Source organism: Suncus etruscus, chromosome 10, assembly GCF_024139225.1.
Source record: "Suncus etruscus isolate mSunEtr1 chromosome 10, mSunEtr1.pri.cur, whole genome shotgun sequence".
NCBI classification, from domain to species: Eukaryota; Metazoa; Chordata; class Mammalia; order Eulipotyphla; family Soricidae; genus Suncus; species Suncus etruscus.
The window spans coordinates 96250635-96394813 of NC_064857.1; the positions used below are offsets into that span (position 1 = coordinate 96250635).

Below are 144179 nucleotides of genomic sequence, written 5' to 3' on the forward strand. Positions count from 1 at the left end.
GAAGGAAGGAAGGAAGGAAGGAAGGAAGGAAGGAAGGAAGGAAGGAAGGAAGGAAGGAAGGAAGGGAAAGGGAGTGAGAAAGGGAGGGAGAAAAGGAGGGAGAAAGGGAGGGGAAAAGGAGGGAGAAAGGGAGGGGAAAGGGAGGGGGAAAGGGAGGGAAAAAGGGAGGGAAAAGGGAGGGAAGGGAAGAAAAGGGAGGGAAGGGAAGGAAAGGGAAGGGAAGGGGGAGAGGGGAGGGGAAGGGGGAAGGGGGATGGGGGATGGGGGTCGAGGGAAGGGAGGGAGGAAGGGGAATGGAGGGGGGAAGGGGGAAGGGAGGGAGGAAGGGAGGGAGGGAGGAAGGGAGGGAGGGAGGAAGGGATGGAGGATGGAAGGAAGGAAGGAAGGAAGGGGAAGGAAGGAAGGAGAGAGAGAGAAGAAAGAAAGAGAGAGAGAAAGAAAGAAAGGAAAGAAAGAAAGAAAGAAAGAAAGAAAGGAAAGAAGGAAAGAAAGAAAGAGAGAAAGAAAGAAAGAAAAGAAAGAAAGAAAGAAAGAAGAATAAATAAATGAATGCAGGGGAGCCAAGAGTTTATTAAAATGAGTCATTTGGGCCCGAATGTGAGAGACTGAGGTAGGGCTTTTTACCTTGCACGTAGCTGACCTAAGTTTGTCTGTGGTCCCCTGAGCCTGCCAGAGGTGATTTTTTCAGCAGAGCCAGGAGTAACTGCTGAGAGCTGTCAGTGTGGCCCAAAAATCAACAAAACAAAACAAAACAAAAGCATAAGCTATGATGAATCTTTGGAGAGTTTGGCAATGCTGTTCTGGTTCAGGTTACCATCCCAGAGTAAATGCCACAGCTTCGCAGCTTGAGACACTTGTACAACTAGATCCTGGCCTTACCACTTCCTTATCTCAGTCTCTCTGTGCTTGTTCTTTCTGCTCAGCTCCTTGAGCCGCCTCTTAATAGACATACTAGGAGCCAGATCACATGATCACGTTGATCTGAACCTTTTGTCCCCTGACTGGGCAGCAGGAGGGAGAGGCACTATCCCCCCTCCCTCGTTTCTCCTCTCATCTTCAACAGCTACCGGGATGATGGAGTGAGCAATGGAAAGTGGAAGGAGAGTCCAACCTACTCCCATGAATGCTAAGACTTAACCATATGCTCCAGGAAGTGCAAGAGGAGGGAGAGGGGTGCTAGAAGTTCCAGCCACTTAAGACTTCCACAGATACAGGGAGAACTACAATTTCTTGGCTCTTTTTGTTTCACAAAGATTCCTCCTTTTGCATCTTGACTTCGACGACCCTGCCTAGGATTCCCTTCCCTTGAGACACCTGCTCAAAGAGGGAGGGGCCCTCATTTTGAAAACCAAGCCCTAGGTTAAGCCTAGAGCTTGATATCAGCAGGATATAGGATGGGACTCTCTTTTCCACAAATAGGTTTATGAGAATTGGACAGTCATGTAAAGACATGCCCCACAATACAGCTCCTCTCCAACTCCATTGTGTGAGTTCAGACAAATGATCCTATCTTTTGCGGAAGTAAGATCCCATGTTCCCTCAGCAACATTCTCTGCAACTTCACAAGCAGAACATTCAAGACATTATTCAATCTCTAGCTTGGAATGGAATGTCTGATATTTACCTTCCAAAAGATACCTTTGAAACATATAGTCAGAAATTTCTAGTAGAGTCTAATTTAAACAACCCATTTCCTAGCACCATCAAAGTAATAGAGAGCAGATCTCTTGGGCCCTTCTCCTAATGTCCCTATTCCCTTCTCTTGTTTTCTAAAATGATTCCTTGTTTAGAAACTAATTGGGAAAATTTTTTATATAAGGTCCATATAAAGGAAGAGCCTAGAGAGAAGGAAGAAATAATATTAAGGCCCTAAGAGGTCACTCAATACACGGTTCAGGGATTAAAAATGTTTTATCCTCCAGTGCCATAACACACAAGGACACACATGCTACCATAAAAGAGTTTTAGTTACAACCTGTAACATCCTGATGACAGTAATGTTTGAGGGGATTAAAGAAAAGTAGACTTTGGACTTTGATCTCCTTCAGCATTGCTCATTATCTCTGTCCTTAAAAAAGAGTCATTCTATGGCCCGGAGAGATAGCACAGCGGTGTTTTCCTTGCAAGCAGCTGATCCAGGACCAAAGGTGGTTGGTTCGAATCCCAGTGTCCCATATGGTCCCCCGTGCCAGCCAAGAGCTATTTCTGAGCAGACAGTCAGGAGTAACCCCTGAGCATCGCCGGGTGTGGTCCAAAAAACAAACAAACAAACAAAAAAGAGCCATTCTAAGAGTTTGTGGGGCCATACCTCATTGTTGTTTTGTTTTGTGTTCCACTGATGTTGAGCAATATTGAAATATGTCAATATCTTTAATGATCATATAAATATCTCCTTTATTGCCTATCAAGTTTCATTGCCCATTTCTTTATACATTCTATATTAACCTATATTAACTCTTTTCTTAATGCATTATTTTCTCTTATTGGATTTCTCTTGTTCTTTAGGCATTTAATTGTTTGTTTTGTTATTGATATTTATGTGCTGTCTGCTTTTATTCGGGGTAACATTCATTTATGCTCAATGTGTACTCCTTGTTCTGAGCTCAAGGATCATTGCTGGTGAGACTCAGGAAACCATATGCACTGCTGAAACTCCAGCTAAGCATTTCAGCTTGCCAGATGCCTGCAAGACAAGTACCTTACCTGTTGTACTCTCTCAGATCCATAGATTTTGTTTTCCTGTAAAGCAGGTACTTATGTTAATAAATGACGAATAATAAAGTAAAATACGTTATATATAACATAAACATGTACACTATATAAACTATCACACCCATGTATTTATTAAAAAAACTTAAGAAAGACTCATAATAGTAGAGTCCTTGTTTTTGGGGGGTGCACACCCAGCAATACTCAGGGGTTACCCTGACTCTCTGTTCAGGATTCACTCCTGCAGGCTCAGGGGATCAGATAGGATTCTGGGGATCAAACCCAGGTCAGTCAGATAAAAGGCAAAGCCCTCTCTACTGTGCTATCACTCGACATCCTTGTTTCTATAGCTGGTGTCATCATCATCATCACTGATATCTAGTACCATATTCTTCCACTGTTTGTAATCAAGGTGTTTAAATAAAGATATTTAAAAAAAGAACATGGAGATGATGTTACAAAAGTCACAAATCTAGTATTGTCCAGAACCTGTACACAGGTGCCATATTTTTAGGAATATATGTGTATTTGTATGTGTATGTATTTGCTTATCACTTCTCAAGTGAAAAGAGGATTCAGAGAGGATTCTGTCACTCTCTGTGATTCTTAGTCTGCTCCAGCCCTGCGGTACTCAGGAATACCGAAACTACTTGTGGTGATATGAAGGAGGTCATGGGTGCTAGGAATCAAACCCATGTTTGTCACATGCACTAATCCCTATACCAAATCCACATTTCCTAGGACAATATTTCATGGCATATTTTATACAAAAATTGTACTACATTAAATATTAAATATACTACTCCACTAACTATATTCAATATATATCAAAACTTCATGATTATTATAAATGGGATGCACCTAATTGCTTCCCAATTTCTTCCTGGTGGTATTAAACCTTCCTCTCACTTCGAATTGGATTTTCCCTCACACCCTCTTGGCTAGCAGTAGTACTCAAACACACCTTTGGATTTGACAATATGATTTCAAGGCTTATTAGAGGGCACAAGCTTTATTTAAGGTCCAAGTTTTATTTTTTCATGATTGAACTAGGTATGATGTAATCTTGTAAAGAAATAGTATCGAATGTATTGCTGAAATTTTTTAATCAGATAATTATTATCTCTGAGTCAACATAGATGTCCCCAACTTAGAGTCATCTTGGTAATGGCAAAGCTTGCACTTGTTCTGCCTCACTCAATGCACAAGTGGATCTGAACACCAACCTTGAGAGAACAGGAGTCTTCTTGGGTCCTGGACTCCCTGAACTTGTGCCTCTCCTTTAACCCATTACCAAACTCTTCTTCAGATTTTTGATTCATTGATCTCAGAAATTTACACATCTTGTTGTGCCTGCAGGTGCCTTCCAGCTCAGGTTCCTAAGGGAACGTTAATATTAACTCGCCTACCTCCTAATCAATTGAATGCTGGCAAGAGCGGGGGCCCAGGGAACAAATGAATAGAGAAAAAGCCAAAATGTGACACCTGAAGAGAGATGTTCTTAACAGCCCTAGTCCTGCTGAAGCTTATTTGGGATGTCAGGAAGTTATGAAGTAAGTGCTTGGCCTGTATGAATGACTACGATTTTGTTAAAACCCAGTGGCCTTCCACCTTGTATCATCTGTCAGTTCATACTGAATGTCTTGAGGTAGTTTAGTCTCAGGTACAGAACATATATTTATTTGTGAATCTGTGAATTCTTTCTTTAAACCTGAATGAGAGAAGGGCTGGGAAAATTATTCTTTGAAACATTTTCTTTTTTTTTTTGTTTTGTTTTTTTGTTTTGTTTTGATTTTGGGCCACACCCAGCGGTGCTCAGGGGTTACTCCTGGCTGTCTGCTCAGAAATAGCTCCGGGCAGGCACGGGGGACCATATGGGACACCGGGATTCAAACCAACCACCTTTGGTCCTGGATCCGGCTGCTTGCAAGGCAAACGCCGCTGTGCTATCTCTCCGGGCCCTGATAAAATTTTCATTTCATTGAGTATTTTCACTATAACCCACCACTGCTTTTGGACTTAAAGGCTTGCTTATAAGAAATGTGCTGTAAATCTTTAAACATGCTCTTTATATGTAATTTATCTTTTTGATATTGCTGATATCAGTATAATCACTATATTGTTTCATCATTGTTACTAGGATGTGTGGGGTCTGTTTTTATTTGGTCTCTTCAGCTGGCACTCTTTGGGTGTTCAGGATGTGGGTACATACACTCTTCAGCTCTGGAACCTCACAGCAATAATGTCTCCGTTGCTTCTTCATAGGGGTTTTCTTGCTAGGTCTCTGGGACCTCAAAGATTCTTATGTTGTTTGAGATTCAACCCCCAGAACTTTATTAGGTTCCCCCAAGCCCTGCCAGGGGTAATCCCTGAGCACAGAGTCAGAAGTAACCCTGAGCACTGCTGCTTCTGACAATCAATAAAATAAAATATAGTTTTGAGGTCACTTTTTGTTCCCTCATTTATGTATGACAAAACTAAGTCTTGGAGAATGTGTACAATTTGCCTATAGTATACAATCAATGCCATGTAAAACTTCACTTACAGTTGACCTTTGGCCAGTGTTAATGGGGAAACTGTGCATGTTTCTATTTCTGGTTGGAAATCAAATGGGAGTGGGGAGTTAACAGGGTGAAATGGGTCAGAATTCCTTGCTTTGCGCTGATGATTGGTTCTCCACTCTTTTGCAGTTGCAGTCAGTGAACACCTTGGTAAGTCCCTCCTTCTTTCTGTTTTATTTTACTAGTTATGTTAATACATTTTCTTATATAAGAAATGATCGGCTTTCTGCTCCTCCCCGCTCGACAGAAGCCGCCTCCTCGATTGCAGCACCAGCCGCACCCCGGAGACACGATGGTGAAGGTCTGAGTGAAGGGATTTGGCCGTATTGGCAGCCTGGTTACCAGGGCTGCTATTAGCTCAGGCAAGGTGGAGGTTGTGGCCATCAATGACCCCTTCATTAACCTCGAATACATGGTCTACATGTTCCAGTATGATTCCACCCAAGGCAAGTTCAAAGGCACCGTCAAGGCCGAGAACGGGAAGCTGGTCGTCAACGGGAAGCCCATCACTGTCTTCCAGGAGCGAGACCCTGCCAACATCAAGTGGGGTGATGCTGGTGCCGAGTATGTCGTGGAGTCCACTGGCGTCTTCACCACCATGGAGAAGGCTGGGGCTGACCTGAAAGGGGGTGCCAAGAGGGTCATCATCTCTGCCCCTTCTGCGGACGCACCCATGTTTGTGATGGGCGTGAACCACGATAAATACGACAACTCCCTCAAGATCGTCAGCAACGCCTCCTGCACCACCAACTGCTTGGCGCCCCTGGCCAAGGTCATCAATGACAACTTCGGCATCGTGGAGGGTCTCATGACCACCGTCCACGCCATCACTGCCACCCAGAAGACAGTGGGTGGATGGCCCATCAGGGAAGCTGTGGCGTGATGGCCGAGGGGCAGCCCAGAACATCATCCCTGCCGCCACCGGCGCTGCCAAAGCTGTGGGCAAGGTCATCCCAGAGCTGAATGGGAAAGTGACCGGCATGGCCTTCCGCGTCCCCACACCCAACGTGTCTGTCGTGGACCTGACCTGCCGCCTGGAGAAGCCTGCCAAATACGACGACATTAAGAAAGTGGTGAAACAGGCCTCAGAGGGCCCCCTCAAGGGCATCCTGGGCTACACTGAGGACCACGTCGTCTCCTGCGACTTCAACAACGTCACCCACTCCTCCACCTTCGACGCTGGGGCGGGCATTGCCCTCATGACCATTTTGTCAAGCTGGTCTCCTGGTACGACAACGAGTTTGGCTACAGCAACAGGGTGGTGGACCTAATGGTCCACATGGCCTCCAAGGAGTAAGCACCACCCCCAAGACCCCCCCCCCCCCAGTGAGCACACTAAGAGGAAGAGAGAGGCCTCCGCTGCTGGGGAATCCTTCCCCCTACTCATCCAACACACTGAGAATCTCCTGACCTCGGGTTTCCATCCCAGATCCCCTGAAAAAGGGGGAGGGGCCAAGGGAGCCCCACTTTGTCCTGCACCATCAATAAAGTTCACTGAACCCCCCCCCCCAAAAAAAGAAATGATCTTGTGTCTGCATGCTTTTGAGAATGACAGGCATGAAAACTTCACTTTACTTATGATTCTAACATAAAGACACTCTCACACCAAACATGCATTTTTCTAGAAGAATTTAGAGTTATTGGGAAACCCTGCAAAAAGTTCAAGGAAAGATGATGACAACCTGTAAATGGATTCTAGCCAATCTGACAGGTACATTCAATCCTTGAGCAATGTAAGACATAGGCTCTTGTCTTGGGAAACTGGAGAACAAACTATTTTCTATCTTCCCTATGTTTTTTAACCCCAGCTTTAAAAGACTCTTCCTTGCATAGTTTATACCAAATGTCAGTCCAAACACTTGAAAAACATTTTTATGTTCATAGTTCTTATTATGTCCTTGAGATCCCTTTCTATTGATCAGTCAAAAATCAAGCCCTCATGGTAAGTTGCCTCTAGGACTTTGGCAAACTTCACAAGTCTTACTTTTTGAGTTTGTCCTAAGAACTGTGCGGCCCCCGATGGGAGACCCCGGACCCGAGGGGGTGTGGGAATGAAGGTCCCTAGTAATTCATGGGTTCTCTTCAGCAGAGCCAATCTGTGAAGTAAACTTGAGAGGTTAGTAAGGAAGAGCTTAAGACAACTCACGCTGTTCAAAAAGATTTATTCCCCGGGGAGACTAGCTTTTATAGGCAAAATACATCATGAGGGGTGTTACAAGTACATCACTCAACTTTCCACCAATTACAGCTTGCAAGCACTTATCAGCATAAGCTGGGGGCAGGAAATAGGGAGGGGTAAAGAGGTAGACTTGAGCACATGTAAAATGTTTTTTTTTTTTTTTTTTTTTGGTTTTTGGGCCACACCCTGTGACGCTCAGGGGTTACTCCTGGCTATGCGCTCAGAAGTTGCTCCTGGCTTCTTGGGGGACCATATGGGATGCCGGGGGATCGAACCGCGGTCCGTCCTAGGCTAGCGCAGGCAAGGCAGGCACCTTACCTCCAGCGCCACCGCCCGGCCCAAGCACATGTAAAATGTTAATCATTATCTTGTTTGTACTGAAAGCACGAGTCATGTAAAACGTTAAATTTTACTCAGCAAGCATAAATAAAACATCAGCTGTAAACACATTAATCTTTTGCTAACACAAAGGCAAGTTGTTCTATATGGGTAATTTCCCTCTGGCTGGGTGGATGGGCTGCTCTAAATTTTAGCCATTTCCTTTGTCCTCAGAGCATGAGTGCCTCTTGTAACAAGGTCAGGGACTTCTGAGACACCTTTTTGTTCTAGGTTCTATCAGCTCCCCACAGAACTCTAAGCTGTCACCCAACTGCAGATGAAGGTATTGCCTCTAGATGCACACTTGCAATGCATTTTTCTGGGTTTGCATTACCAGCCTCTTTAGTGCAGTGAGGCCACTACCCACAAATTCCTGACTAAATAGGACAAGGTTGCAATTCAGCAAGAATTGGGCAAAGTTCTAGAAAAAGAGAAATAAAATACAGAGAGTACTTTATTTCACTGCTAGAAGTAGTTGAACTCAGAGACCCAGAGTTTAGTGTCTGATACAGTCCTACTATACCAAGAGGAAGATGATTACCAGAAGTGACTTGGCAGTCCCACCCCACCACCTGCTGCCAGAACAACTGGAGAGGCCCCTGTTGTCATACATCTGTAAATTCACTTTACTTTTTCCATCTTATCTATTTTGTGTTAATTAACACAAATACCCTTAATTATGTCAACCCTGACTCTCAGGTGATTTATATTAAACTCTGGCTAATAAAAATGGCTAGGGAAGCAGCAGTCTTAACTGGCTCAGTAAGATCCAAGAAGCTGCTAGATAACCCCTGGCCAAAATTACATTTTCTCCCTTGACTCTATCTGGTTTCTTGTGTGAAATTGCAAGCTGAAACCCCCTCACACACAAAAACACACACACACACACATTACACAATGCTGCCTGAAAAGGGACTTGAACCCTGGACACACATTACACAATGCTGCCTGAAAAGGGACTTGAACCCTGGACCCTCAGACATATATTTAAAACAATACCATGTCTCCTACTGGATATGGAATCATTTATACATAGCTGCATAAAAGTAGTTACTGTGACAAGTTCACTGATCAAGTGTAAGTCTGGGAAGATCCACAATATGAGAAAATCAAGGGCCTGGATCCAGTTTTTGGGGGGAGAAACAAAGGTGGAAATGATTTTTTTTTTTTTTTTTTTTTTTTTTTTTTTTTGGTTTTTGGGCCACACCCGTTTGACGCTCAGGGGTTACTCCTGGCTATGTGCTCAGAAATCGCCCCTGGCTTGGGGGGGACCATATGGGACGCCGGGGGATCGAACCGCGGTCCTTCCTTGGCTAGCGCTTGCAAGGCAGACACCTTACCTCCAGCGCCACCTACCCGGCCCGGAAATGATTTTTGATAAATGATTTCCCAAACCTTTGTAATGCATGGCACCAGAGGGAGGAAGTGTGCCCTGAAGACCTGTCTTATTTCTTGTGGTTTCCAGAATTCCTATCCTTCAAATACTCATAAATGGACAACATAACATGCCAACGAGTTCTTTAAAAGAAAGACAAAATGAGTATTCACCTATCATTCTTCTTCCTCCCTACAGACTTCACTGAAGCCTTAGAAGTACATCTGGGCCTGACCTGCCCTGGATATAGGGCAATTTGAATCTCTGACAATTCATCTTAACCATCCTGAGTGGAAGCTTATACTTTCAGTAAGTTTTAGCTACAAATGAAGTTGCTATCCTATAGCCAGCCCCTCACTACTTTGCAAGGAGACATTTAGTTTTAATTGATATTTCCAAAAATAGCAAAACTGCTTTGAACAATTGAACAGCTTTGAATATATTCATGCATTTCTGTCCCCAACACACTATATCATCTTATCTGTTTTGTCGAATCCTATTTTGCATCATTGTTTCAGGAAATCAAGCCAGGGCTTGGGTTATAATTGATTTTTCTCCCACAATCTCTTTTACTTTTTTCTTGTGAGTTTTTGAGAAATTTCTCTGTCTGCTGACACAACTCTCTGTGCTTTTTTTTTTTTTTGCAGGAGCCAATTTTCCAAGAAATACATCAAGTTAATATATCAAATATCTGCCCCCTCCCCACCCCCTACCACACACACTTAAATACAAAACAGTGGGGGTTATAACGCTAGATCAAAATAATTTTTGAATATCCCATAGCTAAATGATCCCATTTTCACATTCCTTGAAATAATATAAACCATATTTTCCAAAAATTAATTTGAAATTTTGAAGAAATTTTACACTAATACCAAAGTGCTAGTTCCCCTTCACCAATGTCTCAAGGTCTCTTCCCATCCAGTTTCACCCCCACCACACACACCACCAGTCACTTGGTAGGCTAAGTCTTATGCTCCTTTGCTTTTGGTCATTTATCATTCCCTTATTTCTTTTTATGTTTCTTTATATTCCACATATAAGATAAATCATTCTATATTTATGTATTCTGATTTCACACATCTCACACCCCTCTGGTACTGTATAAAAACTGTATAATATATATTAACCTTTCTTATAGCTAAGAAGTATTTCCATTTTATGTATCTGGACAGTATTTTTATTCAGTCATCTATTCTTGGACACTTGGATTGTTTCCACATTTAGGCTATTTTGAATAGTACTAACATGAGTTAGGAATACAAATATCTTTCGAGATAAACATTTTTAGGCCCTTGGTATAGATCCCCAAGATAAGAAATTATTGTGTTGTACGGAAGCTCAATTGTTTTTTTTTTTATTATTTATTTATTTTTTTTGGTTTTAGGGTTACACCCAACAGCACTCAGGGGTTATTCCTGGCTCTATGCTCAGAAATTGCCCCTGTCACACTGGGGGACCAAATGGGATGCCGGGATTCAAACCAACATTCTTCTGCATGCAAGGCAAATGGCTTGCCACTGTGCTATCTTTCGGGTCCTGGAAGCTCAATTCTTAATTTTTTAATAAATTTTTATTGTGACCAAAGTGCATTACAAATCTTTCACAGTAATTTTTTTTTTTTGGTTTTTCGGGCCACACCGGTTTGATGCTCAGGGGTTATTCCTGGCTACACGCTCAGAAATTGCCCCTGGCTTGGGGGGACCATATGGGACGCCAGGGGATCGAACCGTGGTCCTTTCCTTGGCTAGCGCTTGCAAGGCAGACACCTTACCTCTAGCACCACCTCGCCGGCCCCTCACAGTAATATTTAAGGTACATAGCGACAGTGAATGAGGGGCATTCCTAACACCAGTGTTGTCCTCCCTCCCCCTTGTTCCCAGCATGCATCCCATATCTCCCTCTCTTACCCCCCAGAACACTAGTGTAACTGGTCTCCAATTTACAGCTTGTTGTAGACTGGGTATCTATTCTGTTGTCATTGACTTTGGGTTTGGTGTTCAAGTCTGACCATTTTTTATTTCCACTACATGTTCATATGACTGTCTGGTCCTGGTATCATTCTTTTTCCCCCTCAATTTATGAGGCTGAATGATTCAAGTTATGTGATTCTGTTGGAGATAAAAGGGAAAAGAAAAAGAAAGAAAAAAATTGGTAGCTACTACCAAAAAATTTTTTTTAAAAATCAAACAAAAACCAAAAAAAGAAGAAAATGCACCCAGCAAAAAGTCACCAAATAATAACCACAAGATTGAAAAAAAAAAAGAAAAAAGTGGAAGAAAAAAGAGAAGAAAAATAATATCAAAAGAAAAGAAAACAAAAAAAAAAAGAGGGAGGTTGGTGTGGTGTTCACCCACCTTTTTTTCTTTTGCATGGGCACAGTAAGTATGAGGAAGAAAGGAAATTCCCATGGCCTAAGATATTCAGGGTTTCTCTGCCCTTGAAGCATACCATCATGGGAACAACCACTGGGTCCATACTTACTCAATACCACATCCCAAGGGCTTTTTGTGGTGCCAGGAAATTTTCCTCTCAGTTGTCAATGAGAAAATCAGGATCTTGGTTTTTGTGCAGGTCATAGGACAAGGTCTAGGATAGAGTCTTTAGAGTTCTAGAGGTTCTGTTCCATCATTGTTGTTGTGTTCAGTCTTCTGTAACAAATGCTCCCTGTTGTTGTTCAGTCCCTAAGCCAAAGCCTAGGATATTATGGTTACAAAGGTTCTGTTCAGTCTCTGTTGTCAGAGTTGGGCCTCTGTAATTAGAGATCTGTATTTTTGCAAAAGTCCTAGGCTGTAGCCTAGGTAGGATTTTCCTTATTGGTCCCATGGTAAGTTCTGCCCTTGGGATAGATCCCCAAGATAAGAAATTATTGAAGCTCAATTCTTTTTTTTTATTGATAAATTTAATAATTTCGAATTTTTACTTTCCCTATCAGACCAGATATCCTCAAGTCAGAGACTTTTCTGCCTAAACTAGACGCTGCCCTGAGTAGGGCTGGACTTCCTGGGTGTCCTAAGGGATGGAGCCACCGTGGCAAGGCCCGTCACCACAAGGCCAGCGCCAAGGGCAGCTGTGGAGACCTGCCTGGGCTTCGTGCTGTGTCAGCTCATGAACCTGGGGGGCCAGGAACCCAGGGGGACTAGGCGGGGACCATCAGCCTGAGAGGCCTGCCCTCCAGCACTGCTTGGGCCCCACCACCATCTCCGGATGCAAAAAAAAAAATGTCTTCATCATCTCCAGATCTGCTGTCAGCAGCACTGGGAGCCCTTGGCAGAGGAGCTACAGGAGCTGGAGGTCCTGGCTCACCACCTCCAGCATGGTGTGACAGTCCCCCAAGTGAAAGCTCATCACCAGGTTCCAGAAGCCCAGATTCACTGGGTGGAGCCAAAGGAGAGCCCCCTCCATCTGTTGGGCCTGGTGACAGTGTGGCAATACTTGCTTGGAACTGAAAGGGAAGGAACAGCAGGATGGGGAGGAAACCGGGCGGGGTCCCAACACCTGACTCCAGCTGCTCTCCTGAACAGGGCTGCTGTCACCAGAAGTCAGGTAACTGTCCCTCGAACCTCCCTATTAGGTTCCAACTGTTCTGTACTTTATCCACTTTTGACCAGTGTACTCCTCTCCTGTAGAAACGTGGCATCTCCTCAGAGGAGGAGGAAGGAGAGGTAGACAGTGAAGTAGAACTGCCATCGAGTCAGAGGTGAACAGTCCATAGAGGAGAAATGGCATTCCTTTGCTTTACTAAACTACTAAGGATGCAGAATCAAACTAAAACTCCTTTCTCAACATTTAGGTGGCCTCAAGGCCTGAATATGCGCCCTTCACTATCTACCTTCAGCTGGGAGAATCCCTCAGAGGGAGAGGAAGGCACAGCTAGTGAGCCCTCCCCCAGAGGCACACCTGAAGTCTGCAGTACCAACACTGACCAGCGGCCAGATGAAAGATCTGAGGACATGTGTTCCCAGGGTTCAGAAATTCCACTCGACCCATCTGCTTCAGAGGTGATTCCTGGCCCTGTTTCCAGCTCCTTACCACTCCTCCATCAGGACCCACTCAAAGGAAAGCAGGTAAGTCTCAGAAACCAGGTATTAGACAAAACAGTTGCCTGATTTAAGTTCAGAGCAGCAGGCAGAAATGGTATTTAGCCTCCAAGTCATTCAATATCTAGCCATGTTTCTGACTACAGAGAGTAGTATCTAAAGTGGAATCTTTGGACTGAAGAAGAACACTAACAGTAATAGGCTGTTAGCACTGCTTACCTATCAACTCTATAAGTGAGGTAGGAATAAGGAAACCAGAATTGATGTTTTGGCTAATTGTCTGAGGAAATTAAATCTTAAGGCAGTAAAAATTTCTTGTAACCTGTAACGCTAAGAACTCAGTGCAAGATCTATTGGTTTCCCAGCTTCCTACCTCATGGTACCTCTGCATTTCTTCACAGGGTCCTAATTCTGAGGACTCAGACTGTGACAGTACTGAACTGGAAAACAACAGTAGTGAAGCCTTGTAGCCCCCTGCCTGCCTCCCTCCTTGAAAGCCAATCTTATTTCTCTAATAAAGAAATATTTATATAAATAATATATATGCGCCACATAATCAGAGTAAGAATAGGCTATCCCAGAAAGTCAGGTTCAAGACTGAACCTTGACAAATGTACCTGATCAACTGTAGTGACAATGCAGCTGTGGAAATTAAGGGCAACTATCCAAGAGTGTGTAGGGGTGGATTGGCCCCTTCCTATTTCCAGTCCATTCTGTTCAACAATTGTTGCCTCATGTTCCTCTACTCTCCCCAACTCCCTCCCCTGACCCCCAAACAAACCCTGGGCAACAGAAAAGGGAGCCACTTAGATTGCACTTTTTTTTTGGTTTTCGTTTAAATATTTTGCACTTGGGAGGCTAAAGCTGGGTCCTCTCCTCTGAGGTTTCTCAGGTGGCAATAAAATAAATTTTTGTCCCTTAATCTGCCAAGTGGGGGTTTGCAGGGGGAGGCTAGGAGATTGTGAACCATGTGATGGCTCAGGCTGAAGAACTGGGCTGTAAATCCCTGCTTTAAATCTCCTGGTGCCTGATTGGGGTGGATACTGTCATATTATAATCCCTGTGAAAAACCTTTGAACTATAACTGTAACCCCATAGATGGTATCTATTTTTCAGGTGTGTATGGGCGATGCCCATTCTTCTGAGGCCTGAGCCAAATCATTATGCCAATGTTCAGGGTAAAAGGCCTAATTACATTACCAAATTTGTGTCCGCATCTCTATTAGATAAGAACTTGTTTGCATGTGTATTATTTCCCCATTTTAATGTGCCTATTCAAAAGAGAAGCAATGCCACAAGATATTGTTGGTGCATCTGGGGGCTGACGTATAAAGTCCAACATTCCCCGAAACTTGGTACAAACATGAAGTCTATACAGAGATAGTCTTCTACCAGTATTGCTTATAAAACAGATCTCAAGAGGGGGAAAATCAAACAATCAAATAACAAATCCAGTGGGTAGAATTGTCACTATATTAGGATATTCGAAAAGAGTTATAGATGTTAAGGGAATACATCTGAGATATACAAAGGAGATACACGTGACCCTTTTATGTTTTAGAAATAGTCAAGTGGGAGGGGGTGTTTCCGAGACACCACTTTGGTATGTGATTGGACAAACGAAGAGAGCATGGAGCCATGTCCTCCACTTGTTGCCTGCTGAAGCTTCTGACTCCCCGAGAGGCTTTTGCTTCCTAATTGCTGGAAGTTGAGAGTTCAGCAGTCCCCTCACAGCCCCTTGCATGAACAAGGAAACCTGGGGTCTCTTAAATTGCACCTTACTGGAACCTACTTGCTGGGACCCTGAGCAGGTGTCCAGGAATAACCCTGGGATGGGGAGGAAGGAGAGAGAAGGCTGTGGGGGGGCAACTGAGGCTGCATCTTCACCTTATCATGGCCAAAAATCCTACAGCATGAAACCTTGCCGTGACGCATTGCCTGCTGAAGCTTCAGACTCCACCCAAAAATTACTGTGACAGATATGTAATCCACCTTGGCCAAAACAAAAATCATTAGTACAGAAAATGGTTAAATGTGTGGTAACAAGAGATGGGAGTGAGAGAGTAAAGGAATAAAAGGAGCACATGGACAATGTTCAGAAATTGACTAGCAGATGGAACACAATGATATCCATATATTTCTTATAGTGTTCCGCGCAATGGACAGGTTTAATAAGGAAACTTCCCTGATAACTAATGCCAGAACCTATTGTGACCAATGTTCCGCACCCACTTCCTAGGCCTGGGTAAAGCAGCCTTTGGCATGGCGGGGGGGCTGCCAAATGCCATGCTGGCAGGACCTCCTGGCTCAGCTCCCAGGAAGGAAAGAGGTCCTTCCCGAGCCTGAAGGCCAGGAGATCAGAGCCCCCTCCCCCAGACCCTTCCTTTGGAGGTGGGAGGGAAATGGGGCAAGCCTAGGAACACCCATAAACTCCTCCAAGGGACCCACCTCGCTGGTTTGCCCGCCATGTGGCCAGGCCTGTCTTTTATTTTTTATATCCTACAAATGAGTGATATTGTTTTATGTATATCCCTCTCTAACTCACGTCACTGAACATAATAATCTTCATATCCACCTATGTTTGAGCAAATCTCATGATTTCACTTTTGCCTAAAAGCTGCATTGTATTCTTTTGTCTTCTTTTTTTTTGGGGGGGGGGCCCACACACGGCGGTGCTCAGGAGTTACTCCTGGCTATCTGCTCAGAAATAGCTCCTGGAAGGCATGGGGAACCATATGGGACACCAGAATTCGAACCAAACACCTTTGGTCCTGGATCAGCTGCTTGCAAGGTAAACATGAAGTGCTATCTCTCTGGCCCACTGCATTGTATTCTATTGTGTAGATGTACCACAGTTTCTTTTTTTTTTTTTTTCTTTTTTTTGGTTTTTGGGCCACACCCAGCATTGGTCAGGAGTTACTCCTGGCTGTCTGCTCAGAAATAGCTCCTGGCAGGCACGGGGGACCACATGGGACACCAAGATTCGAACCAACCACCTTCAGTCCTGGATCGGCTGCTTGTAAGGCAAACGCCGCTGTGCTATCTCTCTGGGCCCGTACCACTGTTTCTTTAGCCATTCATATGCTCTTGGCTGCCTGGGTTGTTTCTAGATTTTGGCTATTTGTAATAGCCAGAATGTAAATGAACATAGGAATGCAGTGGGCTTTTCTACCATGGTGTTTTTGACTTCTTAGGGTATATTCCTAAGAGTGGTATTGCTGGAGGGGCCGGGCGGTGGCGCTGGAGGTAAGGTGCCTGCCTTGCCTGCGCTAGCCTAGGACGGACCGCGGTTCGATCCCCCTGCGTCCCATATGGTCCCCCAAGCCAGGAGTGACCTCTGAGCGCATAGCCAGGAGTATCACCGGGTGTGGCCCAAAAACCAAAAAAAAAAAAAAAAAAAAAAAAAAAAGAGTGGTATTGCTGGGTCATATGGGGCTCAATTTCCAGTTTTTTGAAAAATATCCATATTAGTTTTCAAAAAAGTTAGCATTCCCAGTAGCAATGAATGAAAGTCTCTTTCTCCCACATCTGTGTCGGCACTGGTGTCACAAGCCCATGGCAAATATTATAGTCAATAGGGAAAAACTAAAAGCTTGCTCCCTCTCACCATTTCTTTTCAATACATTTTTTGAAAGTGCTTGCTGTAGCAATCAGGAAAGAAAAGGATTTCAAGGGCATCCAGATAGGAAAGGAAGAAGTCACTGTTTGCAGATGACATGATACTATATTTAGAAAATAGTAGACTCTACCAAAATGCTAGATACAATAGATTCTTAGAGTATAGTGGTAGGCTGCAAAATTAACAACAACAACAAACTCCTGGCTTTTCTGTATATAAATAATAAAAGAGAGCAAAGACATTTCAAAAAAAATCAATCCCATTCACAATTTTGCTTCAGAAAACCGTGGAGTCAACTTAACTCAGGGATCTCAAACTCACAGCCCGCGGGCCGTTTGCGGCCCTCCGTACAACATTTTGTGGTCCCTGGCCGGCCTTCAAATATCACAGTATTTGCGATTATTTGCTTACCGAATAATCGCAATAAAAATCGCATTAGTAAGAAAAAAATCGCATTAAACGTTCTCATACCCCGAGCATTTCTGTTTGGGGTATGCAAATGTTTAATGCGATTTTTTGCGATTTATTTTTTACTAATGTGATTTTTTTTTTTTTTTTGGTTTTTGGGCCACACCCGTTTGACGCTCAGGGGTTACTCCTGGCTAAGTGCTCAGAAATTGCCCCTGGCTTGGGGGACCATATGGGACGCCGGGGGATCGAACCGCGGTCCTTTCCTTGGCTAGCGCTTACAAGGCAGACACCTTATCTCTAGCGCCACCTTCCCGGCCCCAACTAATGTGATTTTTATTGCAAATATTCGGTAAGCAAAATCCCTTATGCGGCCCTGCCTCCCCCAACTTTGCCTCCTGCGGCCCCCAATTAAATTGAATTTGAGACTCCTGACTTAACTAAAGAGGTGAAAGATGTGGGCCGGAGCGATAGTGCAACGGTAGGGTGTTTGCCTTGCATGCTGCTGACCCAGGACAGACCTCAGTTTGATCTCTGACATCCCATATGGTCCCCCAAACAAGGAGCGATTTCTGAGTGCATAACCAGGAGTAACCCACAAGCTAGGTGTGGGTCTCCAGGTGTGACCCAAAAACCACACACACACACACACACACACACACACACACACACACACACACACACACACACACATATATATATATATATATACAAAGAAAATTACAAAACAGTGCAAAAAACGTACAAAATAAGAGGACATAAGGAAATGGAGGCATATACCATATTTTCCAGCATGTAAGACAACTTTTTGTTTTTGTTTTTTTCTTTTTTTGTGGTTTTTGGGTCACACCCGGCAGTGCTCAGGAGTTATTCCTGGCTCCAGGCTCAGAAATTGCTCCTGGCAGGCATGGGGGACCATATGGGGCGCCGGGATTCGAACCGATGACCTCCTGCATGATGGGCAAACGCCTTACCTCCATGCTATCTCTTCGGCCCTTAAGACAACTTTTTAACCCATGAAAAACTTTTTAAAAGTCAGAGTCATCATATACGCTGGTATCGGCATGCTGTAACTTATTCCAGCTTCAAAGATGAGTGATCCGCGCCCCCCCCCCCCCTTTACCGCTGCATCCCATCCAGCTGCCAGGCATCATCACTCAGTCCTCAGTTTGTCCTGATTAATCTTTCAGGGCACACAGAGGAGCTGAGTTACCGAGTGCTGCATTCCATCCAGCTGCCAGGTGTCATCACTGGTATGTGGCTTTCCAGTGCTCAGTCCTCTGTTCAACTTTTATGGGACACAGAGAGGCTCTTTATCTCCCTCTAGCTGTCCTATTAATCACTGCACGTCAGTCAGCTGTTCTTGGAGGAGCCCCCTCTCCCTGCTCTCAATGTAGATCACAATTAAAAAATCACAGTCATTCATTACAAATGACAAATGTAGGGGCCCGGGCGGTGGCGCTAGAGGTAAGGTGCCTGCCTTGCCTGCGCTAGCCTTGGACGGACCGCGGTTCGATCCCCTGGCGTCCCATATGGTCCCCCAAGCCAGGAGCGACTTCTGAGCGCATAGCCAGGAGTAACCCCTGAACGTCACTGGGTGTGGCCCAAAAACCAAAAAAAAAAAAAAAAAAAAAACAAATGACAAATGTAAAATGACTGTTGGCACTCCAAAGTCTAGATTTATTAAACATATACTATTAATCTTTGAGGGTTCTACTTTTTCTCTTATATTTTTTAATTTCCATTTGGTTGCATTAAAAGAGGTAGTCTTATATGGCAATTATAGCCCAAACCCTCTATTTTAACAGGAAAAGTAGGAGGTCGTCTCATATGCCCACTCATCTTATATGCCAGAAAATATGGTACCTTGCTCAAGGATTCGAAGAATTAACACATTAAAATGGCAATACTTCCCAAAGCATTGTACAGATTTAATGCAATCCCTATAAGGATAACTGTAGTTAAACACATACCCACCTATTTTAAAATGTAAAGACCCACCTAGGCTTGATTAGTGACTCAGCTCTCCTAGACTTAATTAACACTAAGTACTTCCGTTGACTACTTCATCCCCCCTTTTACTTATTGATTAATTTAGTGGGGGGAACTTTTGAGTCCCACCAGGGGTCTCTCCTGGCTCTGCACTCAGAAATCTCTCCTGGCAGGCTCAGGGGACCATATGAGACACTGGGTATAGAACAGGTGTCTCTTCTGGTTCGGCTGCTGTGCTATCTTTCCGGCCATACCTCCTTTTATTTTTACTACAAAGCAATAGTCATTAAACAGCATGGTATTGGTGGGGGCTGGAGAGATAGCATGGAGGTAAGGCATTTGCCTTGCGAACAGGTCAGTGGTTCGAATACCAGCATCCCATATGGTCCCCTGAGCCTCCCAGTAGCGATTTCTGAGGGAGGGAGGGAGGGAGGGAGGGACGGAAGGAAGGAAGAAAGGAAGGAAGAAAGAAAGAAAGAAAGAAAGAAAGAAAGAAAGAAAGAAAGAAAGAAAGAAAGAAAGAAAGAAAGAAAGAAAGAAAGAAAGAAAGAAAGAGAAAGAAAGAAAGAGAAAGAAAGAAAGAAAGAAAGAAGGAAAGAAAGAAAGAAAGAAAGAAAGAAAGAAAGAAAGAAAGAAAGAAAGAAAGAAAGAAAGAAGGAAGGAAGAGACAAAAGGAAATGAAGACACCTTGTTTATGGATTGGGAGGATTAACATCATTAAAATGGCAATACTCCCCAAAGCATTGTACAGATTTAACACAATTCCTCTAAGGATACCCATGACATTCTTCAAAGAAGTGGATCAAACACTCCTGAAATTAATTTGGAACAATAAATACCCACAAATAGCTAAAGCAATTGTTAGGAAAAAGAAGATGGTAGGCATTATTTTCCCCAAGTTTAAATTGTACTACAAAGCAATAGTCATTAAAATGATATTGGAATAAAGACAGACCCTCAGATCAATGGAATAGACTTGAGTAGTCAGAGATTGTGACCTGGGGCCAGTGAGGTGGCGCTAGAGGTAAGGTGTCTTCCTTGCAAGTGCTATCCAAGGAAGGACTGCGGTTCGATCCCCCGTCATCACATATGATTCCCCCAAGCCAGGGGCAATTTCTGATTGCTTAGCCAGGAGTAACCCCTGAGCATCAAATGGGTGTGGCCAAAAAAAACCAAAAACAAACAAACAAACAAACAAAAAACAACAACAGAGAATGTGACCCAGACATATAATCTTTGGTAAAGGGGCAAGAAATCCAAAATGGAGCAAGGAAAGCTTCTTCAACAAGTGGTGCTGGGACAACTGGTCAGCCACATGCAAAAAAGCAAACTCAGACCTCCATCTAACCTGTCTAACTCTATCATACACAAAGGTCAAATCCAAATGGATTAAAGTCGTTGGTAGTATAGTGGTGAGCATAGCTGCCTTCCAAATGAATTAAAGACCTTAATATCAGACCCAGAACCATAAGGTATATAGAAGACCATGTAGGTAAAACACTCTGTGACATTGAGACTAAAGGCATGTTTAAGGAGGAAACATTACTGTCCAAATAAGTGGAAGCAGAGATAAACAAATGGGACTATATTAAGCTGAGAAGCTTCTGTACCTCTAAGGAAATAGTGACTAGGATTCAAAGGCCACCCACAGAATGGGAGAAACTATTCATCCAATACCCATCAGATAAGGGGCTATTATCTAAGATATACAAGGTACTGACAGAACTTAACAAGAATAAAAACATCTGGGGCCGGGCGGTGGCCCTAAAGGTAAGGTGCCTGCCTTGCCTGCGCTAGCCTTGGACGGACCGCGGTTCGATCCCCCGGTCTCCCATATGGTCCCCTAAGCCAGGAGCAACTTCTGAGCACATAGCCAGGAGTAACCCCTGAGCGTTACCGGGTGTGACCCAAAAAAAAAAAAAAAAAAGAATAAAAACATCTAACCCCATAAAAAAGTGGGGAGAAGAAATGAACAGACACTTCCTCAGAGACTGACACACATCACAAAAACCAAGAACAATCAGTGTTGGAGGGGTATGGGGAGAAAGGAACTCTATTCACTGCTGGTGGGAATGCCATGTAATCCAGCCTTTATGAGGAAAAATATGGAGATTCTTTTTTTGGGGGGGGGGGGTTAGGTCACATCCGGCAGTGCTCAGTGGTTATTCCTGGCTCAGAAATCGCAACCAGCAGGCTCAGGGAACCATATGGGATGCCGGGATTTGAACCACGGTCCTTCTGCATGCAAGGCAAAGGCACTACCTCCATGCTATCTCTCCAGCCCCAAATATGGATATTCTTAAAAAAAAAAAAGAAAAAAAAACACCTGGAAATTGAACTTTCATATGATCCAGCTATACCACTTCTAAAGATATGCCCTCGGAACAAAAAAACACATCACAAAAATGTCTTCTTCACACCTATATTCATTGCAGCACTATTTATAATAGGCAGAATCTGGAAAAAATCCAGATGTCCAACAACAGATGAGTGGCTAAAGAAACTATGGTAATATACACAATGAAATAGTATGCAGTCATCAGGAAAAATGAAGTCATGGCATTTTCTTATTCATGATGGATATGGAAACTATTGTGCTGAGTAAAATAAATCAGAGAGAGATAGACACAGAATAGTCTCGCTCATTTGTGAGATTTATGAAAAATAAAAGACAGTATGGTAATACTTCTCAGAGACAACAGAGATGAGTGCTGGAAAGAGTGGCTCACAATACAAAGCTCAGCACAAAGAGTGGTGAGGACAGTTAGAGAAATGACTATCCTGACAGCTACCATGACAATGCCAAGGAGTGAGAGTAGAATGCCTGTCTGGAATACAGGCATTGAATACAGGTGGGGGAGGAGGGAGTTGGGAGCATTGGGGAGGGAAGGTTGTACAGGTGAAGGGGTGTTCATTTTTATCATTGAAATCCAACTACAAACATGTTTGTGGTCCTGATGCTTAAATAAATATATTACTCTTAAATAATAAAAGTAATAATAAAAATTAAAAATGGAGTAATAAAGTAATAATAAAAATACAAAATGGTGGGTTAGACGTGTTCTTATGCCCCCATATACTCAGATAACATCACGTGGCTTTATTTCTCGTTTGCTTAGGCACACTAAAATGGGAAAATACTATACATACTGATAAGTTCTTATCTAATAGATATGGGAACACACAAATCTTGTAGTGCAATGGGACCTTACACCCTGAACATTGACATAAAGACCTGGCACAGGCCTCAGAAGAATGGGCATTCTCCATTCACCCCTGATCTAGAGAAGACATCTACAAAACATCTAAGGTTGTCTATAACATCACCTGGAGGCAATCCTCTACCATGGAAGACCCCACAGCTGCTCTGACATCGATCTACTCAAAAGAGACTTCCCTTAACACTGAGAAGACTTAACAAGAACAATGACCTGCTTACTGGACAGGGCTTGCTGTATTGCCCCTTAATTGTGAGGTGAAACTAGAAGATACTCCAAATGAGCCTGACTTCAATGTAGGATGTGCAGATTCCAGGATCTTTAATACAGAAACATGATGCCAACAATAGGATTGCGTGAAAAATAAAACTGTATTGGCACTACAGACAATGACTTGGATTGAATAAACTAGTTTGCCTGGAGCCTAGAGTTGGTCTTATGCCAGGAAACTTCAGGGATAGTGGTCTCCTTGTATTTAGACCAAGGCTCTTCCTTTCAATGACCCCCATATTTTGGTGGGCCTATGCAAACAATATTTGCCACTCTAACACTGTTTTTACTGTGCCCTTTTGACTAACCCTTAAAAAAAACTCTTAAACTTTTGATGTTAACTTAAACTAATATGTATGTGCATGAATATATTAAAATACTATGCCTTCAAAATTAAGGGGTCACATAAATCTCATGGCTTTAGGTTGCTTTGTGTACTGCTAAGAAATGTTATAATGCACTACAATCTGGGGTCTTGTGGACAAAGTAATTGTACATGGGTTCTGCCCTTATTTTTCTTAATGTTTTTTTGACTGCAAGTTCAATATTTAGGCGTCAGCAAGGGGATTTCTTCTGAGAACTCTGTTAATGGGCAATTGTTCTTTCACTGTAACTTTATCTTGTCCTCTTTGCATCATTGTTCTCATAATTAAAAATAAAAAATTAAAAAAAAGAAATACCAATGGCCAAAAGGCACATGAGAAAATGCTCTGCATTACTGATCATCAAGGAGATGCAAATCAAAACAACAATGAGGCACAATCTTATGGTACATATGAACAATCAGGAGCTAAGAAAAAGCCGATTCATGGTCTTAAAACTAATGTAATACATGATCTTCAAATCAAGTAAGTTTTAAAAGGGGACAAGTGGAGGGGCAGCCACTGGTGACAACCTTAGGAACTGAAGGAGGAACTGGGAGGAAAGAATGTTATACTGGTAAAGTGGGGGGGGGTGTTCTGTTTGTGACTGTAACCCAACTAAAATCATGTTACTTAAATAAGATATTCAAGGTACTGACAGAACTTAACAAGGAAAATACATCTAAAACCATCAAAAAATAAAGGGAAAAAGACGCCAACAGACAACTCCTTAAAGAAATACAAATGGCCAAAAGGCACGTGAAAAAATGCTCTGCATTACTGATTATCAAGGAGATGCAAATCAAAACAACAATGAGGCACAATCTTATGGTACATACGAACAGCCAGGAGCTAAGAAAAAGCCGTTTCATGGTCTTAAAACTAATGTATATGGGCACTATGTAATACATGATCTTCAAATCAAGTAAGTTTTAAAAGGGGACAAGTGGAGGGGCAGCCACTGGTGGCAACCTTAGGAACTAGAAGTTCCATCAGGGCACTGGACCAAGCTTGCATCCCTCCAAGTGTTGTGAGGAACCTTAGCATAGATGTGAGATCTAGTGAGACCTGAGAGCTCAGAGGCAGCAGAAAGGTCAAGCAGAGAAGCTGCCATTCCACGCGAGAGACATGCAGCCCCTGCAAGGTGTCTGAGTGGAACCCAAACTTCTAAAGGAAAGGAAAGTCTTTCCCCAGATGGAAGAACTTGGCCACTTCACGTTTAGAATCAGCAAAGAAAAGAAGGCTCTGGAGACATTGGGCTGATAGCCAAACAGAAGTGGAGGGATGTCATAAAGGGCTTCGTGTCACAGACATCGTGAGGTCACTGGAGGTATAAAAGGAAGGTGCCGCCCTCCAGCTCCTGTTCCATCCGAGAACTTCCAGTCGGATCTTTTCGGAGAGATGCCTCGGAAATCAAAACGCCCTCCCTGTCCTGGTCAGGAAAGGAAGCTGCCCCCTCTCCATCACCCTCTCCCTCCCCGCCAAGACCTCTCCCCTGTGTTTCCCAGAGCCCCTCCCTCAACTGCCTCCCCGAGTCCCCCTCCCAGCACTCCTGAACCCCAGCCTCCTCCCAAGACCACCTCTCCCAAGACCTCCACCCACCTTCCCAACCCACAGCCTGAAGCCTCCCAACCCCACCATCACTTTTCCCGACTTCTCCACCGCCCCCAAATCTCCCCCAACCTTCTAAGACCAGCTCCTCGGTCGCCAAGACCTTCCCACCAGCCCAAACCCCCAATTCAGCACCCCACAACCTCTTCCCCTTCCAAACCCACCCCTCAACCCCTCCATTTCCCATTTCTTCCCAAACCCCCCCCCAAGGCCCTAAACCCCCTACCGCCAAAATCAGAAAAAACGCTCAAACCCCTACCCGTTTCCCCTCCTTGGAGCCTGTTTCCAAGGGGAAGGCCAGAAGCCCCAGGCCACCACCCCCCTACTAGCCCCACCCCTGCTCTTGGTGTGCTGGCTGTGCTGCTCTAAAGATCAAGGTGAGTCTCTCTGTAGCCTAGAAAGGTGGTTTCCTGCTAGAGGGACAGTTGGGTGGAGCTTGGTCTACTCAGAACTTAGGGGAGCCAAGGGTCTGGAGTGGTAGCTAGCCCAGGATGACCAAATTCGATCCCCTGGCTTCCCATATGGTCCCCCAAGCTAGGAGAGATTTCTGAGTGCATAGCCAAGAGTAACTCCTGAGCATCACTGGGCGTGACCCCAAACCAAAACCAAAAAAAAAGAAAATGAAAGGAAGGAAGGAAGGAAGGAAGGAAGGAAGGAAGGAAGGAAGGAAGGAAGGGAGGGAGGGAGGGAGGGAGGGAGGGAGGGAGGGAAGGAGGGAGGGAGGGAGGGAGGTAGAAAGGGAGGGGGAAAAGGAGGGAAAAAGGGAGGGAAAAAGGGAGGAAAAAAGGGAGGGAAGGGAAGAAAAAGGGAGGGAAGGGAAGAAAAGGGAGGAAAGGGAAGGGAAGGGAAGAGGGAGGGGGAGGGGGATGGGGGATGGGGAAGGAGGGAAGGGAGAAGGGAGGGGGAAGGGGGAAGGGAGGGGGGAAGGGGTAGGGAGGGAGGAAGGGAGGGAGGGAGGAAGAGAGGGAGGGAGGAAGGGATGGAGGAAGGAAGGAAGGAAGGTAGGAAGGAAGGAAGGAAGGAGAGAGAGAAGAAAGAAAGAAAGAAAGAAAGAAAGAAAGAAAGAAGGAAAGAAGAAAGAAAGAAAGAAAAAGAATGAATAAATGAATGCAGGGAAGCCAAGAGTTTATTAAAATGAGTCATTTGGGCCTGAGGTAGGGCTTTTGCCTTGCACGTAGCTGACCTAAGTTTGTATATAGTCCCCTGAGCCTGCCAGAGGTGATTTTTCAGCAGAGCCAGGAGTAACCGCTGAGACCTGTCAGTGTGGCCCAAAAATCAACAAAACAAAACAAAACAAAAGCAAAAGCTATGGTGAGTCTTTTGAGAGTTTAGCAATGCTGGTGTGGTTCAGGTCACCATCCCAGAATAAATGCCACAGCTTCGCAGCTTGAGACACTTGTACAACTAGATCCTGGCCGTACCACTTCTTTATCTCAGTCTCTCTATGCTTGTTCTTTCTGCTGGGCTCCTTGAGCCTCCTCTTAATAGACACACTAGGAGCCAGACCACGTGATCACGTTGATCTGAACCTTTTGTCCCCTGACTGGGCAGTAGGAGGGAGAGGCACTATCCCCCCCCTTCCTCGTTTCTCCTCTCATCTTCAACAGCTACTGGGATGATGGAGTGAGCAATGGAAAGTGGAAGGAGAGTCCAACCTACTTCCAGGAATGCTAAGTCTTAACCATCTGCTCCAGGAAGTGCACGAAGAGGGAGAGGGGTGCTAGAAGTTCCAGCCACTTAAGACTTCCACAGATATAGGGAGAACTACAATTTCTTGGCTCTTTTTGTTCCACAAAGATTCCTCCTTTTGTACCTTGACTTCGAGGACTCTGCCTAGGATTCCCTTCCCTTGAGACACCTGCTCAAAGAGGGAGGGGCCCTCATTTTGAAAACCAAGCCCTAGGTTAAGCATAGAGCTTGATATCAGCAGGTTATAGGATGGGACTCTCTTTTCCACAAATAGGTTTATGAGAATTGGACAGTCATGTAAAGACATGCCCCACAATACAGCTCCTCTCCAACTCCATTGTGTGAGTTCAGACAAATGATCCTATCTTTTGTGGAAGTAAGATCCCATGTTCCCTCAGCAAAATTCTCTGCAACTTCACAAGCAGAACATTCAAGACATTATTCAATCTGTAGCTTGGAATGGAATGTCTGATATTTACCTTCCAAAAGATGTCTTTGCAACATATAGTCAGAAATTTCTAGTAGAGTCTAATTCAAACAACCCATTTCCTAGCACCATCAAGGTAATAGAGAGCAGATCTCTTCTCCTCATGTCCCTACTCCCTTCTCTTGTTTTCTAAAATGATTCCTTGTTTAGAAACTAATTTGGAAAATTATGTATATAAGGTCCATATAAAGGAAGAGCCTAGAGAGAAGGAAGAAATAATATTGAGGCCCTAAGAGGTCACTCAATGCACAATTCATATTATAAAATGCCAGGGATTAAAAATATTTTATCCTCCAGTGCCATAACACACAAGGACACACATGCTACCATAAAAGAGTTTTAGTTACAACCTGTAACATCCTGATGAGAGTAATGTTTGAGTGGATTATAGAAAAGTAGACTTTGATCCCCTTCAGCATTGCTCATTATCTCTGTCCTTAAAAATGTCATTCTGGGCCCAGAGAGATAGCACAGTGGCGTTTGCCTTGCAAGCAGCCGATCCAGGACCAAAGGTGGTTGGTTCAAATACCGGTGTCCCATATGGTCCCCAGTGCCTGCCAGGAGCTATTTCTGAGCAGATAGCAAGGAGTAACCCCTGAGCACCACCTGTTTTGGGCCCTCCCAAAAAATACAAAACAAGACAAAAGAATACAATGCAGCTTTTAGGCAAAATTCAAATCATGAGATTTGCTCATATATAGATGGATATGAAGATTATTATGTTCAGTGATGTGAGTTAGAGAGGGATATTCATAAAACAATATCATTTGTAGGATATAAAAATAAAAGACAGGGTGTTAATAACATCCAGAAACAATAGAGGTGAAGGTTATTTCATGGTAAGCTTTCCACAAAGATTTGCGAGTGCAGGTAGAGAAGAGCTCACTATGACAATGATAGTTGGAACTGATTACTCTGGGTGCTGAAAGGGGATAAAGTGACATTCATGGTAGCCCTTCTTTAACCACTGTGAAAACAACAGTGTCAAAAAGGTAAAAGAGAGATACAGACAGAGTGAGAGACAGACAAAGAATAAGAGGGAGAGAGAGAGAGGGAGGGGGGGAATGCCTGTCCCATAGATAGGTGGGGGGTGGGAGGAAACTGGGGACACCGGTATACTTTCTTTTTTTATTTATTTTTTTTACCGGTGTTCTTTCTATAACTGAAACTCAATTATGAACAATTTTGTAACCACGGTGTTTAAATAAAGTAATTAAATTTAAAAAAATGTTCCTAAAAACCACCAAAAAAATGTCCCTGTTCGTGGCCAGGCTTCTATTCTTATGGAGCTGTACTGTCTCATACTGTTATTGAGAATTCAGGGATATGACAGGATGAAATGTATTAGTAGGAGGCCCAGATTATATCCCCAGCCCCACCAGGTCCCAAGTAGCTCTTGAGCAACTTCCCTAGCTCTAAGCCACAGCTCTGAGCATCAAGTATGTTAAAAAAAAAAAAAAACTTTCTCTGATTGAATATAATGTTCCAGTAGCATATATATGCAAGTGTAAGCAATGGAGCTAATGACTGCCCTTGGTTTCATACATTGGAGGAATGCAGATGAGATAGGAATCAAGACTATGAGAAAATGAAGAGGATGTGACTTTGTGTTCTTGCTAAAATAATCTCCAGCAAGTATATCTTTTGTGCTGTGTAAAGAGCCTTTAGCTAGTAGTGTGATATTCTTTCATCATTTTAGATTTATTGTTAGACCATCTCTTGATAAACTCTCCAGAAGCAGAAATAAGTACAGAAAGTTTATTAGAGCTCAGCACTGAGAAGAACCCTGAAGCCCGAGACTCAGAGTGCTTAGAACATCTTTTGCACATACGTTATATATACTCTTCCTCAAGCAGGGCTTTGAATACATGACCACATTCCCCTTTTGTCTGAAGCAAAGCAGGTATATGGAAGCAGAAATAGCGTTTAAATAAAACATCTCAGAACAAAGCGGTGTCATTTACGCGCGTGTTCCCTTCAGGTGTCGACCTTGACCGTGCTTGGCTGTTTTTTCCTTTAATTTAAGCGATCTTATTTTTTATTTCCCAGCCAAGGATATTCCTGCTCCATCCAGGCTGTGTCTTTATGCCAGACTCTGGTCTCACAATTGTGCGTTTACAAAATGCCAGCTGACTACTACGCGAAAACTAGCCCTGTACTTATAGTGTTTATTGCGCTTTATTATTAATTTCTTATTAATTGCTATATCATATATAATTATATTATATTATTTATTTTATTTTAAATAATTTTAGATGTTTTATTTAAATATTTTTCATTTTAATTTTTAAAATATTTTTATTTATTTATTTTCATCTTAAAATTTTATTTTAATTAAACATTTTAATGTTAATATTTTTAATTTTGATATTATTTATATTATTATTTACTATTATATACACTTTATTATTATTATTATTTATAGTGTTTATTACTCTCACGGGGAAGCATGTTAGCGTGTTATACGCCTAATTACCCAAAGGGAGAAAAGTCTCTTCCTGACGTCGAAATTTGGGAGCCTGTCTTCAGCCCGCCGCCCCACGACGCCGAAGCGCCTGCGCGTCGCGTGCTAGTGACGCACTTCCGGTCCGCCACCCGCGAGGCCCCGCCCGCCAAGAGTCGCGCAGGCTCCTTGGTTACGCCGCAGTCGGCTCGGGCGGCGGAAACCCCAGCGAGCTGGGGCCGTGTGGTGCAGTCGGTCCGTCCGTCGGCCGGGGCGAGCGCCGGAGGAGGATGGCGACGTCCGCGGTGGAGAAGAGCGGCAAGAAGAAGACGGAGAAGAAGCTCGCGGCCCGAGAAGAAGCCAAGCTGCTGGCGGGCTTCATGAGCGTCATGAACGGCATGCGGAAACAGGTGAGCGCCCCGGGGGGCGGCGGGGGTGGCCGGGCCGGGACGCCGGGACCCCGGGCTGTCGGCTCCAGGGGGAGCCCGTGGGAGACAAGACGTCCTGTACACCATCGGCGATGGCGATGGCAGCTTTCCGACTGCCGCACTGGGCCTGGTCCTCCCGCCCGACGGCCAGTCGGCCCCGCTGCCAGGTGAGCTGCAGAGCAAGGCGGACGCCCACTGGCACACTCGCCTCCCGCCGCCCCGCACGTCTAGATCGAGCACCTTCCCGCGTCCGGCTGCAAGGCCTTCGCGTGCCGATTCAGATCGGACAGTCATCAGACGCTCCGCGGGGCCCGGGAGGGAAAGGCAGCGACCCGCATCCCCGTCTTTAAGAAAAGCTCTTTGTTCCCTGGGATGCGTGTGGCCCGAATGCAAGCCCCTACCCCGCTCTTGAGCCAAAGAAAGGAAGGCGGGCTAGGAAAAGAGCCTTCTCCACGCCCGGCGCCGTCGCTGCTGCTGCTTGTTGGATTCCGAAACAACTGAACCCCGAAAGCAAGAGACAAGTCTCGGGGTTGCTTTTGGATTCTTTGTAGAGTGCAGGCGCTTTGAGTCGTTTCTGTTTTCTGGCTGCAGAAAAAGCAGGATGTGCGAATTAGTAGACTGCAAGACCCAGTCTGCAAAGTCAAAAAATTTTGACCGCAAAATCCTGATTGAGGGGCTCTGTTGGGAATATGGACCCCAGTAGAGGAATTTAAGGCTTTTGTGGAGATGCTGTCTTCTCGGTTCTCCCCGCAAACTCTGGCTCTCGGGATCTTTGTTCATCTTTGTTCATCCCGGGCCGGCGGTGGTGCGAGGATGCTCTCAATAGAAGTGTGACTGCCAAACCATGCAGGACCGTGGTTCGAATCCCGGCATCCCCTATGGTCTGAGAATTGAAGATTAGGAGTTACATTTTGTGTGTTAATCTATAGGTGTGAGAACTTTTTCATGAAGACCGTGTAAATCTGTGAGTTCATTACAGATAGAAACCTGTGCTACTTTTTGAAGATGTGGATAGTCAAGGGGCTGGATAAATATGGGGAATGAGCCTAGCAAGAAGTTTTGAAAGGGGAGGCCTCAGTCAAGGCAGGAACAAGGAGGCTCCCATCCTAATCCCCCTCCACCAAACTAGAATAAGACCCCTTTTCTAGCCTTCCCTCAACCTCCTTTTGGAGGTAGAACAGTGCTATCACTGTTCATCTGCCCTTTGGTCCACAGGTTTGTGTCAGGGAGGAAATAAGGAGCCTCATACCTTAATCCCTTCCACCAAGCAATATAAGATTTAAGAAATGTCTTTGGGGGCCAGAGAGATAGCATGGAGGTAGGGCATTTGCTTTGCATTCAGAAAGACCGTGGTTCTAATCCTGGCATCCCATATGGTCCCCCGAGCCTGCCAGGAGCGATTTCTGAGTGTAGAGCCAGGAGTAACCCCTGAGCACTGCTGGGTATGACCTCAAAACCAAAAAAAAAAAAAAAAACCCAAAAAAAACCCAACAAAAACAAAAACCTGTCTTTGGAGTAAATCAGTGCCATGGCAGTAGTGGGACCTTCCTTGGTAGAGAATTTATGTTCCTGGTGCTGGTTTAGGAAATCATAGTATCCATGGTTTAGGGGTGAATGGTCAATGTGCAACAACTGAAGTCTCAGCCAAGTCATTATGCCAAGTGTTTAGGATGTAAGGTCCCACTGCAATATAAAAAAGTATGTGTTCCCTTCTCTATTAGATAAGAACTTGTTTGCATGTTAACTTTTCCCATTTTAATGTGCCTATGCAAAAAGGAACAATGCCACAGGGAGTTACTAAGGCATGTGAGGGGCTGAGGTGTCAAGACCAACAGTCTCCAGAGCCTTTTGCTTACATGTAATCTGAACAGAGATTTGTCTCCTAGTGTTCTGTATTGAATGGATCCCGAGGATAGAGGAAAACTGCCGCGACATTAAAAGATATTCGATAACGGTTATGCCTATTAAAGGGTTGTATCTAAAAGAAATATTCAAAGGAAATTTGTATGTCCTTTTTAAATCTTTTGAAATAGGCAGGGAAGGGGTAAGTTCCAGGCGCAGCTTCAACCTGTGATATGGTTTTGTGGAGTCTAGGGAAGATGGTTCCACCAGCCCCATATCAGGAAGTGTCCTCAAGCGGGGAATTTCTCAGGAACTTTAGCAAGCAAAAGTCCACGGTGAAGGGAGGTGAAGGAACAGGGGCAAATCATTAGCAACAGACTTGTCGGTTTCTTCTGCTGGGAATCTATCTTTTCACATTGGGCGCTGGTTGGCATCTGGCTAGACTGGGGAGAATGTTCTGCTTCGTGAGGAATTAAGGACTGAGAGTTAAAAAAAAGTTAAATGTGGAGAAATAACAAAAAGGGCTCGAAAGGGTTTGTAAGGTGTTAAGCAAAAAAAAGGGGAGGAGGAAGGGTTATCTATGCTAGAGAGGACACCACCATACTATGTAGACATTACATCTATTACGAGTGGAGATTAGACTGACATTGGTATGGTGTACACAGACAGACACTCATGTACCTACATCAGCAGCCAGAGAATAGATTACATTTAAAAGCTTTTTTGTTGTTGTTTGTTTTTGGTTTTTGGGTCACACCTGGCAGTGCTCAGAGTTACTCCTTGCTCTACACTCAGAAATTGTTCCTGGCAAGCTCGGGAGACTATATGGGATGCCGGGATTCGAACCACTGTTCTGCATGCGAGGCAAACACCCTACCTCCATGCTATCACTGGCCCCTACATGTGAAAGCTTTCCCAGTTGATATGGGAAAGAACACTTAAAGAGAAGGGAAAAGAGGGCCAGCGAGGTGGTGCTAGAAGTAAGGTGTCTGCCTTGCAAGCGCTAGCCAAGGAAGGACCGCAGTTTGATCCCCCTGCATTTCATATGGTCCCCCAAAGCCAGGGGCAGTTACTGATCGCTTAGCCAGGAGTAACCCCTGAGCATCAAACGGGTGTGATCTGAAAAACCAAAAAAATTAAAAAAAGAGAAAAGAAAAACAAAAGTAAAGCTGGCAAGTCTGCTGTGAAAGGTTCCCCCCGCTTTTTTTTCCTTTTAGGCTGATCATGTTTTGTAAGGATAAACTAGATTGAAAAAAGGCTTCATAGCTTAAGTTGCACAAACACACACACACACACACACACACACACACACACACAAACACATCTTTGTTATTGTATTTTTATCTCTTTTTTAAAAAGAGAGCTTACTAAACCTGCTATTGTATTAATGACTTTATTGGAGATATAATAATTTTCATAAAATTACTTGCTACTGAAATTTTTCTTGTTTCTTTTTTCTACTCTTACATTTAATTTTTAGTTTTTCATTCCATTTTCTTTCTATTTTTTCAATTTGCTTTCCCTTATCTTGAAACAACTAATATTATGATCAGTTATGTCAACTATGTGATGTGTTTTTTTTTTTTTTTTTTTCTGGTTTTTGGGTCACACCCGGCAGCGCTCAGTGTTACTCCTGGCTCTATGGCTCAGAAATTGCTCCTGGCAGGCTCAGGGGACCATATGGGATGCCGTATTCAAACCAACGACCTTCTGCATGAAAGGCAAACACCTTACCTCCATGCTATCTCTCTGGCCCTGAGTTTTTTTGTTTGTTTTTTGTTTTGTTTTTTCAAGTAAAAAAGGGAATTATCAGAGGAGTAGAAGAGAAATGAAAAGACACTGTTTTTGGAGCATAGTAAAATTTAAAGCTGAAAAATTAGGAGCCAGGATGATAGAGTAGGTAGAGTGTATGCTTTGCGTGTGGCTGATTTGATCTCTGGTATTTCATATGGTTCTCCAAGCACTACCAGGAATGATTCCTGAGGGTAAAGCCAGTAGTAACCTTGACCAATGCCTAGTATGCAGGCATGTATATGTGCGTGCACACACACAGAAAGAATAAGATTAGGGGCCGGGTAGGTGGCGCTGGAGGTAAGGTGTCTGCCTTGCAAGCGCTAGCCAAGGAAGGACCGCGGTTCGATCCCCCGGCGTCCCATATGGTCCCCCCAAGCCAGGGGCGATTTCTGAGCACATAGCCAGGAGTAACCCCTGAGCGTCAAACGGGTGTGGCCCAAAAACCAAAAAAAAAAAAAAAAAAAAAAAAAAAGAATAAGATTAGAACTAAAAATGATCACAGCATGTATTTAAAAAGGGCTTTCTACTTATAGTGAGAATTTGTTTTGTTTTGAGTAACATTTGGTGATGTTCTGAGCTTGCTGCTGGTTCTGTGCTAGGGGTCACCCTGTTGGTGCTTGGGTGACTCTATGCTGGAGATTGAACCAAGTCATTGGTGTGCAAGTCAAGCATCTTAACCCAATACTATTTCACTGGCCCCAATAGTGAGAATTTTATGAGGGAAACAAACATGGAAATCGTAGAAGCCTAAATGAATAACTAGAAATTCCATTTTTCAGTTTTTTCCTGATGGCTGTGAGGGAGTCATGACAGTTATTTGGTTTTATTTGTTTTGGTGGGAGAGGTATATTGAATAACGTATTAATTATAGAGTCCTGGATGGTGGTGGATGATGGTGAGATGGATGGAGGGTGAGGCCTTTCTCCGCCGGCCCAGGCCACATGCCTGCAACCCCCTCCAGCCGGCAGTTTCAGGGTGGTGGCGAGGAAATCATCCATAGGCAGTCAGGTTTCAGGAGACATCAACTTTAAGGCTCAAGCCACTGTGTGTGGCTCCTAAGGTTTTTAAACATTTCAAGACTGCTCCATAAGTAGCCCTGCATTCAAACCTGTCTCTCTGATCTCTTGCTGGATCCTCTCTCAATATCCCCCTCCCTATCTTCCCCAATCTATCCTCTCTTGCCCCCACGTCCAGAGAACCCCCTTTTGCCTCTCAAGGTCAGCAAACAGGAAATTGGGGGAGGGGAGTAACAGTATATTTAAAAACTAATCAGAATATTTTAAGATGGAGAGGTCAAGTATATGTGAGGCAGAATCTGGAACTGGTAGGTGATACCTAAGAGGAGATCCAGTATAGAGGATGTCCTATCCTTTGAGGGGATTCATTGTATATTGGAGGCAACTTGCCTAAGAAGGAAGGGTAAAGAGTTGGGAGGAAGATGGGTAAGTAAGGGGTGTAGAAGTGTATTGTGAGTCTGGAGACTGAGGGCGATTCAGCCCAGAGGCTTTTGTCTTCTCTGAAGAGTGGATGAGCTCGCTTTCCTAAATGAAGGCAAATGTTTAAACTGAAGTTGAAGAATATTAACTTTGTTTGGAGTAGAAGGCCCTGGGGGGGGGGGCAGTGGAAGGGGGAGCATCTGACATAGTGTCCAGGAAACCTTGAATCATAATCATTACCAGGTGATCCCCAAGCACTGCTAGACCAATCCTTAGCACCACCACCACCAACAGAGAATACAAAGGTTGCTGGTTGGCATTGTCTGTAATTTATTTTTGAGATTATCTTGAGTTTATAATGAAATTTCTTTTTTTTCTCTTTTTTTTTTTTTTTTGTTTTTGGGCCACACCCGGTAACACTCAGGGGTTACTCCTGGCTATGTGCTCAGAAGTTGCTCCTGGCTTGGGGGACCATATGGGACACCGGGGATCGAACCACAGTCCGTCCAAGGCTAGGGCAGGCAAGACAGGCACCTTACCTCTAGCGCCACCGCCCGGCCCCGAAATTTCTTTTTCTTTTTCTTTTTTTTGGTGTTTGTTTTGTTTTGGGGGCCATACCCAAGGATGTTTGGGGCTTACTCCTGTCTCTGTGTTCAAGGATCATGTCTGGAAGGCCTTTTTTTTTCCTCATCTCCTTTTGTCTTTGCTAGAAAATTACTTGGGTTCCTTAAAGGCATGGGATTCCCAGAGGGGCCTTTCTGCTTCTAAAGCCTTGCCCTTTCTTTTTTTTTGTTTTTTTTGGGCCACACCCAGCGGTGCTCAGGGGTTACTCCTGGCTGTCTGCTCAGAAATAGCTCCTGGCAGGCACGGGGGACCATATGGGACACCGGGATTCGAACCAACCACCTTTGGTCCTGGATCGGCTCCTTGCAAGGCAAAGGCTGCTGTGCTATCTCTCCGGGCCTGCCTTGCCCTTTTTTAAAATTGGTGTTTCAATATTGATTTTAAGATTGGTCTTGGATAACTATGGTGACAATGTTAATGAGTGAGAGAAGTAGAATGCCTGTCTCTCGTATATAGGTGGGGATGGGAGGGAGATTGGGCATATTGGTGATGGGAATGTTGCACTGGTAAAGGGGGTGGTGTTCTTTATATAACTGAAATCCAACTATAGTCATGTTTAATCTAGATGCTTAAATAAAGATTTAAAAAAAAGGATTGGTCTTGGAAATGCAGTAAACACTTTCTTTTAGCTCATCTATATATATCTATATATATTTTGTGGGGGGGTCACACCCAGCAGTGCTCAGGGGTTCCTCCTGGCTCTATGCTCAGAAATTGCTCCTGGTAGGCTTGGGGGGCCATATGGGATACCGGGATTTGAACCGCCATCTGTCTGCATGCAAAGCAAATGCCCTGCCTCCATGCTATCTCTCTGGCCCTAGTTCATCTCTGTGATGAAATTGATGGTGTCTCTAGTGTCCCACTTTTCTCTGTGTTCCATTTATTTAGTACAGAGCCAGTGTCATTGAGCTCAGAATACTATCCTTTCTTTTCTTTTTTTTTGAATTTGGATCTAGGTGTTTCTTTTGCTAACATACTGCTTCTGGACCCATCTTACAGACTTGCCACAGTGGAAGTTGAGAGATTGTTTAGATTCGCTTTGGTTCTGCCAACCCACTCCATCTTCAATCATGTATTTCTCATAGCAAAGAAGCGCAATATCAAAGTGAGGCCTGAACTGTGCCTGGGCTACATGATTTAATTTACTGTAACCTAGTTCTCTCAGTCTTATTTTTACAAGCTTCCTAGTTGTTTCACTATAGCAGAGGGACCTACTGTCTCCCTTTTCAGAAAAATAAAACTCATTCAGTGCTCTGAGTGAATAGGAAGGAAATGAGAAGAAATGTTTTATTCTTCAAAACTAAAGTTTCCCTCCTGGGGCCGGAGAGATAGCATGGAAGTAGGGCATTTGCCTTGCATGCAGAAGGACAGTGGTTTGAATCCTGGTATCCCATATGGTCCCCCGAGCCTGCCAGAAGCAATTTCTGTGCGTAGAGCCAGGAGTCACCCCTGATCACTGCTGGGTGTGACCCAAAAAACAAACAAACAAAAAATAGTTTCCCTCCTATAAGTTACACATCCTCTATGCATAATTGCCTCTGTGCTCAGGGATCACTCCTAGTGGTACTCAGGGATCACTACTGGTGACATTTAGGAGACTGTGGTATATTAGGCACTGAACTAGGGTTGGCCACATGCAAAATAAGAATCATATTCACTGTCTTGCTATAGGGAATTTGTCTTGAAAAATCTACCAAAAGCAAACAAATTTCCTCTAAAAAAAACTACCAAAAACAAAACAATCTACCCTGAAACATCCTAGCTAAAGCAAACAAATTTCCTTTAAAAATAAAAATAAACTACCTGTGGCCAGAATGGTGGTGCAAGTGGTAGGGCGTTTGCCTTGCAAAAACATAGGACGGACTGTGGTTCAACCCCCCTGCATCCCATATGGTCCCCTAAGCCAAGAGTGATTTCTGAGTGCATAGCCAGGAGTAACCCCTGAGCGTCAGTGGGTGTGGACCCATAAAACAAAAACAAAAAAACAAAAACGAAACCTAAAACAAAACAATCTACCCTGAAACATCTAGCTAAAGCAAATAAGTTGCCCTCCAATTGCGTGCAAGGGTATAACTGTCCCCTCCCTCCCATTGCTGGTACTCACCCGTCACCCCAATCAGAGTAGTATGACTCACTTTGGAAAATATTGTAGCATGTACCATTCTTCAAATGAGTTTGCAAATAAGATACTCTTTCTGATCTTCCTTTTCAAATTAATCTGAAATTCACTGTACTCACCAATTATGAGCATCCCCATCTTGAGTAACAGTCTGTCTTTTATTTCCTTAGCTTGAGCTTTAAAGATACATCTAAAGATTTTATAGATCCAAGCCTCTTTTTGAAAGATCTGAGCTCTTCCTTCATTTATCTCTTCGGTCTACACCAAAGATTGTTTTGGTTTTTGGCTCACACCTGGCAGTGCTCGGGTCTCACTCCTGACTCTGTTTGGGAATCACTCCTGGCAGTGTCTGGGAACCATAAGGGGTGCTTATGCTTTGGTCTGCCATGTGCAAGGCAAGCACCCTACTAGCTGTACTATTTCTCCAGCCCCTCTCCCATCTTTTAAAGAGCAGTTAAAGTGTGTCTCCTTTCCCTTTCAAAGCTGTTTGGCCTAATTTGTTACATGTTTCTGTAAGGAAGGAAATTTAAATTCAGTTTTTCCTTCCATCTCTTGCTTTTCTGAATAATTTCTAGCTAACCCTTTTTAAAAAACCATTTTTTTGAGAGGTGGAGAGGGTTTGGGGCCCAGATCTAGTGTTGCTCAGGGGACACTCCTGGTGATGCTTAAGGGACCATATCTCTCTGATCCCAGGCCTTTTTATTTTCCCTTAGCGGATTTTCTTTTCTTTTCTTTTCTTTTTTTTTTTTTTTTTTGTTTTTGGGCCACACCCGGTAACGCTCAGGGGTTACTCCTGGCTATGTGCTCAGAAGTTGCTCCTGGCTTGGGGGACCATATGGGACACCGGGGGATCGAACCGCGGTCCGTCCAAGGCTAGCTCAGGCAAGGCAGGCACCTTACCTTTAGCGCCACCGCCCGGCCCTTCTTTTCTTTTCTTTTTTTTTCTTTTCTTTTCTTTTCTTTTCTTTTCTTTTCTTTTCTTTTCTTTTCTTTTCTTTTCTTTTCTTTTCTTTTCTTTTCTTTTCTTTTCTTCTTCTTATTATTTTTTTTTTTGTTTGTTTGTTTGGTTTCATTTTTGGGTCACACCCGGCAGCGCTCAAGGATTACTCCTGGTTCTATGCTCAGAAATCGCTTCTGGCAGGCTCAGGGGGACCATACCGGATGCCGGGATTCAAATCACCACCCTTCTGCATGCAAGGCAAATGCCTTACCTCCATGTATCTCTCTGGCCTCAGCCTTTGGATTTTCTAATAGCTTTGTTGTTTTTTCCCCCCGAGTATTATTATCCCAGAGGATGGTTCACCCCCATTTAATGAGGACTCCATTTCCCATAATCTTTTCAATGATTTAATTCTGCCACCCAACTCTAGTTAGTTTGATATACTTGTTAAAACAGATGAGCCAATACTGTTTCACTTTATGTTAGAGTTTATTCTTATGGTAACATTCTTTGGTTTTGAAAAAATAGGAATTGAAGTGTAGTCCCTGTTCAGTGTCATACAAAATTGTCTATACCCCTATTCTACCTTCTCAACACATTTATGAAACAGTATCTTTACTATTTGGTTTTGGATATTTTTCTCTTGTTTGTATTTCTTTGTAGTCAACAACTCACAGATAGTTAGCTCATTGGTTTTTTTTTTTATTTATATTATTTTATTAAACTATTTTACATTAATTCTACAGTGTTGATCTACCTTTTCTAGGTTACTGATTCGTCTACATTTCCAGAATGATGTTGAATAATATGGTGATAAGGACATGTCTATCTAATTTCAAGCTATTGAAACATCTGAGTGTGAATGCCTCTGCTTAATTCACTATTAAGTATGGTTTTTTCCTGTTAATTTACATATGGCATTCAGTCTCAGAAAATAAATTTTGTTTCTATTTTGTTGTTTGTGTCATACTCAGCAGTACTCAGGACTTACTCTGGGCTCCTGGTAGTGCTCTAGAAACCATATGCATTGCCCGGGATCAAACCAGGGTCATCATGGAAGAAAAATTTGAAAAGAAAATATGACCAAGATAGTAACTAACAGTTAAAAAAGAAAAAAGACGACAGCAAGGATGCATATCAAATAGCATTGAAAAAAGATGATATGGCGCTGGAGTGATACAGGATAGAGTTCTGCCTTGCATGTGGACACCTTGAGTTGATCCATGGCTCCACATGAGTCCGAACAGTGCTGGGTATAGCCCTTGTTGTTTAACACTGCATCACCAGGACAAGCACTGTCATGATTTCACATTTGGACCAAGTATTGCTAGAATTGCTAGGATACAGCATGGCTCTTCCACAAAGATACAGAAGATTAAACACAAATCCTCATAGTAAACGTGAAAGATTAAACACTACTGAAAATGATCTCAGTGAAACTTTAGCCTAATTCATATAGTTAGTTTTTGTTTTGTTTTGTTTTTTTGGGCCACACCCGGCAGCGCTCAGGGGTTACTCCTGTCTCTGCACTCAGAAATCACTTCTGACAAGCTCTGGGACCATATGGGATGCTGTGGATCGAACCTGGATCAGTCCCTGTCAGACACATACAAGGCAAACACCCTACCGCTCTGCTATCACTCTAGTTTCTAATTCATACAATCTTATGCTCTCTTAAGACACTAATGATTCTAAAACTAAAAAATAATAAATACAAAGATAAAACAAGGAGTGTAAAGAAATCATGAGGATTGTTTCTTAAAATTTACCCAGCAACCATTGTATTGTCCAAAGGTAGTTTTAAATTTTTTCCACCTAGGATTTTGTAGCTCTCATGTTCTCTTTACCCACATCTTTGGACTTTTTTCTGGATACAAAAGATTTCTGAGGGCCAGGAAGACCCTATGGTAGGAAACTTGTCATAAAGGGGAGAGGAATGTAGTTAGGGCAGAAAAAGGACTGCTATGACTGTGATAATTGGAAGACAAGTACTGAGTGCTGAAAGGAGGTAAAGCAATGGACATTATACAGCATGATTCAGTAACAATACTGCAAACCACCTGTACCTAAAAGGGAGTGGGGAGAGAAGGAGAGAAAGCAAGGCACAGACAGACAGACAGACAGACAGACAGACTGGAAGGGGGCAGGAGGTAAGTGTATGCTAGTGCACTAGTGAATGTTGGAACATTGTATGACTGGAATTCAGTTGTAAACAACTTTGTAACTGGCCCGGGATGGAGGGGACGATACTCCTTTCCCTTACCACCATCACCTTGTAAAATTTCCAGATGAAAATTATTCTTAGACTCAGTTGCCATCTCAAAATTTCTAATTTCTCTGACTGTCTTCAGTGGCTATAGTATCTTCATTAACACCCCTTTTGCTGAATGTACCTTGGAATAGTTTTGTTGCTTACAGCACAATTACATTTTCTGGAATTTTCTGTCAATAGCCATCCTCTAGCCCCTGTGCGGATGCTGATCTGATTTGCTTAAACTTCTGTCGGTCTTTTTTTTTCTCTTATCTTTCTTTCCCTTCTTCCACCTCTACTTCCCTATCTCACATACCCCCTTTGGCAGTATCAGGCATCAAATCTGAGTCTTCTGGAGCAAGGCATAAGCTTTACCACTTAGTCACATCCCTGGTCCCTTTTCCCTTCCCCCTTGCTTCCCTCTTTCTCTTAAACAGTTTGATCAGTTTATCTTAGATGTAGCTAAATAGTTAGCTTGGTGTTTTTTTAATGTGGTATGTGGTAAAAGCACTTGAACCCTCCCCAAATTCAAAGAGAGTCCCTCCCCCAATTTTAATATACTTTTAGGATAATGGTGATTTTATGTACATGATTCTCAAGCAATATTCCATAGTTCTTTTTATTTTAATTCGTATAAGCTACACAAATGAAGCTTTATTGATCTCTTAGTTCACTGGAATCCATTTCCTTCCTCCTGCGCACTGCATAACAATGTGAAGGAAATACCAGTGACTTATCTTTGAGAAACTATTTTCAATTTTAGTAAAACAAAGTTGCAAAGTGTTGTGTCCTTGAAGCTACCACCAACTTGTTGGCAACACTGCTGAATGATTTTATTTGTATCACTTTTAATATATTATTTGATTTATTGCCAGTCTCTAAGAGAGAATATCCCATATTATAGGCACTACATTTTCTTTTTACTTTTTTAAAATAATTTTTATTGAGACCAATGAGAATTATAAGTCTTTCACAGTTATATTTAAGGCACATTGTGGCGGTGAATTAGGGCAATTCCCACCACCAGTGTTGACTTCCCTCTGTTCATTCCCAGCATACATCCCAATTCTCCACCCTTAGCCCCCTGGACTGCTGCTAGTATAACAGGTCCCTTTTGTGTATAGCTTGTTATAGTTTGGGTCTCTATTGTCACTGACTTTGGGTACCATTCACTGATTTTTTTTTTTTATCAATTTGTTGGAAGACATAGAAATATGAGGCAGATGGGGTGGGAGAGATAGCATGGAGGTAAGGTATTTGCCTTGCATGCAGAAGGAAGGTGGTTCAAATCCTGGCATCCCAGATGGTCCCCCGAGCTTGCCAGGAGCAATTTCTGAGCGTGGAGCCAGGAGGAACTCCTGAGTGCTGCCAGATGCGACCCAAAAACCATGGGCCATGGTTTCATGACATGAAGCTCACCACATAGAGTGATGAGTGCAGTTAGAGAAATAACTACACTGAAAACTATCATAACAATGTGAATGAATGATGGAAGTAGAAAGCCTGTCGAGTACAGGTGTGGGTGGGGTGGGGGAGGAGGGAGATCTGGGAAATTGGTGGTGGGAATGTTGCACTGGTGAAGGGGGATGTTCTTTACATGACTGTAATCATACAACTATAATCATATTTGTAATCATGATGTTTAAATAAAATATAAATAAATAAATATGAGGCATAACAAGATGATTCATCTTCTCTGTGAATCTCCTAAGGTTATGTTAAAAAAAAGAAAGTGGGTGGAGCTATAAATATAGCTAGAAGCTATAAATAGGATTTTGTTTGTTTGTTTGGGCCATACCCAGTGATGCTCAGGGGTTACTCTTGGCTATGCACTCAGATATCGCTCCTGGCTTGGGGGACCTTATGGGACGCCAGGGATCGAACCGAGGTGTGTCCTGAATAAGCCGTATTAAAGGCAAACGCCCTACCGCTGTGCTATTTATTGCTCAGGCCCCAAGAAGCTATAAATAAAAATTTAAGAGAAGAGAAAAAGAAGAAAAAAGTGGGGAGCTGATGTGGCAGTTTTTTGTGTTTTTTTTTTTTTGTTTGTTTGTTTGTTGGTTTGTTTTTTTGCATAGTCATAGTAAGTATTGGGGATATTAGAAAGGAAGTTCCCTTGGCCTAAGAAATTCAGGGTATCTTCCCCCTGAGCATACTGTCATGAGACCAACTACAGGCTCTGAATATGTTCATTGTTAAACCCCAAGGTCTTTTTATATGCTGCCAGGAAACATTCTGTTCAGTTTTGGTGGTCAAAGTCAGTCCTCTGTAATTAGAGATCTTGGATTTTGCACAGATCCTAGGATGAAGTCTAGGATAGAGACTTGCGTTATGGTTCCAGAAGTTCTGCTCAGTCATGGTTCTTGTGGTCAGTCTTCTGTAATTAGTGATCTTGGCTTTTGCACAGATCAAAGGACGGAGTGTTTTCTGATTTCATCTCACTGTTAAGTGATGAGGTAGAACAGCCTTCCCTTAGATTACATTGTTGATGTATCCTGGTTGATAGGATGTCATATGAACCTACCCTGGTGCAAGTTGGTGCCAGAGCAGTATTAGAGATTCCCCCAGAAGGAGTTTGATTCTTGGTACCGCTGCTGCTGCTGCTGCAAGGAAATGTAGACACTACATTTTCTGAGACTAACCTGATTTCATTTCAATCAGTATTTAAATTTACATCTTTCAACCTAGAGTGACCTCATTTTTATTTTAATCAGAAATCACTATTTGAGACTAGCTTCTATCCAGTTCCTATAGCAAATATATGTGGAAGAAGTGTTACTTAAAAAGAGATCACTAAGTGGACATTCACACCATCCACTCTGACTATTCTGAATTGTTTTCATCTGAGGTCAGATCTATGAAGGTTAAGTTTATTTTATCAAGGATAGATAATTTTTAATTTGGGGGGATGTCACATCAGATGTTGCTCAGGGGTTACTCCTGGCATACTCAGGGGGCCATATGGGATGCCGGGAATCGAACCCAGGTCCTTCCTGGGCAATTGTGTGCAAGACAAACACCCTGCCACTATGCTATCACTCCGGACCCAAGGATAATTTTTAAACACAGATGCTGTTTCAAAGTTATGGGTTGGTGTGGAGCAATGGCGCAGCTGTAGGGCGTTTGCCTTGCACGCAGCTGACCCAGGATGGACCACGGTTCTATCCCCAGCTTCCCTTATGGGCCTTTAAGCCAGGAACAATTTCTTTTCTTTTTCTTTTTTCTTTTTTTTTTTTGTGGTTTTTGGGTCACACCCATGCTCAGGGGTTACTCCTGGCTCCATGCTCAGAAATTGCTCTTGGCAGGCACAGGGGGGGACCATATGGGACGCTGGGATTCGAACCGAAGACCTCCTGCATGAAAGGCAAATGCCTTACCTCCATGCTATCTCTTCAGCCCCCAGGAACAATTTCTTAGCGCATAGCCAGGAGTAACCCCGAGCATCACTGGGTGTGACTCAAAAATAAAAAAGTCTTATTTTTCTTAAAACCCATAGATGAGAGACTATTCTGTGACTATCTCTCTCCTTCTGACTTATTTCACTCAGCATAATAGTTTCCATGTCATCCATGTATAGGAAAATTTCATGACTTCATTTTTATTTCTGATGGCTGCATAGTAAGTATTCCATTGTGCAAATATTCCACAGTTTCTTTAGCCTCTCATCTGTTGGCAGGCATCTGGGTTGTTTCCAGATTCTGGCTATTATAAATAGCACTGCAGTGAATGTAGGTGTGCAGAAGGTATTTTTATGATGTGTTTTTGTGTTCCTAGGATATATTCCTAGGGGTACTCTACCTGGATCATATGGGAGCTCAATTTCCAGTTTCTTGAGGAATCTCCATATTGTTTTCCATAAAGGCTGGACTAGATGACATTCCCACCAGCAGTGAATGAGAGTTCCTTTTTTCCCCTCAACCCCACCAGCACTGATTGTTCTTGTTCTTTGGATGTGTGACAGTCTCTTTGATGGTAGATGGTACCTCATTGTTGTTTTGATTTGCATCTCTTCTTTGCGGAATTGTCTGTTTGTTTATTCTCCTCATTTTTTGATGGGGTTAGATTTTTTTCTTGTTAAGTTCTATCAGTACCATGTATACCGTATTTTCCGGCGTATAAGACGACTTTTGAAACAAAAAAAAGTCAACCGAAAATCAGGGGTCGTCTTATACGCCAAGTATATCCTGAAAAATGTTTCAATATGCCGCTAAACGAAATAAACAAACAAAAAAATCAGGCTGCAGAGTTTCCAAATCTCTTTCTTGGGGACTCCCAAACAGTACTCAGGAGATCTGGGGACCACTTCTGGCAAAACCCAGCTGACTGTGTTGGTGGTTCAGTGCTAGGGTCCGAGGATGGGGTGTTGTTTGGTTCATGTAGTGGGGGAGATTAACTGACGCGACCAGGAATTGCCAGAAAAGGTGCCTATGATAAGGAACCAATCACTGCACGGCTGCTTGGACCGCCTCTCTAACTCAGCCAATGCAAGCAGGCTTTTCATGCATGCAAATTAGACAATGTTCTGGATCCGAATGGACACTGTCAAAAGCCTGCTCAGATTGGCCAGAGTCAGAGAGGAAGTCTATGACAGTAGAACCTTTGAACCTTTGCTTGTTATGATTGGCTCACTGTGGTACATACAGTTGCAGCATAGGAACATTCTGTCTGATACAGCAAATATAGGCCTAAACCTATGTTTTAACTGCAAAATTAGGGGGTCGTCTTTTACGCCGGCAAATACGGTATCTTAAATATTAGCCTTTTATGTGATGGGTACTGCGTGAATAGTTTCTCCATTCTATCAAGAATAATTCTAATGCCTCATAAAAGCTTACTCTGAGAAAATGCCTAAGAGTTGTGGCACTAAAAAAGAAAAGTGGCCTCTCTAAAGAATGTTAGACTCTTGATCTTTCTTGTTTACATGGTTTCTTTAATTTTTTGGTTGTTTTGTTGGGTGAGCATACCTGGCTCTGTGCTTAAGATCATCCCTGGCAGTACTGAAGGGACCATACTCAGTGTTGGGAACTAACCATCATGTGCTATGCAATGCTCCATTCCTTGTATTGTCTCTCCAACTCCCGTTTCTTCTCCTCTTCCCCAACTATTGTGAAGTTTAGTTCCAGATTTTGACTCATAAAAGCAACTCCCTAGGTCTCCCTGACGAGGTGATAACTATCATAAAAAAGTTCTGATAGGGGCCGGGCGGTGGCGCTGGAGGTAAGGTGCCTGCCTTGCCTGCGCTAGCCTAGGACGGACCTCGGTTCGATCCCCCGGCGTCCCATATGGTCCCCCAAGAAGCCAGGAGCAACTTCCTAGCGCATAGCCAGGAGTAACCCCTGAGCGTCACAGGGTGTGGCCCAAAAACCAAAAACCAAAAAAAAAAAAAAAAAAAAAAAAAAAAAAAAAAAAAAAAAAAAGTTCTGATAGTATATATTAGATATGTAATGAATAAATCTTGTACTAGAAACTGAGGAAAACATTTTGACAAGTAACCATTTGTCTACGAAGGTAGGCCTGGTGAACCTTTTATAATGTTGTTTGTTTCTTCCTTGCTTAGAAAACACTGTGTGATGTGATCCTTATGGTTCAGGAGAGAAAAATACCTGCTCACCGTGTTGTCCTCGCCGCTGCCAGTCATTTCTTTAACTTAATGTTCACAAGTAAGTAGTAGAAATAAAACACAGCATTTTTTGGCCACAGAGATAGTACAGTGGGTAGATCATTTGCTTTGCATGCATCCAGCCTAGACTCAGTCCCTAGCACTCCAGATGGTTCCCCAACTCCCCTCTCCCCCCCAGAACTGAACCCTGGGCACAGCTGGGTGTAGCCCAAGAAACAAAAAGGGTGGCATCCTCCCACCCAGGAGAATAAAAATAAGCCACTTTCACTGAAAGCAGCAAAGGTGATGATTGATCCTAGGACAGATGACCTCTCATTAGCCCTCAAGGTCTAATACAGCCTCTGGATTATTTTTGCTGCTATTTTTCTGTTCTTTTTTGCTTGTTTTTTTTGCTCCTGGCTTTGGGGAGGGGCCATATGGGACACCAGGAGATCGAACTGTGGTCTGTCCTAAGTTAGCCGAGTATAAGGCAAATGCTCTACCACTTGTGCCACTGCTCCAGCCTCTATTTTTTTTGTCTTTTTAAAACTTTTTTAGCCAATTTTTTTCATGATGCTCAGGAGTTTCTCTTGGCTCTGCACTCAGGAACTACTCCTAGTGTGCTTTGGGGATCATATGGGATGCCTGTGATCAAATCAAGGTTGGGTGTGTGCAAGGCAAGCACCCAACTAGCTGCACACTATCACTCAGGCGCTTTTTTTTTTTTTTAACTTTATTGATTGATTGGTCCTTGGGCCACACCCAGCGATGCTTAGGGGCCACTTCCTACTCTGCCTCAGAAATTGCCCCTGGCAGACTGGAAGACCAGATGGGATGCCAGGGAATCTGTCCCTCTTTTTTTTTTTTTTTGGTTTTTGGGTCACACCTGGCAGTGCTCAGGGGTTATTCCTGGCTCCAGGCTCAGAAATTGCTCCTGGCAGGCACAGGGGACCATATGGGGCGCCGGGATTCGAACCGATGACCTCCTGCATGAAAGGCAAACGCCTTACCTCCATGCTATCTCTCCGGCCCCGAATCTGTCCCTCTTACAGCCCCAGGTTGTTGTTTTCCGTAATCTCAGATAAAAATGGCAAAGGAAACACATGAGTCTTTAGACATTTTATGTAGCAGATTAAATAGAATAAGACTGAAAATAGGAGTCATACTGTAAAGAAACTTAGATTTGGAGTTGAGAACTTGACATTGTTTTATGAACATGACCAGTTTTGACATTGGTTTTGCCTTTTCTCTTTGATACACTAGAGTTTCAGTGAATATTGATACCTCTGCAAGCTCTCTTTTTTTTTTTTAATTTTTAAGTGCGCTAAAAGGAATTCAGTTATTTCTTACACTTAAGAGACATCTACTATGGAAAGCTAATTTGCATTTATAATTTAATATCACTAATTGCATATTGTTGGACTTCCTTAGGTATTTTCTTCCATAGAAATCTATTATTCTTCATATTTAACATTGTCAAATGTTCTTATTTCTCATGCTGTTTGTTTCTTCTCTTCATTTTAGCCAACATGCTCGAATCAAAGTCTTTTGAAGTAGAACTTAAAGATGCAGAACCGGACATTATTGAGCAACTTGTGGAATTTGCCTATACTGCTAGGTAATGTAAGGATGATTTTGGACTAAAGAGAAGTTTCAGGAAGCTGTAGACCATACTTTGCAGGCAGTAGGTTCCTGAGCCTCTAAGTTGGAAGAATTCATATATTGAGTTCACTGCTGGGTGTGGCTCCAAACTAGAATAAAAAAGGGTAATTTTTATTTTGGGCAGAGTAAGGTTGGATTCTACCAAAGTATTGCCATGCAAGTTCTTGCGAGAGAAAAACTACAAATTGAAAGAATTTGAGGATTCTATGCTATACAGATCAAGGATTGAAATTTTTGATTTTTTTAAAAATTTAACATTAGAAGCTAGAAAGATACATTATGTAGTACCATCACTTACTAGAAAAATAATATTCTTTACAAAATTTCTCCCCCACCCACCCAGAATTTCTGTGAATAGCAACAACGTTCAGTCTCTGTTAGATGCGGCAAACCAGTACCAGATTGAACCCGTAAAGAAAATGTGTGTTGATTTTTTGAAAGAGCAAGTTGATGCTTCTAATTGTCTTGGTAAGAACTCAGTTCTCTACTGTTGACTAAAAGAGGTGTGGTTACACAGATCCTCATTTAGAAATATTGTCCTCTAGAACATTTTGTAGTCATACATGTCAAGATGTGCTTTAAAGATAAGCTTATTGTTCTGGGCAGTTAGTCTGTTCAATTAGTGGCAAAAATCTACAAGATATAAACTGATTTTAATAGCAAGAATTGCAGCCTAGAATGGGGCTCAGCTTGCCTTGCATGAGGGAGGCCTCGAGATCTGTTTTAGCTACCACACACACACACACATACACACACACACACACACACACACACACACACACACACACACACTTTCCCTCTCAATCTCTCTCTTTCACAATCTCTCTCTCTCTCTCTCTCTCTCTCTGGAAAAGTGAGGTTTTACTTCATGTATCTTAGACAAAGAGACAATGATTGCTTCCAGTATGATGGCATATGATAGCACAGATATGATTGTTTACCTTTATTGAAGCCTTAGGATTGCTCCATTGATCACACATAGGGACAGTGAGGTTATGTAATTTACTTGATATCAACACAAAACTCAGATATTGAACTGGGATTAGGAGTCAGCTATTTTATCTGTAACCACACCATGCCACCTGCCACATTGTCACGTGCATTCGCTTTTTTATGTCATACAGTTAACTTTATCCTGGAACTTCAGACATTAAGGATCTGCCTTCATGCTCTAGAGCTATTAATAAAGTGTTTCATATTTAATGTCAGGGAAAAAAAGGTGGAGAACTCTAGAAAGAGTTCTAGAGTTTTGGTATCCTTTCCACCCTGACATGATCCTTAGCAGCATAGGAGTGCACATTTGAATCTTGGAAATTCCATTTTCTTACTCTTCTTGCTTAAGTTTAAGGGGAAGATGATCAAGAAGTGAGATCTGGTAAAGCAGGGAGGAAATGTGGAATTCAAGAGAACAGAAAAAACAGGCAGCCTCACAGGTTCTAAATTGTTTTTGTTTTAGGGTCACACCCAGCTGTGTTTAGGATTTACTTCTGACTTCTGTGCTCAAGGATCACTCCTGGCAAGACTTTGGGGATCATATGGGGAACCAAAAATTGAACCCTGAGTGTAACTAGGCGCCCACCTACTCTAATAGCGCTCTTTCCTCAAATTCTAACTTCTTTAACCCACAGCAGAACCCTAGTGGTGGGATGCTGATGACAAGAATGACAGAAGTAGATGGAGCAGAGGGGCTCCCTGAGATGCTTAATAAGTCTTGCAAGACTTATGGTCTTGCATCTTTACATCTTTACATGATGTCCTATTTCACCAGGCTCCCCTCCTACTATACTGTTACTGTATCTGGCATCTCCATCCCCCATATGACAAATGAGAAAAGGCCTTGGAGTGCAGGTGGGAAGGAAGCAAGGAGGAAAGGAAGGTGGCGGGAGTGAGATGGCCTCATATCCAGAAAAAGAACTGGCCAGATGGCGCAGTAGAGGAAACAGGTCTGCTGGGGAATATACTGATGGACTTTTGTTTCATTTTTTTGGTTACATCCCATAGTGCTCTATATTTACTCCTGGCTCTGTACTCAGGAATTACTCCTGGTGGTGCTCAGGGGACCATATAGAATGCTGGGTTTGAATCTGGGTCAGCCACATGAAAGGCAAGAGCCCTACTCACTGTACTATCTGCCACTGGTGGAATTTTTTAAAGATAGTTGAGGGTCCACAGAAAATATCTGTGTGTTAGTAAATACAATACCAATAATCTAATGTCATTTGCACATCAGAGACTCCCTTTAGCTCTCTATGCCAGAGTTTAGGGCATCTTCCTCAATTAAATTTATCTCCCAAAGATTTGTGTTCACTTCCCCTATTATAAGTAAATGTTCTCACAAATTTAATTCTATAAAAAGGAATTACTTCAGGGGCCCGAGCGAGAGCATCCCATATGGTCTCCCTCACCAGGACCAATTTCTGAGCACAGAGCCAGGAGTAACCCCTGAGTGTCACCAGGTGTGGCCCAAAAAACTACCGTATTTTCCAGCATATAAGACGACTTTTGAAACAAAAAAAAGTCAACCGAAAATCGGGGGTCGTCTTATACGCCGAGTATATCCCGAAAAATGTTTCAATATGCTGCTAAACGAAAATTGTCTGAATATTGCCACAGAACGAATTTTCCAACTCGATCCTACACCAATCACTTTAAGGCTGCTCGGACCACCTCTCTAATTCAGCCAATCCAAGCAGGCTTTTTTTTTTTTTTTTTTTTTGGGTCACACAGGCGGTGCTCAGGGGTTACTCCTGGCTGTCTGCTCAGAAATAGCTCCTGGCAGGCACGGGGACCATATGGGACACCGGGATTTGAACCAACCACCTTTGGTACTGGATTGGCTGTTGCAAGGCAAATGCCGCTGCACTATCTCTCCGGGCCCGCAAGCAGGCTTTTTATGCATGCAAATGAGACAATGTTCTGGATCCGAATCTACACTGTAAAAAGCCTGTTCAGATTGGCCAGAGTCAGAGAGGAAGTTTATTACAGTAGAACCTTTGAACCTTTACTTGTTGTTTGGCTCACTGTGGTACATACAGTCACAGCACAGGAACGTTCTGTGTGATAAGGCGAAAATAGGCCTAAACCTATGTGTTTTTTTTTTTTTTTTTTTTTTTTTGGTTTTTGGGCCACACCCGGTAACGCTCAGGGGTTACTCCTGGCTATGTGCTCAGAAGTTGCTCCTGGCTTGGGGGACCATATGGGACACCGGGGGATCGAACCGCGGTCCGTCCAAAGCTAGCACAGGCAAGGCAGGCACCTTACCTTTAGCGCCACCGCCCGGCCCCCTAAACCTATGTTTTAACTGCAAAACTAGGGGGTCGTCTTATACGCTGGCAAATACGGTAAAAAAAAAAAATAAAGGAATTCAAGAAAGTTTTTGGAAGGCAGTGACTTCATCACTTCCCAACTTGCTGCACTTTAATTGTCTTTTTACTGGGTGACCCAATTAGAAAGAAAAACAGCTGAGGTAGAGTGGATCTAACAGTACAAGAACCTGACGCACATCTGTCCAGCATTTTAGCACTTAGTTTGCATCCGTGAGGCCTGGGTTTAATTCCCAGCACCACCAATAAATATGTTTCATTTTGGGGGCTTCTGAGACCACTCAGGAGCTCTGCTTTGTATTCCTGCTGTGATAAGCTGGTAACCCAGAGCAAAAATAGCTAAACCCAGGTTAACCAGACCTGTTGTAGACAAACAGTCTTCTCCTGCTTTCTCTTTTTGTTTGTTTGTTTTTTGGGTCACACCCGGTGGCGCTCAGGGATTACTCCTGGCTATGTGCTCAGAAATTGCTTCTCGCAGGCACGGGGGACCATATAGGGTGCCAGGATTTGAATCACCATCTGTCCTGGATTGGCTGCGTGCCAGGCAAATGCCATGTTGCTGTGCTAACTCCAGTTCTCCTGTTTTCTTTTTAGCCCTGAGCCTGATGCTCCCCATGAGCTGATTGAAGAACTCTGTTTTGGCTTTCATTTGCCATTTCTCTGCTGCCCAAATATCCTAACTGCTTAGCTTTCATAAGTGACAGCTGATAGAATTGGGAAAAGATGCTACACCAAATGAAGCCCAGTAATTTGAGGGAGAGAAAACCAAGCTAATAAACATTAGCCAAAATGTAGACAGATTTGATGTCAGAATTAATGTTTTTTTTGTTTTGTTTTGTTTTTGGGCCACACTGGGCAGTGCTCAGGGGTTACTCCTGGCTGTCTGCTCAGAAATAGCTCCTGGCAGGCACGGGGACCAACCATATGGAACACCGGGATTCGAACCAACCACCTTTGGTCCTGGATCGGCTGCTTGCAAGGCAAACGCCACTGTGCTATCTCTCCGGGCCTCAAACTTAATGTTTGTAGACAAAACTTCATGGCAAAAATGGAAGGGAGGGGCCGAGTGATAACACAGTGGTTAGGGGTGTTTGCCTAGCATGCATCCAACCCCCAGATTCCATGCCTGGCAGCCCATCTGGTATCCCGAGCCTGCCAGGAGTGATTTCTGAACAAAGAGCCAGGAGTAACCTGAGTGCTGCCAGTTGTCACCAAAAAAAAAAAAAAAAAAAAAAAAAGGTGAGGGAGGCAAATTTAAAATAGAAAGGACACAGTCCAGGATGCAGCTTAGTGGTGTAACTTTGTCTCATATTTATGATGGCCTAAGTACAATCCCTGACCCTGAAAATAAAAAGTGCATGAACACACACATTTGTATACATGTCTGTATAAGAAGGGAGGCTGGAGCAATACCACAGCAGGTAGAGTATTTGCCTTGTACACAGCTGCACCAGGTTCGAATCCCCAGCATCCCATATGGTCCCCCACGCCTGCCAGGAGTAACCACTGAATGCCTCTGGATGTGGACCAAACCCTTCCCCAAGAAAGAGAAAGTATAGATTGGAAGGTAGAAAGTCATGATTTTTCTATTAAATGCAATTAAATGTAATTAAAAATGAAGACTTCAAAAATCGAAGATTTTGTATTTAATAATATTTTTATTTTTAATCTTTAATGTTTATTTCTCAAAAATGATGTCTTTATTTAAACACTGAATTCTTTAATGTTTAAAGATTAGACATGAAACAATGGAAACAGACCATTAATGGTAATATAAAAGACATGGAATGAAGATACAAAGATATCAATGTTTTTATGTTTAGTGTGAAGCAGAAATTTCAAAAGGAACAATTGGCAAAAAAGACAAACAATATTAGATGACATTTATCTTATTTTTTGTTTGTTTGTTTTTTGGGCCACACCCATTTGATGCTCAGGGGTTACTTCTGCCTAAGCACTCAGAAATTGCCCCTGGCTTGGGGGGACTATATGGGACACCGGGGATCGAACTGGCTAGCACTTGCAAGGCAGACACCTTACCTCTAGCACCACCTTTCTGGCCCCTAGATGACATTTTAGCTCAAATAGCTTCAATTTTTCAGCTGGTATGCTAAGTACCTTACTTTTTTCAATGAATTGATATCAGTTCCTTCTTTAAATAGACCCTAGCTATTTTACCTTTCCAGATCAAGAGATCATTTGTATTTGGAGTAATGACATTGTGGAGCTGGGGAGTCTGGTGGGTTACAGCCTTGGGAATGTACTAATGTCACTAGTTGTAAATTTTACGTGACTTGTATCTTATCACATTAAAAAGACAATATAAACAGCTGAAGCTTTTAGATAAAGGTGATTTAGTAGAGTACCAACATTTGATCATGAAATCCTCTTGGTTTGGGTTGAGGCTTCATATGGCAGTGCTCAGTTGCAACTCCCAGTCGTGTTTGAGAACTAAACCCAGGGCATCTGCCAAGCCAATGCTCCAGCCATCTGAGCCTTTTCTCTACCCCCATCTCAAAATCGTAGGTCTTATACTTATATCATTCTTGTGGATCTGACTAGCCCCTCCCAGTGAAAGGTGATGCTTGGTTTCTACTTGGCCATCTGACTTGATTTTAGCACATGGCACTTTGGCAAGTGTGACTTTAGTCAAGGGTTGGAAAATGCTTATACATTGAGCTTGCCCTCCTTTTCTGCTGGAAATTCCGCACCAGGAAAAGAAGACTAGAGACCTTTGAGACAGAGATGAGCTTTCCCAAAAAAGGCTCCCTCCACCAGCCTGCCTGCCCACTAATAGAGAAATCAATGAAATTAATCTCTTCTGTATCATTCAGTCCCCAGTTAAGCAGCCAGCTGACTGCAAATATTAGCTTAAGAGCCAAGACCCATAAGTTGTAATAATAAAACATTTGCATCATTTTGTGTCACTAAGCTTTAGGTTTGTCCGGTAGATAATAGTTAACTAATATAATAGTTATTTAGAAAAGAGACTCAGAATTTGTGAGTGCCACTCCATCTGAACACTGAGAAATTTTTCTAAATCATTTAGAAAAGTTCCTTTTTTTCCGGCATACAAGACGACTGGGTATATATAAGATGACCTCCTACTTTTTCTTTTTTTTTTGTTTTTTGTTTTTTTTGTTGTTATTTTGTGGATCACACCCAGCAGTGCTCAGGGGTTACTTCTGGCTCTATGCTCAGAAATCACCCCTGGCAGGCACAGGGGACCATATGGGATGCCAGGATTTGAACCACTCCTTCTGCATAAAAGGCAAGTGCCTTACCTCCATGCTGTCTCTTCAGCTCCTACTTTTTCTGTTAAAATATAGTGTTTGAGTTATATATATATATTTTTTGTTTGTTTGTTTTGTTTTGTTTTGTTTTTGTTTTTGGGTCCCATCTGGCAGCACTTAGGGGTTACTCCTGGCCCCACACTCAGAAGTTGCTCCTGGCAGGCTCGGGGGACCATATGGGATGCCGGGATTCGAACCAATCACCTGCATGAAAGGCCTTACCTCCATGCTATCTCTCTGGCCCCACTACCTCTCTTTTTACGCACACCAAATGGAAATTAAAAAACGTAAGAGAAAAAAGAGTGGAATCCTCAAAGGTTAACATTGTATGTTTAATAAAGCTAGACTTTGGAGTGTCAACAATCATTTTACACCTGTCATTTGTACTGAGTGATTTTTTAAATTGTGAGCTACATTGAGATCAGGGAGAGGGGGCTCCCCAAGAGCTGCTGGTGTGTGCAGTGATTAATAGGATAGCTAGAGGGAAACAGAGAACCTCCTCTGTGTCCCATAAAAACTGAACAGAGGACTGAGCACCGGAAAGCTCAGGACAAGCAGAGGACTGAGTGATGACGCCTGGCAGCTGGATGGGATGCAGTGGTAAGAGGGGGGCCTATCACTCATCCCTGAAGCTGGAGTAAATTTCAGCATGCTGTATACTATTGTATATGATGACCCCCCACTTTTAAGTTTTTCATGGATTAAAAAATCATCTTGGGGCCAGGGAGATAGCATGGACGTAGGGCATTTGCCTTGCATACAGAAGGATGGTGGTTTGAATCCTGGCATCCCATATGCCCCCCTGAGCCTGCCAGGAGCGATTTCTGAGTGTAGAGCCAGGAGTAGCCTGAGCGCTGCCGGGTGTGGTCCCTTCCCCCCCCCCCCAAAAAAAAGTAAAGGGGCCAGAGCAATAGGACAGTGGATAGGGCACTTGCTTAGTATGCAGCTGACATGAATACAATCCCCACACATCTGAGCCCTACCAGGAGTGATCTCTGAGCACAGAGGCTGGAATAAGCCCTGAGCACTATTAGATGAGGCCCCAAAACAACCCCCCCCAAAAGAAAAACTCCACAAAGGTTAGGGTGAAAGTGGGTGGTAGTACAGTGGATAGGGAGGATGTCTTGCATGAAGCCAACTTAGGTTTGATCCTCAGCACCACGTATGGTCCCCTAAGCCCCACCAGGAGTGGTTCCTGAGCATAGAGCTAAGAGTAAGCACTTAGCATTGCAAGTATGGACTAAATACAAAATATAGAGATATGTATTAAAAATAAGCATACATAGCACAGTGGTGAGACGTTTGCCTTAGACACAGAAGGACGGTGGTCAAATTCCGGCATCCCATGTGGTCCCCTGAGCCTGCCAGAAGCGATTTCTGAGCATAAAGCCAGAAGTAACCCCTGAGTGCTGCCGGGTATGACCCAAAAACCAAAAAAACACCAAAAAAACATACAGGCTCTATAGAAATGTGATCATAAGCATAAAGAACTTCCCAGTATATTCTATTAATTATTGGAATTATCGTTATGCTAATATTAGACCTTGTGTGTGTATGCTTTTTGCAAACATACACAAGTTGTTTGACTTAGCATAATTTTTTTGGGGGGGGGAGTCACCCAGTAGTGTTCAGGGCTTACACCTGACACTGAACTCTGGGCCCACTCCTGGAGGTGCTCAGGGGGTCATACTGGTGCTGGGATCTAACCTGGGTTAGCTACATGCAAAGCACCCTGTCCGCTGTATTAATGCTCTGGCCTGAAATAGTAATTTTTTGTGGGGGTGGGGGCACACCAGGTAGTTCTCGGGTTATTCCTAGCTCTGAACTCAGGGTCATTTTTGGTGGTGCTTGAAGGAACATAAGGCTTTTTGGGAATTGAACCCAGACTGGCCATGTGCAAGGCAAATATGCTACCTGCTGTGCTATTGCTTCAGCCCAGTAATTTTTTTTAAATAAAAAGGTAGAGTCACGGGCCCGGAGAGATAGCACAGCGGCGTTTGCCTTGCAAGCAGCTGATCCAGGACCAAAGGTGGTTGGTTTGAATCCCGGTGTCCCATATGGTCCCCCGTGCCTGATTGGAGCTATTTCTGAGCAGACAGCCAGGAGTAACACCTGAGCACCGCCGGGTGTGGCCCAAAAACCAAAAAAAAAAAAAAAAAAAGTGTAGAGTCACCATGTTTGTATTGGGCTACCTCTATAGACTCACTCTTTTCTTGAAAAAGATGTAAACCAATCCATGAAAAAATCATGTATACAGGGCTGGAGAGAGAGCATGAAGGTAGGGCATTTGCCTTACTTGCAGGACAGTGGTTCAAATCCCGGCATTCCATATGGTCCCCCGAGCCTGCCAGGAGCAATTGCTGAGCGTAGAGCCAGGAGTAACCCTTGAGCGCTGCCCGGTGTGACCCAAAAACAAACAAAAAATTATGTATACAGTGACATACAGCTGATGCTTGCAATCTCAGGAGAGAGGGTGGGCCAAGTCTTGCCCTGCTGAAGTAACACCTGCTGCTCCCATCACCCATGATTATCTCTGCCTATGCCCTGCTTCACCACTCCTTTATGATTCTCTGCAGAGACACCAATCTGACCAAACTCTAGGTATGCTGTGTTTGGGCTGATATCACCAGGACTTTTTGGCATGTGTGCGGGCACCACCATCTTACCCACCTCTATCCCACCCCACGAATTCTACTTCTGAGAGACCTGGTAGCTGAGAACACACCTCCATAAAGCTGCAGTATCAGAAATAGTGCTTTGAATTCCTAGACAGCTTTGTTTGTTTCCCTGTAGGAACACAACAATGTAGATGCCAATGTGTAGCTGAAGTCAATGTATGGAAACAAATGAAATAACAGATTGGTTAGCTAGCTGTAAAAGCTTACTAAAACTTCTGCCATTGTCTTAATTCATTGGACATACATTAAATTTAACAAATTTGCTTGTAAGTGTACTTCTTTTAAATTTTTTACTTTTTTTTTTTTTTTTTTTTTTGGTATTTGGTTTTTGGGTCACACCCGGCAGTGTTCAGGGGTTACTCCTGGCTCTGTGTTCAGAAATTGCTCCTGGCAGGCTCAGGGGACCATATGGGATGCCGGGATTCGAACCACCATTCTTCTGCATGAAAGGCAAATGCCCTACCTTCATACTATTTCTCCAGCCCCTCTTTTTTCTTTTGTTTTTTTTTGGGGGGGCATACCTGGTGACAACTAGGGGTTACTTCTGGCTATGTGCTCAGAAATTGCTCTTAGCTTGGGGGACCATATGGGATGCCAGGGGATTGAACCAGGGTCCGTCCTAGGCTAGCACAGGCAAGGCAGAGATGCCTTACTCCTTGAGCCACCGCACTGACTCCCTCTTATTTTTCTTTCTATTTCAATAATTTTGCTCACACTTCTCTGGAAACAAATGTATTACAGTCAACTATGTGGTGCATGTTCTTAAATTAAAATGTACTCAGAGGCAGGTTGTGGGCATAAGAGAAATGGAGGGAGGGGCATTGGTAATGGGAAATAGACAAGGATGAAAGGGTTGGTTGTTGAAACTTTGTATGTATGAAGCAGTTATTCAGTATTGTAATTCATGGTAACTAAAATAAAATTCTTAAAGAAGGCAATAGGAAAAGAAAAGAGAATAAACAAAACCAGTTTAGAACGAGCTCTTGAATTCCTAACACAGCTATAAAGTTTTCACAGGGAGTAAGGTGCAGGTATGGCCAGTGGTCAGAGCTTTATTGAATGTGTTAGAAGAATTCCAGTACAGTAGTGATGACCATTGTAATTGGGAGAATTGGGAGTTCAGAAGCATTCTTAGAGTATACTCTGATGTAAACCAGTATCAAAATAAGAAATTTTAAATTGGCAAATTAAATCAATCAAATACAATGTTTTAATCAGACATTATTCTGACATAGGTGTTGATAGTAGGGAAAGACTTCATTTGTGAGGCCAGGGTATATATTCTACTAATTTTTTCTGAAAAACTAAGATTACTCTAAAAACTAAGTTTATTAGCAATGATAGTTATAATAACTGTTAATCATAATACTTCCTGGCCAACTAGAATTTCCTCAAAAATGGTTAAATTTTTGAAAATAAGAAGTAGTTGACTATTCTAACAAGCTATAGGGTAAAGCTAATATTTATAATTATAGCAATAGATGCTGAAAAGTACCTTTGTATTTTCAGTATGCACTCCTGATGTTTAAAAACAGTCTTAAGTTAAAATTAGAATAATTTATTTTTTCTGTCAGTGTCTGAAACCTATAGCATATATTCTTTACAGGAAAACATGCTACTATTCAACTTTGTGCTGCAAATTTCCATCATTGCAAACTCAAGAAAAAAAAATAAGGTAATGGTCAAAGTTTCCTTATCAGGCATAATAAAATAAATATATTGGGGCTGGAGTGGTAGCACATTGGTAGGGTGTTTGCCTTTCACACAGCCAACCCGGAACTGATCTGGGTTCAATCCCCACCACCTCATATGGTCCCCCAACCCTGCCAGGAGCAATTTCTGAGCACAGAGCTATGAGTGACTCCTGAGCATTGCTATGTGTGGTCAAAAACAAACTAACTAACTAAATAAATATACTGATCTGCTCATTTTTATTAGTCCAACCCTGTTTGAGATTCATTGCCTCAGTCCAACACAGGATTTACAATGTTTTAATTATTGATTATTTAATTAGCCATTAATTATCTAATTATTAATTAGTTTTCTTAAAATGAATTGAGAGTCTGAATACAGAATTCTTCTAGTGGTCTACATTGTTTTGTGGCTATTTGGGGTTTATTGTTTCGGTTGTGTCTGTATGTTTGTGTCTGCACATAAATTTGGTATTAGGAATTGAACCCTTGTCGTTATGCATGTACTCTAACCACTGAATTTCATTCCTGACTTCCGTTTTTCTGCCTGGACCAGTAGTGACACCACTGAGTTTGGCCCCCAAACAAACAAAAATAAAATGGGAGAAAATAATAATAGACTTGAAAAAGTGGGATAAACATTTGCTTGAGGAAGCTTGTACATAATGTCAAATTCAACCAAACATAAGCAATCTTGGTATAAGAGTAGACAAATGTATGGGATGAAAAAGTTTCCAGACTTGGAATGTTCTATCTTAATTTTCCTAAAATTACATATTCAATGTATGTTTTCTTTAAATTATTTCCTAATACTTTTTTCAGGTATAAGTGTGCTAGCTGAGTGTCTGGATTGTCCTGAGTTGAAAGCAACTGCGGACGACTTTATTCATCAACATTTTACTGAAGTTTACAAAACAGATGAATTTCTCCAACTTGATGTGAAGCGAGTTACACATCTTCTCAACCAGGACACACTCACTGTGAGAGCAGAGGACCAGGTACTTAGTTGATTTCTTAATTGTTTTTTCTAATGAAAAATGTATTTCTTTGGGGCCAGAGCAATAGTACAGCATATAGGGCATTTGCACGTGCCTGACCTGGGTTTGATCCCCAACATTCTGAGCCTGCCAGGAGTAATTTCTGAGCACAAAGTCAGGTGTGACCCCTGAGCACTACTGAGTGTGGCCAAAAAAACAACAACAAAAAAAGTATTTCCTTGTTTTTATAATTTCATTGTTTACATGACAAGGATGAGATCCTATTCAGAGAGAATCTTCATTGCTTTCAAGGACTAGCTAAGGGAGAATCCACTTGGTAGTGAAAGCTCATGGGTTCCATGGTAGGTAGAACAATGCCTTTCCTAAAATTTTGGTGTTTGGGGCCTTATTTCTGCCCTTTTTTGCTCAGGAATCACTTCTGGTCATGTTTGGCGGATCATATGTGGTGCTGGGGATCAAATTGGGTTAGGCTGAATGTGAGATAAGCACCATATCCCTTCTGCATGATCTCTCCAGTCCCTTTTCTATAACTTGTTACAACTGCAATAAGAAACAAAATAAGAGTATATATACCCATATATTGTATACATATAGCCATATAGAGTGGTATATATAGTCAATAAACTTGAGTTACTTTATTTGAAAGATAAAAAAATTTGTACCAGGTCATGTACAAAAAATTTTCTTCTGTTCTTCAAGAGTATTGGTTTGTATGCTGCTGATTGGTTTCAATGACTAGACAGAATAGGACAAAACCTCACTGTGTGATAAAAATGAAGTCACTTGGGTCAGAGAATTATTGTGGCGGTTAATTAAGTCCTTGCATGAGCCCAACCCTGATTCAAGCCTGGCACCACATGGTCCCTGTAGCATCAACAAGTGCAGCACTTTTGAACATGACCCTGGTATCCCCTGAGCACCAGAGGTCCAAGTATCATTTTTTTTTTCTTTTTCTTTTTTGTTTTTTTGGGCCACATCCATTTGATGTTCAGGGGTTACTCCTGGCTAAGTGCTTAGAAATTGCCCCTGGCTTGGGGGAACCATATGGGACGCTGGGGGATCGAACTGCAGTCCTTCCTTGGCTAGTGCTTGCAAGGCGGACACCGTACCTCTAGTGCCACCTCACCCCCCCCCCCCAAGTATCATTTTATCTGTGCAATCGTTCTTGTATTGAGCTCTCTGGCCTGTTGGCCAAGAATCACCAGGAGTGGACTGGAGTTGATAACACAATGGGTAGGGTATTTGCCTTGCATGCAGCCTACCCATTTTGGATCCCCAGCATCCCAAATGGCCCCTCAGCTTGCCTGGAATAACCCCTGAGTTATTCTGGTCTGGTGTGGTCCAAAAATCTAAAAAAAAAAAAAAAAACAGGCAGGAAGGCAGGAATGCCTTGCTTGGGTGAGACAAAGACAAGAACAAAAACTAACTTAATTGTCAGCATGAAAGAGAAGAAAAGTAATTCCTTAGACTGGAGAACCTTGAGGGACGCTACCTACACATGCTGCGGTGGTTTCAATCTAATGAGACAGAATAGGAAAAAACGTCACTGTGTGATAAAAATGAAGTCACATGGGTCAGAGAATTGTTGTGGGGGTTAATTAAGGCCTTGCATGAGAAGCATGTTGGTAACATGTCCCCTTGATTATAATACAGCAAGAAAGGCATGTCACCCCTGTCATCTTTTAGCCTCCCAGTCAGGACCCTTGTCATATATGTGAGACATATAACCTATATCGGATATGTTACCCTTATATTTATCAGAAATACTTTGTATAAATGAGAAATACGTCAGGCAAGCCCAAAAGGAATGATATGATACAAAATGTCTGAGCAGAATGCAAAACTATTATCAGAAACATTAGCATAATAACAAGAAAAGTCTTAAAATAACCTTCATAGAAGAGCCAGTGATAACTAGATGAATGTAATGTGTTATTCATTATAAAACTGTGGACCAGAGATAGGGTATTAAATAATCACTAAGGAATTTTTATTTCAGTTAAGGGGCCGCTCTGGAGTTGGGACAATTTGGTGGCTTGGTGGCTAGTTCAGTTGTGGACTTAGGCTATTTATATATTGAGGATGCTTGGGGTATGGGTGGTGGCCTGAGAAATAGTACAGCAAGAAGAACACATACCTCATATATAGCCAAACTGGACCTGATCTCCAGCACCCCAAATGGTCCCCCAATTCCCACCTGGAATGATTCCTGAACACAGAAATAAGACCTGAGCATCACAAGTGTGACCCAAACCCAGTTACTACCTCCGCCACCAAAAAGATCCAGAAATTTGAGTCCAGTGTCACTTACCCACCTCCCCCCTCCCAAAAATAAAAATCAACATCTTTCCTATCACATTATTTAATAGTAGCAATTAATTCTGAAAAATTATTACCTGTTTTTAAAAAATGTTTTATTGGGGCTGGAGAGATAGCACAGTGGTGTTTGCCTTGCAAGCAGCTGATGCAGGGCCCAAGGTGGTTGGTTCAAATCCCAGCGTCCTGTATGGTCCCCATGCCTGCCTGGAGCTATTTCTGAGCAGATAGCCAGGAGTAACCCCTGAGCACTGCTGGGTGTGGCCCAAAAAACAAACAAACAAAAAAGTTTTATTATCGAGTCACCATGAGATACACCCTTAATATTATTACCTTTTTATTGTTATTGTTGGCCATACTTAGGGATCACTTTTGGTACTATCGAAGATGCTAGGATTGAACTTGGTAGGCCATTTTTTAGACAAATACCTTACCCACTGCACTCCAGCCCCCAAATTATTACTTTTAAGAGTCACTGGAGCATATATAAACTGTTCTGCAGTATGGGCAGGTATTTGGGAATGAACATCTGAGTAAAATGTTGGGAACAGTTGGTTGTGAAAGTAAATACTGGTGAGTAGTAACATTGCTACCATCTAAGAACCTTACCATAATGGATTTAGTTTGGTTTATTTTGTTTTTCTCTTTCCTTAGGTTTATGATGCTGCTGTTAGGTGGTTGAAGTACGATGAACCAAACCGCCAGCCGTTTATGGTTGATATCCTTGCTAAAGTCAGATTTCCTCTCATATCAAAAAACTTTTTAAGTAAAACAGTACAAGCTGAACCACTCATTCAAGACAATCCTGAATGCCTTAAGATGGTGATAAGTAAGTTGTCTTAACATCTATTGATAAGTTGATCATGTAGCCAGTTTCATACAGGCTTAAACTAAACCTCTTTAGGATGGGTCTGTATCAGACTCAACAGATGGGGAAAACACTTTCAAGACTTTGCTTTTCAAGTAGTCTGGTCCATTAGAAATTTAGTTTGAGATGGGGCCGGAGAGATAGCATGGAGGTAAGGCGTTTGCCTTTCATGCAGAAGGTCATCGGTTCGAATCCCGGCGTCCCATATGGTCCCCCGTGCTTGCCAGGAGCGACTTCTGAGCATGGAGCCAGGAGTCACCCCTGACCACTGCCGGGTGAGACCCAAAAACCAAAAAAAAAAAAAAAAAAAGAAATTTAGTTTGAGAGCACCTATAATAAAATTGGAATGATACAGAGAAGATTAGCATGGCCCCTGCACAAGGATAACACGCAAATTTGTGAAGCGTTCCATATTAAAAAAAAAGAAAAAAAGAAATTTTAGTTTTCTACTAAGAGAATTTAGTCTTGAACCTTATTTTATCGGGATGCATATGATAAAGGACAAAAATTATTTAATCTTTTCACCCCATTGATATGTAATAGTGCTCATATACTTTGTTTCTAGTATGTTTATTTCCATATTTTTATTACTTTGTGTTATTTATTTTTGGCCCATGCCTGGCTGTGCTTAGGGCTTAGTCCTGGCTCTGCCAAGGTGGGTGCTGAGGTTTGAACCAGGGTCAGCATCTAGACAAATATCTTAACCTTGTATTCATTTATGGGCCTAGTTTTCCTTTTTTGTTGTTTTTGGTTTTTATTTTTATTTTTGTGCCACATCCGGCAGTACTCAAGGGTTACTCTGATTACTCAAGGGTACCATATGGGATGCCAGGAATAGAACCAGGTTTGGTTACATGCAAGGCAGATGCCCCACCCACTATGCTATCACTCTAGCCCCAGGTTTTCCACTTTTTATTTTACTTAGGCAAGTAGTGTGCTGTGCAGTGATCAAAAAGTTGTTTGTTTTCTTCCTTGGGGCTGGAATGATAGTACAGCAGGTAGGCACTTGCCTTGCATGCAGCTTGACCCAAGCTCAGTTCTAGATATCCCATATTGGTTCCCTGCCACTAATAATTCCAGAGTGCAGAGTTAGGAATATGCTCGGAGCATCAGCAGGTAGTGCCCCCATTGTTTTTCTTTCAATTTTGATCTAGACACTAGTGACTTTTTTTAAATGACTAGAACAAATGTACTATACTGTTAATAACGTAATTGCCAACACTACCCCCACTATGAGGGTTCCTTCATCAGTTCTCATGATCCCTACCCCACGGCCTTGGAAAACTCAATTCTGAAGGTTGACTCTTAGGATCAGTTACCACTAGCCCATTGTTTTTCTCTTTAAAAAGAAGAGAGAAAAATTTTAATGTCTTTTATATTCCACATGTGAGAGAGATCATTCTGTCTGAATTCGCTGTTTGACTGATAGCACTCAGCATGATACCATTCAGTCCTATCCATGTTGCAGCAGATTGCATGGTTTTATCTTTTCTCATATTTCATTTTGTATCTAGAACAGAGTTTTTGGATTGTTTTTGTTTAGATGCCACTCTTGGTAGACCATTTGTGATGCCAAGGATAAACCAGTGTCAGCTGTATGCTAAGCAAGTGCCTTATCTCCTATGCTATCTCAGCCCAATATGCCACAGTTTCTTTATTGATTTGTCTGTTCTTGGGCATTTGGGCTTATTTCCAGATCTTGACTATTATGATTAGGGCCTCAGTGAACATAGTACAGATGTCTTCCAGTGTTTTGGGGCTCTGCGGTGACTGCCAAGAAGTAGAAGTACTGGGTAACATGGAAGTCCTGTTAGTTTTGTGATGTCTCCATACTGTTTTCCTTTGAGGCTGAACCATAAGGCCTTCCCATCTTGTCCCTCTGTCCCCTCCAGCACTGGGTGTTTCTACTTTTTTGGATGTGTACCAATCTCATTGATATTATGATTTGCATTTTCTGATGATAAGTGAAGAAGAGTTTCTGTTCTTTCCTCTTTTTTTGTTTGGGTGGTTTTGTATTTTTTGAGTGCAGAGCTAGAAGTAAGCTCTGGACATTTCTGCATGTGGTCCAACCATCCACTCCCCACCCCCAAAATGGAAAAATAGTGCATTTATTTCTGTAATAGAGGATAGTGCCATTTGTCTTTTAGAAATGTGTATTTATATGTATCCTTTTCTTCCCCTTATGCAGGAAATGACTATTCTCCTTTCTTTACATTGTTTGAGTCTCAAGGCAATCATTTACTTATATAAAAATGTATAAATCGGGGCTGGAGCGATGGTGCAAGCAATAAGGCGTCTGCCTTGTTCATGCTAGCCTATGATGGACCATGGTTCGATCCTCCGGCATCCCATATGGTCCCCCAAGCCAGGAGCGATTTCTGAGCACATAGTTAGGAGTAACCCCTAAGTGTCACCGGGTGAAGCCCAAAAACCAAAAATAAGAAAGAAATAAAAAAGAAATGTGCATAAATCATTTCTCGTTGACATATTATTTTATGGCATACAAATACAAATTTCTTTCCTCCGTCCCTCCCTTCGTCCCTCCTTCCCTCCCTCCCTCCCTCCCTCCCCCCTCCCTCCCTCCCTCCCTCCCTCCCTGCTCCCTCCCTCCCTTCCTTCCTCCCTCCCTCCCTCTCTCCCTTCCTCTTTCTTTCTTTCTTTCTTTCTTTCTTTCTTTCTTTCTTTCTTTCTTTCTTTCTTTCTTTCTTTCTTTCTTTCTTTCTTTCTTTTCTTTCTTTCTTCTTTCTTTCTTTCTTTCTTTCTTTCTTTCTTTCTTTCTTCTTTCTTTCTTTCTTTCTTTCTTTCTCTCTCTTCTTTCTTTCTTTCTTTCTTTCTTTCTCTCTCTTCTTTCTTTCTTTCTTTCTTTCTCTCTCTTTCTCTCTCTCTTCTTTCTTTCTTTCTTTCTTTCTCTCTCTTTCTTTCTTCTTTCTTTCTTTTCTTTCTTTCTTTCTTTCTTTCTTTCTTTCTTTCTTTCTTTCTTTCTTTCTTTCTTTCTTTCTTTCTTTCTTTCTTTCTTTCTTTCTTTCTTTCTTTCTTTCTTTCTTTCTTTCTTTCCTCTTTCCCTTTCTTCCTTCCTTCCTTCCTTCCTTCCTTCCTTCCTTCCTTCCTTCCTTCCTTCCTTCCTTCCTTCCTTCCTTCCTTCCTTCCTTCCTTCCTTCCTTCCTTCCTTCCTTCCTTCCTTTCCTTCCTTCTTTTCATTCCTTTCCTTCCCTTCCTTCCCCTCCCCTCCCCTCCCCTCCCTCCCTCCCTCCCTCTCTCCCTTCCTTCCTTCCTTCCTTCCTTCCTTCCTTCCTTCCTTCCTTCCTTCCTTCCTTCCTTCCTTCCTTCCTTCCTTCCTTCCTTCCTTCCTTCCTTCCTTTGTCTTTTGAGCCATATCCAGCAGTACTCAGGGGTTACTTCCTGGCTCTGTGCTTAGGAATCACTCCTGGTGGGCTCAGGAGATCATATAGGAACCTGGGGATCGAACCCAGGCCATCTGTGTTACAGTCTGCTATACTTTCACTCCAGGCCCACAAATACAAATTTCTAAAAGACAAATGATATAACTCTGTATTATCCTCATCTTGCCTTTTTCTTCTGTTCTGTACCTGAGGACAGCCCTGTATACTGCTGTATGTTGTTTCCTTGAATGCTATACAGAGATGATAGTAAAAGAAAAAGTGACAGAAATAAATGTACTTTTTTTTTTCATATACAGCAGGGCATAGGGCTTACTTCTGGCTCTGCACTAAGGGATCACTCCTAGAAGTGCCCAGGGGATTAATTGTATAGGGTACTAGGGATTGAACTCTCGTTGGAGATATACAAGGTAAGTGCTTTACCTGCTATCCTATCTCCAGGGTATTTCTTTTTTGAATTTTTGTTTGTTTATTTGGTTTTGGTTTTGGAGCCATAGCAATAGCTCAGCCTTATTCCTGGCTCTGCATTCAGGGATCATTCCTGGCAGGCTTAGATCAATATGGGATGCTGGGGCTCGAGCCCAAGGTTGGCTGCATGCCCTATTGGTCATGGTGCTTGCCCCTGTATTTCCTTTTTTAAAGTATTAATATGCCTGAAGTTCTCAAAGAATCATCACTCATTTTTCTACAGGTGGAATGAGATACCATCTGCTGTCTCCAGAGGATAGAGAAGAGCTGGTAGAAGGCACAAGGCCTAGAAGAAAGAAGCATGAGTATCGCATTGCTCTGTTTGGAGGATCCCAACCACAATCTTGTAGATATTTTAACCCAAAGGTAACTGATTCTTGTTTGTTTTTAGGTAAAAAAAAAAAAAAAAAAAAGTACATACTTAGCACCAGAGGTAAAATTTAAAGCCTTTGGGGCCTGGAGCGGTAGAGCAGAAGACATGATGCTTGCCTTGCACGTGGTCGACCGTAGTTCAATCCCCAGCATTCCATATCGTCCCCTGAGCCCACCAGGAATGAGTCCAAAGTGAAAAGCCAGGTAACAACAGAGAACCACTGGAAGTGGCCCCAAAACAAAACAAACAAAATTCAAATCTTTAGAGATGTTACTTAACTCTTCCTTCATATACTTCATAAAGCTCATAGCTCTATGCATTTTACACATAAGGAAATGGTTGCATAGGAACCATTGCCAAAGAAAATGGAAAACTTGGTTTTTTTCCTCCCTTATTTCATTTGCTTATCCACTCCTTGTCTTCATTACAAGTCCTGTATTACAACTTCTTCATTATAACACTTAAAGTGTTATTTTTAGCAGAAATCCACTTTGTCAGTCTGGAAAGAGTCTAATAAAGCAGGTAGTGCACTTGCCTTGCACATAGCTGATGTGGATTTGATTCATAGTCTCCCATAAGATTCTTCCCTAAACACTGCTGGGTGTGGCCCCAAAATTTGAAAGACAAATCTATTTTGGAAGCGAATGACTTCTTTATTTAGAGTTATGTTTTAATATAAAATAATACTTTAGAAAATTTGGGAGACCAAGAAAACTAAGTTCCCATTAATACAACCATGTAGAAATAATCACCAGCTCTAAGGTGGTTTGTAGATGATATGCCCTTTGGGCCAGCAAAACCTGAGCCATAGGTCTAGAGCCACATTTTTGAAAGCTATTTTTGTTATTAGTCTACTCAAATTTCTGCTCTGTTTCTTAGGCCAGTGTTGTTTGGCTGTAGAGGATATAATACCCCTGTATATTTCTGCTGCTGCATGTTTAGGGGCAAAACAGCACAGTCCTAAGGTATTGCCATTCCCCTAACCCCGTAAGACTTTGGAAACTGATTTTTCATTTTATCCATTACTATTCGTACTGGCGTAGATTCTAAGCACAATTTGATTTCAGAGGCTCATTTTGTGTTTGGTTTGTTTCTTTGGTTTTGGGGAAATGCTCTGCAGTTACTCTTTGCCCTGAACTCAGGGTTTACTCCTGTCTGTGCTCAGAGGACTGTGATGGAGAACAAACTTGAGTCAGTGCATGCAAAGCAATCTCTCTACTCCCTAGACTACCCCTCTGGCCCCAAGGTCCATTTTTTAGTTGTGATGATAGATACTTCATGTATTCCAGAGTGTCTGGCATATATCAAGTTACTTGTCTGTTGCTTCTGTGGATTCTTGGATGTGTCTCTCTGGATTAATATAGTAATGATAAATACAAGGCATTCTTAAAAACAGATATGGTATTGTCAAATTTGCAAAAAGTAGTAAAGACTAATCCAAGCCCAGAACAGAATATAAATTTAAAGATGATATTGGCCAGTAGTAGACAGTTACATTGGCTATTGGTAGGCAAATTCTACAGTTTCAGTAGCTCCTAGGTGACACAAACCCATTGAGCAAGCATGAAATTGAGGAGGGAAGGCACAGATGTTTGTCATCCTGTGTGTGTGTGTGTGTGATCACTCTGATTAGAATTCATATGGAGGCCTCCTGAGCATCAAATCAGGAGTATTCCTGAAGCACCAACAGTATGGCCCCAAAACAAACAGAAAAAAAAAAAAAGAACAGCTTGAAATTCTTCCTAAACAAAATGTTTCTTTTGTATGCCCTTCATTCCTGAAGGGGTGATGCTGCTTTAGCTGTCAAATTTGAACCTTCATAAAAATGAAATAAGGGGCCGGCGAGGTGGCACTAGAGGTAAGGTGTCTGCCAAGGAAGGACCACGGTTTGATCCCCCGGCATCCCATATGGTCCCCCCAAGGCAGGGGCAATTTCTGAGCACTTAGCCAGGAGTAACCCCTGAGCATCAAATGGGTGTGGCCCAAAAAAACAAAAACAAAAACAAAATTAAGGGGCCGGGTGGTGGCGCTAAAGGTAAGGTGCCTGCCTTGCCTGCGCTAGCCTTGGACGGACCACGGTTCGATCCCCCGGTGTCCCATATGGTCCCCCAAGCCAGGAGCAACTTCTGAGCACATAGCCAGGAGTAACCCCTGAGCGTTACTGGGTGTGGCCCAAAAACCAAAAAAAAAAAAAAAAAAAAGAAACAAATTTAGTTTTCCCAAACTAAGTTTTCAGTGAGTAAGAATTATGATGAGGGCCCGGAGAGATAGTACAGCGGCGTTTGCCTTGCAAGCAGCCGATCCAGGACCAAAGGTGGTTGGTTCGAATCCCGGTGTCCCATATGGTCCCCCGTGCCTGCCAGGAGCTATTTCTGAGCAGACAGCCAGGAGTAACCCCTGAGCACCGCTGGGTGTGGCCCAAAAAAAAACCAAAAAAAAAAAAAAAAAAAAAAAGAATTATGATGAAAAAAAAAAAAAAAGAATGATGATGAACCTATTCTGTTGTTTCTTGTGCTTTGGGCATCCACAAGACACCTTTGATTTACACACCGCATTATTGATTAGAGGCTAAATTCGAGTTTGCCTGCCAGGGGCGATTTCTGAGCACAGAGCCAGGAGTAACCCCCTGAGTGCTGCCAGGTGTGACCCAAAAACCAAAAAGAAAAATAAAAGAATTTGTCTTACCAAAACAAATTGGATTCCTTCCATTTTCTGTTCTGTGGAACTGCTAATCAGCATAGGAGACCATCTTGTCTTTAGGAAGATGGAATATACTATTGTAGCCAAGATTACCACAGAGAACTACACAGGTGAACCTAAGATTAGATCAGGAGGTTACTTTTTCCTGCTAATAGATAAGAAATTTTATTTAATGATTTGGATAAACAATAACATAATAACCAAATTGTTACCTACATATGCCAAGTTGAAACTATTACGGTGACTTTTTATAAACCAAGTTTTTGAGCATTCCCAAAGCCAGAAATAATTTACAAACTCCTACCAAATGAAAAACTTCAACTGTTAGCAAGGAAAGCTTATACTTAATACTCATGATTTAATATTTAAAAGTTAATACTTAAAAAATATTGAACACCATAACTCAAAGAATTGCACATACAGTTCCCTAAGAAGGAAAATTCAGGTTAAACTAGTTAATCACAATCATATTTAGTGTGTTGGGCTATTAGCTCATGGTTTTTATTTTGGGGGGTTGTTTGTTTTTGGTTTGTTGTGCTTTTCTGGGGCCACACTTGGTGATGCTCAATGGCTTCTAGGTTCTGTTCTTAGGAAGTATTTCTGAAGCTGTTTGGGGGACTATAGGGGAGGGCCAGGGATTGATCCTGGGTTGGTCACATGCAAGTATCTTAATGTTCTATAGCGCTGGCCACAGCTCATACTTCTATCCATGATTCATTCCTCTAGCTTTGCAATAAAGACTGATACTGTGACTTAAGACATCTGACTCCTTTTCTAGCACCACACACCCTACTGGGAGTGATCCTTGAGCACTGCTAGGTGTGGCCCAAAAACAAACAAAAAAAGTGGGTAAGGTGCTTGTCTTGCTCTTGGTCAATCTGGATTTGATCCTCAGCTCTGTCAGGAGCACAACAAAAAAGGGGCATAGGGGCAAAGGACACGTGGGGAAAATCTAAACCACTATAACATCATTGGATTTCATCACACAGAGTGAAGAAATCACACAAGATTGGTTTGGATCATTGTCTTTTTTTTTGGTTTTTGGGCCACACCTGTTTGACACTCAGGGGTTATTCCTGGCTATGCGCTCAGAAACCACTCCTGGCTTGGGGGGGGTCATATGGGATGCCCGGGGATCGAACTGTGGTCCGTCCTACGCTAGCACTTGCAAGGCAGACACCTTACCTCTAGCGCCACCTTCCTGGCCCCTGTATCATTGTCTTAAGCCAAATATTTTACAATGAACTCAATTAAAGCAAGACATTTGTGTGTGTGTGTGTGTGTGTGTATGTTTTTTTTTTTTTTTTGGTCATACCCCGCAGTGCTCAGGCGTTATTCCTGGCTCCAGGCTCAGAAATTGCTCCTGGAAGGCTCAGGGGACCATATGGGATGCCGGGATTCGAACCAATGACCTCCTGCATGAAAGTCAAATGCCTTACCTCTATGTTATCTCTCCGGCCCCTAAAAAGCAAGACATTCTTAGATGTCTCTTTTTGACTTTAATGTTGCTTGGGTGTTTTTTGGGGGGGGGGGTGGGGTCCGGTTTGGGCCACACCCAGTGACAAGCAGGGGTTACTCCTGGCTATGTGCTCAGAAATCGCTCCTGGTTTGGGGGATCATATGGGATGCTGGGGTCTGCCCTAGGTTAGTGTGCCCAAGGCACACTTGTGCCACCATTCTGGCCCCTGCTTGGGTTTTTTTTTTAATGTTGCCATATTTTCTGACATATAAGACGACCTCCTACATTTCCTGTTAAAATATAGGGGTTAGGCTGTATAAGACTATCTCTCTTAACGTACACCAAATGGAAATTAAAAAACATAAGAGAAAAAAAGAGTAAAACTCTCAAAGGTTAACAGTATATGTTTAATAAAGCTAGACTTTGGAGTGCCAACAATCATTTTACATTTGTCATTTATATTAAGTGACTGATTTTTTTAAATTGTGATCTACATTGAGAGCAGGGAGGGTGAGCTCCTCCAAGAGCAGCTGGCTGGGTGCAGTGATTAATAGGACAGCTCGAGGGAGACACCTGGCGGCGGGATGGCATGCAGCGCTCAGTAACTCAGCTCCTCTGTGTGCCCTGAAAGATGAATCAGGACAAGCAGAGGACTGAGTGATGACGCCTGGCAGCTGGATGGGGTGAGGCGGTAAGAGGGAGGCAGATCACTCATCTCTGAAGCTGGACTCTGGAGTAAGTTTCAGCATGCCGTATACTGGTGTATAAGACAACCCCTGACTTAAGAAGTTTTTCATGGGTTAAGAAGTCATCTTATACACTGGAAAATATGGTATTTTTCCTTTACTGAGTGGCTCCTATCCTTTTTTCCTGCAGGATTATAGCTGGACAGACATCCGCTGCCCCTTTGAAAAGCGAAGAGATGCAGCATGTGTGTTCTGGGACAACGTAGTATATATTTTGGGTGGCTCTCAACTTTTCCCCATAAAGCGAATGGACTGTTACAATGTTGTGAAAGATAGCTGGTATTCCAAGCTGGGCCCTCCCACACCTCGAGATAGCCTTGCTGCCTGTGCTGCAGAAGGCAAAATTTACACATCTGGAGGCTCAGAAGTTGGTAAGGATTTATTCAATACTTACGTTTTAGGGGAAGTGCTTTAAGCCATAGACCGCTGACTGTCCAGATAATTGTTTTACATAATTTAAATACATGCTTGTCACATTTTAGAGCCCCTTTCCTTGTTCCTTTATAAATCATTAATTTGCCAGAAACTGTACATTCCTGGATTTTCTTGATTGTTCATTTCTGTTATGACAGCTTTCATTGATGTACAGAGTTGGGTGCTGTCTTGCACACAGCCAACTCAAGTCTAATCCTCAGCATCCCATATTGTACCCTAAGGTTACAAAGAGTGATTTTTGAGTGCAGAGCCAGGGGTAACTGCTGAGTACAACTGGGTATAGTCCCAAAACAAAACCAAAAGAGTTATAAAGAAATTGTTGGTTATAACAATTTAGTATTCTTTAATTCCTTGATCTTTGCATTTCATAGATCTTAGAATAAATAATTAGGGTGTTGGGTTTTGTTTGTTTGTTTGTTTTTTGGTTTTTCATTTTTTGTTTGTGTTCATTTGTTTTGGGGTTATACCTAATAGCTACTCTCAAGGATTATTTCTGCAGTGCTTCTCCAATATGGAATGTCATGGATGGAATTCAGGTTGGCGACATGCAGACAAGTGCTTTTCTCGCTGTACTATCTCCCCAGTTCCCTGCAGTAAATCATTGTAAGAGTGTTTTTTTTTTTAATGTTTTAAAATTAGTTGGCATTAGAAAAGTCCTAAAAATGGGAGCAAAAAAAAAAAGATGATTTTTTTTCTTTCCCAAAGAAAGTACTTGATTTTGTTTGTTTGTTTGTTTTGGGGTCTTTACCCAATGTTGCTCAGGACTTCCTCTGGCTGTGTGCTCAGGGGTCATACCTGGCAGGCTAGGTGGTCCTTATGGCATGCTGAGGATTGAACCTGGGTTGGCTACATGCAAGGCAAGTGGCCTCTCACTTTCCAATCTCTTCAGCCCTAAAGTACTTGATCTTTAAATTTCTTTTTTTTTTTTTTTTTTTGGTTTTTGGTTTTTGGGTCACACCCGGCAGCGCTCAGGGGTAACTCCTGGCTCTATGCTCAGAAATCACTCCAGGCAGGCTCGGGGGACCATATGGGTGCCGGGATTCGAACCAATGACCTTCTGCATGTAAGGCAAATGCCTTACCTCCATGCTATCTCTCCAGCCCCAAGTACTTGATCTTTAATATTGTTATTTCTGAAATGCATTATTGAACTATATGTAAAAGTTACAAATAGGGTAAATATTTTATGCTCTTTAAATGTACAGTCAAAATATACCAGAAACATTATATTATGAAGGTATATTCAAGAATGAACTAGTGGGGCTGGAGAGATAACACCGCGGTGTTTGCCTTGCAAGCAGAAGATCCAGGACCTAAGGTGGTTGGTTCGAATCCTGGTGTCCCACATGGTCCCCCGTGCCTGCCAGGAGCTATTTCTGAGCAGATAGCCAGGAGTAAACCCTGAGCGCCACCGGGTGTGGCCCAAAAGCAAAAAAAAGCAAAAAAAAAAAAAAAGAATGAACTAGTATGACTTCAGAGCTTACTCTCTCAGCCACTGAAAGTGGTTAGGAGTGGTTTTGTAATAATAAGTCTTAGAATAATATCAGGTAGCAGTTTTCGTAGTTTATGCATGGATTTACCATGTAAATATCAATGCATTCTTCCTCTATATAATGGAGAATGTGAATAAATTTCATGAGTTTGAAAGACTAATAATTTTTAGCTTTTTTTGAAGCAAAACCATTTTCCCTCTGGTGTCATTGTCAATAAAAAAATACTTAAAAATAATATCTTTATTTAAACACCATGGTTATAAAGATGATTATAGTTGGATTTCAGTCATAAAAAAATACCCACCTTCACGAGTGCAACATTCCCACCACCAATGCATCCCATTTCCCTCCTCCCCCCAAAAATCTTTTTTTTAACATCTTCTTTGGGGAACTGGAGCAATTCTACAGCAAGTAGAGCTCTTGCCTTGTATGCAGCCCACCTGGGTTCAATCTCCAGCATGCCCATGACCATCCCCAGAGTAATTCCTGAGTATAGATCCAAGAGTAACACTGGGCATCTCCAGGTGTGATCTAAAAAACAAAAAAAATGTAAAAATCATCCATTTTTAAAAACATTTCTCAAGAAGTATACAAATAGAGTTGACTTTTTCTTGAACTCTGCCTACTTTTGTTGCTGCTGTTGATAATACCTCTATGTAGTCTCAGTTCTTTTCACCATTAATGATTCAACTCTGCAGTTAGCATGCTACAGTCATGCATAAACTACTTACATTGGGGCTCTTTTCTTTCACAGGAAACTCTGCCCTGTATTTATTCGAGTGTTATGACACAAGAACTGAAAGCTGGCACACGAAGCCCAGCATGCTGACCCAGCGCTGCAGCCATGGCATGGTGGAAGCCAACGGGCTGATCTATGTTTGTGGTGGGAGTTTGGGGAACAATGTTTCTGGGCGAGTGCTGAACTCCTGTGAGGTGTATGACCCTGCCACAGAGACGTATGTACCCCTTTCAAACTTCATAGTTCTTTTTCTATTTTTCTTTCCTTAATCCATGGAAGATGTCAAAAGGCAGAAGGAACTGGACAAAGAATTTTATGTATATGCTGAAATATGTACAGACTAGGGGCGTGTTTAATGTCCACACCTCTTCTGGGCCACATTCCAAGTGCTGAGGGATTAGACTCACTATAGCAGTGCTGGGACAGCAGTGTTGAGATTGAATTCCCAGCCTCACACATGCCTTGCAAGTCTGGTACTTGAGCACATCTTACTCCTGTCTTTCCATCTCAAGAAATTACTTTAGCAGGGGATATAGCTCAGCAGTAGAGCTCTGCCTTGCACCCATCCCCCAGACCCCACCCTCAAAAGAAAAGGAAGTGAGCAGGTTTTGGCTGCTAAAACCACAGATCCAGTTCCCAGCATCTCCTCGAGCACCTCTAGGACTGTCCCTGTTCACTGTCCTGGGGGTAGCATGTCCCCTTTCACACTATAGAGCAGAGTTCCCACATTCCCCTAAGTGAATGAAATAATTTGACCTTCTGTCCCATATGAACCTTTTTCTAGTTTTGCTTATGTGATAAATGCATATTGATGACTAGTCTGATTTTTCAAGCTCATAAAATGTTTTTGTTTAAATGCTGATTTTTTGTTGTTTTTGGGTCACACCCGGCAGTGCTCAGGGGTCTCCTGGCTCTACACTCAGAAACCATTCCTGGCAGGCTTGGGGGACCATATGGGATGCCGGTATTCGAACCACCGTCCTTCTGCATGCAAGGCAAATGCCCTACTCCATGCTATCTCTCTGGCCCCTAAATGCAGATATTTTTTTTATTTTGTTTTTTGGGCCACACTCAGTGACGATCAGGGGTTACACCTGCTATGTGCTCAGAAATTGCTCCTGGCTTGGGGGTCCATATGGGACGTTGGGGAATCAAAACTCGGTTCGTCCTAGGTTAGCCTGTGCAAGGCAAACGCCCTACCACTTGCACCACTGCTTCGGCCTCTATTTAAATGCTGATTTTAAACTAGACCTGCCAATACCTAATGCTGTCAAAAAAAAAATAATAAAGACAAACTATCAAAAAAATTGTGGGTTTTGTTTGAAGGGTAAGAAACTAGGAGGGGCCTGGAGTACAGTGGGTAGAGTTCTAGCCTTGTAGATAGCCAAATCAGGTTCAACCCCTGGCATCCCATATTGTCTCTGAGCTTGCCAGGAATAATTCATGAATGTAGAACCAGGTACGACCCCTGAGCAATCCTGGGTGTGGCCCCAAACAAAAATAAAATTGAGAAAAGTTTAAAAACAGAAAAGAAAATACAGAATGGAAGAAAGGGGAAACTTTCTGATCAATTGCGTTTACTTAGAAATATTATACATTGGGGGCCAGAGCAGTGGCGCTAACCTAGGATGGATGGGTTCAATCCCCAGCATCCCATATGGTTCCCCAAGCAAGGACAAGAAGTGATTCCTGAGTGTTGAACTAGGAGTAACCCCTGAGCATCACTGAGTGTGATCCCCAAAAGAAACAAGCAAAAAAGAATATTTCTTCCCAGTTTTAACAATTTTCTTGTTTTATATTTAGACTATGTTTTTTAGAAGCTAAGAAATTAAGTCTGTGGAAAAGAATGCCAGTGCTTGTACAGTATGTGCACGCTTGCATGTGCAGGCGTGTGTGTGCGTGTGTGTGTGTGTGTGGGTGTGAGAGAGAGAGAGAGACAGGTAGAGGCATTTTGGGGACCATACAGTACTGGGGATTGAAACCTGGCCTCCTGTGTAACTTGCTAGCCAGTCAGTCAGTTGGACTTCATTTGGCCCACAGTCTGCATTTCAGAATAGTGAACTAAGACTAAGTTTCAGGCAGATTCTCAGCACCCCTTCATATATGAATTACAAGAGGAAGTGTGCTTCTTGTGCTTAATTCCAAACCTTAGGGGACTGTTTTACATAAAAACAATACACAGAGGGCCCGGAGAGATAGCACAGCGGCGTTTGCCTTGCAAGCAGCCGATCCAGGACCAAAGGTGGTTGGTCCCATATGGTCCCCCGTGCCTGCCAGGAGCTATTTCTGAGCAGACAGCCAGGAGTAACCCCTGAGCATCGCCGGGTGTGGCCCAAAAACCAAAAAAAAAAAAAAAATACACAGAAAACAAGTTACATTTGTGCTTTACTAAAAGCACTTTTTTGGGGGGTAGGGGGGTTTTGGGCCACACCTGGTAATTCTCAGGGGTTACTTCTGGCTATTCGCTCAGAAGTTGCTCCTGGCTTGGGGGACCATATGGGATGCCAGGGGATTGAACCGCAGTCCGTCCTAGGCTAGCACTGGCAAGGCAGACACCTTACCTCTAGCGCCACCACGCTGGCCCCCTAAAAGCACTTTTTATTATGGATATATGTGGAGAAGAAAGGTGACAGAAGAGGAAAGGGGTTGAGGAAGTGGTAACATTTTACCAGCAGGGCAAGACAGTTGAGGCGAGAGCAGAGTCAGCTTATTGAGAGAGCACTGGACAGATGGACACAGGGGAGACCTCCAGAGAGATACCCACTTAGTACATTTTTGGGAAGCCTTTTGTCTCTGGGTGCATAGGTGGGACGTTTCTGTAGATGAGTTAAATCTGGGAGGTGGGTGAGCAGGAGACATGTAGCCAATTCTGGGAGAGGAGTGAGATGTATTTGAAATGTTCTGAGCCAATCATGAGAAGAGAGTGAGATGCCTATTAAATAATCCCAGTCTTTCTGGGAAGAAAGTGGCAGGGGCAATAGAAAGGAGCCAATGTGGGGACTCTTAAGTCTTGGGGACACAGTGGACTCTCAGCAGGGACAGCACAGCTGATGGTGCTAGCAGGGAAGGCCTCAGACTGGGGGCATCTTGGATATGGGAACTGAGCTTGACATCTGCTCAGGGGGCTTCTGTTAGACCCTTCTGAAGGAGTCTTTGAATGGATAATTACCCACTTGAAACGTGTCATGAACACATTGATAGCTCATTCTGGAGGTTCCTGCTCTCCCTCTGCAGAGCTGTGCATTGTTCTGGGCTCTGGACAAGCCTGTGTATTTATCCTGAAAAACAGGAGCAGTGTCTCCTCTTCCTCTCCCAGAAAGCTCTGAAAAAGCAAGCAGTGACCTCCAGACTCTTACAAAAACAAGAGGCTGGAGCCATAGCACAATGGGGGAGGGCACTCATCTTGCATGTGGCCGGCTTAAGTTCAATTCATGGCATCTCATACGGTCCCAAAACCTTAAGGAGTGATCCCTGAGTGCTGAGTCAGGAGTTTGCTCTGAGCACTGAGGAATGTGGTTCAAAAATTGAAAGAAAAAAATAATTGAAACAATATATTAATGTAAGACAAGAAGAAATTTTTTTTTCTTTTTTTTTTTTTTTTGGTTTTTGGGCCACACCCGTTTGACGCTCAGAGGTTACTCCTGGCTATGTGCTCAGAAATCGCCCCTGGCTTGGGGGGACCATATGGGACGCCGGGGGATCGAACCGCGGTCCTTCCTTGGCTAGCGCTTGCAAGGCAGACACCTTACCTCCAGCGCCACCTACCCGGCCCCTAAGAAGAAATTTAAACTTCTACAATTAATCATTATGTACTATTTGTTTTGGGAAGGTAAATTTGTCAAATGGTTGAAGAGGAAAACTTCAATATTATATATTGAATTAAATATATATAGTATATATTCAATATATTATATTATAATATTGGAGTGCCCAGTACAATTTGTAGGGTGCTTGTTTTGCACTAGGCTGACCTGGATTCAATCTCTGGCATCCCATGTGATCCCCTAAGCACCCCAAGCCAGGAGCGATTTCTGGGCACATAGCCAGGAGTAACCCCTGAGCATCACCGGGTATGGCCCCCCCCCCCCAAATAAAAACCTGAGCGCTAAAGGTCCATGATGTTTCTTACATATGCATAAATATTATTTAAAACCATACATGTCAAAACTGCGTTGACTATTTTCACTGACTTCTCTTTCCTTTTTGTTACCATTTTAGTTTATTGTGATCCATAGGAATGAATTTCTTCCAGAGGTGTGTTCATAGTATCCAGATATCGCCTGTTTACTTTGTCTTATCATATTTGAAAGAAATAGAATTCCAATTTACCCCACCTAAAAAAATTACCCTAAACCAGGCCCGGAGAGATAGCACAGCAGCGTTTGCCTTGCAAGCAGCCGATCCAGGACCAAAGGTGGTTGGTTCGAATCCCATATGGTCCCCCGTACCTGCCAGGAGCTATTTCTGAGCAGACAGGCAGGAGTAACCCCAGAGCACTGCTGGGTGTGGCCCAAAAACCAAAAAAAAAAAAAAAAAAAAGTACCCTAAACCAATGTTAAGCTTTTTGTTTTCTATCATTTCAGACATTGTGTGTGCTCATATATTTCAGTGGTAAATGAACACTTAATTGAAGTAGCTATTATTTTTATGAACTAGCATAGTGTTTTTGGTGGGGTTTTTTTTTTTTTTTAACTTTAAGTATACTAAAAGCTATATTTTTGTTGTTGTTTTTTTCAGATGGACTGAACTGTGTCCAATGATTGATCCCAGGAAGAACCATGGTCTGGTGTTTGTAAAAGACAAGATATTTGCTGTGGGTGGTCAGAATGGTTTAGGTATGTAATATTAATTTACCATACAACTTTACCAATAAGCCTGTTGAAAGCTATATTAAATTTAATTTAATTGTATATGTATATTAAATTCTCAAAAAATGCTTTTCTTAAATCAAGACTTAAGCATATACCAATAATATCACTATACCCGTTTCTTAGTTCATGGGATTGACATGTTTTCAAAGTGTTGCAATATGTATATATAGCATCCATGATCATAAAATGTGGGCTATAGTCATCAGCTGTTGTGACAGTTTCCTTTTTCCATACAGCCTCTGGAAAATGTTAATACACTAGCCAAAGCATAGCTGACAGACAAAAACTTTTAAACACTAAGAAAACACGACATCTATAAACCATGAATGGCAGCCTCAAAACATTTATAAACATTGCATGAAAAGATTAATACCAAGATATATGTATTTTAGCATTTTTAATGAGTACATTTAAATGTTCTTAAATAAAACCAAAACCAACTTAAATAATAGGGAATCTGGACTGAATTTCTTAGTCCAGAACTTGCTCAAGCTTTATTTTATTTTATTTTATTGGGGGGGGGGGTCACACCCAGCTGTGCTCAGAGGTTACTCTTGGCTCTGCACTCAGAAATTGCTCCTGGCAGGCTCTGGGGACCATATTGGGATGCTGAGATTAGAACCACCAACTGTCCTTTGTGCTATCTCTCTAGCCCCTCAAACTTCATTTTAGTACTTTATTAAGTGTTATTTAAATATAATGAAGGAATTGCTCTTTCCCTTGTCCTATTGCTCTGCATCACTATTTTCCATAAACTGCTCAAAGACAAATGACAGATTAAGGACATTTGAATAAATCAAATCAAAGCTAAATATGATTTATTTTTCCAGAATGGATAGAGCATTTTTGTAGAATAAATACTTATTATTTTAAATAATAAGTTAGAAATGTATGTACATCTTCATTGTGTTAAACTAAGAATAAGTTGGATGTGGCCCAAATGCAAAGAAAAAGAGGCAAGAATAAGAAATTAAGGGGGAAAAAAAAAGAAATTAAGGGAGAGAGCTGGGGAAATAGAAGCTTGTAAACATTACAGGATCCCTTGAGCATTCATAGGTAGGTGTAAGGGTAGCTTGGACAACCCATAAGCTTTATTGTAAAACCCCTCTCCCCCAAAAAATTCAAGTGTAATTATGTGGTCATCTACTACAAAATTCTTAAAATGTTAATTCATACTTGAAATTTTCATTATGTTGGAAAAAACTAACATTTTTACTTAAAGAATTGTTGTAGAATGGTCACCATAGCTGTTTGTGTTGTTTTACTCTCTTAAAGGTGGTCTAGACAACGTGGAATATTATGATATTAAATTAAACGAATGGAAGATGGTCTCACCAATGCCATGGAAAGGTGTAACTGTGAAGTGTGCCGCGGTTGGCTCTATAGTCTATGTCTTGGCTGGTTTCCAAGGTGTGGGTCGATTAGGACACATTCTTGAATATAACACTGAAACAGACAAATGGATTGCCAACTCTAAGGTTCGAGCTTTTCCAGTAACAAGCTGTTTGATTTGTGTTGTTGATACTTGTGGAGCAAATGAAGAAACTCTTGAGACATAAAGTATGAGCAACCTTCGAACACTTATCAGATTTAAAAGCTTGACAAGCAGTACTCTGTTCCAAGAGTTTGATCACAAGGTTTTTGGTTGATCTTTCTTTTGTTGAAGGAAGTTTAAAGTTAAATAAAATCCCTGTAAGTTTTTTTTTTATTAATATGGTTTTTCATTAGTAATTTGACCATATTTTACCTGGCCACCTAGCCAGCAATGTAATCTAGCAAGAGAACTCAAATGTATGTATAAACATTTGGGAACAACATGAATTTTTGAATGAATTTCACATGTCTAAGATTATATTATTATATGATTGCTCACTAGTGAAGCAGTCTTGTCTTAACTCTAAATTCTATTTTCATATAGTATAGAAGTGTTTTGTAGGGGCCGGAACGATAGCACAACCTATAGGGAGTTTGTCTTGCACGTGCCTGACCCAGGTTCAATTCTTGCATCTTAGATGGGAGCCTGCCAGGAGTAATTTCTGAACCTACTGGAATAATTTCTGAACACAGGAGCAGGTGTGGCCCCGCCCCCCCAAAAAAAGTAAAAATGTGCCCAACTTCTCATGAAATGTATTCAGTCCAAATAGATGTATAATTTATTTATCTTTTTAAAAGAAAATATGTCAACCTTAGTACCTAGCATTAATTTATATCACTCTTTAGCTCAGTGGTGAAAAGATGTTTATGCTCTCAGTCTTCATTGTTGAATGATGAACTAATAAAACGTAAAACTATAGCCAATTTCTTGGTCACTAGAATCGCACGGAATAGTTATGTGATATCAATATTGACTTTCAACTTTTTATGGATTTAAAGGTATTTAAAAGGCTTTATTAGCAGGGCACATCAGATACTTGACACAGTTGTCCCTAAAAGTTTTGTAATGATTTGAAATAAATATCTTCGTTGATTTTTGTGTGTGTGGTCAATAAATAGTTCATAAACCCAATTTTTTTCTAGTAGTATTTTCCCTTTGACATTAAGGAATGTGTAAAATGAGTTGTGTAAAACCAACATCATCAATGTCTTCAATCTGATATAACTGAATATTTTAAGTTAAATTATATTACCAAGTTCATTTTAAAGGTGTTAATTAGGGGACTGGAAAGATAGCAAAGCGGTAGGGCGTTTTTGCTTTGCATGTGGCCAACCCAGCACTGACATTGGTTTGATTCCCACCATCTCAAATGGTCCCCCAGCCTGCCAGGAGCGATTTCTGAGTGCAGAGTCAGAAGTAACCCCTGAATGCCACCAAGTGTGATACAAAAAGAAAAAAAATAAATAAAAGTGTTAATTTTTTCACATTAGGAAGCAATGTATCTATGTTAATGTTCATCATTTTTTTATATAAGTTATAGTAAGCCCCCAAAAGTGGCTGAAATGAGAAAGGAATAACCCCCCAAATCATAAATATTTCAATGTATTAGGGTCCCTGTGTATATTACAGTTTATGGAGGCTTACTTCCCTGCAATTTAAATGTCTGATTGTTTACTTAATATATTCACAGATGTCACATTGCAATTTTGAAACATTTTTGTACACCTTAAAAAGAAACAGCCATGGGCCCGGATAGCACAGCGGCGTTTGCCTTACAAGCAGCCGATCCAGGACCAAAGGTGGTTGGTTCGAATCCCGGTGTCCCATATGGTCCCTCGTGCCTGCCAGGAGCTATTTCTGAGCAGACAGCCAGGAGTAACCCCTGAGCACCACCGAGTGTGGCCCAAAAACCAAAAACCAAAAAAAAAAGAAACAGCCATTTTTACTTCCCATTTCTTCAACTGTATCAGTTTTCTTGGGCTCCTGTAACAAATTACCACAAACTTGGTAGTTTAAATAGGGACTGGAGAGATAGCATGGAGGTAGGGTTTTGCCTTGCATGCAGAAGGACGATGGTTCAAATCCTGGCATCCCATATTGTTCCCTGAGTGCTGCCAGGTGTAACCCAAAAAAAGAAAAAAAAAAAAAAAAGAAAAAAAAAACCAAAAGAAAATAAAAATATAGTTCATGAGGCAGGAAGTTCCTAAAGCAAGTGGGGGGAAGAGGGGAGGACTTCCTTCTAGAGGCCTGAAGGGGAAACAGCCCCTGCCTTTCTAGTTCTGATGATAGCTGGTGATCCTCAGCCACTCTTGGCATCTCTCCCTTCAGTTCCTTCCTCTTGCCTTAACAGGTGTCTATCTTAACACTGTTAGAAACAACAGCCATTCACTGCAGCTTAATCCATTGTGCCCCTTTATCTTAATTAGTACTTCTGCAAAGGCCTTCTTTGCAAGTTCCAAAAGTTCCAGGTAGACATTGATTTTGGGGAAATGGAGTTAACCTGGTCCTGGGGAACAATTCATCTTTAGATTTGCAGGTTCTAAATGTATTTATATTGGACTTCAAGGTGTCAGAACAGGGGTTAAGGTGCTTGCCTTGCATGCAAGTTCAGACTCTAGCACAGAGGTGTAAATACTGAGAGTTCCACCAAATAAGGAATACACACACACACACATTATTTTACTTCATTGGAAAAAATTTCTAAATGTTTTAGGGTCATGCCCAACAGTTCTCAATGCTTACTCTTGGCTCTAGTCTTAGGGATCACTCCTGGTAGGCTTAAGGGAGCATTTAGGGTACCAGATATGGAACCTTGGGTCTGTTACATGCAGGACAAGCACACTATCTTGCTATCTCTGGTTCCAGAGAATGGAGGCTTTTATATACTTTCAAAATGCCAAGCCTGGAAAGATTGTATGGCTGGCAGGGCACTTGCCTTGCACAAGGCTGAATGTGGTTCAATTCCTGACATCCTTACAACACTTCAGGAATGATCTGAGCACTGATCCCTGAGCATTGCTGGGTGTAGCCCTCAACTAAAATATAAGTAAATAAAATCCTCACTAACTGATGGAGAGAATTATCCAGTGGAGCAACATTGAAAGCACCACATTAATCAAGAAAGCATGGTTAACAAGTAATGGGATTAGAAATTGTACACAAGCAGGAAAGTATACTGCAAAAACTACATCATCCTTTCTTTTTGTTGTTTCTGGGCCATACCGGCAGTGCTCAGGAGTTACTCCTGGCTCTGCACTCAGAAATTGTTCCTGGCTGCAGAATCTCTTCAGGGCCCAACACCCAGTAAGCTGTCCCCACCAAATAAAGGCGGAGCCAGAGGAGCTCCGCTTCGCTCTGTGGCCTTGCACATCCTCTTAACCCATGAACCCCATCACAGCATATAGTGAAAATCACACTACAAGGGGCCGGTGACATAGCATGGAGGTAGGGTGTTTGCTTTGCATGCAGAAGGATGAGGGTTCAAATCCCGGCATCCCATGTGGTCCCCAGAGCCTGCCAGGAGCTAGTTCTGAGCGTAGAGCCAGGATGTAACCCCTGAGCACTGCCGGATGTGACCCAAAACCAAAACAACAACAAAACTCAAAGTACTTGAGCAAGAAAAAAGGCCAATCATGCTAAACCACCAGGGACAAACATAATTCAACAAATTCAGATTGATTTCTTGCAACCAAGTCTCTTCAACTATGGGGTGTCTCATAACATAACGGTATCAGGATTGGAGAAGCGAATTTAGATTAAATTGAAATTAAAAGGGTCTAAGTCGTGAGAGATGACTCAAAGGAGCTCACAGCATGCATGTTCCACCTGGGCTTCCGAAGGCCCATTCACCCCTATCACAAGCATCACTAAGTTTAGCCCCCAACACAGTAAATAAAGTGGCTTTTATATGCTTAAGGCAAAGCAGAACTGAGTATAAAGAAATGTCAGATCTGAATTGAGAAGTGGAAACTACAAAGTTAAGAAAATACAGAGCGGGGGCCAAAGCGATAGCACCGTGGTTAAGGCATTTGCCTTGCATGCGGCCAACACAGGACGGACCCGGTTTGAATCCTGTCATCCCGGATAGTCCCCCCCAAGCAAGGAGCAACTTCTGAGCGCAGAGCCAGGGGTAAACCTTGAGCAATCCCGGGTGTGGTCCAACCCCCCCCCCCCCATAGAAAAATGAATACAGAGCGATCCATCCCTTCAGGAATTCATGATCTGAGTGGATCTGCATCTAGGTAGAAATCAAGGCTACATCCATAGATCCAAAGCAGTGACTTAGAGTCTCCTTAGGCAAATGTCTCATTCTGGATTTCAAATAGTTGCAGTCAAATGAAATTGTTTTGTTTTGGGGTCACACCCAGCAATGTTTAGGGGTTACTCCTGACTCTAATCTCAGGAATCACCCCTGCAGGTGCACAGGGGGCCACGGGAGGCCGGGCATCCACTCCATTGGCCACATGCAAGGCAAGTGCTCCTTGGCTCTCTGTAGTATAGCTCCGACCCCTCAAATGAACTTTAAGAAACAAAGTTTCTCGGCGAGTGAAAGAAAGTTGTCCTCATCCGAAGACAGGTGTTGCTCCCGTGCTTTTTATTTTTGGAGATTGCAGTCTCAAACGAAAAACACAAGTCTTCTGCTACTGGTCTGAAGGGCTGCATCATTTGTTCTTCCTCAGCCGTTACTAACGGAAATATGGGGCGCGAGACGAGACCCCTTGCAGTCTGCGGCCGGTCCCGCCGCACCGCCGCAGCCCACCGGCCCACTTCCGGCAGAAAGTTCCAGCCCCGCGCCTTCCGGTGGCCCGCCGGGGGGTGGGGGGAGGTTCGCTCCTCTCGCACCTCATTGGACGCGGCCCACGCCTGTCAGAGCCAGGGGGCGGGCCAAGAGGGAGAGGCGCCCGTTTCCGGCGCGCGGGGATGACGTCACGGAGCGCCGGCGCCCGCTAGCCCGACTTGACTCGGGAAGAAGCGCTCAGCGGCCCGCAGCTGCGCGATGACCGTTTGTCCGTATTTCCTCCAAGGCCGGTGCCGCTTCGGAGACAGGTGTTGGAACGAGCACCCCGGCGCCGCGGGTGCGGGCAGGGGACGGCAGCAGCAGCCCTCAGGTGCTGGTCCCCTCGAGCCGCCGCCTCGGCCGGGCGGGGAGAGGCCTGGGGCGGGCGGGGAGGCGGACGGGCCGGCGGAGGAAGTGGGGCGCTTGGACTGGGGCTTCTGCCTCGCCCTGGACTGACATCCAGCGAACAGAACTTTTTCGCCAGGGCGGAGCTCGCCAGCCCTTAGGGTCAAAGTCCGGACTCTAGCGCTAAAGCCCCAACACCTTTGCAAGTCTCACGACTGCATCAGCAAAAGCACCGCCAGATGCCCTCTGCTCCGACATTTGGGGTATCTGCTAACCTCCCAGCGTGTCGGGAGCTTGGGACGCCCACTTAGAAACACTAAGACTTTGTGGTGTGAGGGGAAAAGGAAAGGGAAGAATGCGTGGGGTGGGCTGCCCCGACCTGCGCCCCAAGTGAGGCATTCGGAATAGTTTTAACGAGAACCGTTTGCTGGCAAAAAAAAGACTGCACACGTCCAGTCTTCTAGGAGAGGAGGAGTCAGGCATGAAACCAGAAGATCGGTCCTGGAGAGATGGCACGGAGATAAGGCGTTTGCCTTGCACGCAAGAGGACGGTGGTTCGAATCCCGGCATCCCATAAGGAACCACCCCAGCTTGCCTGGAGCGATTTCTGAGCGTAGAGCCAGGAGGAACCCCTGAGCACTGCCGTGTGTGACCCAAAAATAAAAACCAAAAATATAAGATCACCAAAGGTAGAAAGGTCGGATGAATAGTGAGATATTCTTAGAGTTGGAACTTTGTCCTTAAGGTATCACAGGTACTCTTCCTCTCCCTCTGGTCAATTTCCTGACATTACTACAATTAAACATTGCATCGCAATGTGAATTTGTGTCAAATACCACTCCTTGGAAATGGGCGTTGTTCCAAAATGCTTTCTTCTCATTGGTTTAAATTTAAGAATTAGAAGATGAATTTTTGTAAAGGATAGCTCTCATCACTCCAGGTTTTCCTTTATTTAATGGTATATCCTATTCGAGTTTAATCAGAAACAAGGTGACTTGTCTTGGCTGGTCTAGAAAGTGCTCAATAAATGACAGCTGCAGTGATTAAGACTTCCTGGTTTGTTTTGAATTTTTGAATAGCAGTGTCTTTTTTTGTTTGTTTGTTTTTGGGTCACACCCGGCATTGCTCAGCAGTTACTCCTGGCTCTATGCTCCTGGCAGGCTCAGGGGACCATGTGGGATGCCAGGATTTGAATCAATGACCTTCTGCATGAAAGGCAAACGCCTTTCCCTCCATGCTTTCTCTCCGGCCCCAGGTTTGAATTTTTGAAAATAAAGACTGAATGATAGAGCACATGGTTTACACTCAGGTTTGAGGCCCTCGGTTAAGTGTCGCACTCTCCACAGCACCTCCCCAACCTCAGATAGACACAGGCTGAAGTCCTGTGGGTTATTTGGAAATATTAGAAATAAATCAGTGGGGCCGGGAAGGTGACGCTAGAGGTAAGGTGTCTGCCTTACAAGCGCTAGCCAAGGAACGGACCGCGGTTCGATCCCCCGGTGTCCCATATGGTCCCCCCAAGCCAGGGGCGATTTCTGAGCACAGCCAGGAGTAACCCCTGAGCATCAAATGGGTGTGGCCCAAAAACCAAAAAAAAAAAAAAAAAAAAAAAAAGAAATAAATCAGTGGAGGAATTCTGTGTTTATTCAAATGTAGCATATCTTAAGTCTCCCTGTGAAAGATAAACTTTCCTCTAAGTCAAATAAGACCTGAGCAAGCATCCATTACAGTATAAAACCTAAATGATGTATAATCAGCAAACATTACTGTGATCCTTTTTAGACTTTAACTTTTATAATATCTTCCCATATTAAGACGTTTTTCAGAGGTGTTTTAAGTGAGATTGTTGTTTTTATCTTATTTCAGGACGAGAATGGGCCAACAACCCAAGGTATTCCGGTGTCATTCAGCCTTCCAGTTTCTCCAAATCCTCACCATGGGGGGGCGGCAGAGATCAAGAAAAGCCATCTTTTGGTCAGAACCCATTTACTTATAACTCTGATGAGCAGAAAGATGAAAAGAAAATTCTGTAAGTGAAAGCCTTGAAAGATATTTTCTACCCCTTTGGGGTTTTTTGTTTGCTTGTTTTTTCAAAAACATCTATAATGGGAACTGCAGTTAGGACAGAGAAGGAACCACTGTGATGATAAAAGTTGGAAATGATCACTCTGGACAAGAACTAGGTGCTGAAAGAAGGTAAATATGCATGATGCCCTATCAATAATAGCATTGCAAACTATGGTATCTAAAAAGTAAGGAGGGAGAAGCTAGAGAGGGAAAGAAAAATGTGTCTGCCATTAAGTCAGGTTGGGAGGAACTAGGGAAATTAGTGGCAGGAAACGTACACTGGTGAAAGGATGAGTACTGGAACATTATATGACTGAAACTCAATCATGAACACCTTTTAACTATCTCATAGTGATTCGGTAATGTTTTTTAAAAAGCACCTATCATGTTTTGTACTATTAAAGAATCGGTATAAGCAGAAAGATTCTCTCTCTGAGATAATATTTTATATATATAATGTTGGATAATTATGTATTATAATATAATATTATATCTAATATATAATACATTTATATATGTTATATAATCTATATAATGTTGGATATATAAATTATGTAATTTTATGTGAATAATGTCCAATTCTTAATTCTTAATATTTTATATATAGTGTTGGACATCATAATATGTAATGTCAATATTTTACATATGTAATGTTGGATTTTATTTTGTTTAAAATACATATCTGGACTGGAGAAATAAGGAGTTTGCCTTGCAGGCAGCCAACCTGGGATGAGCCTGGGTTCAATTCCCAGAATCCCATACGGTTCCCCAAGCCTGCCAGGAGCAATTTCTGAGCACAGAGCCAGGAGTAACCCCTGAGCGCCACCAGGTATGACCCAAACACAAAGTAAAACAAAAATACATCAGCCAGCTATTTCATTGCAGTTCCTTTCTAAAGCTAATTATGCTTTTCCCAGCATTTTTATAATACAATATTATTATCTCAGGCACTTTTCCTAACTTTTGTTATTGATTGTGAGTTCTTTACAAAGTATGAGATAATTTAAAGCAGTTTTTTTTATCTTGAAGTTTATTATAGAATCTGTAGTTTTCATTCTGAAATCCAGTTATCTCACTCATCATTTCAATTTCATTCAGTACTGTAGAGTATGATGTTTTGAGAACATTAATAGTAGTATTATAATTGGTGCCAAAGCAGTGCCTAACTAATTGTTCTCACAGCTCTGTGCTCAGGACTTTTTTTTTGGTTTGTTTTTGGGCCACACCCAATGACACTCAGGGGTTTCTCTTGGCTATGTGCTCAGAAATCATTGCTCCTGGCTTGGTGGACCATATAGAACACTGGGGATAAAATCGAGGTCCATCTTGGGTCAGCTGCGTGCAAGGCAGTACCCTACGGCTGTGCTATCGCTCCAGCCCCTGAGCTCAGAACTTAATAAATTTTTATTCCTATAACTAAAATACAAACATTGGTAAACTATTGGTAAATATTTTTACCTCTGTATCATATGCATCTTATTTTTTAGAAAAGATAAATAAGGACCAGGGATGTGGCTCAGTTCGTAGAAAGAATACAATAAGCCTCACTTAGCCTCACTTCTGTGAAACCTTGGGTTTGATCTCATCATTGCCCCAAAATAGAGAAAACAACAAAAAAGAAATACACTCTCATTTCTACATTTGAGATTGTTGTAAAAATCCTAAATGTGGGGCCAGTGAGGTGGCGCTAGAGGTAAGGTGTCTGTCTGCCTTGCAAGTGCTAGCCAAGGAAGGACCACAGTTTGATCCCCCAGCATCCCATATGGTCCCCCCAAGCAGGGGCAATTTCTGAGCGCCTAGCCAGGAGTAACCCCTGAGCATCAAATGGGTGTGGCCCGAAAAACTAAAAAAAAAAAACAAAAAAAAAACAAACCTAAATGTGTGCAATATTTTCTAAAATAGCTATCATTTTTATTAATTATATCATTTTGGATAGAGGGAAATGTTTCATTTACAGCCAGTCTATCCATGGCTTTGCCAACATAATAATAACTCTAGACATGTGTCTGATTCTCTTTTTGCAAAATATGAGAATTTGATGGGGCCAGAGAGATACCATGGAGGTAGGGCGTTTGCCTTGTATGCAGAAGGACAGTGGTTTGAATCCCGTCGCCATATGGTCCCCCGAGCCTGCCAGGAGCGATTTCTGAGCATAGAACCAGGAGTAACCCCTGAGCGCTGCCGGGTATGACCCAAAAACCAAAATATATATATGAGAATTTGACAATTATCTCTTAAACCCTACCCAGTTAAGATTTTTTATGGTTCTACATTTACATGGTACTTTCTTTCCCAAATAAATGATATTTGATTTAATAAACAAAGGAAGATTAAAATTAGTATTGGGTCCTTTATCATATATATTTAATATGCTTTTTAATAGCTCTCAAATGATTCTGTGTATAGAAAGCAAAAAATTACTTCTTTGATGTTATACTATCTGTAGTCATGAAATGCTTCTTTCTTTCTTTTTGGTATTTGGGTCACACCCGGCAGCACTCAGGGGTTACTCCTGGCTCTGCGCTCAGAAATTGCTCCTGGTAGGCATGGGGAACCATATGGGATGCCAGGATTTGAACCACCATCCTTCTGCATGGAAGGCAAATGCCTTACCTCCATGCTATCTCTTCGGCCCCAATGAAATGCTTATTTCTATAAGCTCCTATGAGTTTAAATAACATTCTTTAGTGTCATAGGAAATGGCTCAAAGGGCTGGGATACTTATGGAAGTTTCTGGTTCTATCCAAAATACTTCATCAAGAATAATCCCTGAGCTCTACTAAAAATAACCAGCAATCTTCAGAAAATGTAGTGCAGGTAAGGTGCTTATCCTGCACATGGCTGACCCAGGTTTATTCCCCAGAACCCAATGGTACCTAGAGTATTGTCAAGAGTGATCCCTGAGCATAGAGCTAGAGTAAATCCTGAGTGCTGCCTAGTGACTCAAAAAAGCAAAATACATACAAAAAAAATTTATTATTATTAATGAAAATTACAAGTGCTAGATTGGCAAGCAGATGAAAAATATTCTTTTTCTCCCCCAGGGAAGGAATTATAAAAGATATGGAGATTTGGGAATCATCAGGGCAGTGGATGTTTTCAGTTTACTCACCAATGAAAAAGAAACCTAGTATTTCAGGTAACTGAGAAATTAATGTTTTTTAAATGTTGTAAAAATATTGTTTTTCTGGGCTGGAGCAGTGGTGCAAGTGGCAAGGAGTCTGCCTTGCCCGCATTAGCCTAGGATGGACCGAACCATGGTTCAATCCCCCAGCGTCCCATGTGGTCCCCCAAGCCAGGAGCGATATCTGAGCGCATATCCAGGAGTAGCCCCTGAGCATCACCGGCTGTTGCCCAAAAACCAAAAATAAAATAAAATAAAAACTGTTGTTTTCTAAAAAAAAAAAAAAAAGGACAATGCCAAGTAGAGAAATTAACCATAATCTCAATAAAGTTAGGAGAATTTGGCTATTGTTTAAAACTTTCAGATGTTCTAGCAAGACTTCATAATTCAGGCTGAAGTTGGAAGGTAATAAAGTCTATTTTAAGTGAACATTGTTACCATGAGACTATCATTTAGGACCCACCATCCTAACAGTGCTGTAATATCAGGAAGAAGCTCTGTTTTCTTAGTTTCTTACACATATATCATTCTAATCTTTATCTGCTTGCTGTGAATAGAAGTCATAACTTGCAGTTATGATTCTGTCTCTTTCTTTTACATCTTCTAAAAATAGTTGTTTTTTTTATGTCATGTTGAAAACTATCTTTAGAGATATAGTTTTAAGATAAAGAAGTAAGGAAGCCTGTTGATGGGATATTGGATTATTCCCTACTTGGTATTCCTCTCCCACCCTATGGTGGGGCCTGATTCTTGTCAATAAAAGAGGAAGGCAGAGGCTCATTCTTCCACTGAGCTGCATTCCTTCTTAGGAGCAGAAAGCTTGGGTGGTTGAATTCCTTGCTTGAGTGCTGGATTTCCTGAACCCATTCTTGTACCTCTTCACTGTGTGGACATTTGCTTCCAGGCCTGTGTCTCACCAGATCCTCATTTTGAAGTCCTAGGCTCCACTAATACAAGCCCTTACAGGACTACAGGGATAACATTTTTCTAGAATATTCTGTTTCTTTCTATTTTCTTTTGTTCCCAGTCCCCAAATTTCAGCCTTTCTGGACTGAAATTTAAACTGACATACCTTTCCAAGTTCATTCTGGGTAGTCCTGGGTCTCTGACTACCCAGAATGTCAAACACCTACCTTTAAGATTATACTTACCTATTGGAGCTGGAGAGATAGCATGGAAGTAGGGCATTTGCCTTGTATGCAGACGGACGGGTGGTTCAAATCCTGGCATCTCCCGAGCCTGCCAGGAGCTATTTCTGAGCGTAGAGCCAGGAGTAACTCCTGAGCGCTGCCGGGTGTGACCCAAAAACAAAACAAAACAAAACGAAAAGATTATACCTACCTGGGGCCGGGCGGTGGCGCTGGAGGTAAAGGTGCCTGCCTTACCTGCGCTAGCCTAGGAGACGGACCTCGGTTCGATCCCCCGGCGTCCCATATGGTCCCCCAAGCCAGGAGCGACTTCTGAGCGCATAGCCAGGAGTAACCCCTGAGCGTTACCGGGTGTGGCCCAAAAAAAAAAAAAACAAAACAAAAAAAAAAAAAAAAAAAAAAAAAAAAAGATTATACCTACCTATAAGAGTGAGAACCCTTATAGGCCCTCAGAACTTTCAGATTTCCATCTACCCAGTCTCTGATTATCTGTATCACACCATTTCTTTGTTATTCATTCTAAATTCTAGGGGATAATACTGATGAGAATAAAACAGATATGATCAGCTCCTTATGAAACTGATGTTCTAGTGGGAATGAAATTAGTAATGAAAATAAGATTGGGGCCGGGCGGTGGCGCTAGAGGTAAGGTACCTGCCTTGCCTGCGCTAGCCTTGGAGGGACCGCGGTTCGATCCCCCGGCGTCCCATATGGTCCCCCAAGCCAGGAGGGACTTCTGAGCGCATAGCCAGGAGTAACCCCTGAGCGTCACCGGGTGTGGCCCAAAAACCAAAAAAAAAAAAAAAAAAAAAAAGAAAATAAGATAGATTCACATGGTGATTTTTCTATAAAGAAAGTAAAGAGATTAAATATTTTAAAATCAATTCAGTATCGAGCCTAATTCCTAAGGCTTTAAATTAGTGGTTTTCAAAATGTGGCATATGGATTCCTAAATAGGGTTGCCCATAAATACCTGGAATAACCAGTTAAATTTAAATTTTATATTAACAAAGATAATATTTTCAGTCCCTGTAACATTTGGGGCATGCTTATGGCAATCCAACAGATGATGGAATCTGTTGTATGTTTGAAATTCAAATTTTCTAAGTATTGGGGCCGAAGAGTTAGCATGCAGAAGGACGGTGGTTCGAGCCCCGGCATCCCATATAGTCCCCTGAGCCTGCCAGGAGCAATTTCTGAGCATAGAGCCAGGAGTAACCCCTGAGCGCTGCCGGGTGTGATCCCCCCCCAAATTGCCTAAGTATCACATACTATTTTATACGTATATTGGTAAATCTAAAAATCCTACTATTAGGACCTTTATAGGAACTGTACAAGTTCACAATTATTCTTGGAGTGGTTACAAAGTTTGGGCTCCACCAAGCTGTCTGAGGAGTAGAAAGAGAGCAATGTCACTCCTAGTGGTGCTAGAGGACCATGTGATATCAGGGATCAAATTATGGCCACATGCAAGGCAGTTGTTTTAACTTCATGCCATCTCTCCAGCCCCCAAATTCTTTCTGTAATAGTATATTTTCATTTGGGGGGGGGGGGTTTTGAGGGTTGTGTCACATCAAACAGCACTCATGGGTTACTGCTGGCTCTGCACTCAGGAATCATTCCTGGCAGGCTTGGGGAACCATATGGGATGGTGGGGATCAGACTAGGGTCAGCTGTATGCTAAGCAAACGTCCTACCTGCTGTGCTATTGCTCCAGCCTCTCATTTTCACTATATTAATACTTGTAATCTTGGTGCAAAAGCATTAATTACAGCTTTGGATCTTAATGTGAATTGACCCAGAGGCAACAAACTAACAAATTATAGTAGTCACAATAAAGAAAAATTTATTCCATTTTTTCTTAAAGATAGCCTTGGTGAGATTGGAGTTCAGCGGACTGGGGACTTGCCTTGCACACGGCTGACTCAGTGTCAATCCCTGGCACCCATATGGTTCTTTGAACCTACCAGGAATGATTCCTGTGTACAGAGTTAGTAATAAACCCCTAAGTACTAATCCAAAAAGCGATATTCTTGAAGAGGTATTTTATTAAGAAGTCATTTTATTAAGTTTGCCCATTGAATATGCATGTTTGTTTATTCTGCATAATAAAATAAATGCCACATATGCATGTGTGATGGTACCTGAGGAGAGAAAACATTTGTGGCCATTGAGTCATCAGCTCAACCAATCACTTTTTTACCAAAAAAAAATGAAATTTGAAGGAATATTTGAATTGACAAAATATAAAATTATGTTTATATTTAAACTTTGGTATTTGATAGATACTTGTTTTCTGATTTGGGTTTGGGTTTTAGGTTTTGCCTACACCCAGTGGTATCCCTTCAACTCGGTTCTTGGGGTAACACATGGTACAGGGATGGAACCCAGGGTGCCTGCATGCACATCAGCCTACTAGGCCATCTTCCCCATCCCCTTGACTGATTATTTGCAAAAAAATAAGGAAATGAGTCTGTGTTTGTCACTTCAAAGGAAACAGCCAAAAGTATTTGTTGTCAAAGATTATTCAAGAGCCCGAGCATTTTTTTGGAAAACTGCCACAGCAAATTTTTGATGACTTTGGATTAGATGACACTAGCACATGAGAATTTTCTGATACTATGAAATGAGTTATGCCAATATTGGGAAGTTCCATATCACTTAGTAAATCACTATTTTCCAAATGACTGTTATATGGTGTCATAAAATTAAATCTAAGTATATGGTAAGCCACTGAACTTCAGTGTAGTAATACAAAAAGTTCATTAATATGATTTCAGTCTCTGTTCTAAATTGGCATTTAAGAAACTTCCACCTATCAAACTTTGGTATAGTATCAAAGAAGAATATCTGCAGCTATCTAAGAAAGGCTATTAAAGTCATTATTTTCCAATTATATATCTATGTTAGATATTTGTCTTCATATATTCAAACCAGACAATGTATTGTAACAGACTGAATGCAAAAGATAAAAAGAATCAAGTCTTTTATTTTATTTTATTTTTTTTGGTTTTTGGGTCACACCTGGCTGCGTTCAGGGGTTCCTCCTGGTTCTACACTCAGAAATTGCTCCTGGCAGGCTCAAGGGACCATATGGGATGCCGGGATTTGAACCACCATCCTTCTGCATGCAAGGCAAACACCCTGCCTCCATGCTATCTCTCCAGCCGGCAGCACTCAGGGGTTGTTACTCCTGGCTCTGCGCTCAGAAATCGCTCCTGGCAGGCTCGGGGGGCCATGTGGGATGCTGGGATTCAAACCACCGACTTTCTGCATGCAAGGCAAACCGCCTTACCTCCGTGCTATCTCTCTCTGGCCCCTGTTCTGTTGTTTCTTTCTTTTTTTTTTTCTTGGATTTTTGGGTCACACCTGGTGGTATTCAGGGGTACTCCTGGCTCTGTGCTCAAAAATCACCTGTGGCAGGCACAGGGGACCATGTGGGATGCCGGAATTCAAACTACCACTGTCCTGAGTTGGTCATTTGCAAGGCAAGTGCCCTACCGTTGTGCTATTGCTCTACTCTACTAAATTTCTTTCCTTCTTACTATGCTCTGGCCAAGAGAGATGTAAATTTTTATTGCTGTTGTTTTGAGGCCACACCCAGTGACGCTCCGGAGTTACTTTTGGTTATGCACTCGGGAATCGCTCCTGGCTTGGGGGACCATATGGGACACCGGGATCGAACCCAGGTCCGTCCCGGGTCAGCCGTGTGCAAGGCAAATGCCCTGCTATTGTGCAATCGCGCCGGCCCCTGATGTGAACATTTTTAAGGCATTTAATACTTAGTACTTTCCTCCCAGAAAAGTTGTCCTATTTTTGCCATCGTAATAGTAATTTAGGGGAATATACATATGGCCACATCTTTAATAACAGTATTATCAGCGTTTAATTTTTGTTGGCCTAAAGTATTTTCAATTTTCAATAGTATTTTTATATAATTAAAGACTTTTATTTATTTACTAGATACTTGAAATATTAGGGAATTGCCTGCCTATCCATTATCTCTGCCTTTGTTAACTTGTTAACTCATTTTTCTTAGTGATATATGAGCTAGAGTGACTTTAGCTCTTCTGTCATATATCTTGCAGTTATATTGTTGCTTATTGTAGTTCTTGAAAAATACAAAATTTTTAGACAACTTTAAGTATCTCTGTAGTCACTCCTTTGTTACTTCTTCCTCTCCTATTGTTTGAGAATAATTATCCCCAAAGTTCAAAGAGTGAGCTATATTCTAAATCTATGTTTTTTTAAAACCTTAAAGTGAGTATAGGCTTTGGGCTTTTTTTTCCTTTTGTGTAAAATTACCTAGTGATCAAAGTTAGCATATTTTATTGCCGCGCATCTAGCTTTAATATATACTGTCAAAAGTATTGGCATTTATATTTAAAATTCCAATTGATTCCTCACTTCAGGTTTTATAGACATTTCACCAGAGGAATTGAGACTTGAGTACCATAACTTCTTAAGAAGCAATAATTTACAGAGCTATGTAAGTTTATTTTCTATTCCTCTACCTCTATAACAGGCTAGCCATTAACTTCTGCTTTCTTAGATTGTAGTGACTTGCTTATGGGGTCATAATGTGTGTATGAAGTCAATAATTCTTTTCAGGACAATGTTATTGATTATTTTGGGGGTTTTGTTTTGTTTTGGCCTTACATAGAGATATGTTTCTGGCTCCATGTTTAGGAATCACTTATGGTAGGTTCAGAGGACCATATAGGACTCTGGCTATCGAACCCAGTTCAGCCACATGACAGGCAAGTGTCCTGTCTGCTGTACTCTCTCTTCAGTCCCTAAACTATTTTATTTTAAATTTGGTTGTCAGAAATGATGATCTATTTTGACTATAGTAGCAAAGAATAGCAATATTTGTTTTTTTTTTGTTTTGTTTTGTTTTGTTTTTGGGCCACACCCTGTGATGCTCCGGGGTTACTCCTGGTATGCGCTCAGAAATCGCTCTTGGCTTCGGCCAGTAGGGGTCTCAAACTTGCGGCCCTCGGGCCATTTGCGGCCCTTCGTACAACATTTTGTAGCCCTGCCCTAGAGGAATCTTTTTTGTTTTGTTTTGTTTTGTTTTGTTTTAGTTGTTTGGGTCACACCCCCCAATGTTCAAGGCTTACTACTGACTTTGCACTCAAGGATCACCCCGACTTTGCCTCCTGCGGCCCCCAGGTAAATTGAGTTTGGGACCCCTGGCTTAGGGGACCACCTGAGACCGAACTGTGGTCCGTCCTATGCAAGGCCAATGCCCTACCGCTTGCGCCACTGCTCTACCCCCAGAATAGCATTATTTGTATTATGCTCATAAATCCCACAAAACAGTTTGACATTTGACAGACGTTTAAGCAGTAACTTTTATTTTATTTTATTTTATTTTATTTTTTTGGTTTTTGGACCACACCCGGCGGTGCACAGGGGTTACTCCTGGCTCAGAAATAGCTCCTGGCAGGCACGGGGAACCATATGGGACACCGGGATTCGAACCAACCACCTTTGGTCCTGGATCGGCTGCTTGCAAGGCAAACACCGCTGTGCTATCTCTCCGGGCCAGCAGTAACTTTTAGATACAGACATTATAAGTTCAAAGTTAAGTAAGACAGATGATTGCACAGATTAACATTCTCACATGTCAGTAATTTAAGTGCTTAAAGTATTTTTCTGTTTTCTGAATTTCTGCTGCGTGATTGCCTTCCAATCTTAATAATTACTAGCTTTCTCCTGCCAGATACTTAGTATTATTTTTAGCCAGGTATAGAAGTTAAAGAACAAAAAAGGAATTATCTTTGGGAAACAGAGACGCAAGACAATAAAAATTTTATGTTAGGTACCGTGAAAAAAAGTTTCTTCTTTCACTTTTTAATTTGGGCACTGCTTTACAATCCTTTTAACACTGTAGTAATAGTAGTGTTTCAGGATACAGTGTTGATTAAACTCCATCCACCTCTAGAATTCCAGAGTCCCTCCACCACTGTCCTGATCGTCTTTAATGTTCCTCACCCCACCATTCTTCAGGCCTACCCTCAGGATGTTATCATTTTAATTTCCTTGGCTGTGTTCCTGTATTCTACATATGGAAGATATTATTCTGTACCTCCCCTCCTTCTAACTGTTTTCACTTGGTGTGGTAGTTTAGGACCATCTGTAAATTGCATGATTTCCTTTTTTTCTCTTCGGGCTGAGTGGTATACCATTGTATGACATACCAGTTTCTTTATCCACTCATCTGTTCTTGGCACTTGGGTTGTTTTTAGATATTATTGTAAATAGCACTGCAACAAACATTTAATTTAATTACCAATAAACTTATAATGCTTTCAAAATACCGATTTTGAATTCTTTGAATAGATATTAAGAAGTAGAATCATCGGGTATATGGAAGCTGCATTCTCTGTTTTTGTTTTTGTTTTTTGTTTTTTTTTTTGCAAAGTTTCTATACTGTTTTCCATAAAGACAAAGGCTGAGCCAAGTAACTCTCCCAGCAATAATGGATGAAGTTTTCTTTCTCCCTTTTCTCCCATACTCGCCACTACTGGTTATTTCTACTCCTTTTGATGTTTGCCAGTCTCAACTGATGTGAGTTGGCATTTCAGTGCTTCTCTGATTTACATCCTCTGATGATAATTAACAAAGAGCATTTTTTACATACCATTTGCCTATCTGTATTTTCTTTGAGAAAATTGAGTACTTTCTATTGAATGCTTCTCCCTATTTTTTGTTTGAGTTCTTTAAGTTTAATTGTTTCAGTGTTTTGTTTTGTTTTGTTTTGATCCAGGCCCAGTTGTACTCAGCATACTTACTGAGGCTCCAGACTCAGGGATCACTTCTAGTAACCTCAGGTGCTTGAGATGGAATCTGGGTTGGCTTAGTGCAGTGGTGGGCAACCTTTTTTTCCAACTGAGCTAAATCTCTCCAAAACCATGATTGAAATTTATTTTGAGAGCCACACAGGGCGTGCATTGACAGAGGCTAGGAGTAGAGTCCTGACTTCTAGAGCGGCCGCCCGGCACACAGAAAAGCCACATTAAAAAGTGTAAAGAGCTGCATGTGGCTCGCAAGTCGCAGCTTGCCAACCACTGGCTTAGTGCAAGGCAAGCATCCTGCCCAATGTGCTATTTCTCTGACCAGTGGATTTTATTGTTGTTTTGTTGAATAGTTTATAAATCTTGGATATTAGCTCATTGTCAGATGTGTGGTGAGCAAGTATTTTCTAGTTTATTTTAGTCATCTTTTTTTGCTATACAGTAGCTTCTTAATTTGATATAATACCATTTATTTTTCTTCTGTTTTCTTGACCCATAAAAATGTTTTTTAACTGTGATTTCTGTTAGTAAAGAAAAAATTTTGTTATGGATTAAATAAAGCAAATAATATTTATTTACTCTTTTTTTGTCTTTTTCAGCTAAATTCCATTCAACAATTAATAAATCAGTGGCGGAATAGGGTAAATGAACTGAAAAGTCTAAATACATCTACTAAAATAGCTCTGGTGAGTAATGGAAAAAGCTTTCTATAAAGAAGTATCTTCTTGGGCCCAGAGAGATAGCACAGCGGCTTTGCCTTGCAAGCAGCCGATCCAGGACCAAAGGTGGTTGGTTCAAATCCCGGTGTCCCATATGGTCCCCCGTGCCTGCCAGGAGCTATTTCTGAGCAGACAGCCAGGAGTAACCCCTGAGCACCGCCGGGTGTGACCCAAAAACCAAAAAAAATAAAAAATAAAAAAAAAATAAAAATAAAAAAGCCACTTAGAAAGGTCCAGAGAGATAGTACAGAGGTCAAGTCATTTGCCTTGCATGTGGCTGCAGCCATGAGAGTGATTCAAATCCTTGCACTGTCCCAGATGGTCCCCCGTGCCTGCCAGGAGCTATTTCTGAGCAGACAGCCAGGCGTAACCCCTGAGCACCGCCGGGTGTGGCCCAAAAAAAAAAAAACAAAAAAAAAGAAGTATCTTCTTGTTTATTTGCACAGAATTTCACTTTTGATTTGGGGAGCAAGGGTAAAATTCTCTCAAGAATTGTAGGACTGGGGCCAGAGATATAGCACAGCAGTAGGGCGTTTGCCTTGTACCCAGCCGATCCAGGACGGATGGTGGTTTCAATCCCGGCATTCCATATGGTCCCCTGAGTCTGCCAGAAACGATTTCTGAGCACAGAGCCAGGAGTAACCCCTGAGCGCCGCTGGGTGTGACCCAGAAAACAAACAGAAAATAATTGTAGGACCAAAGGATGGAGAGATAATACAGTGGGTAGGGTGGTTGCCTTGCATGATCCAGAAAGTACCACCAAGAGTAATTCTTGAGCCAGAGCCAGGAGTAACTCCTGAGTATCACTGGGTGTGAGCTTCCACACACCACACACCCCAAAAAATGGAATTGTGAGACCAGGGCCATAGAGATATTACAGTAGGTAGGGTACTGCCATCCAACTGACCCAGCTTCGATCCCCAGCACCCTGAGTACCACCAGAAATGATCCCTGAGAGCAGAGTCAGAAGAGTAAGCCTTGAGCTCTACCAGTATGACTAAAACAAAGCAAAACCCAAAAAGAATTACGAAACCAAATACTTTGCACCAGAAAGTACAGATTTAATTTCTAGCACCACATGGTCCCGTCCCCCCAGTTATCAGTAGGCAATCCCTGAGCACGACTGGGTCACTGGGTTTGTGACCCTAGAACCAAGGAAAATGGGGAAAACACTATGATACATAGAGAACTGTATCATAGAACTGTATCAGCTAGAAACAAGACCCTAGAATTGTTTTCCTTCTGTCAGAAAAGCATTCTGCTTTTATAAAACTATTTTACTTATTTGAAACTATTTGTACTCGAACTTTTGAAAATATTACATAAACTCTTGAAGGGGAAATTAAGATTTCAGTGAATAGGGGCTGGAGCAGTAGCACAAGTGGTAGGCCATTTGCCTTGCACATGCTAACCTAGGATGGACCGCAGTTTGATCCCCCGGCGTCCCATATGGTCCCCCAAGCCAGGAGCAATTTCTGAGCACATAGCCAGGAGTAACCCCGAGCATCTCACCTGAGGATGTGGCCCAAAAAGCAAAAAAAAAAAAAAATTCAGTGAATAAAAGTGATTATGTCCAGAATAGGAAGTAGCAAGAATGTTTTCAGGGAAACAGTATATTGTTTTAATGGTAAGATATTTTTTTTGTGAGTCACTTTTAATAAAGAGTATGAGTGTATTCCTATTTGCCTTTTTCAATAGTAAGTAATTTATGTTTTAAAATGTACATTAAAATATTTATAAAGTGGTGGCTGAAGAGGCAGCATGGAGGTAAAGTGTTTGCCTTGCATGCATAAGGTCAGTGGTTGGAATCCTGGCATTCCATATGGTCCCCGAGCCTGCCAGGAGCAATTTCTGAGCATAGAGCCAGGAGGAACCCCTGAGCGCTGCTGGGTGTGACCCAAAAACAAAACAAAACAAAAAATTTATAAAGGGTTTAGGAAGCTGAGCCGGAGTTTGAGCATTTGCCTTACACGCTCTGACCTGAAACTGATCCAGATTCGATCCCAGCATCCCGGATGGTCCCCCGAGCCTACTAGCAGTGATTTCTGAGCACAAAACCAGGAGTAATCCCTGAGTACCTCTGGGTGTGGCCAAAAGAAAAAGTGTATGGAAAGGTAATTGCAAATTCTTAAGCTTTTCTTCCTTCTTTTTTAAATCTGTTTTTACTAGCTCTCTGATCTAAAGAATGGCACAAATCAAGCAACTCCATCATTTGGATTTGGCAGTAGTCAGACAGCAGTGCTGGGGTCATCAGGTAAGTGATAAAATAATAAAGGACTTTGGTGATTTATAAAGGGGGCTGGTGGGGCTGGAGTGATGGCACAAGCGGTAAGGCATCTGCCTTGCACGCACTAGCCTAGGACAGACCGCAATTTGATCCCCCGGCATCCCATGTGGTCCCTCAAGCCAGAAGTAATTTCTGAGCACATAGCCAAGAGAACCCCTGAGCATCACCGGGTGTGGCCCAAAAACCAAAATGGAGGGAGGGGCTAGAAAAGAAGAAAAGCCAATAATGTACTTGCCTGCACACAACTGACCCAAGTTTGATTCCCGATGTCCTGTCTTGACTATTTCTAGTAGTCCCAAGACTACCTGAAGTGATTCCTGAATGCAGAGCCAAGAGTAACCCCTTAGCATCACTAGGTGTAGTGGGGGGAAAAGTGGTATTTGGAGCTTAGAGAGATTGTATAGTGGGTAGGGCATTCCAACTCAGTTCAATTTCTTTTATTTTTTTAAATTTTTGGGTTTTTTTGGGCCACACCCAGTGGTGCTCAGGGGTTACTCCTGATTATGTGCTCAGAAGTCACTCCTGGTAGCAGGTTTCAGGGGACCATATGGAATGCCAGGATTCGAAACAGGGTCCGTCCTGTGTTGGCCACATGCAAGGCAAACGCTCTATCACTCTGCTACCACTTTGGCCCTAATTTCTTCTTTTAATAGCTATTTAGCTATTAGTACACAGTGTTTATAGATGACAACTTTTTTTTATCTGGGGTCAGGATGCTATAGCCAGCAGCACTCACAAACTATTTCCAAATCTATACCTGAGGGTACCAGTATCCTCAGAGGACTATATGTACTGCTGGGGATCCATTCTGGATCTCCAGCACGAAAAATCCATTGAGCGCTCTGCTCTCATGCTCGCTCTCTTGCACCCTCTCCCTCTCTTGTACCCTCTCCCTTCTCCCCTCTTCATCTCATTACCTGCTAATGGGCATTCAGTTGTTGCTAAGCTCCAGGATCTGTAGAATTGGGTCGGTGAGTTTTACATAGTGATGACTGTAGGATGTGGGTGTACCTGGGGATAGTTTCCCATTCATACTCCAGAGTTTTTCGCCTGAAAACTGGTTTACTGGGAATTTTCATCAGCTTGGCATTTCTGCAGACTGTAGAAAAGTTAGGCTGTTGGCATGGTTGTGGTACAGCTGGAATGTGGTGCAGCTGCTGAGACTTTGTTGGGCTGGGGTTTTTCTTAACTACCCCTCCCCCCCCCAAAAAAAAACCAGAATTTCCAACTGGAAGACTAGTATTATCATGAATGTTAGTCGTTTGGCTAGCATCTCTTCAAAGATGAGCGTGGTGAATCTGTGCAGCTGGACCAGAGAGTTTACAGGGCAGATATAGGGGATTTTTATTCTTGTTTTTTTGTTTGTTTTATTTTATTTTTTAGCTCAGGTTCAGGTAGAGATCTCACAAGACCTAGCACTCATGAGGCCCTGGGTTCAAATCCTAAGAATCATGTCTCTCCTTCCCCCAAAAGCATGGGCAAGACTCATACCAAAAAAATGACAAAAAAAAAAAAAAAAATCTTTGGCCTATAAAGCATTTGTGAATGAGGGTCAAATATATATATATATATTTTTTTTTTTTGACTCTCTAGCTTACTCCTTAGAAGTATATTTTAGAGGGGCCAGCGAGGTGGTGCTAGAGGTAAGGTGTCTGTCTTGCAAGCGCTAGCCAAGGAAGAACCGAGGTTCTATGCCCTGGTGTCCCATATGGTCCCCCCCAAGCCAGGGCAATTTCTGAGCGCTTAGCTAGGAGTAACCCTTGAGCATCAAACGGGTGTGGCCCCCCCAAAAACAAAACAAAACAAAACATAAAGTACATTTTAGGAGTGGTTTTGAAAGGGTTCCAGTAGAATAGAAAAGGCTGTGAGAAGCAGCACCTGTTAGAAGTTTCTTGTCATTATATAACAAGGTAGCTTTATCCCATTGGACAGGTCTGATCAGATGATGAGGGTATAAGGGACCAAGCAGAAATGAAAAGTCTGCTGAGATCCTGATCCTGGGGCTTCTCCAGGTGTCTCCTTGAGCCTCCTGGAAAGGAATCACTGAGCCAGAGGACAGCGGGGTTCCGAGGGTTTGTTCCAGCCTCTCCTCCTCACTTTGCTCCTCTTCCTGCATGGCAGGCTTATAAAACAAAAGGAATAATGTTTTCTGACTATAATAAATGCTTTTCCTGTTTGTTTGCTTTAAATAGGTTTTCCAGCTAATAATAGTAGTAGTACCAGTGCCCAAAACTTTAGTTTTAAAACAAGCCCTGGGTTTGGCACTGCCTCTTCCGGAAGTGGCTCTGTGTTTGGAAATACTTCAGCGTTTGGATCTGCATCCTCAGCCAGTTCAGTCCTCCCTGCTTCTGCTCCAGCTTTTGGATTTGGGAAACCTCAGGTCTCATCTGCTGCTTCATTTTCTTTCAAAACTTCTGACACTTCCAGTTTTAGCTCATCTGGATTTTCAGGATTTCCAACTTCTATGGCAACAAGTCCCCCGAGCATTTCTGTGGGCCCGGCCTTTGGAAGCACCAGCTCTGTAGCTGGTTTCGGTGGTTCTGGCTCCCAGACTCTCTCTGCCTTTTCCAAACCATCCAATGACACCTTTGGAAGCAGCGGCATGTCATCCTCTCTCCTGGCCTCAAATGGCAACATCACGACAGATCATGCATTATTCACACCCAAGGATCAGCTAACATCAGAAGAACTTGAACAATTTCAGTCCAAGAAATTTACTTTAGGAAAAATTCCGTTAAAGCCACCACCTTTAGGACTTATAAATATTTAATAAAAGGAGAATTTTAAATAGCAACAAAACAGCGTTTAAATTTACTTTGCATGACTCACATAAAGAGCAACATATGTATATACGTATGAGTGTATATATACATATATTGTAAGTAATATAAACTTTCAGTTAATAACTAGGGGTTTTTAGATCTAAGAATATTTTTTGTGGGACTGAGTAAAACATAACAAAAATGAATTAAGAGAGTTTGCTTATTTTGGTTTGGTTTGATTTTTGGGCCATACCGTGACACTCAGGGATTACTCTTGGCTCTGTGCTCAGAATCGCTCCTGGCAGGCTTGGGGGACCATATGGAATGCTGGTGATCAAACCTGGGGCGGGGGGGTGGGGGGGGGGGCTGGGCGATGTCGCTAGAGGTAAGGTGCCTGCCTTGCCTGCGCTAGCCTTGGATGGACCGCGGTTCGATCCCCCGGTTTCCCATGTGGTCCCCCAAGCCAGGAGCGACTTCTGAGCGCATAGCCAGGAGTAACCCCTGAGCATCACCGGGTGTGGCCCAAAAACCAAAAAAAAAAAACCTGGGTCCGTCAAGGTCAGCCACATGCAAGGCAAATGCCCAACGCTATGCTATCACTCCAGCCCCAAGAGGCTTTTTTTCTAACCAAAATTAGAATGGAACTGAAACAAAGGTTAGGATACATTGAATAAATTACCTCTTTTATTCTATATAACTTAACTATCTTATCTTAAAAATGTGAAGAAAGAGGGGGCCAGTGTCAGAGTGGTTGCCTTGCACCCAGATTCAGTCCCCAGCATCCCATATTGTCCCCCGAGCCTGCCAGGAGTAACCCCTAAGTGCTACTGGGTGTGCAAAAAAATAATAAAGTTTGAAGAAAGATATACATTTTAGAACCATTAGTATGGGAAAATGCCTCTTTTGGTGAGGAGGCGTGGCCATACCTGCCGATGCTCGGGTTATTTCTGGCACTACTCTAAGGAATTTTTCCTGGAGGGTCTCGGGGAACATATGAGATATTAGGGAATTGACATCCTCTTCCTCCCAACTTCCCCACCACCCAGGACAATACTGTCTTAATTCATGTTGCATTATCATATTTTAAAGTCAGGAGTGTAAAGCCTCTAACTTTGTTCTTTCTCAGAATTGTAAAGAATTTTTTTCTGCTTTAGCAAAAAAAAAAAAAAAAGAAAGAAAAGAAAAGCGCCACTGGAGATTTTTTGTTTGTTTGGTTTTGGTTTTTGGGCCACATCCGGCAGTGCTCAGGGGTGCCTGGCTATCTACTCAGAAATAGCTCCTGGCAGGCACGGGGGACCATATGGGACACTGGGATTCAAACCAACCACCTTTGGTCCTGGATCGGCTGCTTGCAAGGCAAACACCGCTGTGCTATCTCTCCGGGCCATAGTATGCACCTTTTAACAATTTTTCAGTCTCACGATCTATACACACATGATGTCTTCCCACTTTATTTTATTTAGCAAGAATTGAGCGTTTTTAGTTTTCAGTGTACAAATCTTTCACTCGTTTATTCCTAAATAATCCACTTAATTCTAGAATAAACAGGGTTTTTATTTTTAATTTTTCTTGTGTATATGTCATTGTTTTTATATAGAAATGTGATTTGGTTTTGTGTGCTAACCTTGCATTCCACTTTGCCTGAATTGTTTATTAGTTGTAACTTTTTTTTTTTTTTTTGGTTTTTCGGGCCACACCCATTTAATGCTCAGGGGTTATTCTTGGCTCAGAAATTGCCCCTGGCTCGGGGTGACCATGTGGGACGCCGGGGGATCGAACCGTGGTCCTTTCCTTGGCTAGCGCTTGCAAGGAAGACACCTTACCTCTAGCGCCACCTCACCGGCCCTATTAGTTGTAACTTTTTTGTATGAGGTAGATGATAGTGTAATCTTGAACATTCAGTTGTTCTTCTGCCTTTCCAATTTGATAACCTTTATTTTTGTCTTAATTGTTCTGGCTAGCACTTTCAGTACTACGTTGAATAGTGGTTGTGAGAGAAGCCGAAACTTTTCCTGACCAGAGCAAAGTATTTGTTTTGCATGCTGCTGACCTAGATTCAATCTCTGGCACCCCATATGTTCCCTCGAGTGCTTCCAGGAGTTAATTCTTGTGTGCAAAGCCAGGAATTAACCCTGACCATCTTCCAGAACTATCATGACTCTCTGTTTTCTCATTGGTACTTATCAGAGATGCAGGAGAGAACTTTTAGTCCTTGTGCAGAACATCTGAAGATATTGATAGTAGTCTCATGTGTTGTTTAAAACCATGAGTTTCAAATAAATGGGGCCGGGCGGTGGCGCTAAAGGTAAGGTGCCTGCCTTGCCTGCACTAGCCTTGGACGGACCGCGGTTCGATCCCCCGGTGTCCCATATGGTCCCCCAAGCCAGGAGCAACTTCTGAGCGCATAGCCAGGAGTAACCCCTGAGCGTTACCGGGTGTGGCCCAAAAACCAAAAATAAATAAATAAATAAATAAATAAATAAATGACTATATTTATTTAGATCCTAGCTTGTTGAGCTGTGGGTTGGAACCCATCTATTGAATTGTGCAGGGGTGCAGAAAAACTTGTTTAAAGATTAATTTATGATTTATTACAATTAAACATATACTGATTTTATAGAGTTGTGGAAATTTTCATAGGTGAAAAGGGATCACCAGTGGAAAAAGTTTACAAAGCTCCAATTTAGACAACACTGCTAGGTTATTTGTTCTGAGTAGGAAAAGTGTGATAGATTGAAATGTTTGATTATTCATATTAAGGAACCTCAAGGGATAAATATTATCTTTTTTTTTTTTTTTTTGGATCACACCCAGCAGTGCTCAGGGTTTACTCCTGTCTCTATGCTCAGAAATCGATCTTGGCAGGCTCGGGGGACAATATGGGATGCTGGGGTTCGAACCACTGACCTGCATGGAAGGCAAATGCCTTACCTCCATGCTATCTCTCCAGCCCTGGGTAAATATTATCTTGATGATTCAGTCCTACTTGATCTACTGAGAGGTTAGAAACACCGTGAAAGTTTCAAATGGGAAGTCCCAAGCCAAACGTCTCAAATTGTTTACCATCAGAGATGAAAATGAGATGCCAAAGAGCAGATAGGGTACTTGCCCTGAATAGAGCCAACCTAGATTTGATCCCCAGTGCCATATATGATCCCCTGAACCCTTGAGTGATACTTGAGAGCGGAGACAGTAAACTCTGAGCATAGCGAGGTGTGGCCTAAAAACACTCCAAATGAGATTAAATTGGACAGAGTAGAAGTAAATTTGTGAATTCAAATGGTAACATTGATGTTAAAAAAAAAAAAAAAAAAAAAAAAAGCACTGCTGTGAAGATGCAGGGTTAATGGAGTCATGAAAGACTGAGCAGCCTGGGAATTCTCCAGAGGAGAAATACTTCAAGTTTCAAGAGGGAAATGAAACAGGATAGGAAAAAATGCCAAAAGCCCCTAAAGTGAGTTCCAAAACAGAAGTGAAGCTCGGGATTACGAATGCCATGGAGAGTCAGAAAAACTTCTTTTCTCCTCTGCCTAATGGATCTTTACTAAAAACAACCTGGCCAACTTAGCTTTTCTAATCTCTTGGGTTGGAAAAAGCACTATGCTCCCTCATGATTCATGAGTCAATAGTGGATATAGGGGCTGGAGCGGTGGTGCAGCGGTAGGGGGTTTGCCTTGCATGCAGCTGATCCAGGACAGAACCCGGTTCTATCCCCTGGGGTTCCATATGGTCCCCCAAGCCAGGAGCAATTTCTGAGTGCATAGCCAGGAGTAACCCCTGAACATCACTGGGTGTAGCCCAATAAAGCAAACGGGTCGGAGAGATAGCATGGAGGTAAGGCATTTGCCTTGCATACAGAAAGAAGGTCATTGGTTCGAATCCCGGCATTCCATATGGTCCCCCAAGCCTGCCAGGAGCGATTTCTGAGCATAGTACCAGGAATACCCCTAAGTGCAGCCAGGTGTGACCCAAAAACCAGAAAAAAAAAAACTAAAAAAAATTAAACAAAATAATAGATCTAATATGCTTAGCAGGGACATTATGTTCAATAACTCCACTATTAAGCAAAAAGAATGTTTAAAGAAAATTTGGCGGCCAAAGTGCTGATAAGGCATTTGACTTGCAATCCCCCACATCCCATATGATCCCTGAAGCTTGCCATTGGTAAGTTTTTGAGCATAGAACCAGGAGTAACCCCTGAGTACCACCATGTATGCCCCCCCACCAAAAAAAAAAGAAAGAAAGAAATTTCAGCTGAGACTCAGTGGTAGAGCCTTGAGTTTGATTTCCAGTACTGAAGAGAAAATTATTTAGGGGTTAAAGCACTAGTACCCTGGTTGGCCATATACAAGGCTAGCACCCTACTTGTACTCTCTGGCTCCAAGTGAACTAGTTTTTGTTTTGTTTTGGGGAGCTACACCCAGCGGTGCCCAGGGTAACTCCTAACTCTGAGCTCAGAAATTATTCCTAAAAAGGGGGGGAAAGAAATTACTCCTGGCAGGCTCAGCAGATCATAGGGGATGCCAGGGATCAAACCCAGTTTGGCCACATGCAAGCCAAATGCCCTACCCACTGTACTATCACTCTAGCCCTCCAAGTGAACTAGTTTTAATTCAGAGAAACGTTTTCTCTGTGGCCACTCCTCTCTACAGTATAGATTCTGAAACAGTACACAGCTGTCACTTATCAAAAGTGAGAAGGTCATGAGTTTGTCCTGATGAAATGAATTAAGCAATTAGAGTGGTAAAAACCCGGGCTGGACCAACCTCATTTCCAAAGGTCCCTTCAGGGAGGTTTGCTTGAGTCTTCTGAGTGATCCTATGAGTTTTGTGCCCCTTTTTTTCCCCAGTAACACAGGATGACCCCGAAGACAGGATTTTCAACTACTTTGAAGATGCTTTCTGATCTATGGACCAGTATTTGTTTGCTTGTTAGTTCTGGGTTTAGGGCCACATCCCGTGTTTTTCAGGGTTTATTTTTGCCCCTGTGCTCAGGAATCACTCCTGGTAGGTTATGGGGACATACCTGTCACCTGCGAAGGAAGTTACTACCTCTCTAGCCCCTGTGGACTTGTTTTAATAGAATGTTTGATGATATTGAATGTACAAGTTTATACTTGATTAGAGAGCTGAATCTCCTGAAAACAAAAATACTTTATTGGCCAAAAGTACCAACTTAGATGGCTCACTGTAGAGAATGAATGGGGAGAGACACTGAAGAACAGCTCCAGCTTTCACCCTGGTAGCCAAGCAGCTTCTAGCAGGCCAAACCCTAGACCAGAGTGAGTAAAAGCTGCAAAGGGAGAAGAAAATGGAACTCTACGAGAGCACAGATAACAATCCCCAAATGATATAGGCATCTCCTGGCCTCATTTTGCAGAGATTTTAGCAGAAAGTGAATGGTCCATCAAATCATCCTTTTACAATCATCAGGGGTAAAGATTGGGGTAAAGTTTAGCTGTCAAAGGCCTGTCTTGCATGCATGAGTTTGGTTCACAATTTACAACTTGGTTTCACCCAAAACAAAGATCATCCCTGGTTTCTTAGTATCTGATAACAACTTGGTTTCACCCAAATAGATTTTCCTACTTATCAACTTATTTTACATTTCTCAAGCATACCTGGGCAGGACTAGCTCAGGATAGGTCTCTTCTTACTCCCTTGCTTAGGAGTGGTCTCTGCAGAAGAGATGTTTGCTCTTTGGGGAACTGCACTCAGCTCAGCAAAGCTCTAAAACTATTCCTAGCTCTCTGCTCAGGAGTGTGATCCCTGGTGATGGCTAAGGAAGAAGATGCAGTGCTGGGATTCAAACCAGGGATGGCAGAATGCAAGGTAAGTGCCTTAACCCCCCTTCTACATCTCCAGCCCCATACAAAATATTTGGACACATCTTTAGATTGTAAGAACGTCCAAGAAAGATATCTCTTGCTTCTCAAATACATTACACCATTTCTCTATTAAAAATTACCTACATGTTATGTTTTTAGACAAAAAACATCTAGAATATTCCCACTTGGGGGGGGGGGCAAACGCAGTGGCACTCAGGTTACTCCTGGCTTTGTGCTCAGAAATTGCTCCTGTCTCAGGGGGCCATATGGTATGCTGAGGATCCATCCCGAACTCATTCTGGAGCAGCCGCATGCAAGGCAAATGCCCTACCGGTATGCTACCACTCCAGCACCAATATTCTCACGTTTTAAAATATTTAAACAGGGCCAGAGAGATAGCACAGTGGTAGGGCATTTGCCTTGCATGCACCTGATCCAGGACAGATGGTGGTTTGAATCCCAGCGTCCCATACCCCAGGCCTGCCAGGAGCAATTTCTGAGCACAGAGCCAGGAGTAATCCCTGAGCATTGCTGAGTGTGCCCCCACCCCAAAAATAGTGGGAATATTCTAGATGTTTTTTGGCTACTAAAAACATAATATGTAGGTACTTTTTGTTGGTTTTGGTTTTGGTTTTGGGTCACACCGGGCAGTTCTCAGAGGTTATTCCTAGCTCTGTGCTCAGAAATCACTCCTGGCAGGCTCGGAGGATATGGGATGCCAGGATTCGAATGCCAGGCAAACGCCCTACCTCCATGCTATCTCTCCAGACCAACATGTAGGTATTTTTTAATAGAAACATGGTGTAACCCGAGCGCCACTGGATGACTCAAAAACAAAAACAAAAAAAAATATTTAAACACTATGATTTACAAATTTGTACATAATACAGGTGTTTTTAGCATTCAGTGTCCCAACATCAATCATATCACTAGTCCCATTTTCCACCCATCCCCACCCCAAACCTGCCCCCTGAGCAGACACAAAATAATTTCTTTCATATTGCTTGTTATATCAAAATGGCAACTGGAATCAGATAATTCAGTAAAAATTTTTTGCAAAAAATATATCTTATAATGGGGTTATTAAAATTATTGGGGGTTACTATGCTGTTCGTTGCTAGCTGAGCCGTCTGTGATTTTTGTGTTTGTTTTTGAGCTCAGTTGGCCTCTGCTACTTCTCATCTAATTTGCAGTGTTCCTCCTAGGCTGTCAGGATTGTGGAATTTGGAGGTGCTGCAATGGCCACACATGCAGCCACGCACTCCAGAAGCTCCACACTCGATAGTGAGACAATTCCCATCTGTTGATCTCTGCTTCCACTTGTTTGGAAAGTGCAGTTTCCTCCTTGAAGACGCCTTTAGTCTCAATGTCATGGAGTGTTTTACCGACGTGTTGTTCTATATACCTTATGGTATCAGGTTTGATGTCAAGGTCTTTAATCCATTTGGATTTTACCTTCATACATGATGTTAACTGGGGGTCTATGTTCGCTTTTTTGCAAGTGGCTAACCAGTTCTGCCAGCACCACTTGTTGAAGATGTTTTCCCTGCTCCACTTAGGATTTCTTGCTCCTTTGTCAAAAATTAGGTAATTGTATGTCTGGGGGACAATGTCTGAGAACTCAAGCCTATTCCACTGATCTGAGGGTCTGTCTTTATTCCAATACCATGTTGTTTTAATAACTATTGCTTTGTAGTACAGTTTAAAGTTGGGGAAAGTAATGTCTCCCATTTTCCTTTTCCTTAGGAGTGCTTTAGCTATTTGAGGGTGTTTATTGTTCCAGATGAACTTCATAAGTGTTTAATTCACTTCTTTGAAGAATGTCATGGGTATCTTTAGAGGGATCACATTAAATCTATATAATGCTTTGGGGAGTATTGCCATTTTAATGATGTTAATCCTGCCAATCCATGAACAGGGTATGTGTTTCCATTTTTGTGTGTCCTCTCTTATTTCTTGAAGCAGGGCTTTTTTCTTTGTATAGGTCCTTCACATCTTTGGTCAAGTTGACTCCAAGATATTTGAGTTTCTGTGGCACTAATGTGAATGGGATTGCCTTCTTGACGTCCATCTCTTCCCTATCATTATTGGTGTATAAAAAGGCCATTGATTAAGCTGAGAAGCTTCTGCACCTCAAAAGAAATAGTGCTCAGGATACAAGAGCCACCAACCATGTGGGAGAAACTATTCACCCAATACCCATCAGATAAGGGGCTGATATCCAAAATATACAGGGCACTGACAGAACTTTACAAGAAAAAAACATCTAATCCCATCAAAAAATGGGGAGAAGACATGAACAGACACTTTGATAGAAAAGAAATACAAATGGCCAAAAGGCACATGAAAAAATGTTCCTCATCACTAATCATCAGGGAGATGCAAATCAAAACAATGATGCGATACCATCTCACACCACAGAGATTGGCACACATCACAAAGAATGAGAACAATCAGTGCTGGCGGGGGATGTGGAGAGAAAGGAGCTCTTATCCACTGCTGGTGGGAATGCTGTCTAGGCGATATGGAGATTCCTCCAAGAACTGGAAATTGAGCTCCCATTTGACTCAGCTATTCCACTCTTAGGGATATACCCTAAGAACACAAGAATACAATACAAAAAAAACCCTTCCTCACACCTATATTTATTGCAGCACTATTCACAATAGCCAGGCTCTGGAAACAACCAAGATGTCCTTCAACAAATGAATGGCTAAAGAAACTGGTACATATACACAATGGAATATTAATGCAGCTGTCAGGAGAGATGAAGTCATGAAATTTTTCTATACATGGATGTACATGGAATCTATCATGCTGAGTGAAATAAGTCAGAGGGAGGGAGAGATACGCAGAATAGTCTCACTCATGTATGGGTTTTAAGAAAAATAAAAGTCATTTTTGCAACAATCCTCAGAGACAATGAGAGGAGGGTTAGAACTTCCAGCTCACTTCATGAAGCTCACCACAAAGAGTGGTGAGTGCAGTTATAGAAATAACTACACTGAGAACTACCATAATCATGTGAATGAATGAGGAAACTGGAAAGCCTGTCTACCAGTGGGGATGGTGTGGGATGGTGGGAGATTGGGACATTGGTGGTGGGAATGTTGCACTGGTGAAGGGGGGTGTCCTTTACATGACTGAAACCTAATCACAATCATATTTGTAATCAAGATGTTTAAATAAAGAAAATATTTAAAAAAAAATAGAAGACAATTCTCTTCCCACGGGGCCCAGAATTTTCAGCCCAAAGACCAGTGTACCTGTGAGTTGCGTTGACTTGGCTTGCCCTCTCTTCTGAGATTAGTCCTGAAGCCATGAAGCCAGGCTATTGTTTCTATGTTGTTAGCTGTGGGCTCAGGTTTATCCCTTGTTAAACAAATGGCAAAAAAAGAAAATGCACTCAGTGTTTATTTTGTGGCTGATATTCTAGAGGCATCTCACAGCAAGAATGTTGTCTGGCTGTTTCCCTAAAACTGCTAACCAGTCATAAAGATGTTCTATCATTCCTGATTTTCCTGCATGTTGACATGATTTTATGTTTGATGAATTATTTGTAATAATTTGACAGGCTAATTTGGAGCCTGGAGAATGCTAATTATTAATGGTGATAATTTATTTTCTTTGCATCATTTCAACTCACAGTTTCATAGGAACACTGTTTTCAAATAGCAAGAGACACTAGAATTGATTCTGTGATAGACTATTTTCTATAACTGAGTTACAGTGAGTTCTTTCTTCTACAGACAAAATACAAAAAAATATATATCCACGGGGCCAGGAGAGAGTATAGCAGCTAGGAAGCAGGCTTGGCAAGGAATGATTTTAATCCGTGTGTGCGTGTGTGTGTGTGTGTGTGTGTGTGTGTGTGTGTGTGTGTCCATGCAGACATCACCAAGCACAACCCTAAATGTCCTGAATACATGTGTTCCCACACTGAAAGGGTTGAGCAGCACCACATCCTTGTGCCCTTGCATTGAACTGTCAACCTCGTTGCTCAAAAATTATGGGACCCCAAAGTCTCTTGAGCACAATCAAAATGATATGGGAGGCCCTTCCCATAATCCCCCCTCCAAAAAAGCCACTGTACGTCAAACTCATGATTTCATAAATTCTGAAACTATATTTGAGGATGAGATTAAAGACTGGCCAGTGGATTCAATGGTGAATATTAAAATATAGAGATAGGGACTAGAGCAATAGCATAGCAGGGAGAGCTATGCATGTGGCTGACCCAGGATCTTCAGCATCCCCTATGGTCTCCTGAGCCGGCCAAAAGTAATTTCTGAGTGCAGAGCCAAACAGGTGTGGCCCCAAAATATAAAATAAAATATAGATATATCAATGACAAAACTTGAAGGTTAGCACAGAAACTAATGGAGTGATGAAATTCTACCTGGAGCATCACACACTTTTTTTTAATCAAAGTCCATTGAGGCAATTCCCCGATTTGGGTCCTCTGCCATGAGTGACCCACCGAGGTAACCCAGTAATTGTCTTTCTGAAGCAAAGCCAGCTAATGCAGTGATTGTCTGTCTGAAGCAGAGTCCCCAGGCACACCAGCCACACTGTAGATGGGGCCAGAACAGGTCTGTCCAGAAATCAGAGTTGCTGTGAGTTGGTTTCATTTTGGAGAACTGGGAAGAAGTTGGCCATGATCTGCTCCCCAGGATCCCAGAGCAGCTGACTCTATCACGGGATTACTGATCTGGAGGCATTTCAACAGCAGGTCCAACCCATAGCTTCAAGAAGCTGCTCCAATCCTGAGGCCCCTGGGGGTGCTGCTGGCCAGTGAGTGGCACCTCCACGGCCTCTTCTAGGGAGAGGGACTCTGTGGGGAAGAGGCCGCTTCATCCTGCAAGGTTGGACTTGCTTTCCAGTCTCTGTTCTTTTTTTTTTTTTTTTTGGCCACACCCAGCAGCACTCAAGGGTTACTCCTAGATCTGCACTCAAAAATTGCTCCTGGCAGGCACAGGGGACCATATGGGATGCAGGGATTTGAACAAGATTGATCCTGAGTCGGCTGCGTGCAAGGCAAATGCCCTACTGCTGTGCTATCTCTTCGGCCCCCTCTAGTCTCTGTTCTTTACTGGCTGAGACTTCCTTTTTTTCCTGGAAAAAAATGAAAGGACTTGCCAAATAATAATAATAATAATAATAATAATAATAATAATAATAATAATAATAATATACATGATAAGATTAAACTCAAGACAGCTGGCCAAAGAAATGGGTGCACAAGAAAATGGGTACAGGGCCCGGAGAGATAGCACAGTGGCTTTGCCTTGCAAGCTGCTGATCCAGGACCAAAGGTGGTTGGTTCGAATCCCGGTGTCCCATATGGTCCCCTGTGCCTGCCAGGAGCTATTTCTGAGCAGACAGCCAGAAGTAACCCCTGTGCACTGCCGGGTGTGGCCCAAAAACAAAAAAAAAAAAAAAAAAAAAAGGAAAAGAAAAGAAAATGGGGACAGTAAAGAGAATGGAGCCAAGAACAAGGCTTGTCCCCAGCAGAGGTTCTTTAGATTCCCAACAGCTGGAATAAAGACAACAGTGATTTATGGGGCTCACCAGGACCCCAATATCTTCTTCAAAGATGAGAACACAGGGGCTGGAGAGGTAGCATGGAGGTAAGGCGTTTGCCTTTCATGCAGGAGGTCATCGGTTCGAATCCCAGCGTCCCATATGGTCCCCCGTGCCTGCCAGGAGCAATTTCTGAGCATGAAGCCAGGAGTAACCCCTGAGCACTGCCGGGTGTGACCCAAAAACTACCAAAAAAAAAAAAAAAAAAAGATGAGAACACAGGGCCAAGAGCACATGCCTGGTGTAAGACAGGCTGAGTCCAGGCTGCAGCACTACATGTAATTCTGAACTTTGCGGATAGGTCACCGAAATAATGTGATAAATAGGGAACACAGATAAGCAGCTGCATGAGTGAGTGAAGGCTATATATGCTGAGCTCAGAGAAGTCCTTCCTTCACCTAGTAGGTGACCAGTCCTTCCACATGCAAACAGCAACCACATGAGTCTGTCTGCCCCACCCCAGCAAAGATGAGGGCTTCTGGTCAATGCAAACACCAAGAATCAAGTCTATGGCAAGACAAGACTTTCCTTCTCAGTCAGCCTAAACCCAGGTGGGTTGGAGAAGTCTTGTCAGGACATCAGAGAGCACCTCCAGAGCCACTGCCTTTAAGCCAATTCAGTCAACTCTTTCTCATCTGCAACTCGGGGAAGTCCTTAGGGCATAAAGGTTCCAGAAGGCTTCTGTGCCTTAAAGGCTGAACTTTCAACAGGCTTGGGACTTATATAACCTGGGGCCAAATTTAGAAAGAGAAAGAGACATAGAGGAAAGAAAGGAAGGAAAGAAAGAAAGAAAAAGAAAGAAAGAAAGAAGAAAAAGAAAGAAAAGAAAGAAAGAAAGAAAGAAAGAAAGAAGAAAAAGAAAGAAAGAAAGAAGAAAGAAAGAAAGAAAGAAAGAAAAGAAAGAAAGAAAGAAAGAAAGAAAGAAGAAAGAAAGAAAAAAGAAAGAAAGAAAGAAAGAAAGAAAGAAAGAAAAGAAAGAAGAAAAAAGAAGGAAAAGGGAAAATAAAAACAAAAAAGAAAGAAGAAAAAGGAAGGAAGAAAGAAAAGAAAGGAAAAAAGGAAGGAAGGAAGGAAGAGGAGAAGGAAGGAAGGAAGGACGGAAGCAAGCAAGCAAGCAAGCAAGCCTGTTCCTCGAAGTAAATACACGGTCACACAGTCCCAAAATTAAGAACTGAACTGAAGATATCATTCAAAGGTTGAAACATATGCAGGAGGCCTGGGATATTGCTTTGTTTTTATAATTTTTATTTTAATACTATGACTTTACCAATTTGTTCATAATACAGTCATTTCAAGCATTAAATATTTAAGTACCAATCCCACTCACCAGTGTGACCTTCCCTTCACCAGTGTCCCCAATCTCCCATCCATCGCTGTAGCTTACTTCTATGCAGGCACAAACAAATTTATTTCATATTTTTTACAACATAAAGGCCAATGAAATGATCAAAACTTAGATCAACAAGGGCCAATTTGAAATTATTGTTCTATCTCTCCATGGTGTTACTAAAGTCAGTGTCTAAGGATTTACTGGACTGTGGTTGGCTCTAGTTGAGGCTTCTGTGTTACTTGTTTAGGCTCACTGAGCTTGGTAGATGTAACTTTGCCATCAGATTTGTTGTGGCACTATTGGGCTGACACTGCTATAAAATATTGCCATATATAAATTTTGAACACAGGGACCGGAGAGATAGCATTAAGATAAGTGTTTGCCTTGCATGAAGAAGGGTGGTAGTTCGAATCCCAGCATCCCATATGGTTCCCCGTGCCTGCCAGGGGCGATTTCTGAGCCTAGAGCCAGGAGTAACCCCTGAGCACTGCCGGGTATGACTCAAAAACAAAAACAAAAATCTTGAACACAGCCATGCAGTACAGGATTTGTATCTAAAACAAATTTGGTGGCTTGGAAGTTTGATAAGGTTAAGCTGCAGAGCTGAGCCGTTTCTGTCTGAGATTGTTGAGAGTCACTTAAACTACTGTAGTTCATGCAGAAAAGGGGGCTCTTAGCCCCTGTTTTCTGGGAGTGCCACAGAGGTATCATACAGCCTGGATCAAGCCTGGGAATATCTTTTGGAATTTGACTTAGGAGCTGGGCTATCTCTGCCAGGAAGATGGTGGTGGTAGGCAAGGACTGTTAGGTATTCCAGGTTGCGGGGACTTGGTCCAATCCATTTCCAAAAAGAAACCCCCAGAGTTTTCAGTCCCATTTCACTTGAAAGAATTCATCAAGTTCATCAAGGCATTCAGGCATCAAGGCCTGGATTTGATCCCTGGCACTGGATTAATCTAAGCACCAGTGTGACCCCAAATACAGAGTTGGGAGTAAATGCTGAGCACAGCTGCGTATGGCCCCAAAACATCTCCCCCATCCAAAAAAAATATTAATACCTTCAGGGGAGGCTTGTTTAAAGCCCAGAGCACAGGCTTTAAAGGAAAAGGCCCTGAGTTTAATTCCAGCAGTGCATGACCCAGGCCAAAAATTTAAGAACAGGGTTTTTGGGGTTTTGTTTTGTTTCGTTTATTTTTGTTTTGGAGCCACACACCAGGGATTACTTTTGATGGTCAGAAGTAACTCCTGGCAGGCTCAGGAGTTACTCAGCCACACTCAGCAATACTCAGGCTTTCTCTGGCTCTGAACTCAGGAATTACTCTTGGTGATGCTTGGATATGAGATGCTGGAGATCAAAAGTAGGTCAGCCACAGTAACGTGCAAGTAAAAAGCACCCTATCCACTTTACTATCTTTCCAGACCCTTCACTATTGTTTTTGTTGATGTCTAAAGTCTTTCATAAAAAATATAAACATAGTTTTGTAAAGATTTTTGTAGATCCTATTGTCATAAAAGCCCCTATCATTAAACTTCTCTTTTATTCCCCCCCCCCATTATTTCCTATGATTCTTTTATTGGTATCTTTGAGGAGCACCCCCTTTTCACCTGCTTTTTCTTTAGAAGGATCTTCCTCCATTCAGAGCCTATTTTCATACTCCCCTTGAAATCCCTTCAGGGCTGGAACCCAGCGTGAGCTAGCCAGGGACACCACTTCCCCAAAGGGTCCTGCTGCTGTCTGAAGGACAATAGCCCCTGGGCTCTGTGAAGCCCGGTGCCAGGCCCAGCTGCTGCTGCTTCCACCCCCATGCCTCTGTCCCATTCCCTGGTTCATTCTTTCCTGGAATCCCAGTTCCTTCGGGTGGCCTCGGCCACATAATTCCAAGCAGCTCCACCTCACAGCTGTGGCCCCTCGCCTGCCACCACCCACCCCCTCGGCTTTCAATGTTCTTTTCACATACGCCCAGGGCTCCTGCCAGGAAAGTTCACTTCCTCTATGAGGCCCCCTTTCATGATGTCACTCTTTTCTGGCCTTGCGTGTCATGCCAATTCTTCACACGCTTAATGAAAGGATTCGAAGGCACAGGGATTGAATCAATGAGGTCCTTTTTCGTTCTGAACATCAGTAAACAGCACTGATCAGTTCAATGAGTTCAGATTCACGGTTATTTCCCTGCTTGCTGCTCTCTCTTCCCCAGCATTAAATCCCTCTGAAATGCCTCTTGTTATCTCCAGCTAATGAAGAATGTCACTCTTTTTTCTTAGGTTTGAACACATGCCAGAACTTTGGCCTGAGAGATCTGTGCAACACTGGAGAGCCCTGATTACAAAATCTTCAACTTTCCCTTGTGATGGCTTACTGGCTTTCTCTCCTTGCTTGATATCCTCTTCATGGAATTATCCTGCTCACAGTATTTTTATCTCCTTGGCCATGAAAGTGTAATCATTTATTGACTAAGACAAAACAAACCTATTTCCTAGTATATTACAAGTAATATACTTAGCCATGTAAAGGTTCAGCTGATCTGTAACATAGCATTGAGATAACTTCAACAAAATGTCCCTTCTCACCTCTGTTTGTTTGTTTATTGTTTGGTCAAACCCAGTGGTGCTCAGGGGTTACTCCTGACTCTGCAATCAGAAATTGCTCCTGGGGTCGGAGCAGTGGCACAAGCAGTAGGGCATTTGCCTTGCATGCAGCTGACCTAGGACAGACCTCGGTTCTATCCCCCAGTGTCCCATATGACCCCCTAAGCCAGGAGCGATTTCTGAGCTCATAGTCAGGAGTAACCCCTGAGCATCACTGGGTGTGGCCCAAAAACAAACAAACAAAAAAAAAAGATAAAGAAAAAGAAATCCCTCCTGGAAGGGACCATATGGGATGCTGAGATTTGAACCACTGTTTGTCCTGGATTGGGTGTGTTCAAGGCAATTGTCCTACTGTTGCACTGTGCTATCTCTCTGGCCCTGCCTTTAACATTTTAACCAAAAATAGCCTGCACTTATGGGGTGCTGGAGAAATAGTAAGAGCACTTGTCTTGCCTGTGGCTGACCCATCCAGGTTTGATCTCTGACACCACATACGGTTTTCTGAGCCTGCCAGGAGTTATTCCTGAGCTCAATGCCAGGAGTAAGCCTGAACACTGCTGGGTGTGGCCCAAAATACTAAATAAATATAGTCTGGACTGTGAAGTCTAAGAGTAAGTATAGCAGGTGAGGCACTTGCCTTAAACACAGCCCAGCTGGGTTTGATCTCCTGTAAACATATAAGCAAGCACCTCCAGAACTGATCCCTGAGCACAAGGCCAGAGAGATGGCTCAGTGGACTGAGCAAATGAAAGAAACCCAGGCTCAGTCCTCAGAACGGTATGGTCCCCCAGCACTTTTAGGAATAGTGCCCTCTGAGCACTAAATAGAGAATAGCATTTGAGCTCTGTGTGATGTGGCCCCAAAGACATAAAAGGAAGAGAAACAGATGGAGAGAGCACATATGCACACCACTGAACAAGGGCCAAAGAGTTAGTGCAGGGGTTGATGTCCTTGCCTTGCAAGTAGCCAACCTGGATTTGATCCCTGGTACCAGTATGTGATTCCCACACCACTGCCAGGAGTAATTTCTGATCAAAGACCCAGATTAAGCCCTGAGCACCACCTGGTGAGCTTCTTCCCTGTTTTTTTTTTTTTTAATTTAATCTGTTTTCTTTTTTTGGGGGGGTCACACCTGGCAGCACTCAGGAGTTAATCCTGGCTCTGAGCTCAGAAATCATTCCTGGCAGACTCAGGGGACCATATGGGATGCTGGGATTAGAACTGCTGTTTGGGGGCCGGAGAGATAGCATGGAGGTAAGGCATTTGCCTTTTATGCAGAAGGTCATCGGTTCGAATCCCGGCGTCCCATATGGTCCCCCGTACCTGCCAGGAGCAATTTCTGAGCATGAAGCCAGGAGTAACCCCTGAGCACTGCCAGGTGTGACCCCAAAACCACACACACACACACACACACACAAACACACACAAAGAACTGCTGTTTGGCTGCATACAAGGCAAATGCCCTACCGCTGTACTATCTCTCCGGCCCTTCTTCCCTGTTTAAAAAAAAAAAAGACGGGGCTGGTGAGGTGGCGCTAGAGGTAAGTTGCCTTGCAAGTGCTAGCCAAGGAAGGACCGCGGCTCAATCCCCCAGCAAACCATATGATCCCCCCAAGCCAGGGGCAATTTCTGAGCGCTTAGCCAGGAGTAATCCCTGAGCATCAAACGGTTGTTGCCCCAAAAACCAAAAGAAAAAATAAAGACACACACACACACACACACACACACACACACACAGATGAAATAGTACCGAGAAAAGGTTTTTAAGACCAAAAGACTCTACACTGTCCCTATAACACAGGGGTGGCGAACAAGTTCGACACAAAGAGCCAAAATTTTAAACTGTGAGAGTCAGAGAGCCACACCACGCAGTGACCTGCCAAAACAGACAAACACTCACACAAAAGCATCTAATTTTAACAATAATCTATAAAACGCATATTGCATTTTGCCATTTTGAGTGAGAGTCAAAATCCTGCAGTGATGGCGAGGGTGAGCTGCATCCTCCACACTAAGAACTAACGGCCAGATGTGACCCAACATGTGACACACGGGTCCCCCCTCGCTGGCCCGTGCAGTTGTTTCCGAGGGATGGGAGACGGGACTCCGTGCTTGGAGATCTCTCCTCAGAGGTCCCTCCGCAGAAGCAGCAGAACAAGATCCAAACTTGGCAAAGAGCCACAGTATATAAAATGATGATAAAAGGCAAAGAGCCGCATTCATTTTGGCCGGGAGCCGCATGCGGCTCGAGAGCCGCGTGTTGCCACCCCTGCTATAATACTTAATGCTAAGCTGGAACAATGGTATAGCAAGGGGGGCACTTACCTTGCACACAATCAGCCTGACTTCCATCCCTGACACCCCATATGGTCCCGCAAGTTCCGTCAGGAGAGATCTTTGAGCACAGATCTTGAGCACAGAGCCAGGAGTAAATCCTGAACACTGCTGCGTGTGGTCCAAAAACAAAACAAAAACCCAAAATATGAATTTCCTTTATAGTCCTTTAAAAGTAAGATTCTACACGAGATCATGGGTGAGGATAGGTTAAGTGGTTCAGGTATTATAGTCTCATCAGGGTCCAGATGCTGTTGACACCGCAGCATAGTGACAAGGGTCAGTAGAAGCATCTAGGACCTGATCACAGGGGCTCCAAGCCCCCTTCACTACCTACCAGACTTCCAGCAATCACTCCACCACTCCATGCCCAAGTCATCTGGACTGAAAATCAACAGAGATTAATCAAACAGTGGGTTGTGCTGAAAAAGTAAAGGCCTCCTGTGCAGCTGTTCTCTGAGGAAAGGACAGAAACTCTCTGGCCAGACTCACCAGTCTGAACCTTCCTCTGCAGGACCATCACACAGCCTTACCCCTACACACCCCTTGTGCCAGGCAGAACCCTCGAGCACTTTTCATTCTTTTCTTGGAGCCTGCTGCACCACCCTCTACAGGAGAAAGTGAGCTTGCTGGGGGGACATGATGGATTCTTTGAGTTGTCACTCAAAAGACAGGAAAAATTCCAGATCACAGCACAAAATGGGTCTCGTTTTTCAAGATGCTTGTTAATATTTTTTAATTAACCAAATGGAGAAAATTCATTTTGATGTACTTTGTTTGATGTATAGTTTTATCCTTACACTCCACGTAAGTCTGTTCCCTTGCTTTTATTTTTATTATTTTTTTTATTTTGGTTTTTGGGCCACACCTGGCAGTGCGCAGGGGTTACTCCTGGTTCTATGCTCAGAAATTGTTCCTGACTCAGGGGACCATATGGGATGCTGGGATTCGAACCACCGTCCTTCTGCATCTAAGGCAAACGCCTTACCATGTGCTATCTCTCCGTTCCCCCCTTTTTTTTGTTTGTTTTTGGATCACACCTGATGACGCTCAGAGGTTACTCCTGGCTTGGGAGGGATCAGATGGAACGCCAGGGGATTGAACCGTGGTCTGTCCTAGGCTAGCACTTGCAAGGCAGACACCTTACCTCTAGCACCACCACTTTGCCCCCTCCTTGCTTTATGTTTTATTGATTCTTTTATTCACTTTCCTCACTTCTATCTCCTCATCTGCTGTTTAGGGTGACTCAGTTTCCCAATAATTATGTAAAGGGGGGAGGAACATGTGGGATTATGGAGATTTTTGTTTGTTTGTTTTGTTTTGTTGGCCACACCTGTCAGTGTCCAGGAATTGCTCCTGGCTTTAAGCTCAGAAATTCCTCCTGGCATACTTGGGAGACCATCTGGGAGGCCAGGGATAGAATCCGGGTCAGCCATGTGCAAGGTGAATGCCCTACCCGCTGTGCTACTGCTCCAGACCCACTCTACTTAGAGATTTAAAACCTGTGCTGGATGGGCTGGAGCAATAGCACAGGGGTAAGGTGTTTGCCTTGCACACAGCCAACATAGGATGGCCCTGGTTTGAATCCCGGCATCCCATATGGTCCCCGCGTCTGCCAGGAGCGACTTCTGAGCACAGAGCCAGGAGTAATTCCTGAGCGCTGCCAGTTGTGACCCAAAAACAAAAAGCAAAAAGTACAGACTAGTACGACTAGTGGGACTGTCAACTAGTCCAGCATCTATTAAAAACAGAATAGAGACGAGTTCAGATATTTAAAACAGAACTACCTTATTGTTAGTGGAGCACCTGTTAGTGGAGCCTATGGCTCCAAAATGAGTGTCTGGTGAGACGCAGGCCTGGAAGCAAACGTTGATGCAAGAAATAATCCACACAGTGAAGAGGTACAAGAATGGGTTCAGGAAATCCAGTGCACAAGCAAGGAATTCAACCACCCAAGCTTTCTGCTCCTAAGATGGAATGCTGCTCAGTGGAAAAAGACCAAAGAATGAGCCTCTGCCTTGCCTTCCTCAGACCCCTGCTTGTATTGACAAAAATCAGGTCCCACCCTAGGGTGGGAGAAGAATACCAAGTAGGAAATAATCCAACATACCATCACCAGATCACACCCTAGGGTGGAGTACAAATATTAAGGTAGGATCAGTAACCCAACACCTTATGATCAAGGAATTCCTCTCCTCAGTATCTAGAAAAAAAACTATCCACCAAAAAAAAAAAAAATCCATGCACAATTCTGTCCTCTGCAACACTATTTACAGCAGCCAAGATCTTCAAACAACACACTGCTTCGTGACAACTGAGTGGATAAAGTTATGGTGGAGATAGATGCACATGGTGGTTCTACTGAGGATAAGGAAAAGATGAGCCAGAGAGATAGAACAGAAGGTAGGGGGCTTGACCTCCACTGAACCTACCCAGGTTCAATCTGCAGGTGGTCCCTGAGCATCTTGAGAATGGATTCCAGAGCACAGAGACATAGCCCTGAGCAGCACCGAGTGTGACCTCACCCCAAAATAAAACAAATGAGAAAGACCCTTGTGGATAGGACTGTTCCTATCTGCTCCTCTTGGCCTGCCTGCATGTGTGGTGCAGTCCTTCCCCCAAGCAGGAGCAGATGCTTTCAGCCGTCTTTCCCCAGCTCTCAACCCATGCAGACCCCCAGGATGCTCCAGGGGGCCACAGGTGGAAAAATAAGATAAATGAGGGCCACAGAAAAAAGACTAAGGGACCAGAACTGAGAACGCTAGGGAGGAGTTTTTCTTAGAAAACAGGTGAACTCAAGGCTAGAGAGACAGCACAGCAGGTAGGGTGCTTGCCTTCTAGTTGCTGACTCAGGTTCAATCCTTGCATCTTTTATGACCCCTGAACCCCTCCCTGCCTGGGCCAGAGCCAGGAGTAACCCCTGAGCATCACCAGGTGTGGTCCAAAAACAAGATACAAACAAGATGGAGATTGGTGGGCAAGAAGTAAAAGTGGGGCCATCCCCTAATACTACAACAAAGTGAGCCCCAGAGCCATTAAAAGTCCAAATCCAAAAACTAAAACTAAGGTAGGTTGACGTGTAAAAAAAAATGTGACAGACAATATCAATGATTAGTGGCAGAAAATAATTCAGTTAAGCCTCAAATGTTCAAAGAACTGGGCCATTTTTTTCCCTTTCACTTTTTTTCTCTTGTTTGAGGGCTACTGGTTTACTATTCACTCTCTACTCAGGGTCACTTCTGGCAGAGCTCCAGGTCTCATGTATGGTGCCAGGCATCTAACCTGGGCCAGCTGCATGTAAAGCAAGTGCCCTATCTCTGCCTGCAACATCCATTTTTTATTAAATCAGAGCCACACATGTGCTCATCTGTGGTGTATGACTGCCTTTTCTCTACAGGACAGAGCTGGGCACTTGCACCTGAGCATAATGGGCCATGGCACCTAAGACATGCACTTTGAGGCCCTTGATGGACAATTTTTCAATCCTTGAGGATGGCAATCATATCCAGTGTCCTTTCTCTCTGATTGTTAGCACAGAGCCTTTAGGAAAGCAGTGCCATTTGCATCACTTGGGTACTCTTGACAGCACTTTGTGTCCTTGCTAGGGTTTGTCACTGTCATATGATGGGTGATGAGACCACTAGAGGCTGTGTTGGCACTGAGTCATGCATGGCTCAGCAGATTAGCTGGTCTCCCTTTGTTCTGGTCTCCCTTTGGCCACTGAGGGTCCCTGGGAGTTTCTCTCTGCGACTTTCTCAAAGGTCTGAAAAGTGGCAGCAACACGGCAAAGATCTTAACCTAGTTCACCCTCACTTACAGGGGAGAAAACAGCATTCCTCAAAGAGCTGGAGTGAGTGACATGTTCCCTTAGCCCAGGGCTCTCCTGGCAGGCATGGGGATGCTGCGATTTGAACCACCGTTGGTCCTGGCCGCTTGCAAGGCAAAGGTCCTACTGCTGTGTTATCTCTTGGACCCCTGAAAATTATTTTTTTTTGTTTTTGTTTTGGGGTCACACCCGGCAGCACTCAGGGGTTACTCCTGGCTCTACACTCAGAAATTGCTCCTTGAAGGCTCAAGGGACCATATGGGATGCCGGGATTTGAACCACCATCCTTCTGCTTGCAAGGCAAACACCCTACCTCCATGCTATCTCCCCAGAAAAACTTATTTTTTGTTTGTTTGTTTTTTGTTTTGGGGTCACACCCGGCAGCGCTCAGGGGTTACTCCTAGCTCTATGCTTAGAAATCGCCCCTGGCAGGCACAGGAGACCATGGGATGTCAGGGATTCCAACCACCATCCTTCTGCATGAAAGGCAAACACCTTACCTCCACGCTATCTCTCCGACCCTGAAAACTTATTTTTTAAATATTTTTTTAGGCGGCACCCAGAATCCTCTTGCAGCGGTTCCTGGCCGCGATTCAGCTTGGTCCTGGAAGAGAACCCCCTTCCTGGGCCAAGTCAGCAAGTGCCAAGGCCAGCGAGGGCAGAGAAGAAGCCGAGTCCTCAGGCTCCCATACCCGGAGCGTGTCCAAAGCAAGTACCAGAGACTTCCTGGAGGTGAAGGGAGAAGGTGAACATCATGAAAACATGGGTGCAGACTTGCAGGCCAGCCTGGAGCAGATTGAAGAGAAGCCCGTGCCTGCCACCCAGCCCCGTGGCACCAGCCCCAGAACCATCTCGAAGAAACACGTCTGGTGGCAAGTCCAGCCTTGTCCTGGGTTAGCTCGACTGACTGGGCCCGTCAGTGTGCATGTCTGTCTGTCTGTCTATCTGTCTGTCTGTCTGCACAAACCTCAATCTAACGATATCTCTTGGATTTATTGCATTAAAAAAAAGCACTAAATTTATGTCCTGTCTTTTTTTGGGGGGAGGGTTGGGTTTTGGGGTCACACCCGGCAGCGTTCAGGGGGTTACTCCTGGCTCTGCGCTCAGAAATCACTCCTGGCAGGCTCGGGGGACCTTATGGGATGCCAGGATTCGAACCACTGTCCTTCTGCATGTAAGGCAAATGCCCTACCTCCATGCTATCTCTCCGGTTCCTTTCTGCCTGCCTGCCTGCCTGCCTTTATAGCATATATTTCTCTCTCTCTTTCTCTCTCTCTCTCTTCTTCCTCCTTCCTTTTTTCCTTTCAAAAACTGTGGTTCACAATATTGTTACTGAAGAGGTATCATGCAAATAACTCTATCTCCTTTCAGCACCCAGTTCTTGTCCAGAGTGATCATTTCCAACTATCATTGTCATGTGGTCCCGTCTCTGCCCTCACTGCACTCCCCTATTCCTTCTTTGTGGCAGACTTCCTGCCATGGACTAGTCCTCCTATTGTCTTTGTGTATTTTTTACCATACTGTCCTTTTTTTAGAAAACTTTTTTTAATTTTATTTGACAGGGGCATCTTTGGGCTACACCTAGCAGGTGCCTATGACTCACCTGGCTCTGTGCTCAAGGATCACCCAGTTAATGCTCAAGGGGATCCTATGCTGTGCCAAGGATAGAAGAGCACTTTCAGTGCAAGTTAAGCCCTGTACTATCTCTTCAGCCTGATAGCATTTTTTCGTCTGAGGGTGAGGAGCGGTCACACTTGGCATTGCTCAGTGCTTAGGGATTCCTCTGGCAGTGCTCAGGGACCATAAGGGTTGTGGGGATCAAAACCTTGTCAGTTGAGGCCAAAGAGATAGCACAGCAGTAGGGGTTTGCCTTGCACGCAGCCAACCCGGAATGGACCCAGTTTTGATTCCTGGCATCCCATAAGGTCTCCAAGCCTGCCAGGAGCGATTTCTAAGGCTCTAGGAGCGAGCCTCAACACCTGGGCCCTTTGATTCTCCAGACTTCGGGTTTCACCTTCTGTTCTGAACCTCAACTCACTAGCAGGGGTCCTCAAACTTTTTAAACAGGGGGCCAGTTCACTGTCCCTCAGACCATTAAAGGGTCTGACTATAGCGAAAACAAAACTTATGAACAAATTCTTATGCACACTGCATGTATCTTATTTTGCAATGAAGAAACAAAACAGATACAAATACAATATGTGGCCCGCGGGCCATAGTTTGAGGACCACTGCGAGAGAGAACATGAAGGCTCGATGAAACGTGACTAATCTTTTAAACTTAGGCACCTCAAAATGCCAAGTCTGTAATGAGAGGATGTCTCTATCCTTTTGCAAACATTTGGTTGTGTTACTCATCAGTGCTTTCCATTTTGTCTTAGCCTACCTGCCATTAAGATTCAGAAAGTTGGACCAGAGAGATAGTATAGTGAATAAGGTGCTTGTCTTTCATGCAGCTGAACTGGGGTTCAATCCTTGGCATCCTATATGGTCCCACCCCCAGCACCACCAGGATTAATTCCTGAGTATAGAGGCAGAAGCAATCTCTGAACATTGTTAGGTGTGCCCAAAGACAAAACAATCAAAAAAGGAAAAGAAAAAACTCAAAAAACAGGGTCCAAGAAATAATACAGAGGTAAGGTTCTTGCCTTGCACATGACAACTTGGGTTCTATCCTTGGCACTGCATAGAGTCCCCTGAGTTCCACCAGGAGTAATTTCTTTTTGTTTTGTTTTGTTTTGTTTTTTGGGCCATACCCATTTGATGCTCAGGGGTTACTCCTGGCTAAGCGCTCAGAAATTGCCCCTGGCTTGGGGGGACCATATGGGACGCCGGGGGATCGAACCGTGGTCCTTCCTTAGCTAGTGCTTGCAAGGCAGACACCTTACCTCTAGCACCACCTCACCGGCCCCCAGGAGTAATTTCTGAGCACAGAATCAGGAATGAGTCCTTGGAACTGCCAGATGTGATCTAAAAAACAAACAAACAAAAAAGTGAAACAAAAACTTATAAAAGTCTCTGAGTGAGTCCATCTACACAATATAATATGGAGTAGAAGCTTAGCAGAAGTAGTGGCCTTAATGAGATATTCAAGACAGTAAATAAAAAAAATACTCAGTTCCACAAAGGCAGTTGCCTTGACAGTTTAAAATGGAATCCAGAAAAAAAAAAAGTAAAGTGAAATCCAGGGGGCTGGAGCCATAGTACAGCAAGGAGGGTGTATGCCTCAACATCCTATATGGTCCCCTGAGCATCAGCAGGAGTGATTCCTGAGCGCAAAGCTAGGAGTAACCCTGAACATTAACATGCATGCTGCAGAAAAAAAAAAAAAAAGAAAAAGAAGTAACACAGACGTTGTGATTGTTCTTAATATCAGATGATGGTGAATCAAAAGAACATAAGGCCAGGGAGATGGCTCAAGTGACTGGACTCTGGCCTGCATTCAGCCCCAGCACTAGCACTACACGGTTCCCTTAAGAACCACACTAGAAAACAAACAAACAAACAAACAAAATGGGGCCGGGCGGTGGCGCTAAAGGTAAGGTGCCTGCCTTGCCTGCGCTATCCTTGGACGGACCGCGGTTCGATCCCCCGGTGTCCCATATGGTCCCCCAAGCCAGGAGGAACTTCTGAGCACATAGCCAGGAGTAACCCCTGAGCGTTACGGGTGTGGCCCAAAAAAAAAAAAAAACCACACTAGAAACAGCTATAAACCTATAAACAAACAAATGATGAGACTACAAGATAATTCTTTTTTTTTGTTTTGTTTTGTTTTGTTTTGTTTTTGGGTCACACCCGACGGGCGCTCAGGGGTTCCTCCTGGCTCTATGCTCAGAAATGGCTCCTGGCAGGCTTGGTGGACCATATGGGATGCTGGAATTAGAACCACCGACCTTCTGCATACAAGGCAAACACCCTACCTCCATGCTATCTCTCTGCCCCCCTTTTTTTAGAAGGGAGGAGGGAGGGAGGAGGAAGGAGGGAGGGAGGGAGGAGGGAGGGAGGAAGGGAGGGAGGGAGGGAGGGAGGGAGGGATAAAAGGAGAGAGGGAGGGAGGGAGGGAGGAAGAGGAGGAGGGAGGAGTGGAGTGGAGCCGAGCGGGCAGCACTGCCAAAATGAATCTTTTAAAGCTTTTAAACTTTAACTCACGACCAGCATCTTCTGGGGATGTGACTTGGATGCCAAACATGTGCCTTGCCTGCCTGAGACCTGGTTGCTCCCTGGCACCACAAAGAGATAGGGGGTGGGGGGAAGAGAGGAAAACTGCCTGCCATAGAAGCAATCTGACAACAGAAGGAAGGAAGGAAGGAAGGAAGGAAGGAAGGAAGGAAGGAAGGAAGGAAGGAAGGAAGGAAGGAAGGAAGGAAGGAAGGAAGGAAGGAAGGAAGGAAGGAAGGAAGGAAGGAAGGGAGGAAGGGAGGAAGGGAGGAAGGGAGGAAGGAAAAGGAGGGAGGGAGGGAGGGAGGAAGGAAGGAGAAAGAAAGGAAGGAAGAAAGGAAGGAAGGAAGGAAGGAAGGAAGGAAGGAAGGAAGAAGAAAGAAGGAAGGAAGGAGGAAGGAAGGAGGAAGGAAGGAAGGAGGAAGAAAGAAAAAGGAGAGAGAAAGAAAGAAAGAAAGAAAGAAAGAAAGAAAGAAAGAAAGAAAGAAGAAAGAAAGAAAGAAAGAAAGAAAAGAAAGAAGAAAGAAGAAGAAAAAGAAAGAAAGAAGAAAAAGAAAGAAAGAAGAAAGAAAGAAAGAAAGAAAGAAAGAAGAAAGAAAGAAAAAGAAAGAAAGAAAGAAGAAAAAAGAAAGAAAGAAAGAAAGAAAGAAAGAAAGAAAGAAAAAAAGAAAGAAAGAAGAAAGAAAAGAAAGAAAGAAAGAAAGAAAGAAGAAAGAAAGAAAGAAAGAAAGAAAGAAAGAAAGAAAGAAAGAAAGAAAGAAAGAGAAAAAGAAAGAAAGAAAGAAAGAAAGAAAGAAAGAAAGAAAGAAAGAAAGAAAGAAAGAACCAACGAGATAGCATGGAGGTAAGGCGTTTGCCTTCTATAGAAGGACAGTGGTTTAAATCCCGGCATCCCCTATGATCCCCCAAGCCTGCCAAGAGCGATTCTGAGCGTAGACCCAAGAGCCAGGAGTAACCCCTGAGCGCTGCCGGGTGTGACCCCAAAACAAAAACAAAACAAAGAAGAAGCAGTCTGAGGGTGAGAGATGATGGAAGGGTAGGTAACTGGGGAAACTGATACTGGTTAATGAACACTGGTGAAGTGACAGATGTTGAAACATTGTATGACTAAAACTCAACTGTAAACAACTTATTAACTCTGTATCTCACGGTTATTTAATAAATAAATAAATAAATAAATAAATAAATAAAATAAATGTTAAGTAAAAAATAACAGGACCAGAGAGATAGCACAACATGTAGGGTGTGTCTTGCACATGGCAATTTAGGTTCGATCTCTGGAATTCCATAAGGTCCCCCAAGCCTCCAGGAGTATTTTCTTTATTTTGTTTGTTTTGTTTTTCTTTCTTTCTTTTTTGTTTAGGGGTCATACCGGATGGCATCCTGTTTCTGCACTCAGAAGTCGCTCCTGGCAGGCTCGGGGGACCATAGGGGATGTCGGGATTCGAACCGTGGTCTGTCTCGGGTGTTTTGTTTTGTTTTGTTTTGAGGCCAAACCCGGTGGTGCTCAGGGGTTTCCCCTGGATATGCACTCAGAAATTGCTCCCAACTTGGGGGACCATATGGAACGCTGGGGGACCGAACCGCCGTCTGTCTTAGGTTAGCATGAGTAAGGCAAACACACCTTACTGCTTGTGCCACCGCTCTGGCCCAGGAGTAACTTCTGAGTGCAGAGTCAGTAGTAACCTCTGAGTACTAATGGGTGTGGACCCTGCAAAAAAATATTAAAAATAAATAAAACAATGTAGGTACTTCCCTTAAGTTAAAAGTAACTTTATAGTTGGTGGGGCTGTAACTCAGTGATAGAACTCAGGCCTTACATGTCTGAGGGCCTGGGATCCACAACCAGCACACCAAAAATCCCCCAGACTTTATAGCTAAAATATGCTGATAATCATGTGAGACTTGAGTGAGTCACAGATAACCCATTAGCTGGGGTGATGGTGCTAATGGATCAGGATGAAGTTTGTTGAAATCTATGGGTGCTGTAACTTCCTTAAACAAGACAACAATAGGGAAAAAAGAAAGGGACTCAGCAGAAAAGGCCCTGGGTTTTATCTCCCTGTACCCAACTCCCACCAATATGACAACAGTCAAGTTTGCTTATTCAGTGGACTCTCTTTTCTGACCCATCTCTCTGCAGCAGACCATACTATTTGATAGCACTTAGTCCACAGTAAAACTTTTTCCAAACTGGAGTCAATCCCCACAAAGCATGTCACCACTTGACCAATTTCATTTATGTCCAATTCTCAATCCTCTGTTGTCACTTCAACAATCTTCACAACATCTTCTCCAGAAGTTTCCGTACCCTTTCTTGAGGGATGCTGAGAAGTAACTTCTTGTCTGTTCAATTCTCAGCCTGTGTTGATGGCCTCTGCTCACAATTCAAGCCCCATTGGGGGGGGGGGCACACCCGATGATGCTCCTTAGTGTCACTGGCTATCATTGAACCGAGGTTCGTCCTAGGCTAGCTTGTTCAAGGCAGATGCCTTATCGCTTGCGCCACCGCTCCGGCCCCCTCAAGCCCCATTTTTAATTAACATTCTCTTGTTATTTCCACTCCACCTTCAGTTACTTCCAAAATAATTATAGTAGTGACATAAAAGATTTCTGATCACACATCACCCCGGCAGACGTAACAACAGTGAAAGCATTTGGAATATTATGAAAATTACCAGTTGAGAGACAGAGGCATAAAGGAAGCACATACTCTTCATAACTCACTCAGCACAAGTTGGCCACAAACCTGTATAAACTTATTAAAAAAAACAAACTGGGGGCCGGAGAGATAGCACGGAGGTAGAGCGTTTGCCTTTCATGCATAAGGACGGTGGTTCGAATCCCGGCACCCCATATGGTCCCCTGAACCTGTCAGGAGCGATTTCTGAGCCTAGATCCAGGAGTAACCCCTGAGCGCTGCTGGGTGTGACCCAAAAACCAAACAAACAAACAAACAAACTACGGGGCCGAAGAGATGGCACAGTGATAGGGCATTTGCCTTGAAGGCGGCCGATCAGGAATGGACATTGGTTCCATGGTTCAATCCCTGGTGTCCCATATGGTCCCCTGAGCCAGGAGCAATTTCTGAGTGCATATCCAGGAGTAACCCCCGAGTGTCACTGGGTGTGGTCCAAAGACCAAAAACCAAAACCAAAAACAAACTAGGGGCTGAAAGACCCAGGATGGACGGTGGTTTGAATCCTGGCACCTCATATGGTCCCTGAGTGTTGTATTAAATAAATAACGATGGGGCTGGATGGCGATGGATGGAGGCCTTTGTGCTTAGGCCCCAGCCACGTGGCTTCATCCCCCAAGCAGTTGGCGAGTCCCAGGCCCAGGTGAAATCACTCACTCACACGCAGCCATTAGGAAGCATCAGCTTTATTCATGCCCTAGCCACCACAGGTGTGTGGCCTATGTCATAACCTTTCAAGCATACAGCCATTCTAGGCTTGCCCTGCATCTTATCTTCTGTAAGCCATCTTCCCTTTGGGCTCCATGCTGGTCAAAGACCAGAACATAAAAACCCAGAAGCCAAAGCGCACAGCAGCGCAAACAGGGCAAAGAGCCAAAAGGGCCGAATTCCCTTGGTCCAAGCCTTATCTACCTTTTCCCAGACCCCTCCCAGGAATGGGAGGGGCTCGCAGGTAAAGTTACACCTACTATCCGGTTCCCAAGACCCCTCCCTTCTGGTCTTTGACCAGCATGGAGCCCAAAGGGAAGATGGCTTACAGAAGATAAGATGCAGGGCAAGCCTAGAATGGCTGTATGCTTGAAAGGTTATGACATAGGCCACACACCTGTGGTGGCTAGGGCATGAATAAAGCTGATGCTTCCTAATGGCTGCGTGTGAGTGAGTGATTTCACCTGGGCCTGGGACTCGCCAACTGCATGGAGGTTGCAAAGCCACGTGGACTGGAATGGCACGGAGAGAAATCCACCTCCATCCATCGCCATCCAGCTCCATCGCTAATTATTTAATACAACACCTGAGTCAGGACCGATTTCGATTTCTGAGCATAAAGTCAGGAGTAAACCCTGAGCGCTGCCAGATGTCGCCCCCCGCCCAAAAAAAAAAAAAACTATCAGAAAAAAAAAAACTGGGTCGCTCCTAGTTTTGCATTATAGTACTATTTTATATTATTAGACTCCAAATACAGTGCTTATTGTGATAATGTCTTGACAAATATTCTAATGTATTCATTTTCCATTTGATTATGCCTGCTAATATGATCCAATGTTTATATCCACAGATACATTTTATGTAGATATAATTTTCCCAGTCCCTTCTTTGTATTTGTAGAAAATCCTAGTAGATAAATTCCTCTTAGGTTCTGAGGTCATGTAAAAACTAGGTTACAGGGATTATTTAGCTTGTTATTTTAACCCCATATCTACCAGTAGAATCGTGTGACATTGTATCATTGTTCCCCTTTGCATAGGCACATTAAAATGGCAAAATCTTAGGTATAGAATGTTCTTATCTAATAGGGATAAGGATAGGATCCAGTAGGATAGGGATAGGAATCCCTAAATTTTATATTGCATTCACACTGAACATTTGCCATAGTAACTTGAATTAGGCTTCAGTCAATTGGGCATCAACTGTTCACCCCTGAACCATGGATTTAGTCTTTGGAATTGACATGGTTTTCTGCACCAGCACTAGGAATTGAACTTCTACTAGGGAAGGTCCTAATGATGCCCTGGCGCTGAATTGCTCCAGGGTAGGTTCATATGAGACCCTGACAATTTGGAAACAGGAACAATTTGCTTTCATACCAGGTTTCCCTGCCTCACCACCTAACGGTGAGGTGAAACCAGAGACGTTCCATGATACCTTGACTTCACATAGGATCTGTGCAAAAACCAAGATCTCTAATAAAAGAAGCCTGCCAGCGACAACCGTGAGTGAGGAGAACTTTTCATGAAGAAAGACTTTGGGGTTATACAACTTGTTGCATTAAATAATTAACGATGGGGCTGGATGGCGATGGATGGAGGCCTTTGTGCTTAGGCCCCAGCCACGTGGCTTCATCCCCATCCAGCTGGCGGATTCCAGGCCCAGGTAATCGGCGTAATCAAAACTCACTCACACGCAGGCTTCAGGAAGAATCATCTTTATTTATGCCCTAGCCACCACAGGTGTGTGGCCTATGTTAACCTTTCAAGCATTCAGCAATATTTTGCTAGCCCTGCATCTTATCTCCTGTTAGCCATCTTCCCTTTGGGCTCCATGCGGCCCAAAGATTCAAAAGCCAGGAAGCCAAGCCGGGCCAAGAGAGAAACGGCAAAAGGGCCGAATCCCCTGGCTCAGAGGTTTATCTATCCTTTTCCAGACCCCTCCCAGAAATGGGAGGTCTTGCAGGTAGTTACACCTATTATCCGGTTCCCAAAACTCCTCCCAGATATGGGCAGGTCTTGGGTTACACCACATTTCCCCCTTTTTTAAATATTTTCATGCGCCAACGAAATAAAGTGAAAATTAATATACCAGCCCTTTTCAAAAACATATTATTTGCAAAATATACTTTACACCTGTAACCTAAAATTCTATTAATGCTTTTTTACCAAGCACTATTTTGGAACTTTCATGTTCCTATATTTTTAAACTATATTGGGGGAACTTCACTGTTCCTATATTTTTTCTATACACAAGTACTTCAGCATACATGCATAACATACATTTTAAAAACAGGCTAAGTACATTAAAATACACAGTAAAACATTTTGCAATTGAAAATATTAACTTTGCAAGACAACAAAACACATTTAAATCATAAAGAAAATGACTAAGACAAAGATGCAGGTGGTTAGAAATTAGATGTTAAAATGGGCTAATCTGTATTACCTCCCTTATATTTTTATTTTTTAACCACTAACTAATTAAAACTTATTCCATTACCAACTATGAGTAAAATATTACTACCCACTAATTTTCTACACCTAAAACCATAGTTTAGATTAATTTGTCCCACGTTGATCTCACCACGTGGCTTCTTTAAACTTTTAAAGTTCAGATGTTTTGTCCCACGCTGATTTTACCACGTGGCTTTCTTCCGTAGTTCCAGGCTCCGCTGCCGGTTTGTGATCTGGAGCGAGGATTTCAGGTTTTTCGCTTTTCCGGGCAAAGCTGAGCCCAGCCAAGCCGATTCCAGCCGAGATTCCAGCCGAGCCGAGCTGCTTGGAGCTTGCCGCTTGGAGCTTTTTGCCGCAGGGGCTTCACCGCTGCCTTTTTTCCCCTCTGGGAGCACTTTGGATGTTCAGAGTTCCAAGTGATTTAAACTAAAAGTTCAGTTCGAAATTTCCAAAGTCGAAATCCAAATTTAAGCCAAAGGTCATTTTCAGAAAATCAGTCCATTTTTAATACAGTCTTTTTTCTCCTCCGTTTCCAATTTAGACTTTTAATAAGTTTTTGAAGAGGCCCAGGTTTTTGTTTATTGTAACAAAGTTTTAGTTTTGGGCCTGGGCCTGGGCTGGAGGTGATGCAAGCTTCCACCTCTTTTGTTTTAATTGCCCTTGTTTCCCTAGAAGGGGTCACGGCCATGTTTGAACATGGCTGCACGTGGCCCAGTGTTTTGGGCTTAGTGCACCCGAAAAGAGCCAAAATTAAACTGAAAAGCAGAAATATTACCATTGTTGCTGGTTTCTTGGGTCCAGGATTCAGGTCAAAGTTCGGAGCGCCAGATGTTGCATTAAATAATTAACGATGGGGCTGGATGGCGATGGATGGAGGCCTTTGTGCTTAGGCCCCAGCCACGTGGCTTCATCCCCATCCAGCTGGCGGATTCCAGGCCCAGGTAATCGGCGTAATCAAAACTCACTCACACGCAGGCTTCAGGAAGAATCATCTTTATTTATGCCCTAGCCACCACAGGTGTGTGGCCTATGTTAACCTTTCAAGCATTCAGCAATATTTTGCTAGCCCTGCATCTTATCTCCTGTTAGCCATCTTCCCTTTGGGCTCCATGCGGCCCAAAGATTCAAAAGCCAGGAAGCCAAGCCGGGCCAAGAGAGAAACGGCAAAAGGGCCGAATCCCCTGGCTCAGAGGTTTATCTATCCTTTTCCAGACCCCTCCCAGAAATGGGAGGTCTTGCAGGTAGTTACACCTATTATCCGGTTCCCAAAACTCCTCCCAGATATGGGCGGGTCTTGGGTTACACCACACAACTTACTATGCTCAGAGCCTGTCATTGATCTTTTTTGTTTTGTTTTGTTTTGTTTTGGGGGGCACACCCAGTAACGCTCAGGGGTTACTCCTGGCTATGTGCTCAGAAATTGCTCCTGGCTTGGGGACCATATGGAATGCCAGGGAATCAAACCACGGTCTGTCCTAGGTTAGTGTATGCAAGGCAGACACCCTACAACTTGTGCCACAATTCCATGCTCCTGTAGTTGTTCTTATGTGCTTCATGTGTAGAGACACCCTGTTTTTAGGCCAAAGTCATTTCCTTTCTATTTTCTTCAATTTTTGCTGTGTCTATGCAAAAAGAAAAAACTGCCATCCCCCTTTTTAAAATTTTTTAGATCAGGGCTCCAGACTTTTTTATAGAAACTTGGGACATGTATTACTTTGTTTTACCTCATATTTCTGCATTTTTCTATAAAATTAAGAAGAAAAATAGGGCCCGGAGAGATAGCACAGTGGCGTTTGCCTTAGCAAGTAGCCGATCCAGGACCAAAGGTGGTTGGTTCGAATCCCGGTGTCCCATATGGTCCCCCGTGCCTGCCAGGAGCTATTTCTAAGCAGACAGCCAGGAGTAACCCCTGAGCAACGCTGGGTGTGGCCCAAAACCCAAAAACAGAAAAAAATTAAGAAGGAAAATAAAAGAAAGGGTGGGGCAAACTATAACAATATAAAATTAAAATGGTCCTGTTATACTGGCAGGCCAGGGGACAAAGGGTGGTGGTATAGTATGCATTCTTGGGAACATTACTAGAGGAAGGTCAACAATGGTGGTGGGAATGGTCCTGAATCACTGTATATCTAAAACACAACTATAAAGGACTTTGTAAATCACAATGGTCTCAATAAAATAAAATAAAGTAAAAAACTGGTGTCAACTGGAACAATAAGTATACCAGCAGGCAGGGTGTTTGACTTGCATATGGCCAACTTGCATATGGTCTAGGTTTTGATCCCTAGACCCCATATGGTCCTCTAAACCTGTCAGGAGTGATCCCTGAACACAGAGCCAGAATAAGCACTGTACACTGCTTGGTGTGACTCAAAACCAAAACCAATGTAAAAATGGCCAAATGTCCAGGATAAACAGCCAAACAAAGTCTACCTGTAATTATCTACCAGTTAGAGTAGAAACATGATTGATAAAAAGAAAAATAAAATGCAAGTAAGTGAACATTAAAGTTTCAGTCTAGCTTGTATAGTTCAAAATAAGTTTGCTTTTGGGAGGAAGAAAGGAATGGGCTGACTGGGCTACATCTGGCAGTGCTCATGGCATACTTCTGATTCTGCACTCAGAGATCATTCCTGGGAGTGCTCAAGGAACCATATGTGGTACTGGGGAAAATATTCAGGTTGGCCATGTGCCAAAAAGTTGCCCTTCCCACTGTACTATCTCTCTGGATTCTAAACTTGCTAATTTTAAGTGAATATAACTTAAATTCCTTTTATACATTTTTTGTGAGATTTGGAATAGAAGTTTCTGACATAAAACGCCTCCAAACCTCAATCAACAAGTTTGTTCCAGAGCATTGCCTTAGACTGAGTTTTATATGTTTCTGTTTAATTCGTGCTCTGTTTATCTTAATGAACTATGTGTTGAAAAGTTAACAAGAGAAGTGATGCCCTGAAAAGGAAGAAATAGCACATATGTGGCAATCCTACACAGAACATACAGTCCTAATGTCAGTATGAGGAAGCATCAGACAACTGCCAACAGAAGTACTTTCTATATAATGCAGCCATAATAAAAAATGAAATCATGCAGCTTGCTACACTGTGAATGGAACTGGAGAACATTTTGTTAAGCAAAATAGATCAGAGGTAAGAAGACAAATACTGGATGGTTTCTCTCGACCTAGAGAAATAAAACAAGGTAGTAGACAATATGGGATAGTGATAACTCCTTGCCCTTGGATTACAAAGCAGAATGGGGAGACAGAATGGGTTAAAATGAAGGTTGCACTTAGAGGTGACATAGGAAATAAAGTCATGAAGGATTGTGGCATTTTTGTGGGGGGGGGATACAGTAATTTTGTTCACTAACACCATAAGTGTCAACACTATTTTAACCAACCACATTATCTACACTATGATTAAAATAAAAATAAAAATGAAAAAGAAGGGCTTTATATTGAAAATAGCTTGTACTTTTTACTACTTCATATCTTTCATATTATAATGAAAGATAAAGTAGGTGAGAGAATGTTAAAGGAAAGATCTTGGAATGGAGCCAAAGCCGGAGAAGAACTTACCCTAACAGATGAGAAAATTTTAATATAACCTAAGGACTAATTAGAAGTATTGATGCTACATTTTCCAATACTTTAATCATTTCACTGTATAGTAACAAAATGCTCTTGCTCTTAGGACTTACCAATTGAAGAAATAAGAGCAAAGAAGACGTCTGCAAGAGCTGATCCACAAAGAAGTACTAACACATATGCATATTCATTCAAGCACCCTATGCTTGTAGGACGAACACAAGTGTCTGTAAATTAGATTGGGTAAAAATTGGCAAAATATTCCAAACTGGCACATATGGAAAGAGAGAGCATGGAAATTTTCTTACTATTCTTGTAACTTTGGTATGTCTAGAATCACTTTAGAATAAGATAAAAACATGTTGGGGAGTACATGTTACTTACACTTCTGGAAGCTGCCGCCAGGAGAGAGTTCACTCTTGGCCAACACAGCCATTACCTGGAGTAACGTGCCAATGACTAAGTTGAGATGAAAAAGTTTTACAACTTTGTTTCACAAGATTTCCATTTTTAAAGGAAGGCTGGAGACGGACAGTCGGAGTCGGCGTATATGAGGAGCCATCATTAAATCTCTTATGTGTAATGGGGCTGGGACATTTCCTCTTCTTTATTTCCCACCTGGAAAACTGGTCAGATACCCACCCACACAGCAGCTGTGCATGAAAGTATGTTCCCTCTTACTCATTCCCCATCAGCCCCACAACTCCATACAGGCTATTACAGGGGAAGGGAAGGATATGTGCCCATGTCACCATCATGGCTTGCAAACTTTACTGCCCCTCCAGTCTCTGCTCCTCTATGTACCTTCTGTACCCCAGATTTTTGGGGGGTCACACCTGGCAAATGCTCAGGGGTTACTCCTGGCTCTATGCTCAGAAATTGCTCCTGGCAGCTCGGGGAACCATATGGGATGCTGAAATTTGAACCACCGTCCTTCTGCGTGTAAGGCAAACGCCTTACTGCTGTGCTATCTCTCTTCTGAGATATCTGCTCTTCTGAGAGCAGTTAAAGTCTTGAGGACCCTTTTTCCTGACCCTTTAGAGCTGTGCTGTCCAGCCTTCTGCCACTGGCTTCCAGTTCACTCCTGCACTAGCAGAACTAACTGGCAGAACTAACATGCACAAGCACAACACACAGGATTCAAAGGCTTTGCATGCAAAAGAGAATGTAAAAGAGACCCCAAAAATGTTATATGTTGATTACATGTGAGGATGTTAATTAGGGGCCTGAAAAGATAGTGCAGCGGTAAGGTGCTTGCCTTGCATGTAGCTAACCCAGGTTTGATTCTCAGCACCTTATATGGTCCCCCAAACCTTGAATAAAAACAACAAAAATAAATCCTGGTTCCCCCCAAAATGTCAATTAGAAAGAGATTTTTAAAAAAGGATAGAAAGTGATATATTGTATAAAAATTATTACAGGAGCCTGATATTCCAAGGTTCTTGCCTTCCATGCAGGCGACCCTGGTTAGATCCACAACACCACTAGTCCCTTGAGTACTGCAGGGCCTGGCTGCAGAGGCTCCCAAGCCCCAGGGAATCTTCAGCACCCCAGAGTCGGAGCGGTGTTGCAGCTTCTGATCCTTATATTGGGCCACCAACCAATTGTCAATGTTGCCAGGCAGGGCCCCCAAGCTTCTGAGCATAGCTTGCGGGACACCTTCTCCGACAATGTCACTAACAATCATTTCAACTGTTTTTCCTTTTTTGACTATTTTTTCTAGTAAAAATACCACAAAAATTTCCATGGTTTATTTGACTCTGGCGGGACATGTACACATTTCTTGCAGGAAGATCTTGGCCCTGTATGGTCCCCCAGCACTACAGGGAATAGCCCATGAGCACTGCTGATTGTGCCCCCAGAAGAAACTTACGTGGCTCACATGATACTTGTCAAGGACAACACTACCAACTGGAACAGAATGTGCCTTTCCGTGGTGCCCTCACTGTGCACCCCAATGTATTTCTTTTGGGTGTACTCAGGGATTATCCTGGCTCTGTGCTCAGGGAAGAAAATTCCTGGGAGTGCTTAGGGGACCATATATAGTTCAGGGATTGAAACCAGGCCAGTCACATGAGAGACAGGCACCCTGTCCACTGTATCATCACTCTGGCCTTCCGGTGCATTTCTGTTCTGACCTCTGCACAGTTCTCCGCCTGGCCGCTACCCCAGCTGCACTGGAAACCCCATAAACCAGGAACCTCTGTCTTCTTTGTGTCCTCAGCTTCTAGCACTGAGGCTATCACCCATAATAAAGGTGATTATAAAATTACTGTTATGTTCATTCATTTTTTTAAAAAAAAAAGAGTCAAAGTAATGGTCCAAAGTAGCGCATGAATGTGAGGCTCTGAGTTCCATCCATGCAACCGCAGAACCCATAGGGGTGGCCAGTGACCCTGAAGCACCTCCAGGAATGCCCCCTCAATCACAACAAAAGTTATCAAGGTGAAATTCGCATAGCATTTTAATCATTTTTAAAAAAAAGGAACAGGACAGCATGATTCAGTATATTTGTAGTATTGTGCAATGCTACATGGTACATTACCACTACCTAGTTTCAACTGTCATCATGACTGTCATCACGCACAAGAAAGTCTTGACCCCATTATGTAACCACTTCCCCCTTTCCCCTGCCTAAAGCCTCTGGCATGACCCCGTTACTCTTTCTGTTGATGTACCTAAATTTAATGTAAGTGGAATCATATAATATGCAGCCATTTGCACATGGTTGCTTTTACTTAGCATGTTTTTGAGGTTCCTTTACATTTCTTTTTATTTTGTAGTGTTTTTTCTTTTTTACTTTTTTTTTAAATTTTTATTGTGGTCAAAGTGAATTGCAATTCTTTCACAGTAATATTTGAGGCATATAGTGACCATGAATGAGCGCATTCCCACCACCAGTGTTGTCCTCCCTCCACCTCTGTTCCCAGCATGTATCCCACTTCTCCCTCCTTTACCCCTGTAATGCTAGTGCAACTGATCCCCCCTGTATACCTTGTTGTAGATTGGGTATCAATTCTGTTGTCGTTGATTTTGGATTTGGTATTCATGCCAGTTTTTATTTCCTCCAAATGAACATATGACTGTCTGGTCTTGGTACCATCCATTTTTCCTCCTCAAATTATGAGGCTGATTAAGTTGATTTCAGTAATGTTGTTCTATTGGAGATATAATAAAAAACATGGGAGAAGAAATGAAAAAAAAAGAAAAAAATAGGCAAACAAAAAAAAAAAACTAGGTGTTATAAATATCTATTTTGAAGAAGAAAGGGAAAAATGAAGAAAAAGGTAACAAAACAAGAACAAAAAATCAAAACCAGGCCAGCAACTTCTTAAAAAAAGGATTGTGTTTCTTCTTCTTTTCTTTTACATAGGCACATTAAATATTGGAGAAATTGGAATGGAAATTTCCTTGGCCTAGATCCCTGGAGATACAGGGTTTTCCTGCCCCTGAAGCATACTGCCATGGGAACAACTACAGGCTCCATACTCACTGATTTACACACCACAAGATATTCTTATGGTGCCAGGAAACCTTCCGCTCAGATGTGGGTGATGACATCCCGCCTCTGTACCTGGAGATCTTGTTATTTGCGTAGGTCATATGATGAAGGCTAGGAGAGAGGTTTTTGTTGTTGTTGTTGTTGTTGTTGTTGTTCTTGTTTTACAGTTCTAGGAGTTCTGTTCCATTGCTATTGTTGCAATCAGTCTTCTGTAACTAGTGGTCTTGGTTTTTGCTCAGATCCTAGGACAGAACCTAGAATATAGTCTTTCAGCATGGTTCCAGAAGTTCTG

At 42.8% G+C, this 144179-nt stretch overlaps 3 protein-coding genes, 1 non-coding gene and 2 pseudogenes across 7 annotated transcripts; all 6 read left to right on the forward strand.

The window, feature by feature from the left end:
* The first annotated feature begins 5503 nt into the window (after window positions 1-5503).
* On the forward strand, window positions 5504-6773 carry LOC126020027 (glyceraldehyde-3-phosphate dehydrogenase-like). Its single transcript, XM_049781474.1, is given in 3 exon segments — window positions 5504-6117; window positions 6119-6467; window positions 6470-6773. Coding segments are annotated over 3 exon segments (1002 nt in total). The 5' UTR covers window positions 5504-5562; the 3' UTR covers window positions 6568-6773.
* Window positions 6774-7289: 516 nt separating this feature from the next.
* On the forward strand, window positions 7290-13736 carry LOC126020274 (mitogen-activated protein kinase kinase kinase 12-like; annotated as a pseudogene).
* A 15862-nt stretch (window positions 13737-29598) lies between these two features.
* On the forward strand, window positions 29599-82351 carry KLHL7 (kelch like family member 7). The gene is made up of 11 exons (XM_049781441.1): window positions 29599-29751; window positions 46333-46435; window positions 47899-47992; window positions 48380-48504; window positions 59844-60019; window positions 62990-63164; window positions 67293-67435; window positions 72478-72718; window positions 75029-75230; window positions 79751-79848; window positions 81160-82351. Exons 1-11 carry the CDS (start codon window positions 29632-29634, stop codon window positions 81441-81443), a joined length of 1761 nt encoding a protein of 586 aa, XP_049637398.1. The 5' UTR covers window positions 29599-29631; the 3' UTR covers window positions 81444-82351.
* LOC126021648 (U6 spliceosomal RNA) lies at window positions 63519-63621 on the forward strand. The gene has a single exon (XR_007500146.1). It is a non-coding gene; the product is annotated as a U6 spliceosomal RNA (small nuclear RNA).
* Window positions 82352-86194: 3843 nt separating the features above from the next.
* On the forward strand, window positions 86195-105305 carry NUP42 (nucleoporin 42). Of its 4 annotated transcripts, none has more exons than XM_049781459.1 (7): window positions 86195-86367; window positions 88248-88410; window positions 91493-91587; window positions 97133-97209; window positions 100123-100209; window positions 102412-102496; window positions 104722-105305. In XM_049781459.1, the coding sequence occupies exons 1-7, from the start codon at window positions 86256-86258 to the stop codon at window positions 105297-105299; spliced, it is 1197 nt and encodes a 398-aa protein (XP_049637416.1). In that variant the 5' UTR covers window positions 86195-86255; the 3' UTR covers window positions 105300-105305. The 4 variants fall into 4 exon arrangements, with proteins under 4 accessions (XP_049637416.1, XP_049637418.1, XP_049637420.1 ...); XM_049781462.1 differs by lacking the exon at window positions 86195-86367 and adding an exon at window positions 89164-89277 and having other exon boundaries at window positions 88365-88410; XM_049781461.1 differs by lacking the exon at window positions 86195-86367 and having other exon boundaries at window positions 88296-88577.
* A 17295-nt stretch (window positions 105306-122600) lies between these two features.
* LOC126020275 (jupiter microtubule associated homolog 1-like) lies at window positions 122601-127675 on the forward strand (annotated as a pseudogene).
* The last annotated feature ends 16504 nt before the right edge of the window (window positions 127676-144179 follow it).

Coding starts and splice junctions, on each gene's coding strand:
- KLHL7 (XM_049781441.1), top strand. CDS start 29,632: ATGGCGACGTCCGCGGTGGAGAAGAGCGGCAAGAAGAAGACGGAGAAG. Junction 63,165..67,292: donor ATGCCTTAAGATGGTGATAA/GTAAGTTGTCTT, acceptor ATTTTTCTACAG/GTGGAATGAGATACCATCTG. Junction 67,436..72,477: donor GTAGATATTTTAACCCAAAG/GTAACTGATTCT, acceptor TTTTTCCTGCAG/GATTATAGCTGGACAGACAT.
- NUP42 (XM_049781459.1), top strand. CDS start 86,256: ATGACCGTTTGTCCGTATTTCCTCCAAGGCCGGTGCCGCTTCGGAGAC. Junction 97,210..100,122: donor GCAATAATTTACAGAGCTAT/GTAAGTTTATTT, acceptor TGTCTTTTTCAG/CTAAATTCCATTCAACAATT. Junction 100,210..102,411: donor CATCTACTAAAATAGCTCTG/GTGAGTAATGGA, acceptor TGTTTTTACTAG/CTCTCTGATCTAAAGAATGG.